The following is a 111,886-nucleotide window of genomic DNA, read 5'->3' on the forward strand; positions in this document are numbered from 1 at the left end:
CTTGTGTTAATTTGTTATCATAACTGTAGGGTCAGCGTGTTCTCTACTTCCTTTAATGTGGTGTTTGATCAAATGAAAGTAACCAATAAGAGTTCATCTTAAGAGCTGATGTTTTTAAGAGATGTTTTTATCTTAAGGTAATGTTATAAATTGTGCCTTAAAGGGACAGTTCATACAAAAATTAAAATTCTGTCATCTTTTACCCACTCCGATGTTGTTACAAACCTGTACACATTTATTTCTTCTGATGAACATGAAAGAAGATATTTTGAGGAATGTTTATAACCAAACCAATCATGAGCCCCATTCACTTCCATAGTAGGAAAAAGAATACTATGGAAGTGAATGGGGCTCACTAATTATTCCCGACTTGACATGAAACCTGTTCTAAAGCCGCATTCAGACAGCCAGCGATGTCATCGCTGTGTGTCGCCCGTCTCTTTCAATGAGGCGTTTCTAAATCTGCTTGTCATACTGTAAACAAATGAGTACCATCTACGCCAGTAACTGACGAGAGAAGGATGACGTGAACTCCACAGCTTCGTTCTCATTGGTAGTCGCTCCCGAAATTCGCTCTACATTTGCATAAAGTTAAACTTTTCTTAACTTTCTCACGTCGCTGGACACGCCCATACGGTCGCCAACGGTCACTTTCACTCGTGCCGCCGGAAGTCTCCCGGTTTCCATTGAAATTAATGAGATCGCGTCGCTCTGATACTGCTGGTCGCTGGCTGTCTGAATGGGGGGTAAGTGTATTTTCTTTATTAGCTAATTTTTTTACACAATGTACTGTTTCCTCTGTAAATGCAGTGCCCATAAAAAAACATTCACTGACCTTGATGTTTTATTTTTCCTCTAGTGAATTATCTTCTATCAATTCTATCTATTCTTTGAACAGACAAAACAACACAGTTTCTGTTTTTAGATTGTATTATTCCTTTTGAAGATGAATGTGTCAAGCTGATAAAGTCGAGCTCAATAGGTCAAAGCTTTAGCTAAATTAGTATTATTATTAGTTTTCCTTACAAAACACTCATGCTGGCTGCACTGCTGCTATTCAATGCATATGTGAAGTACATGACTGTAATAAGCACATAATGTTTATAATGCAAATACCAGGTGCACATTTTGACAATTCTGTACCCTGCAAGAACACAATTCACCAAGAATTAAAGAGGTCAAACAAACATTGTATTGATCTTTTGTCATTTTCAGATTAAGATCTTGGTTTAAAATTGCTTCCTTCAATAAGAGAATAAGATAATGCGTCAATAGATGCTCATTACCCAGTTGTGACGATGCGTGTTGGGAAGCATATACAGTAATCATACTAATTCAATAACTGTTAATGCTAAGCACAGCTTTTTATACAGTAAATTCAATCTATAATATACTTCTATAGAATCCATCCTTCAACCTTCACTCTCTCTTTTCTTTATCCAGTTCGCTCAGGATGAAGACTGTGTTAACATTATTATGTTTATTTTGAATGCAATAGATCAAGTTCAGTATTTTTGACATGTGTGTTTCAGACTGGTGCAATAGTTTAATCTACACATCAGTAGAGCAGATCAAGCAATGCAATCTCAGGTCAATTCGTACTTATTTACTAATTCGTATTAATTCATACCACCATACGTTTTTGTAGGATCTGCCTTCGCTCTTGTGCCGTTGAGGTTAGGATGGGTTTTATTATTGTTTTTTAATGGTAATCACACGCTTTAGTATGATTTACTTTTACAATCATTCGGTTACGTTTAGATTAGATTCGTACAGATTCCCTTGAGATCTGACTGGATCAAAATAAAGATTTAGGAAATCTGAGGTATTCTGCCTTCTGTAGAAGGTTCGCTCTCCCCTGGGGTCTTTCATGAAAATTGCCATTTGTACTTTGAATAGAGGAAATCCCCTGTGGCTCCAGGGATCCTTTCAAAGTAACACATGTTAGTCCATGTCTTATAGAGATATTCTTGTGTGAATATTTAAAGAATGACTGTATAAATCTTAGAGAACGCAACACGGACCACAGACATCTAAACAAACCAACAATTGGACATGATAACAAGATATAACCCCAAAAATAACACAATTTGTTAACATGGGAGACGATTTTATCATCGCTTGCGGATATAAGGAAGGAAATTCTGGAGCTGTTTTGATTGCTGTTTTGAGTCAAACATTTTTTAAGCTCTAAACATTTTATACGTTTTTCGCAAGTTGAGATACCTTGATATGTACACGCATTGCATTCAGCTTAACACACAACATTCTTTGGATGATCTGCAAAATCTGTCGCAAAATACTCGTCATAAAAGCTGACCAATCAGATTGTGACCTTAATGCCGAAATGTGGTCCATTTTTATGCAGATCCTAGGGTTTGTACGGTTTAGAAGAGAGCGCGTAGGTCATGTATTCGCCAACAAGCTCACAAATTTCCGTGGAATATTCATAGAATTTTTTGCTCATTTTTCGGTGGCATTCTCATGGATCTCCGAATTTTTCCGTGGCCCTACCACTGACTTTTTTTCCGTGGCATTCTCACGGATTGGTTACTCAACTGTTTTGTCCTATTTTCTTACCCTTGTCGCTTCGGTTTAGGGTCAGATTTACATAAAATGACATCCCCGACTTTAACCCCAATGGCAGGCGACAATTGTTGAAAAGAAAATATAAAAGAATAAATCAGAAAAATAGTATAAACCAATACTTAGGGGCTGTCCACACGGAGACGCATATCACTGTATACGTATAAATTTGTTATCGTATTGCCGTTTCGTCTATTTTCGGCTATTTTTTGAAACAGGGTCCTAAAGTGGATAAATCTGAAATCGACACCCTTGCGGTTTCGTGTGTACAGCCAATCCGTATATTTTGTGAAGCGAAAACGTCATCACATCACGTGTCGGAAGCGTCACACGTAACAGCAACAACAATAACGGCGGACTACGTGATTGTGTTCGTGCTACAGAAGCTACTAAAGCCTACTAGCTTTATTACCGCAAAATGTATTGCTTCTATGCAATTGTGGTGAGCAACAAGCGATAATGGACAACATCATACGTTGGTTATGCGCATGCTCAAAGTCTTCTTCTTCGTGTATAGTGTATATCTGTGGCAGAATTACAGCGCCCCATACTGGTCCGGCATATATACTGCACCGCTTTCAGTCAGTTTCAGTGGTTTCGTGTTTACGGATTATTTTTTTAGAACAAGGAAAAAAATTATAGGATAGGGAATACACCGGCTTCGTGTGGACAAAGCCTTAAAGGAATAGTCTACTCATTTTCAATATTAAAATATGTTATTACCTTAACTAAGAATTGTTGATACATCCCTCTATCATCTGTGTGCGTGCACGTAAGCGCTGGAGCGCGCTGTGACGCTTCGATAGCATTTAGCTAAGCCCCATTCATTCAATTGTACCATTTAGAGATAAAGTTAGAAGTGACCAAACACATCAACGTTTTTCCTATTTAAGACGAGTAGTTATACGAGCAAGTTTGGTGGTACAAAATAAAACGTAGCGCTTTTCTAAGCAGATTTAAAAGAGGAACTATATTTTATGGCGTAATAGCACTTTTGGGTGTACTTCGACTCGCCTGAAAAGTCCGCTCCCCTTCTCACTCTCATAATGGGAGAGGGAGGGTGTTACTGCGCCGAGTTGAAGTACTCCCAAAAGTGCTATTACGCCATAAAATATAGTTCCTCTTTTAAATCCGCTTAGAAAAGCGCTACATTTTATTTTGTACCACCAAACTTGCTCGTATAACTACTCGTCTTAAATAGGAAAAACGTTGATGTGTTTGGTCACTTCTAACTTTATCTCTAAATGGTACCATTGAATGAATGGGGCTAAGCTAAATGCTATCGAAGCGTCGCAGCGCGCTCCAGCGCTTACGTGCATTAACACAGATGATACAGGGATGTATCAACAATTCTTAGTTAAGGTAATAACATATTTTAATATTGAAAATTAGTAGACTATTCCTTTAAAGTGACATACTAACGCAAACACCAAATATAACCCTAAACCGAAGCGACAATGGTTTGAAAATAGAAAAAAGCAGTTGAGTAACCAATCCGTGAGAATGTCACAGAAAAGAAAGTCACAGCCACGGAAAAATTCGGAGATCCGTGAGAATGCCACAGAAAAATGAGCAAAAAATTCTGTGACTATCCTACGGAACTTTATGAGATCATGTTGGGAGAATGTAGTATATAACCCAGAAGATGCATTGCATTTTGTCGCTATACTTGCGTCAAACGTCTGTGTATACATACGAGTCAAAAAAAACTATACTTTACAAGGCTGTGCGATCGACCATGCGCGTACATTGCGTACATGTAAAAAAACAGATGTTACTCCAGCCTTTATCCTTATGCCTTTAGGTTTGGTTCGTTGTTAAAAATTCTAGTGTGAAAAGTGAACCAGGAACAAATATGATTTAAACCAAAAGAACCCAACACAATCTCGTGGCAATTCCTATGTATTTTCATATTCATTTGCACAACCACATTTGTACGTTTTTTGTATGTTTTGTGATATTGGTGTTAGGGGTGGGGTTTCATTATTGTTTTTTCCTAATAATCATACTTTTTTACGATTTACTTAATATGAATTACCCAACTCGTAAAACACGTATGAATTCCCGAGAGATCAGGCTAGAGAACCAAATTACAAATGTAAACACTAGCAAAGACTTATTTTTATTATGCCGAATTTGTTCTTTGTCTAATCATTTTGACTAAGCAAATAATTTACTTGATTTCTTCTGGATGCCTATATGTTCACTTTTTCTTTATTATAAGGAGTCTGTAAATATGGACAGAGTAAGAAAATTACTGAACAATACAAGCAGTCAGCACATCCATCAGTTTCTATAAGTATCTATCAGTCATCTAGCAAATTGCATTTATGTTGATTTAAGCAGGATGACATTGATCCATTGGTTTGAAACGTCTAATTTCTGGAATGAGAATTTTAACGTCAGATTAAACTATTGAATAAAGCCGTTAGCACATAAAGGCAGTGACAAGTAACATTAATAAAGATTGATTTTGTTTACTACAAGATCCTGCAATATTCTCTAACAGATAGTTGAAGAATATACAAAAGTTTTCTTCTTCTTTCATCATGATGATTCATTTGCACTGTATTGATTATCATGCTGTGAGTCTGTTACTCATTACAACACTAACCCACCACTTTTTGTCATTCAGGCCTATTGACATGCCTCTTGAGTTTCACAGGCACACTTGAGATGGAAGATTTTTCACCTGGGTCTCTGTAACTAGGGCAACAGTAAGGTCAACATGTATAGGTTATGGCCACAGTTAGATAAACTCTCACAGATGTTTCTGGATAAAGGCAGTGTTTACTAGACATCCATACATTTCTGGAGAATGCAGAGCCCATCTGTATTGTCTGTCTGGAGCCAGATTGATCTTAACATACTGGTTGAAACCGAAAACCCAAAGTCTGTATACAATATATAGGGAACATATACTACTTGGATGTTCTGGTATGATTGAAGTTGGTACTAGTGGGTAGTTTGAGAACCTTTGCTAGGGCAGGGAGTCTCACAGTAGGGTCCGGGGACCCCTAATGGTTTACAATCCACAGCCAGGAGGTCTGTTTAGAGGTGTCATGCCCATTGAAACTGGGGCACGTGCACTGGTACTGTGTACAAAGATGATAGTTCAAAGTCTAATAATTCTTATACCGTTTATATCCAAATTCACCCCTAGGGGGCGCAAAATCATCACGTGCTCTGACTCTGAGGTCAAATATGATGCAAAAATACGTTACTATGTATATAAATGTATATAAATATGTTGGTAACACTTTACATAAGGTTGTATTTGTTAACAATTAGTTTATGCATTAGCTAAAATTAACTAACAATGAATGATCAATACTTATCAAGCATTTATTAATCTTAGTTCATGTTAATTTCGGCATTTACTAATACATTTATAAAATCAAGCATTTAATATTACTTAACTAACATGAATAACTGTACTGGCATTAACATTAACAAAAACTTAGTATGTTGAAAAACATAGAGATCTGGCTAAATGTTCACTGTTCTTTGTTAGTTAATGCATTTACCAATGTTTACTAATACCACCTTATTGTAAATTATTACCAATATGTTTGGGTAGTTTTGCTTTCAATGCAATTAAATTATACAAATGTTGATTACAGCATTAAGATCTCCTTAAGTTGCATCAAAGCATCTATTCACTGTTTTGCAGTGTTGACATTACAGACAATCCCAGACGTGACTGTTGAGCACATGATTTTCATTAATGTGTAAAATAACAATAAAATCATTTATGAATGCTTCTCTGTCTACTGTATGTAGTCTATAAGAATAGTGTATAAAAAGGTTTTTATGTTTAATGTATTAAGTAAATAAGGTAGCTGTCCACACTATACCCCTTTAAAAAATTCAAAATTGGTGCATGACGCCCCCAGGTCTGTTAAATATATGCTATAATTTATAGAAATGTCCTGTGTTATTAAGAAAAGCATATTTAAATATAGGGACAAATGAATCTGATATATCACAACAACAAATTGTCATAAACCACTCATTTCATTTCACTAACTGGGCAGCATGGAGAAATACTTAAATTCCACAAGCCAACCCCAACCTAATCTAAATTGAGAAAATACAGTACTGTTTTTTGTTTGTTTTTATTGAGGACAGTAATGAAGGTTAAAGCATAAAGCAAGTAACCTTAAACTAGTAATTTTAATGTCAGGTCAAGTCATCTTTTATTGTCATATCTGGGTTTATTTGCCAGTATTGCTACTGTTGGCTTTATAAAAGCTTTAAAGATAACCTAAAAATGGGGCTACATGAAGAAATTGAAGAAAAATGCAATTTGTGATAACATCCTAAAAATACAATATGTCATATGATAATGCTTTAAATTTGTAAAATCAAATTAAATCATAATGCAATTTTTTTGAAAATAATCCCCTCCAAGGCACATATATGATAATAACATTATTCAAGTTGTAATGTGTTTTTGTTTATCATTATAAACAGGTCTGAAGTGCTGTTTTTGTGTGTCTCTTTGCACATTACATTTCTGTCTAACTACTGCTGCTAAAATATTTGTAGAGATATTTAAAAGCATTTTCTTCTGTAATCAGAGCCATATTGTACTGGTCGACACTACTTTGTTTTATTTTATACATACTATAGTGTATTGAATTGTTGTTGTCTTCTGTCTTGCACTGTTTATGCTAGGTGCACACATGTAGCTCATGATCCTGAATTTTTTTGTCTCATTTCCCTCTGTACTGCTGTTATATAGGGTTGGTATGGCTTACCTAGACCAAGACACATGTTTAAGCTGTCTCAAGTGAAGATAACTTGTACTGACAGAACTTCAAATATCCCAGTAGGATTGATTTATCTCAAGATACACACAAGTAATGTCTTTTTCTAAAATATGTTCTTAAAAGATGCTTAAACATCTTATTTTTAACAAAGGTATAGTCTTGGCTTTAGCTTTAGTCTATAAAACTAGGCCTTTGAAAGTTAGGTTTAAAAAATGCACATTAGTTCAATCCCTTCTGAAAAAACAGCATACCAGCAAGACCAGCATATGTTGTGTTTTGGTGCTGGAATGCTGGTGACCACCAGCTAAACAAGCATCAGACCAGCATAATTCCCATGCTGGTCCATGCTGGTTTGATGCTGTTTTTTCAGCAGATATAGCATCTAAGAGTACAAACTGTGTCCCGTCACCTTTAGGGGCTACCTGGCTGCCCCCAAAAAGTTTGAGAACCTCTGGTTTAGATGGTTCATGACTGATTAATGTCTTTTACAATGCATTTCATTTCTTTGCTGTCAAATACAAACGGAAACAAAAAATATATTGGGATGTGGTACATTTGTTTTTTGGCCATGAGCACACAATGAGCACTCATATGCTACAGGAGTACACAGACTCACACCAACGTGATCTCTCTCTCTCTCTCTCTCTCTCTCTCTCTCTCTCTCTCTCTCTCTCTCTCTCTCTCTCTCTTTCACACACACACACACACACACACAGACGAAGCTTTGTTTGCACAGTCACCCACACTTCATCTCTTTCTCCTCTTCACATTCCTCAAATTCTTCATTCCTGATGTCAAGAGGCCAGGAGAGCGCATTCATGGGATCCACATGAGATCCAGATGAGTTCACGTTTACTCCCTGAGCTCTGACTGAGCTTTAGATGTGAGGATAATGAACAGAGACTCATAAACTGAAGGATTATACTTACAAGCTCTCGTCTACAGGGATTTCTCGAGGATTACTTGCGTTATTTGTTTTGTGAAGTTTTTTGTCTGTTTTCCGACGAGGACGCAACGCGATATGTAGCGGTAAACTCACGGTAAGTGTTTTAAGACGAAACCAAGCATCTTTTCTAACTAATATGTGCCACCGATCCCACTGTTGTTTAAAGTGAAGGCCACAGGATTTCTCATCTCTTTTGAAGATTTGCTATCGTAAAGCCACTTTTTTCGAGATTCTTTAACGTTAACGTTACTTGTTTAAAGAGCGACGTGCGATTTTCTGTCGGGTTATAAACTTAACGTCACGCGTAAAAGCATCGTGTTTCAATGATAGTCTGTTTTAAAACTACTACAACTGTTTTCAAAAACTGCTTGTATATTATGTTGTAAACGATTTTCGGGAGCTTTTCTTGTATTTTTCAATGTCTCATACTCGTAAAACTTCATTTAATGGTTGAAAGCTCCGTGTTTTCGCCCTTTTTTCTTTAATGGGACGTGCATGTAAAGACATGATTCGCAATTTCATCATGCGACATTGCAGAAAAACACGAGTAGTATTTGAAAAGCGCACATACAGTGCTGGCCCAAAAGTGTTTGGACAGTTCTGAAGGTATGTCTTTTTAAACCAAACATCTAACCAAAAATCAGTTTCTATATAAAAATGTATCCTACAAACATGATAAAAAAATAAAAATATTGTAGTCAAATGTTAGTGGAACATAGTCATTAACTTTACCCTTGCGAAAATTAACCATGGTTTTATTGTGGTAAAAGTAGTAACCATGGTTTTCTGGTGTATATTGATCACTATGAGCAAAACCATGATTTTACTACACTAACCATGGTTTAACTATGGTTTTTGAAAACCATGATTGTCAAAACCATGGTTATTTTGTGGTTACCATGGGTTTACTACGGTAACCATGTTTTGTTTTGTTTTTTAACTGTAGTAAAACCATGGTTAATTTTGATAAGGGTACACTTTACAAAGAAACTTCTGACTTCATACACATCCCAAATCTGGACAATCACTCAGAAAAAAAAGTTGTCATGTAAAAAAAATCTGCAGCCTATCTTTTAAAATTGCAATTTAATTAATACACAGTCCTGCAGTGCACAATATTGAAAAATGCAATTTGCAATAACGTATGGGAAAGTAAACAATGCAATATAGCCTATAGCAGGGGTCTCCAACGTGGTGCCCGTGGGCACCAAGTAGCCCGCACAGAGTCTGTGAGGTGCCAGCCACACATTCTATTAATAGTCTCAATTGTAATATTTATTTATTACATTACGTATATGTTAACATTTTAATACTAAGACATATCAACAAGTACAACAAAAAGTTTTGAGTAGACTATATCAAAACGTAGCCCTCCAGATTGTTTTATCCATTGTGGTAGCCCTTGCCCACAAAAAAGGTTGGAGACCCCTGGCCTATAGTATGTGATATGATAATGCTTTATGTTTATACAATCAGTTTAAACCTAAAAAATTGTATAAAAACATAACGTTCACATTGTTTCTGATTGTTGATCATCTTCCACACGTCAGAACACATGAGAACTAACATTTGTGTGTGTTTATTTGCTAAAACTTTAAATATACACAACCTTTCAAGGTATTGAAATCATTATTGCAAGCTATATTAGTAATATTGTGATGTGTGCAATGTGCATGCCACTTTCGGTATATTGTGCTGCCCTACACATTAGCATGGTTTAAATGTCTGAATACTTTTTGGGGCCTCTGTACACATTATCACTAAATTTATACATTAAATAAATAATACGTTTCACAAAAGACATCCCGTCCCATGACACACCATATGGACATGAAATTGAATTGACATGTGCTTGTATAATGCACAGGCATGCATTCAAACATATAAAGAGTTTGGTTCCAAAACGCAATAAATCCATTTTGACTATTTCGGTAAAAACTTGTTTTCTATACCAAGAAAGTGACAAGATGAAAACCACTATTTTCTGTTACAAACTTTCACATAGCATCTTTAGGTTATAAAAACATAAAAAAAATTAAAATCCATTATTGGATTTTCAAAGATTTATTATAAAAACTAATTATTTTTTCCACTAAATGCAATAAATCCATGACAAGTTTTTTTTTTCAAAATGCTGTAAATCTATTGAATCAATATATAAATGTGCATTCATCTTGATGTTTTATTCATTTAGTTTAATAGTGGTATACACTGATTAAAAAAATAAACATTAATGGCATTAACCAAAAGACTAACTTTGTCATATTAAGTACACTGTCATTGCTGCTGTGTTACTTGGGACGTTGTCACTTAACATTTTTGACAGCGATCATCTGTAAAATGTTTTGGTCATGCTCGATTATTGTTGTCTTCGCGTAAAATAATGGAAAGTTTTTCATAAGATGTGTTAGCATGGCAGAAGCTTGATGCTGTCGGGAGAACAAGCAACCAGCTCCCGAGTGCCTCTCGCGTAAATTATTAGATGTTGATGGCTTACGTTTCTTTCCCGTCATAGAAAACCACCACATGTTTATCAATGCCATTAAAGTATTATTTTGTTTTTGTTTGTTTGTTGATCATGAAGTATTAGATGAAGAAAACTAAGATTCCGTGCACTCAACGTGTCACCATTGTTTGTTTACATTGCATGGAATATGGTGCGCTGTAATTTGTGGAACGGATTTATTGCATTCTGCAGAAAAGGAGGAGTGGAGTTTATTGCGTTTTGGGGAAAAAAGGAGAAAAGATGACAGAATAACACGGCAGATATTGTATTTTGCGTAAAATTAAGAATTTACTTTTAAATACTGACCTGATATAATACTGATTTTGGCAGTAACTCAAACTCTTCATATACAGCCACTGATACCTTGCTGGTATCATCCTGTACCCGTTTACTTTCAAAACTGCTTTAATTTGTCATCATATAGATTGCGCATGGGCCGGTTTCAAGGTTTACCAAGGTTTTAGAGCCTTTGTTATTAGCATTGTAACAACATTGTAATGTGTAATTTAATGTTGGGGGCGTACATCTCGATTGTAACGTCAAAGTTGCTGTTATGTTGAGATTGGTCGGTTTTCCAGCTGTGTTTTGTATGCTCGAGGTTTACATAACAAGGAGGAAACAATTGTGTTTGAGGCTCATGGTATGTCATTACCATTTACAGAACTCGTATTATTCATCTATGCCTAGATAAATACAGTTTTACAGTCTTTAGCAACTTTAGGTTTTCATACCACCAAAATCTCATACCAGTCCATACCTACTGTAGTAGATTCAACAAACTGTTGGCTATATCTCAGAGATTCATATTGACTCAACAACAGCTTCACACAATTTTTCAAGATTTGTTATCTGTACATTCATGATGTAAATCCGAACTTGCACCACACTTTAAATTGTGATGGCTGGCGAGCTGCATTGGTTTCTATAGCAGTAACATTGTGTGGAGGTGTTTTGATTAATTTGTGTTAATGAGTAATTGAACAAGTGTACCTTATAAAGTGCATGGTGATTGTATAGCTTTTGTTATCAGGCACGTTTGAACGAGTAAGTGGTGCGTTTCTATGATTGAGAAGTGCAAAGCATAGGTTAAAGTTAAGGTGGACTGTCAGTTGTTATGGTTGTTGTGTGACGAACACAGAGCATGTTTGAACTCGTTGCTGAATGTGGTTATTGAGAGAGAGAGAGAGAGAGAGAGAGAATGCAAACAAATGCTTTAAGTAATAAAGAAATGCAAAGATGTGACCTATAGGAAAACATAAATTCTTTATTAATATCAACAATGAATAATAATGATGTAGATGTGTGGTGATGAAATAAGGTGACTCTTTTTGGACTCTAATCCAGCTATGCAAAACACACAAACATTATTACAGCGTGACAGCTGGAAAAGAAAGAGAAATTCTTGGAGTCATTGTTACGAGATAAACTGGTCCTCTCAACACTGTAGGAAGGGTGTGGATTAATAAACAGTAATTTTAACTTTTTGAATAATTATACAGGTGTAGCTTAATTTAATTTTTGTCCAGGGAACCGTGAACATCCGCTTAGGATTTGTGCATATTATTGATGAATACAGATTCAAAATTAATTCATTTATTTAAGAAACGTGAGGGAAAGTAAACTAAATACATCAACAGTAAAAGAAAATAGGACTTGGACTTATTTGCAGCCCCTGAGCTTTTCAAATTGAAATATCCCTTGTTTAAAGGGGACATTTCACAATAATTTTTTTTAAGATGTCAAATAAATCTTTAGTGTCCCCAGTGTATGTTTGTGAATTTCTAGCTCAAAATATTATATAGATAATATATTATAGCATGTTTAAATTGCCATTTTGTAGGTGTGAGCAAAAATGTGGCTTTTTTGGGTGTCTACTTAAAATGCAAATGAGCTGATCAATGCACTAAATGACAGTGTCGTAGTTGGATAGTGCAGATTAACTCTTTCGCCGCCAGCATTTTTTAAAAAAGTTGCCAGCTAGCGCCAGCGTTTTTCATGATTTTCACAAAAGTTTAATGCCTTCCAGAAAATGTTCTTCTTTAAATATATAAACAGACAATATACCAAATGAAAGAACAGACTCTCTGCTTTCAAACAAGAAAATAAACGTTTCATCCTACCTTCATTAGTTCTTTTGTAATCAGCTTTTGAATTTGGGTAGGTTTCTGCAAAAACACCACATTTTGAGCAAAAAGCTGAGATAATTCCATTTTTGTGACGGACTTTTCATAGAGATCCCATTCAGAGCGATCTTTAAAACAGACACGGACATGCAGGCGCTTGCCATAGGGCAATACTTCCGGGTTTAAAAAGTTGTGGAAGGGCGCCACCTGGTGGATAAAAGTATTGCGGAAAGCCGGAAATACTCGTCATTGGCAGGGAAGCGTTTTCTCTTGATTGACGTGATATCTCGTCAATGGCGGCGAAAGAGTTAAGGGGCGGGTCAGGTCACAAGGAGAGCCAAATTTCAATGACCTATTTTTTCACATGCTTTCAAAGAATGGTTTAACTAAGTTAAAACTAGGTTATTTGGTTGATCTTTTTTACATTTTCTAGGTTGATAGAAGCACTGGGGACCCAATTATGGAAACATGGATAAAAGTCAGATTTTGATGATATGTCCCCTTTCGGGATTTACAGCAGGGCCGGCGTCAAGGGGGGGCATTCGCAGGCAGTGCCCCCCGAACAGGTTGTTGTGCCCCCCCTACAATGTTTTTTTATTACTTTAATATATATCAAGAATAATTAAAATAAATTTAACATTGAATGTTTCATGACTTGTAATGTAATCAAATGAGGTAAATATAGTTGATATGTTTTCTTTAATTAAAATAGACCAGTTTCTCTGATTGGATGTATTGCCACGTCTCACCCGTCTTACGTCTTTAGCATATTTGTGACTTGATACTAGCAACGTGTTTTTTCGCAGCATTTTATGGATCGTGTAAAATATGGATATTAGAACATTTAGAACGAACCAGCACCGCCTGCTTCATCTTCATGCAAACACAGACTGGCTCAAACTCAGAGATTAGAGGTCGGGGTGGAATTTACAAATCTACAGGACACTGTTTTAAGGAAGTTTAATGTTCTTACACGCCGTCTTCAGCTATTTTAAAGGTAAGTTAGCGTTGTTTTAAATTACGTAAGCTTAAATGTGAAGTGTGGCTATAGACCGTTAACAGCATTACGACGTGATTATGGTAAAGCGTCTTTTTTAAAGCTAGGACGCGGTGTGCGCTGCGCTATGAAACTCATTCATTTCAATGGCTTGCGCCGTGCGAGGGCGGTTTTGTTGTTGCGTCGAGCCAAGCGCGAGCGCAGCGGAGCTCAGCTTGCGCTCACGCCACGGTCAAAGTTAAATAGTTTTGCGCATCGTTTGTCGTCTTTTGCACTTTATACGGGAAATGAGAGCTGACAGTCTGTACTAGTTGTATGAGTGTGTGCTTGCTGCATTTGTTGTTTTAATGTCTTGTTTTTGCAAGTTATTGTTGCTATTGCGTGCCCCCCGTTGGAAGCCGAGTGCCCCCTGTTAGTTATGGTCTGGCGCCGGCTCTGATTTACAGTGATGCAATTTTGTAATTAATTCAATTTAAAGTTTTTCTGCCCAACACTGCTCTCAGAAATGCCATCATGGGTCCCTTCAGTGTAAGTATGTGAGATTTTATTTCAGGCGAAAATCAAAAGTTTGAAATTAAGGTTTAAAATGAATTTAAAGTCTAAAAAAGGTTTTTACTAGAGCCCGACCGATATGCATTTTTTTGTGTGTGTGTGTGTGTGGGGGGGGGGGGGGGTCGATGCCGATACAGGTATTAGGGGGTAAAAACGATATATCGGCCAATTTTCTTTGTGTATATTATAGTACAGTACACTTATACTAAAGTATATCATACCACAATACTGCACATAGAATACACTAAATACATTAACAAAATATCCTACTATATATAAATAAATACATTTTTTGCAATGATCACTCTGATGTGGTGATCATACAATTAAAATGACGTGACAAAGATGAAATATGTGTTTAACAATTTAACAATAAACTTTATTATCCAAAATGTGTCTGATATCAGTGCACAAAACAGTGAACTTGACTTACCAGTATTAGAAATAATTTCAAAACACAAACAGAACAAAATACTTAACACTTCATTGGCAGTTTTGATGAGAATTTCATTTTTTTGGACTTAAACTGAAAAGGGAAACTTATGAAGTCATTGTTTATTAGGTTTACAGTAAGTTATGTACCTCACAAATTAATTAGCAATGTACCGTTAAAAAGACAATGCTTGACTGACAACATATTGATGTAGGGTAATGTGTAATGTAGTGCACAACATTTTTATAACACAAACCCACAGTGTTCGGCTCAGACATGAGACTTTTATAAACAAAACGTCTGCTCTCCGCCATTTATTTAGCGAGGGTGTAAAGTTGCGTGAGCTTATTTAACCAATTGCTCTGAAATGAGCATGTTCAGTGACATCACAAGCAGCTGTAATCTCACATACTGTAATATGTGTGTGCGACTGCGCGTCAGTTTAGATGTGTTTAACTCTTTCCCCGCCATTGACGAGATATCTCGTCAATCAAGAGAAAAACGCTTCCCCGCCAATGACGAGTATTTCCGTCTTTCCGCAATACCGCTATTATCCACTAGGTGGCGCCCTTCCGCAACTTTTTAAAACTGGAAGTATTGCTCTATGACAAGCTGTTGCATGTCCGTGTCTGTTTTAAAGATCGCTCTGAATGGGATCTCTATGAAAAGTCCGTCACAAAAATTGAATTATCTTTGCTTTTTGCTTAAAATGTGGTGTTTTTGCAGAAACCTACCCATTTTCAAAAGCTGTTTACAAAAGAATACTGAAGGTAGGATGAAACGTTTTTTTTTGTTTGAAAGCAGAGGGTCTGTTCTTTCATTTGGTATATTGTTTGTTTATATATTTGAAGAAGAACATTTTCTGGAAGGCATTAAACTTTTGTGAAAATCATGAAAAATGCTGGCGCTGGCTGGCAACTTTTTTAAAAAACGCTGGCAGTGAAAGAGTTAAAGCAACACTATGTAGTTTTTTTACCTTTAAATAATATCTCTAAAATTATTTCAGTGATAGAACAACTTTTAACTGGACAAATTGTACTGTTGCTGCAACCTGAGCAGCCTTCTAGCTGCTACAAGCACACTCTGAAAGTGGCGGTGGAGGGTAGAGCACACAGCCCCCGCCCCTCCCCCTGCCTGCAGAAGAGTGTCTGATACCAGGCACTGTTGCGCTTTTCAACCACATGGGGGAGCTGTAAGTCATTTTTACATGGAAACTACATAGTGTTGCTTTAAACGTGAAATCATTCAAAAGCATTTCTTTGTTCTGTGAAAAACTTTCATATTGGCTGCACATCTGCGGCTTATACGCCGATACAGATATATCTGCGACATGCTCCTATTGGCCGATAAAATCGGCAAACCGATAAATCGGTCGGGTTCTAGTTTTTACTAAAGGTTCTGGTCTTAGATAATCTGTAGATCCCTTTGATCTCAGAGAGGGTTTTTACTTAAGGTTGTACCTTAAAGCGTAACTAAACCCCTGTGTAAAGCCTGACTCCACCCACTGGCAATATTTGAAAAATGCAAGAAAAGTGGGCAGACCCCAACGGAGAGGGGACGAACTGAGCTCGTACCAAGGGTGTGGGGAGATCACAACAAGGGCGTGGTGAGCTTCAAATTGCTTACGTCGGGTCATACCACTAACGTCACGCGGTACCGCAACATTCAGAATCTATTCGCTTTTTGCCTGCTTACATGTTTGCGTGTCATGTCCGATCGGGAAAAAAATCGGAATTGAGTCACTTCAAACATGCAATGTAAATGAGCCATTAGTCGCTCTGGCAGAATGTTTTTATTCATCATAATTGTTTAAATTTTCCCACACTAATTAAATTACATTATTACTTTGTATGGAAAGAAGTACTACATTTCTGTTTTCCCACCATCACCTGGCTGAGAGAGCAGCTCACACAATTAGAGAGAGAGAGGGAGAAAAAAGCGAGAGGGGAGGCCTGCATTTGCACATACAAATAATTACATTGAGAATTGATGCAGTAGGCATAAATAGTTTTGGTAAAATTTATTCAAAGGAGAATTGATGTGCTACTATAAGTGTAAAAGTGATTTTCTTTTCATCAAGAAACACTGTGTCTCTCAGCTGAATTGCGTTTCAGCTTAAAAGTACCTTAAACAAATCTTTTACTAATCGACTAGTCAACTGTTGTGACACATCCCTAATAACTGTATTGTGTGTAATCTGTGTGCGCGCTCAAATACTTGATGTTGTGAGGTAGACAGAATTATTTACACACGCAGAGATCTCAGAGAGACAGAGCATTCCTGTGCCAGGTGTGTTATGTTATTGGACTGGAATCTGGGCAGAAGTCCAACTGGACTATCAGCTCAGCACTGCCAGAGTTAGACAAGACCCAACACATTTCTTCTGTCATTTGTGTTGTTCTGGGTTTACTCCTCTCTAACTGAATGTTACATGAAAGCAAAAATAAAGTTGCAAGGTTTGGTTTGGTTAAAGGTGCTGTAGAATGTAAAACTTTATTTATCTAGTCATAGATGAATTATAAGAGTTCTATACATGGTACTGATATATCGTGAGCCTCAAACACGATTGTTTCATCCTTCTTTTGTAAAACTTGTGCATGCAAAAGACTTTTTCTTAAAAAAAGTCCAGATAATTTACTTACCACCATGTCATCCAAAATGATGATGTCTTTCTTTGTTCAATCGACAAGAAATTGTGTTTTTTGAGGAAAACATTCCAGGATTTTTCTCATTTTAATGAACACAAACACATAACAGTTTTAATTCAGTTTAAAATTGCAGTTTCAACAGAGTTTCAAAGGACTCTAAACAATCCCAAACGAGGCATAAGGGTCTTATCTAGCGAAACGATTGTCATTTTTGACAAAAAAAATAAAAAATATGCACTTTTAAACCACAACTTCTCGTCTATTTCTGTTCCTGTGATACGCCAGCGTGACCTCACGTGTTTGCATAGTGAGGTAGAAAGGTCACGTGTTACATATATGAAACGCACATTTGTGGACCATTTAAATCAATAAACTGACACAAAGACATAAATTAGTATCATTCCACATACAACAACGTCGGAACGGCCCTTTTTCTCCACACTCCAACACTGGGGCATAGTTTTGCATACGTCATCCGTGACCTCTTGACGTGATGACATATTATGTGAGGTCGCACTGGCGTGTGACAAGACCGGAGATAGACGAGAAGTTGTGGTTTAAAAGTGCTTTTTTTTTTTTCTTGTCAAAAATGACAATCGTTTTGCTAGATAAGACCCTTATGCCTCGTTTGGGATTGTTTAGAGTCCTTTGAAACTGCAATTTTAAACTGCACTAAAACATTTACGTGTTGGGGTCCATTAAAGTCCATTAAAATTAGAAAAATCCTGGAATGTTTTCTTCAAAAAAAAAAACATAATTTCTTCTCGAATGAACAAAGAAAGACATCAACATTTTGGATGACATCTCACGTGTTTTGTTCAATCACGCATACGTGCATGTAATGTAAACAACACCAACACCAACAACAGCACTTTGTACTGCATTTACAACATTTACACCTTTTAAAACGGGCAAATGCAGTTTAAAAACTGGATTATGTTGCTTTTTGTAAAATAGCGGATAAACAAGCAAGGATTAATTACCTGATAGAGACATCGTGCTGTAATTGTTGCTGCTATTGTTCCTGTTCGTCCATTACTGACTAAGTATCCGATTCTGGGTGTATAATGTAAGGTTGGTTATTTAAAAAAAGTTTGAAAGTTTGATTTTCATCTATGTCTGCTGTAAATCCAAAAGTAGTATCCGAAGCTGCGCGGCCGCGTACTCGTAACTCTTCAGCTCCGCCTACCGCACGCCTTCAAGTGTTCGACCTTTTACGCCAAAAATCGGAAAGGCTGTTGAAAAGTCGAGATGTACGTACGCCCAAAACATTAAAGTACAAATTAAATTAATTACAATATTGTTACAATGCTAAAAACAAAGTTGTTACTGCTGAATCAGCACTATATGCTAGTTAATGCTATATCCTAGCGTTTAGGCTTAAGTTCTACTATTAACGTTAGTTACGTTTTGCAGGTCTATACTGAATAAACACAAACTTACCACTCAGAACAATTAACAATCTCTGAATAATTTATTATTCCTCAACATCTGTATCTTCATCTGATACAGGCTCAAACATAAAATCTGTTCACACACACACACACACACACAGAGAGAGAGAGAGAGAGAGAGAGCAACTGAAAGGGGCTGCTCTGAGAAACAGCCAATCAGAGCAGAGCTGAACATAATTATTCATGACCCTTTCAAATAAGGTCATAATAGATCATTTCATTCTAAGGGCAAATCCTAGGGTTGTAAATGGACATGAAAAACCATCTCTGTATCATGTTTGCACTTACTAAAGTCACATACCTTCTATGTAGATATCAGAGAACAATTTAACAGATTATTACAATGCATTCTTTGGCACCTTTAAATGTAAAGTCATCGCTGTCTGCTGTCCACACTAATGTTATTAATAGTCATACAGTAAGCCTATTCTATGGTGTTCTCACACTGACTTTTTGGGCCGAAGATAAAGTCTGGGATTTTTTTTTTTTTTGAATGCATGTGTTGTTTATAAGATACTGTGCCCCATGAATACAACTGAACTGTTGAGATGTAGCATCATACCGGAGCATCTTCACAGATGAAATGCTCCCACATACAGTAAAGCCTCTCTTAACAGATTAAGAAGACAATAGGGTTCTGTTTGTAGATTTTAAAGCAATATCACAGAAGTAAAAGTGCATTATGCTTAGGGCGGTACGTCTGGAATATTTTTTTAGCCTGAATTAGATTTAGTTACATCAGAGGAATTTGTATGATCTCTTTATTTCATTATGATAATTACATATTTAAATGAATTTTAAAAAATAGCTAATAAAATAGCATTTCTCTAAGGAAACAGTATATTGCAGGAAATATCGCTATCGCAAAGACTCAACAGTAGAATCGCATATGTTCCCTATTGTCCATGTGTTTCAAAACACAAATGTGTTGCTTGACCACAAAATGTTCAGTTGTGATATGCTTTTGTCCATCTGTACTGTTGGATAAATTTTAGATTTGCTATAAATATGAAACTATGAATTTTATATCAGACTTGTATGCTATCAAAACCACACACAGTGGTTTCCCATTTTTGACTTTGGCTTGTAAAAATCTACCCAGAACTCCACAATGAGAAGGATCTCTTCCGACAAGGATTTTAAACATTTGTGTGGAAAAGTTTTATCTTCCTATGAAGGTCTTGTTTTTGTGGTTGTTGGTTTAGGTCTAAGCTTTCCCAGCGTTTTCCTTGTGTTTTGTTTTGGAAGAACTTTATCAGCAGATTCTTTCGTTGTAAGGTTATTTCAAAAAAGTTTCTTTGTTTTGAGAATGTTGAGTTAGTAGATTATATATGGTTTATTTTAGAAAGAAACAAAATCTCTCAGACACAGACGACCCATATCGCTTACTATGTGGCAGCAATTGATTTGTTATTGTCAACTTTACAGAGGTTCAATTAAAACTAAAGAAAGTTGTCATGATTTTTCGACACTTATGTTGTTCCAAACTGTATGACTTTTGGGTTTTACATCTCTACTTAAAAATCCAGTTTTATCTGGTCTCCTAGTCTGGTTTTAGCTGGTTAAGCTGCTGTAGCAGGCTTATATTAGCGGGGTTTTGGACACTTAGATGGTCAGGCTGAAAGACCAACCGACCCACCAGCTTAAACCAGTTTGACCAGGATGCTTGGCTAAGCTGGTTGGCTGGTCTTAACTGGCTTATAATGGAAGTAGCTGGTTTAAGCTGGTCCTCCCAGCCTGGCAAAGCTGTCAGGCTGGTTGGTTTTAGCTGCGTGGTCGGCTGGTCTTCCAGGCTGGGGTGCGTTTCCCAAACAACGATGTAACTCGTTGCTGAACGACCATAGTACGATGTATCGTTGGAGAAACAAACTACCTTGTCACGACTGTTTCCCGAAAGCATAGTAACTTTGTCGCACATTCGCCGTTTGAACCATGTTGGTTTAACAACATAGTTGATGATGTCTTGTGGGAGGTGAATTACTAATTAATCTGTGCAAATCGATTTAATGTCTGATTATTGCTGTAAATAACATATTTTGCATCGGAAGACTGATTTTGTTATCGTGATTTAGTTATCTGTTGTTTATTTTCAAGATATTTAATTCACGTGCAAGTTCCCTCTTATGTCACTCCTCCCAGGGATTCCCCAGGGTCTTAAAGCTTGTAGGCCTGCACACGTGCAGTTTTCAAATGCAGCGCTTTCATTCTGTTTACAAATTTAAAGACGTAAAATAAAATTGTAATATATTTAGAATGATGGATATTGACTTTACTACATGTTTGCTTATTTTGTTCAAAAGCATGATCAACGTAAGTCTACATATAATAATAACAAGGAACGATGCTTCTAACGACAGGTGAAGAGCTGTCGTTCCAACGACACAAGTTAGCGATGCAGTTTGCGAATGTTCGTTTGAACGATGTTTCGGGAAATCGTTGAACGATGTTAGTAATGATGGAACTTACGATGTTCGCTGGCTAACGATGCTTTTGGGAAACACACCCCTGACCAGCTTGACCAACTAAAAAAGTGGCCTAACCCCGCTAAAACCAGCTCGCAACACCAGCTTAACCAACTAAAACCAGACCTTCTAAAAATTTGATTTTTAGTAGGGTATGTAACTGTAATCTTTGTAGTTTCAAAAGTTTATAGTGACAAGGTTCTGCTTAGGCATAAATTGACAAAGCAGTGCAATTAGGCTATGTTTACACTTGGGCGGCTATTTTCATAAACGGACATTTCAACCTCTCCAGTTTCAAAAATAATATCGTGCACACATGTCAGTTTTCAGAAAAGTGTTTATTTACACGTACCCGTGCATATATGCCGTCAAGAGAAGCTCAATCGCACGTAAGCCAATCACTGGCAGTGCTGGTGGTGACGCGAACTGGTTCTTCATGCTCGCTGTACTTTGACATCATCAAGTCAAACACGCGTAAAATTGCTGACCTCCGAGCACTCGTCTTCTGCTCCTTGCAAATACAAACACGAAACGAGTTTGCACGAACACAAATGTGATCTTGGAAGCGTTCAGAGTAGCAGTCACATGTAAACATAGGTCGTACTTTTGACGTAAGTGCGTGCTCTGCCGCATACTCTGTGACGTTGCCTGCTTAAACATCCGTTTGTCTCAGTTTACATGCAAACGTGCAACCGAAGATTTTCAAGATCTCCACTCAGGCCGGAGTTTTTAGAAACAATCGGTTTCAGAGGCGAGTTCTCCGTTTGCGTGTAAACGAGGGGCACAAACGAAGGAAAATCTCTCAGTTTTTAAAAATAACCATGTACGTGTAAACAGAGCCTTAGAAAGGAAGTCAATTCTCTGATGCTGTCTTTGATTAGGAGACATGTGAGATCTATTGTTGTCAAACACAAAACAATGCATCTAAAATGTTTAAGTTTTGGTGAACAGTTCTACTTTATTGGGGTTTATTTTAGTTAAGTTACTCTCTGTTTGTCTTTCACAGATTGTCTGTTTGCTTGTCCTGTGTCTGGCCATGGGGATGGGGTTGATTCATCATCTCAGCAGTGTGGATATTGGCCAGGTGAAACGGATGGCATAGCAGGTGGAGTCCTGTCACTCACCACTGCCATTTAAACGGATTGTGCGGTCCATCTGAACGCAGGCTTCGTCATGCCATTTGGCCTGAAATTACCAAGTCGCAGACGGTGTTATAATGTCTTGAGTAAGAACTCTTTTGTGACGCGTATCCGTATGCTAAGTAACGATGTGATTGAATGCACGTTGTCGGTGGAGAGCACGGGACAGGAGTGTCTGGAAGCCGTCGCACAGCGGCTTGAGTTACGAGAGGTAAGTGATTGTCTTTGCTCATGTGAAATGGTTTGTTAAGTGCATTAAACACATTAAATCAGACAAATAATATATTAATAATGTGCTTATTTTTTAAGGGCCGATATAACATCAGTCTTTGGGTTTGCTAGAAATGATTTACAAACAAAAAATATTTTTTCCTTCTGTACAATTTCGTCAGGGATAATGTATTTTTGTTGGCCAACCCAGAAGTTAGCGGGACACTGATTCCTTCGTAAAAAAAAGGCCATTAATTTTTCGAAATGACTTTTGGATTATCGCAAAAAATTAAGCTCAGTGTTTAACAAAAGTTTATGAAACTTACACGTAGAGGCTATCACAATTATGAAATTTGGCTGATGGTTAATTGTCTAATAAATTGTGACGGTTATGACAATTTGTCTGTTTTAGGACTTTGGCGATTATGATTAATTGTCTGTTTTAGAACTTTGGTGATTATGAGGATTAATTGTCTGTTTTATTGCTTTGACATTTAATTCTCATGCAAATCAATTCCTTACAGATCCATAAGAATAGCATCCTTCACTTCCCAAAATTTGAAATTGCTGTATGTTTTAAATGTATGTTTTTACCTGGCAGTTGATACTGCTTATCAAACTTTTGCAGCATTTCTTTAAATGCTTTTTTTTTCAACTGTATTGAATTGCTTTGCAATGTATTGCGTTACACTGTCAGTTAAAAGCGCCATTTAATACGGTCTCATTTATACAGGCTCTGCTGCTCCCCCTTGTGTTTTTTAAAGAGATTTGCAATCATTGCGGTGATCTGAAATCATCACAATGAGGTCAAACAATTGCGATGAGACGATTATTTACAATAAGCCCTATTTACAAGTTTTGTCCAACAAGTTAGTCTTCACAGATTGTATTGTTTTTTGTATTAGTTTTAAAGTGTAAATGCGTTTACTAGAAATTAGGGCTGTCAAAAGATTAATCGCATACAAAATAAAAGTTTGTGTTTGCATAATATATTTGTGTGTGTATTGTGTTATTATACATATATAAATACACACATAAATGTATCAATTTAAAAGAAAAATTTTATAACTATATATTTTATATACACTATATGAAAATGTTTCTTAAATACATACAATAATTTCACAAAGGACACACATATATAATGCAAAAACAAACTTTTATTTTGTATGTGATTAATCGTGATTAATATTTGACAGTTAATTTTTCAATTTTTCTTGGGTAACCTAGTCATTATTATTGTCATTTTTTCTCCTTTTCGTATTTTTACTTTTACTAAATTGTAATTTAAGAAATAAAAATTTAAACAAAAAAACAAAAATGTACCTTATTATTAACATGAAAGTTAAAAGGAAAACATCCTGTGGACTGGTTAATTCTTTAATATTTTATTATTTATAATAAACACCTCTTCCATAGATCTGTACCATAGACCAGTGGTTTTCAAACTGGGGGCCGGGGCTACCAGGGGCGCCGCGAGATGGTGCCAGGGGGGCCCCAGTTTTAGGACATTTTATAAAATACTTTAATTTATCATAAATTCTGTGTATTTAACCTAAAAAATATTAAGCCAACTAACCAACAGCACTACTAGGTATAATTTTATATATTTTGTTTAATTAAAATATTACATTTACATTTTACATTTTTTGTCATAAATTTTCTTTCGGGGGGCCGCAAAAAAATGCACTGTACACAAGAGGAGCCGCACGCTGAAAAAGTTTGGGAACCACTGCTATAGGCAATCAAAAACTTTTGGAAATACTGCACTGTAACATCATTTTATAACAATGACATAATCAAACATTTCATTTTTATTTAACTGAAATCACATGGTCGATAATGAAATTGTCAGTAACAGGGTTCCCACGGATCCTTGAAATCTGGGGGGGGGGTCAAGGCCCTGGGAAGTTTCTGAAAATATACATGCATAGATACAGGTCACTAAAAGTGCTTGAATCTATTTGCAAGAAGTTTTCTGGAAAAAAATCCATATTAATCCCTGTGTAGTGTAGGATAATATCATAAAAATTCTAGACTTTATAAACACACATGCTAACCTGTTCACTTTAAAGGGACACTTCACCCATTTGCATTTAGCTTTGTATAGTTAGAACCCCAGTCATGTTTTTGAATGATCATGCATCATTTTCTCAGTTGTCGCCGAGACAGGAGAAATACAGACTTCAGTGTCGCACTTCCTTCTTTCAATGATGTAAAAATCATCATTTTGCATCATTGAAAGAAGGAAGTGCAATATCTTTGTTGAGGGAGTGAGACTACAAACATCCCTTTTCTCGGTCAAATAGGCACCAAATTCTAAATGTATGTTACATTTCGACTACAAATATGACACACTTTTAATAAAGATTAATGTTTCTACGGGTGAAATGCTCCTTTAAATGCTTATATCTTCTGTATGCGAATGTTGATTCATACCAAAATGCTTTTTTGCATAAACACATGTGTTGTGTTGAACACATGAAAACGTCTCGGGTTACGTATGTAACTGTTGTTCCCTGAGAAGGGAATGAGACGCTGCGTCTCCCTTGTCATACTTCCTGTGACGTCAATGGCAATTTTTCAGATAGTGATAGATTTCCTGGCTCCCACGTCACCATATCTTTGTCGTTAAGCCACACTATTGTTTAATTTGATATACACATTCAGACACACTTACCCTTGAAGGCGTCCCCAAAGTGTCACCGCAGTGGCGCAGCGCAAGTTCCCTCGAAAATGAACTGTAACAATGTAACTTTAAAGGTAACACAATGTAACCTCGCTCTCCCTTGAAATGTGTCCCCACATTTAATCCTTGAATTTGAGGGTATTGGACCTGGAAAGTCCTTAAAAAGGACCTTGAATTTGAAGTTAACTAGGATGTGGGAACCCTGCAGTAACATACTTATGGCTCCAAGCTGTTTGTAATATTCATGTACATTTAAAGTGCATTCGAAAATGTTCTGTGAAAATTTAAACGACGGCCCTAGTAGAAATGTAAAAAACTATTTTGACTTCAAAATTTATAAAAGTTCACCAAAGTTGTGGACAGTGGTATCACTCACTGTGATTTAAAGTCCATTTTGTAAGGACTTACTGTTATCTCGTTTTAAAATTTAAGTTGCTTTGGATAAAATCATTAAATGTAAATGTCATCTTAAAAAATGTGAAAACTCGACTTGGGATGTCTCTGACAGACAAATAAATTCACACTGTTAAAAACATTTGTTGAAAGATGGAGCTGTGAAAAACTGAATTGAACTAAAAGCAAATTGATTTCATTGTGAAGTTTATCTGCTGATGTCTGTGGTGTTTATGTCGTAGTGTTTGCTGACTTCAGTGTGCTTTCTCAGAAGTATTGTAATCATCCATCTGTGTGTGTACTGCTTAAACAGGCAATTTTATATTCCTGGTTTTTATTTAGCTGGATCTTTTCTTTTACAATCTGGTTCAAACATTAACTTGTCGCCATTATTCACTGTGCAGTTATGATGTTTAGTCTATGCAAAGATGTTTGCCAGTCTCAACAGGTGGTGTTTACCTTTAAAGCAAGCAACTCGAATCAAGTGTTCATTTCAGAGGCTTAGTGAGCAGGTGATAAACAGGAATTACTGGCGTGCTCTCGGCAGTCTAGATATCCAGCTGGTTTTGAAATATGTCAAAGCTTTGGTTTGGGTTTGTGTCTCAGAAGTGTGCCGCTACAAATCTGTGACTTCCATTGCTGTATAGCCGCAGACTCGAAATGTCAAAGATGACAGGTAACGCAGCGTGTGCTTAGCTTTAGTACATTTCCCAAAGAACAGTAGCAGCAGACATCAACTCATATTCATATTCACTCATTCTTATTTCAAACCTTCAGCATTATTTCTGTTGAACACTAAAGTTGAAACTTTAAATACCATAAAGTTACAGTGAATGAACTGCTCTTTTAATGCAGTCAGCCATAACTCTGAAAACGCAGGATGTGTCAGAGTATTGTAATGTAAAACAGTGATTTTCTGTCTGTGTTTGTCAGACTCATTATTTCGGCCTGTGGCTCTACACCAAATCTCAGTCACAGAGATGGGTTGAGTTGGAGAAAGCTCTGAAGAAGCAGCTGGATAAATTCGGCAGTGGGCCGCTGCTTTTCTTCGGGGTGATGTTCTACGTACCCAGCGTGTCTCGACTCCAACAGGACGCCACCAGGTGCGTCTTTCCTTTCTTGTTCTTTTTACTTAAATGCACTAACGTGCATTCGTAAACATCTGGATTTGGATGTATATTATTGAATATTAGAAACATATTTAACATTCAGAAAAAGAGAGAGAAATGTTTCAATTTCTCATTTAGTTACACACAGACAAGTGTGTTTAAACTTTTTGCACGGTGGAATTTATTCATCTTTAAAATGTAATTCACTAATTAAACATGATCATTCATAAAAATATGAATGTGTGAATAATTTACATGCTTTCTGCTCCAAATAAATTTGTCTTTAACTCTTTCCTCGCCATTGAGTTATCTCGTCAATTAAAGGACACTCCACTTTTTTTGAAAATATGCGTATTTTCCAGCTCCCCTAGAGTTAAAGATTTGATTTTTACTGTTTTGGAATCCATTCAGCTGATCTCCGGGTCTGGCGCTACACTTTTTAGCATAGCTTAACATAATCCATTGAATCTGATTAGACAATTTAACATCACGCTAAAAAATAACCAAAGAGTTTCAATATTTTTCCTGCTTTGCTGCCGTACCACGGCTGCAAGAGGCGCAATGATATTACGCATTGCCCAAAAATAGTCCCCAGCTATAAAAAGTTACCAAGGGACTATTTTCGGGCGTTTAAGTTTAAAATAGGAAAAATATCAAAACTCTTTGGTTATTTTTGACTGCGATGCTAATGGTCTAATCAGATTCAATGCATTATGCTAAGCTATGCTGGTACCGCTAGACCTAGAGATCGGCTGAATGGATTCCAAAACGGTAAAAATCAAATATTTAACTCTAGGGGAGCTGGAAAATGAGCCTGTTTTCAAAAAAGTGCAGTGTCCCTTTAAACATCAATCAGGTCCTGAACTTTATCTCTCTTAATAACTCTTTTAATATCAAGCAAGTCCTGCACTTTATTTTCTAATTCCTGCATGTTTTAAAACCGAATCAAAATCTTACTGCGCAAGTTGATGGGCATGCATCGTTTGTATTAATTAAGCATTTAGGATGGTACACACCTCTCAGAAAACATACAAATAAAGATCATTTTAGATGTTTGATGACTATTTACTGTCTAAGGCTGCGTCTCAATTTATCCAACAACGTGCTAGGTCAGGGTCAAACAGAAATTGCGCATTGCGTTAATCGCACATTAATAAAATGAATGTTGATCAAATTAATTTACGTTAGAGTTACGTTTTGACAGCCCTAATATTTAAAGAAGAAAATCTTCTGGAATGCATTAAGCTTATTAAACTTAAGTACTTAAATAAATAAACTTAATAAACCATAAACTTTCTGGCAACTCTTCCAAAAAAATGCTGAGGGGAAAAGTTAAAACAGCTCCATACAGGGTTAGCATAAACATGTTTTTAAATCAAGTTAACCTTGCTTGGAAGACTTAAGACTGAAAACAAGTAAACCAAAAAGGCAGACTTCAATACGGCAAAGTATGGGCAAAACAAATCAATAGTCAGGACTAGATTGTCCTCAGAGGATGGTGCGGCCTGGTGGCTTGGAGAGTCACTACAGGTCAGTGTCAGCAGTGTCTAAATGTCCTTTGCAAACGATTCATGCAATGCATGCTTAACATTCATAAAAAAGACAATGACTGTGGGTATTTGAGCCAATGAGGAAACTGGAATGACCAACACTATCAGTTATTTTACAGGTCTCAGATCAGTCCTCATAGCCCTGCCCTGTACCAATCTTTGAGTAATTAAAGGGTTACAGTGGCCCGCTTACACTGTAATGACAGGTCAGGACAAGAAAGATTATAACCTTCATGCAAACACCAGCTCAAGAAATAGCAACAGAATGAGAGAAAGAAAGAAAGAACAAGCAAGAAAAATAAAGATATTCAGGGATGAGGAGGAGAACAGAGAACAAAACCTTCACACACAAACTAACCTTCATATATAACCTTCATGTGGGAAGGGCCATAGTTTATGTGTATCTGTGATGAAAATAAGATCTGATGATGTGTATTCAGTACCTGTGATGTTTAATTTAAAATATGTACACTTTTTCTACTAACATATTGTGCTGTTGCTCTGTACTTCTTTTTGTACTTTTGTGCCTTAAAGGTGCAGTGTGTAAATTTTAGCGGCATCTAGTGGTGAGGTTGCGAATTGCAACCAACGGCTTAGTCCACGGCTCGCCCCTCGCTTTTGAAACACATAGAGAAGCTACGGTAGCCGCCACTAGACAAAAATGTCATCGTCAGTAACAACTTGGTAAAAAAAATGTCCTTTAAGGGCTTCTGTAGAAAAATGGCGGCACAAAATGGCGACTTCCATGTTAGGGGATTCTCAGTGTATGTAGATAAAAAGGTCTCGTTCTAAGGCAATAAACACATAATGGTTCATTATGAAAGGTCTTTATACACCCCTGATCATATAGTTTTGTATATTATTTTGCATTTCTGTCAAAAGATCCTTCTAAAAATTACACACTGCACCTTTAAATGTAAATACTTCCAACATCAGATATTACTGTACCTATATTGTAATGTCCTTTTCCGTACTTGTTACACCCCTGGTTACTCCTCACTATGTATATAGTATGGTTTAGTGTATACAGTATGGTGTGATGTATGCAGTATGGTGGGATGTATAAAGTGCGATGGCAGCTGTCTCATGTGCTGTGATAAGTTGTGATAAATCCTGACATTTTTCTGTCTATCAATTTTTACAATACAGTACTTTCATAAACTTCTTTTATAGCACTTTAGTTTTGACGTGAACGATTTTTCCTTAATTAAGCTATGTTTTTAAGTAAGATAAGATGCTTGATAGATCTTGGCACATGTTTTAAAGATACTGTAGAGATGCATGAATAACATTATGAACATTATGATATTCATCTTTTTTTAGTAGCTAAGTTTCATATATCATGTAAATGATTTTGAATCTTCAGAAATTTAGTGTAAAAATGAAATGTTAATTGTACTATGTCTTTATCCATATTGTGTTTTAGATATCAGTATTACCTGCAAGTAAAGAAGAACGTTCTGAGCGGCCGTCTACACTGCACTGTACAGCAGGGCATCAGACTGGCTGGTCTGGCAGTACAGGGTATGTGTGTGTGTGTGTTTTTGTTTGTGTGTCTGTGTGTGTGTGTGCGTGTGTGTGTGTGTGTGTCTGTGTGTGTGTCTGTGTGTGTGTGTGTGTGTGTGTGTGTGTGTGTGTGTGTGTGCATGTAAAAAACTTCAAATATGAGTTAATTATGTAAGGGATAACTGACAACATTCAATTATTTGAAAATAATGCACATCCAAGGTGGTAATGCGGCCACAATACAAAGCGGGTGTGCATTATTTTTGAACAAATATTTATGCCATAGTTATTACACCATAGGACAGGGGTCTTCAACGTTTTTTGGGTTGGGGACCCCTTAGATGAGAGAGGCATGGAGCAGGGACCCCCTGATGCTAAATGTGTAAAACTGATATTTAAGTAATCAATAAGGTACAAAAGGCTGCCTTTTCTTATTTGGCACAACGCAAAGTGGAGTAAAGTACAACTATTGACCAATCAGAATCAAGGACTGGAACTGTTTTATAAATAGAAACAAACCATATCGTCACACAGCCATATATTAAGACAGTACATTGGCACTATTATGCTGTTGTTGTACATGCATAATTTTTTTTGATAAGGTAGATTTAGTTTTTATATGAATATAATAATAATAATATAATATTATTTTATGGTATTTGCAGTGTAATAGATTTTCATTTTACTGTGAATTTACCTGAACTGGGCTTTCAGTTTATAAAGATGACTGATCATGGTGAATGGCACAAAGACTCTCTATTCTGGTGGGGATAGAGGTTGTGCTACTTTATAATTCAGAGGTTTTTTGCCTTTCTCGTGTATCGTCATTATCACGAGTTTGAGTAACGCAGGTTTATTTTCTGCATAGCTTCATATCAGACTCAGGAGAAAACATGCATTGAGTCAGCGCGCATCAACTTTTTGAAAGGCGGATTTCAACCTGACTATGAATCCCGCACAAAGCACCACCACGGTGCGCGTTTCATACATTTTTAAATGCGAGCGATAGTTTTGTCAAAGTTTATAATGCAGAAGCGGTGTGGTGTCATTTGCCTGTTGAGTTAGCGCTTTAAATCCGAACCGCGTGAAACAGCCGTCCAAGCCCAGAAATACAACTTAGATGAGACAATGTCGCACTGATTCTAAAATAACTTTCTGAAAGAAAGACACACATGCCTATAAGACTGACCTGTTTTATGATGCCTTTTCTGTCGCTACTGCTGCTTCCTGAGTGTACATTTATAATCTTCAGAAATTTTATTTTGGTCCGCTTGCTAAACTAAACGCGCGCCTTCGCGGCCACGCTCGTGCACAACTTAAAGGGGACATGTAATGTTTTTTGTACATATATTTTAAGTTTTTAGCAAAAAAAACTTGTGGTCAAACATCATTTGGGGGCCGCGGACCCCCGGTTGAAGACCCATGCCATAGGACATTACTCAAGTGTTTTATTTCCAAACTTTGGACAGGAGTTTGTCCTTAAAATGCTGTTGTGAGTAGGACTAATTTCTTACAACGAAAACGTTATTTTACAGCTTGAGAGAGAGAATATGCACTTGTGTTTAAGAACAATATGAACGAGTTGGCCTTTTAGTATTTATATATTATTTTTTATTATTTATGCATGTATTTAATGACTTTTATCATTAGCATCTTTGGTGATTTTGCATGTTTACTATGTCTTGTGCAAAGAAGTGCATGCACTTAGTTTTGCAGCGTTACTGTACGTTTTCATCACATAGTCAAAAAACACTCTGACTGCCCTGCCAACGACGCTATACAAAAAGATTAGTGGACGCTCTGATGATTGAATGCATTCTCTGCAATCCTATTAAGTGGAGGACTTCTATTGGTTTACGCATCGTGATTGGTTGCTGGCGAACTCTGTCATTGCTCATTAAAATAAAGTTGCCCTGATTTCAATTTTCCTCAATGCTTACACCGTCCAAAACGCACCATACCGGTGATCGCCAGAGCTTGCTGCCGGCTTTAATTTGAAATGAAAGACTTCCTCTCCCCTCATTGGACAGTGGAAAAAAGCGAACGACGTCTGGTATTTTTCCGCTCAGAGTGCTCCTCCAAAAGGCGTTCAGCACAGATAAACAGCGAGCATAACGCTCACTGCCCATAGAAAACCATTCAAAAAAGGCGCCTGATATGGCCATAAATGCATTCTTTGTGATCCGCCCCTAAGATAGTCAAATTTGTTAAATACCAATAAAAGGCACTTCAATACTGACTAATAACCTTTTCATTGGCATCAAAGTAAAGTTACTGAACCTAAACATAAGAGTCTGATATAAAATGATCATTTACAAGAAAACATGTCATAGTTTTGCATCTGAACTGTTTATATAATGTTTCATGAGTTCGCATTAACATTTAATCAATAAGGAATGAGATAAAGCATATTTGGCGTGTTGTTCGAGGGGAGGGCTCCGATATCGGAATTTTAGCCCAAACCCAGAGTACCCCCCCCCCCCTCTTTACTGGGATAGATGGAGGTAGCTGAGAGTGAGGTGATGGGGTGGAGGAGGGATGCTGCAAAAACTGTCACGGGACAGAGATGAGGCCCGGATATTTATAGGCACCTCTTCACACTGATTGGTTGGATCACATGACCATTCACCTTCTGAACTTATGTAAATAAACTGCATTATGATTAGTAAATTGTTGTACATTTTCTTTATTCCTTTATTATTGTATTGAAAAGAATCACTTTTATTCAATGAACTAAAAATATTTGAATAGTAGTCAGCTTTATAATGATCTTGCCAGTACGACCCCCGAAGAGTGCTATCTCTGCTTCAATGACATTTTTATTATATATCTGTATATGGCAAGCCGTTTTAACTTTTATTCGTTGTGTTCTTGATATCAACAATTCAATTTTCACTAGTTCAAATTTTAATTCTTGATATCAGAAATTACGTTTCTACTAGTAACAATGGCAATTCTTGCTATCAACAATTACATTTCCACTAGTAACAATGTTAATTCTTCATATCAACAATTTAATTCTTCATATCAACAATTCAATTCTTGATATCAACAATTAAATTCTTGATATATGTAATTGTATTTTCACTAGTGAAATGTCACCATAGGCTGCCATTCAAATTCAATTCTTGATATTAAGAATTACATTTCTACTAGTAACAATGTTAATTGTTGATATCAATAATTCAGTTCTTGATATTTAAGCAATATCGCTCGAGTAGGAGTGTGATATAGCTCTATATCATCACGGCTGTGATTAGGCCAGAGGCACGAGGCCGCAGGCCGAGGGCCGGAGGCGGTCACAGCCGTGATGATGTAGAGCTGTGTCGCACGACTCCGAGAGCGATATTGCTTTTATACAACAGTTCGACGGCACACGTTTGAAAAACGAAAACTAGAAAACAACAACGGAGTTATTTTAAAAGCCTCTTTGTTTGAGAACTACTTCTTCCGCCACGGATTTGAGGGCGGCCAGAATGACAGGTAAAACTTTCGGCTGCTTTGAAGCTCATAACAACTCAATGGACAGAAAAGCCGTTACTTTATATTACCGTTTCTTGGTCACAAAGTGTAGTTTTAAGATTAGTTCAGTCGAGAATGTATCTGTATTATATTTAAATCTGCAGTCGATTAGTAAAGATAGCGCCTGTTTGAACGTTTGCTTAGTGAGATTCGGTACAAATGAGAACCAAAGCATGAGCGGACATCAGTGTTCACTCGCCCCGCTGACCACCGCCCTCTCCGGGCTACATATCTGAAAGGTATTCCCTGGCTCTCATGTTGGCCTTGTTTGTTTATGATCGTCAAAATGAGATCAAATCAGCAGTATTTGGTGTCATGATCAAACTATTATTTGTTTTTTAATTCATATTTAGTGTCTTTTGTGTTGTTATTGTTTTGGCGCGAGGTAAAAGTTAATAAAACTATACTTGTGAAACGTTACTATTGCTTTCTCATTTATTCTTAACGCGATACGAGCACTCGATTATTATTAATAAACTTTGTTCTTGTCAGTACTATACAAAACGGTTTTTTATAAGTGTCAGAGAGATGTTTTTGCATGCTGCTTATAAATATACCAGTGGCGATATCTCATAACATGTTTTAATAGTCACGTCACGATAAAGTAAATGATCAATGTCCACATTTAAAAGCTGCGGGGCTTACCTGCAGTTCCACGGTGTTTTCGCGTTCTGATAAATGATATAGCTCCAGAAAAAAACGAGTGTTTATATTCCTCTTTCCAAGTGTTAAGCGTCCACACGATGTGACAAGACATTTCTCCCATTAACTTTAACGTAACATCCAAAAGCGCTGATCTTTGACGGAATAATACTTCTGATTGGGGATTCACAGACTGATTTATGAGCTAGTAAACTAATGAGACACACACACACGGAGAGTGATTCACACAACGCGTCTGTGTTTTTCCATTCAGAGATGAGCCTGCTTAGGACCTCCATTCACTAGGTGGCGGAATAATACTAAAGGTGAAGCGGCTACAGTGCTGTTATCAGTACAATATCGTATAGCTCTTAGCCAATCAGATTCGAGAACCAGAAAGAACTGTTGTATAACAAGATTTAAATTATTGATATCAACAATCAAGTTCTTGATATCAACAATTCAATTGTTACTAGTTAAAATGTTAATTCTTGATATCAATAATTCGATTGTCACTAGTAACAATGTAAATTTCTGTTATCTGCAATTGTATTTCTGATATCAATATCATTTCAGATATCTAAAATGGCTTTCTTACTAGTAACAATATGGCAAGCCATTTTAACTTTTATTCATTCGTAGGATATGAATTTGGGATATCAACAATTCAATTTTCACTAGTTAAAATTGTAATTCTTGATATCAGATATTACATTTCTACTAGTAACAATGGCAATTCTTGATATCAACAATTACATTCCCACTAGTAACAATGTTAATTCTTGATATCAGCAATTTAATTCTTGATATCAACAATTACATTCCCACTAGTAACAATGTTAATTCTTGATATCAGCAATTTAATTCTTGATATCAACAATTCAATTCTTGATATCAACAATTCAATTCTTGATATCAACAATTCAATTCTTGATATCAACAATTCAATTCTTGATATCAACAATTAAGTTATTGATATCTGTAATTGTATTTTTACTAGTGAAATGTCACCATAGGTTGCCATTCAAATTCAATTGTTGATATCAAGAATTACATTTTCACTAGTAACAATGTTAATTCTTGATATCAACAATTAAATTCTTGATATCAACAATTGAATTCTTGATATCAACAATCGAGTTCTTGATATCAAGAATTCAATTGTTACTAGTTAAAATGTTAATTCTTGATATCAATAATTCGATTGTCACTAGTGACAATTTAAATTTCTGATATCATGAATGGGATTGTTACTAGTAAGAAAGCCATTTTAGATATCTGAAATGATATTGATATCAGAAATACAATTTCAGATAACAGAAATTAACATTGTTACTAGTGACAATCGAATTATTGATATCAAGAATTAACATTTTAACTAGTAACAATTGAATTCTTGATATCAAGAACTCGATTGTTGATATCAATAATTTAACTCTTGATATCAAGAATTAAATAGCTGATATCAACAATTAACATTGTTACTAGTGGAAATGTAATTCTTAATATCAAGAATTGAATTTGAATGGCAGCCTATGGTGATATTTCACTTGTGAAAATACAATTACATATATCAAGAATTTAATTGTTGATATCAAGAATTGAATTGTTGATATGAAGAATTAAATTGTTGATATGAAGAATTACCATTGTTACTAGTGGAAATGTAATTGTTGATAGCAAGAATTACCATTGTTACTAGTAGAAATGTAATATCTGATATCAAGAATTACAATTTTAACTAGTGAAAATTGAATTGTTGATATCAAGAACACAATGAATAAAAGTTAAAACGGCTTGCCATAGTAACAATCCCATTCATGATATCAGAAATTAAAATTGTCACTAGTGACAATCGAATTATTGATATCAAGACTTAACATTTTAACTAGTAACAATTGAATTCTTGATATCAAGAATTGAATTGTTGATATCAAGAATTGAATTGTTGTTATCAAGAATTGAATTGTTGATATCAAGAATTAACATTGTTACTAGTAAAAATTTAATTCTTGATATCAACAATTGAATTTGAATGGCAACCTATGGTGACATTTCACTAGTGAAAATACAATTACAGATATCAATAACTTAATTGTTGATATCAAGAATTTAATTGTTGATATCAAGAATTTAATTGTTGATATCAAGAATTAAATTGTTGATATCAAGAATTAAATTGCTGATATCAAGAATTAACATTGTTACTAGTGGAAATGTAATTGTTGATATCAAGAATTGCCATTGATACTAGTAGAAATGTAATATCTGGTATCAAGAATTACAATTTTAACTAGTGAAAATTGAATCGTTGATATCAAGAACACAATGAATAAAAGTTAAAACGGCTTGCCATATCTGTAAGCAGGAAATTATATATTGAAAAATATTGATAACAATGGTTTATGCTTGAATGCACTGTAAGTTGCTTTAGATGAAAGTGTCTATGGGGCGGTTTCCCGGACCAGGATTAGCTTAATCCAGGACTAGGCCTTAGTTTAATTAGGAAATATAACTAGTTTTAAACAACATGCCTTACTAAAAACTAGGGCTGTCAAAAGATTAATCGCGATTAATCGCATCCAAAATAAAAGTTTGTGTTTACATAACATATGTGTGTGTACTGTGTATAATTATTATTTATATATAAAAACACACCCAATCATGTATATATTTAAGAAAAAAATGTTATATTTATATATAAAATATTTATATTTATATATAATATAAATTATAGAAATGTATATACAGTATTTAAATGCAAATATTTCTTAAATATATACATGAATGTGTGTGTATTTATATATACATAATATTTATACACAGTACACACACATATGCTATGTAAACACAAACTTTTATGTTGGATGCGATTAATCGCGATTAATCTTTTGACAGCCCTACTAAAAACATTACCTGTGTGCATCTTGAAGTAATACAAAGGGCCCTGATGTATTTTAAGATCTGTAAGTGAAAGTTGTTTTCAGTTATGAGAGCTCTTAAAAGTGTTTAAGTCTAGGACTAGTCTAATCCCTGTCCGGGAAACCGCCCCTATAAAGTTAAATATAATAGTGTTGATTTATTTTGGTCGTTCTGTGTTTCTCTTCCAGCTGACTTTGGAGATTATACTCAGTTTGTGTCTCAAGATTTCCTCAGGGAATACGTTCTCTTCCCAGTGGTAAGTATGTGTGTTTTATTGACACCAGGGTTGTCGCTCAGAGGTATAAGTGATTTAAAGTCTGGCCCAGAGTTTTTGGTTCCTGAACTACAATTTTTTTTCCTTAAAGTCCCTACCTGTTTTCTATTGTATTTCCATCACTGTCTCTGTCTGTAGAGCTGGCCTCATGTTGATAAGATGTTGGAGGAATGGACACCAACTATAGCAGAGGAACACAAGAGTCACTGGTCTCTATTCATAACACATTTAAGATCTGTTTGTATGTTAATATGGTTGTGTGTTAATCTGGTTGTGTGTTTGTATACTCATCAGTTTGTATGTCGATCTGGTTGTGTTTTAGTCACATGACCAGAGCAGAGGCGGCACATCTCTACATTAAGGAGGTGGAGAAGTTGGACGGCTTTGGTCAGGAAAGCTTTCCTGCTAAAGTAAGTGTGGACATTCTTCTGTGTGTGAAAACAATTTTACTTGTATAGCACTTATTACAATACATAAGCAAATGTGAAAATGTGCAGTTGTTGCATTTAGAATCTGGGGTCTCATTTCTAAAACTGTGCGTAGGAAAAAAATGGCATACGCCAAAAAATATTCAGACTTATAAAACAAAGCAATGTTCCCTTTATAAATCACAGATCACCTGGAAGTGTGCATACATTAATCATCCTCAGATCCCACCGTGCAAGCCCAATCTCTCATCAAGTTTTTTTTATAGATCACAAACTTTTCGTGGGAACAGGCGTACGCTTCATAAATGAGATCCCTGCATCTTCATGAAAAACTACTATGGTATTCACTTTCAAAAATAAGGTTACCAAAGGTATCACTGGGATGGTACCTTTTATAAAGGGTCCTAATATGTACCATTTTGGTTCCTTTGAGGAACCAATATGCACCTTTTAGGTAGAAAATGTGTACTTTTTGAAAAGGTACTGCCCCAGTAAAAACTTTATACTGTCTTGGACCTTTTTTCTGAGAGTGTATAGTAAAGCAGATTTTTTTTGTGACAAATTGATTGCTATTTAAATTGCCATAGTTATACCGCAAACCATAATGGTTAAAATCTGCCTACTGTGAGACAATAGTAAATGTGTTGTTTGTTGTTATTGTAATACAACCTTGGTTATTCATGGTTAAACCTGAATATCAGCATGGTTGTTGTGCGGCCCAAACCATAAAGTGCTTCAGTTAATCAATCAGCTTCAGGGTTTTTTGGATTTCAGTTCAGTAACAAAAATTCAGCATATTTATGCCCACCTGTAACAGAAAGAAAAATACTGTACAATATAAATATGTAAAATCCATGCTCAAGTTTCATAATCTAATAATTATTAAAGTTTGATTTCACATTGATTTTAACCTTTGATCTTACCCAGTTAAAATTAAAGATATCAATGTTATATTCACAGATTGTTTATTACATTATGTAAGATGATTATATGTAAATAACAGTAAAACACAAAATAAGGACTTTAGCTGGGTTTTCATATCCTGGCTAACACCAGACCAGTCTAATAGAGAATGAGTCGTGGTCTGGGAACCACATGCTCACTTTCTCGTATTTGAGGTGTGGTTTACGAATGCCCAGATGTACGTAGCTCATAGCCAATCGTTTCAATTATACCCGATGATGTATGTAGAGCGACATCAATTCAAACGTAAACAACTTTTATCGGGGCACACAGCTGAAAGCTATGCAACTAAACCGGTAGCTGTATATTGTATTGAAAATAAACACATTTTAGTGGCACTATGACAACCACAGTACATGCATAATGACAATATGATATTAATAAATAACACCTACCATTTATAAGTTAATTTTACTTCGTCGATGACGATGCCTAGCAGGTTGGTCCTATAAAACTCTGTGGCTATCATGTCTTGCCATATCCAAACATCCTTCTTGGATATGAAATTGTTTAACGCCAAAAGTTGCTCTTTTTTTTATTAAACTTGCGTTCAAAACTACATAGAACACTATCGGAGGCTGCAAAGTAAAAGTAACTTTGCGTTTGCTCCCGTGTTGGATTAACAAAAACTGCTTCGGTGTGTCGTATAGACGTCGTCATGGTCTTGCTGCCCCCTACCCGTTCTGTGATTAGTTCCCTATTTCAGGGGCAAAAAAAGAGCCATAGTTTCCATGCTAGAATACATTTGCGCGCAAGGCAGAATGGGGAAACCCAGGCTAGGGTTTTCACAGACTATTTTCTGATTAAATACCTGTCTACAATGTGGTTTTAAAAGACTTGCATGACCTGTGTCATGTGAAATAATTTTAGTCTAATTTTATTATATGCACAATAAGTGATATATATCTAAGTGTATAATAGACGTCAACTTAGCATTAATACCTTTCTGCAAATCAATAAGCTTTCCCTTTATAAACTCAAACATGCTGTTTTTAAATACTTCACTTACCTAAATCAGTATTCAATTTATTAATGTCGTTTAGGACTTGGTTGATCTGTTGGTTAGCATGAGTAAAGCTTCTCTTATGCACGCACACATGCACTTTGTGAGAATTACAATAACTAAACGTGTCAGAATAAATATGAAACAGGGGAAGCTGGAAGAATTGTGATTTGAGGAAGGTGGACTGCTGTTTTTATAATTGGACTAGTGATTGACAGGATCAAATGATCAGTCTCCTTTCAAACTAACTTTTACAATTTTATTGTGGGCAAATAAGTGTTTTTACACACCAGCCCTGAGCATCCGAGTCATTTCGAGTCAGACCCAAAAGACAGGTAAAAATAGAAATCGATCTAATATAAAAATATGAAAAATAACATATTTACTGATGTTATTACACAAATTGTTTTAGAGAACAATGAGAACTGACAAGGGATCACATCTCTGCCAGAATACCAGAAATACTTCAACTTTGTTTTGTTTTTGTAAACAATTAAATTAAAATGTTCACAATTTCAGATGATTAATGTGATTTCAGTGATAGCTGTGCATTAATTTCAGTTTTTTCTTTTTTTAAATTTTAAAAACAAATAACCCAGACATTTTTGTAAGTTTATATAAAAATCTAAAACAAACCCTTGTTGTCTTTGAAGGCCAGATTCAGGCCTTTGGAGATTTCCCTGAATCCACTGATTGTGATCCTTCATGTCTCTGAATCAACTATCAATTGTGTTTCTGTGTGTTGTGTTTTTAGGATAACTACACCAATGACATCATCATAGGCATGTCCTTCATCGGTGTGTTTGTCAAACACATAAACGGCAGATCTATAATGCTCCATCGGTAAGGCATCACATCATTTACCTGCTAAACAGATTTCCTAATACTACACTGAAAAAAATGATTCATTGAATTTAATAAATTTTTTAAGGTAAGTGGTTGCAATCAATTTATTTAAGCTACATTTAAACAAAAAAGATTAGTAACGTAAAATAAAATATAAAACTTTTGTTGAAATGTAGCTTAAATAAATTGATTGCAACCACTTACCTTAAAAAAATTTATTAAATTCAATTAATCATTTTTTTCAGTGTATTGTCAGTACTAGATATCTTTTAATGTCATAATAATTACTAAGACACTGGACTATTTCTGATGCTGCTGTTAGGTTTAGCTTAACTAACGTTAGATTAACGCTAATTTTCTTGATCTAGATGGAAAGATATCGGCACTATTGGACACAACAAATCGGCCATCACTGTGGAGATAACCAGCAGAGATGACACCATCATGTTTCATGTGGTCAGTACTGCATCTACAGAACAACACAACAGACTTTATTCATTAAACACAAACACAAAAGATTAGTACAGCATTTGTTAAGCCTGTCTTATATGAATTGTGGCGTTCGTGAAAGCATTTGTATGCTTTCAAAATTTTTGCTATTTGAGTTTTTTATAAAAAATGTGCAAATACTGACTAACTTGACTAGTTTCTTTATTTAATAGAAACAATATCATTCCAGATTGACTAATTTAATAGATTTGGTTTAATTGTTAACATTGTTAACAATTGTTAATCTTTTGCAAAGTGACATTTTCATCTAAATTGTCACCACTGTAATGTAAAAAAACAACATTATCATTACTGTACATTTTTTGTTTATATTTATAATTCCCATTGTGGTATTTCTGTTATTATTTTATTTTCCTGCAAGCATACATATCTTTTGCAGCTTCTGAAGGGTATTACCAAAAGTATAATCTTTAAACAAACCCACTTGAAAAATACTATAGTACACTTTAGTATTTACTGTGGTAAACTATGATATAATATAGTAATTACTATACTTATGTATACTACAGTAATCTGTAATATTAACGTAGTAAATTAATAAACTGTAGTAAATAATGTAATATACTTGAATATTTACTATGGTAAATAGCTTCAAAAGCACTGTAATATCTTGCCATTTTACTACAGTTTACTATTGTTAATACTAAAGTATACTACGTTATTTTTCATGTAGGAAATTAAAAACTGACACTGATCATTCTTTACAAAAATGAATTGTAGATGTTTATCTGTCTTCTGATTATTCAGTTTAGTCGTTTTGTTACTGTTTTGCTTCTGTTTTATAATAATTATGATTTTGTCTGGGTGCTTCGCTCTGTAGGATGATATGGAAATGGCCAAGTACATTGCGCGCCTTTTCACGGCCAGACACAAGTTCTACAGACAGAACAAGATTTTTACAACGTGAGTCTCAATTAAAACAACTTATTGCTTATTTCTCTTTACAGTCACTGTCAACAAATCTGTTGAGTGAAGTAGATACAATTCTTGATATAGTTCTCCATGTAATGTCTCCAATAAGATCTGCAATCCATTGGAAGGTTGTTCCAGGAGTAGACAAACATACTATGCTTCTTCTACATTATAGTATGGATAATGTGCAAATAATAGTCCTGAAATGCAAACGTTCAGATGTCGCTAAAAACCCCACACTGTGCCTTTAAGACGTTCTATTTAAAAATGCAAAGTAACCACTATTGGTTACTATTCAGTTAATAAGAACCCCCTTCACACAGCTTACTCATCACAAAAAATTGCATTCTTTGTGAACACAAACATGTCCTGAAATTGATTTTGGGATCGCTCCCATAAAGGGGACCTAGTAACTAGGGCTGTAATGATAAATGGCGTGTCCCATTAAAAATACCTGTCTAAAATCATTTCTGAATCTATTTTGTGTTTCATGCGCAGCTTGTACGTGTACTATGCCGTTTTGGTCAGTAAGAAGTCCTTATCAATCTAAAATCATTATGAGTCGGAGTCGTTTATAACGTGCATTCAAAAAAAGCAACACTCGTTAAACAAAATCATTCAAAATATTCTTTATTATGATGAAAATACCTGAAACAATCTGAAGAACGGCGATATATATATTCTTCTAGAGAGACATTTCCTTGAATAGTGTTTGTAATGCTACTTCTTCTGTGACTCAATTGGATTTCTGCACGAGAGCGCCCTCTGGCTTTTGGATGTGCCCGGATTTCATCGTAATTCATTCAAATTCATTCATTGAGAAAGTGCACATTTGCATGATTAATCGTTACAGCCCTACTAGTAACATTGCCATAACATTTCCGGAAAGCGTCATGTGTAAACGAACAGCAGGAACAATGCCGTAAGACCTGGGGAATAACACCACTTCTGTTGCCTAAATGCGCACGCAGGCTATTTGATCACGTGCGTTGTAAAAGGGTATATTGCAACAACGCAGTTATCGTTCATCTCTTTGACATGAGGGGTTTTAAATGCAGATCATTGTTTACGAGGAAAAATGTCTGCAAGCTGGAATGAAGCTACTGAGGCTGTGATCGTTCATCAGCTTAATAGAACAGCACGTCATGTAGTTTATGATCAAATCAGGAAAATAATTTCACGCATGTAGTTTCTCAAGAAGTTTTTGCAGAAGTTGCAGATAGTAAGCAAAATCAAGATGGTGTGGAAAATAATCCACCAAGTGCACGATTACATCACACATCACACCCGGATGTCACGTGTTTTTACGGGAACAAATAATGATGATACACACTGATTTTTGTGGGCTGTGAGACTTCATTGCATTGAACTGTGAAATATTTGGTGTTTCCCGCAGGCCTGCACGATCTCCTGTGCCACCCAGAAGACACACCTGGAATAGATCGGTATGAGCCTCAGTATTACCTCATGACACATACGTCAAAAAAATGTTAGCTGTCAAAACAATGACACAAACTGAAACAAACAATAAAGTGCCTTCAAAGCAAACTAGGAGAAAATAAATATAACCATGGTGTAGATTCAGGATTGTTGCGTGTACGTGTGGGTGGGTTTGAATATATGGTTGGTTTATGACAAAAATTTGGAAAATCATTGTGGCTAGTACAACATAAACATGGAAACACTTTATCTGTCCTCACAAACCCAGTGGGATACACGCAAGCTAAATATTGTGTTGTTTTTAAGTTTAAAAATGTCAAAGGTTTGCATCAAAATGTCTGTGAGGTTTAGGGGTGGAGTTAGGGGACAAAAAATGAGAATAACTCAAGTGGAAAATCCCTGTAAACCACATTTGCCATGTGTGTTTGTGTGCACTGTTGCTCTTCCTGTAGTCTATCTATACAACAGAATGAAGTAGATCTCACATTGGGAAAATGCTTTTACTGTATCAAATACTTTTAGCAATTTTAATCATACTTTATGTGGTCTTGATTTTGTTTTTGAAATGTACTAAAACAGATGTTCGTGCCATTTTTCATATATTTTACATTATTGCAGCACCTCTTTCCAGTCTCTCTCTAAAGGTGCTTTTCCATTGCATAGTACTACACAGGTCAGGTCATGTCAGCTCACCTTACTTTGGTTTGGTTAGCTTATCCATTGAGTTTAGTACCACCACATCCAGAGTGGGAGGGATTAGGCGTGTTATTTTATTAGTGCAATATATTTGTTGTGTATTCCTGAGTGTAATATGTTGTTAACTGTCTTTTGTGTTGTTTTGTGTAAAACTGCGGAATGGACAGAGTCCAAAACAAAATTACAATAAAGTATATCTTAATCTTAATCTATTAGCCCTGCATACTGCTGTGACATCATACAAAAAGTGGGAGTAAGCAACAGAGGGAGCATTGTTGAAATGCAGTGTTTCACATACATTAATTTATTTGTCAGTCTGTCACTGAATCAAAATTGACCATCACAAATAGATTTTTGCACATCGCATATTACTACCTCTGTCTCACGTGAGTTTCTGTACAAACACTCGTGGCGTCAGTCGATAAATCGAAAATGCTGTGCATAGATGGACGCCTGTGGATGTTTTTTACTGCTAAAAGGGACTCATCTTGCGTTTAGCATTTATGCTGGTAGTGACGATTCTCTCAGACCAATCATGATCTACACTGTTGTCACGTTTTAGTATCAGCTCAGCTCGCTTGAAACCCCAACTGAGGTGGTGCTAAAAAAGTATCGGGTACTACGTAAGCTGACCTGACACAACCCGTGGGGTACTGTGCAATGAAAAAGTGCTATTACACTCAGTTGTAGAGCATGAAGACCCATCTTACAAAACACTTAAGTCTGATTTATACTTCTGTGTCTCTCTGCGCGACGTGACATTTTTCATTTCTACTCCTGCTTAGTTGTCCACACTTTAGTTGGCACTAAATAGACAGCGACTTTTGCTATGGCCTGAGTTATTTTTGTGTTCTTAAATATTTAAATGCCTAAATCTAAACGGAGACTGGTAGTGTTTTACCATTAAAATCTAATAATGTCTTATGAATTTAATAGAATGTTTGGGCATACCAATATGGCGGTGCGGTGGCTTCACAATTGTGATATCATGTGCAATCCAGTCATTTATATAGATCAGTGAATATGACACTATACACTCACCTAAAGGATTATTAGGAACACCATACTAATACTGTGTTTGACCCCCTTTCGCCTTCAGAACTTCCTTAATCCTACATGGCAATGATTTAACAAGGTGCTGAAAGCATTCTTTAGAGATGTTGGCCCATACTGATAGGATAGCATCTTGCAGTTGATGGAGATTTGTGGGATGCACATCCAGGGCACATCCCAAAGATGCTCTATTGGGTTGAGATCTGGTGACTGTGGGGGCCATTTTAGTACAGTGAACTCATTGTCATGTTCAAGAAACCAATTTGAAATGATTCGAGCTTTGTGACACGGTGCATTATCCTGCTGGAAGAAGCCATCAGAGGATGAGTACATGGTGGTCATACTGTAAAAGGATTGGACATGGTCAGAAACAATGTTCAGGTAGGCCGTGGCATTTAAACGATGCCCAATTGGCACTAAGGGGCCTAAAGTGTGCCAAGAAAACATCCCCCACATCATTACACCACCACCAGCAGCCTGCACAGTGATAACAAGGCATGATGGATGGATCCATGTTCTCGTTCTGTCTGACTCTACCATCTGAATGTCTTAACAGAACTCGAGATTCATCAGACCAGGCAAACTTTTTCCAGTCTTCAACTGTCCAATTTTGGTGAGCTTGTGCAAATTGTAGCCTCTTTTTTCTATTTGTAGTGAAGATGAGTGGTGCCCGGTGGGGTCTTCTGCTGTTGTATCCCATCCGCCTCAAGGTTGTGCGTGTTGTGGCTTCACAAATGCTTTGCTGCATACCTAACTTGTAACGAGTTATTATTTAAGTCAAAGTTGCTCTTTAATCAGCTTGAATCAGTCGGTCCATTCTGCTCTGACCTCTAGCATCAACAAGGCATTTTCGCCCACAGGACTGCCGCATACTGAATGTTTTTCCCTTTTCACACCATTATTTGTAAACCCTAGAAATGGTTGTGCGTGAAAATCCCAGTAACTGAGCAGATTGTGAAATACTTAGACCAGCCCGTCTGGCACCAACAACCATGCCACGCTTAAAATCACCTTTCACCTTTCTTTCCCATTCTGACATTCAGTTTGGAGTTTGTCCAAGACCACACCCCTAATGACATTGAAGCAACTGCCATGTGATTGGTTGATTAGATAATTGCAATAATGAGAAATAATCCTTTAGGTGAGTGTAAATCGTATATCTTTTTACCTGAGTGAGGGGTTCTAGTGGACCAATCACAGCGCTTGTGGTCCACATAGAATTGACATGTTGTTACATTTTTTTTGTTGAGGTGCGTTTCAGGCTTTTGCATAGAGTATGTATCTATGCATAGGCTATGCCGTACGATCAACACAGAAGTATAAATGGGGCTTTAGTCTACTCGGATTTACCCAATATGTTGTGTTTGTGTCAGTTTGTGAACGAAACCAGAATACAATTGAATATAAATAAAATTAACTTAAAGGAATCATAAACAGCTTACCTGTGTGGAAGTTGTGTGAAGTCAACCAATCCAATTGTAGCTTGTCAGATCAAGAATACAGCTCTACTCGGATGTTTGTATGCTAACATTTATATACATTTTCTCAATTTTGAAGTCAAAGGCGTCTTCATATACAGACCACTATCAGGACAGACAGGGCTCTCAAGGTAAGATTCAGTCGATCTGGATAACCACATCACACAGTGACCAACACATCTATGATGTGTTATTTAACTTATAGATGTTTAATTCTGTGTCGTTTTCTCTCCACAGACAGTATCTTTCACGATGACCCATACTGTAAATCTGAAAGCAGCCTTGACCGATGTCCCGTAGAGTACAGTTATCCAAATGGCTCCGTTCACAATGGCAGCATGTGCAGCACTTCAAGCATTAGCTCGCTTAGTCGCTCCCAGACGTTTCTCCATTCCTCTCCCATGTCATCCAGTCTCTGCATTCCTGGCAGCGAACTGATGCGTCCCGACTACATCCCCAGCCATCGTCACTCTGCCATCATCGCTCCCTCCTACCGGCCCACCCCCGAATACGATGCCGTTATGCGTCAGAAGCGCCGCGTCTTTGCGGCTTCGCCCAGCGGCACCTGTCACAGCCAATCGCTGCGCAGCCTGAACATAACCAACACGCACGTGTACCAGCAGCCACAGGTTTTAGTCTATAGTCAGCCGGAGATTAGGAAACGTGGATTGTATGTCGGCCCGAATGGGACGGGAGTACCTTCTCACCCTCCGTTCAGACAACACACGGGACCTCTGCCGACCCACTCGGTACCCGGTCCTGGTCATCCGTCAGTAGCTATCTCGCACACAGTCAGCACTCCTGAACTTGCAAACACTAAGCAGCAGGCCATGAACGGAAGAATGGAAGAGTCTAATTACATCACGACAGCCACGAATATGCTAAGGAATTATCTTTCCCGGCCACCTCCTCCCTATCCAGCGTTTCGTCCGGCAACCAGTACCCCGGACCTGGCCGGTCACAGGCAGCGCTGCGCTGGTAACTCCAGTCCCGAACTCGTCCCCAGAAAAGTCCCACTATCTGTTAAAACATTCCAGCCGGACAGTTCGACAGTAATGCACCAGTCGCTACAAGAGGTCAGCGAACCGCTCATGATGGCCAAGCACTGTGCCGCTGTCAGAAAGCGTCACAGTGTGGAAGTGGTTGGCGGTCACCGTTTCACAGAGACCCTCATGAAAGGTGGACACGCCCCTCTCCCCCGCAGAAACACGGTACGAGAACAAGTCCGACCTACTCATCAGCAGGCCGCACCTCCTCCTGCAAAGGCCACAGAGGTTCCCGTGCAGAAAAAGTCGCCCCCGTCGGGTCAGTCCATGTACCAGCATGAGAAAACTCTCTCCAATGCCACCATGTTTATCCACAGCAGTGAGAGTGAGGAGGAGGATGCTTTGGATCTGGATGTTCAGATTCCAGGTCTGAATGAGGATATTAGTGCGCAATATCAGGCAGCTCTGGCCAACATTCCCAACAAACCTCCACCGGAGTATCCAGGATCCCGTCAGACCGGCAGCAGTTCTGCACTGAGACCCCTCAACCAGGTACAGCCAAAATGCAATTTGGCATTTATGTTTATCATTATATTAAACCTGAAGAACCTATATCATTTTCAGCTTTATATATTCTCATAAAGGGTGGAGGACACTTCAGTGTTTTAATATGTGAACTCATCACCATATAGATTTTTTACTTTTTTATAGAAGCTAGTTTTTAATAAAATAATGTCTTCAGGATGGTGGTCATGGGACTGCTGATGTTCAAAGCGGAGGTGTTGTGGATCAGGCCGGTCTCAGTGCTACCACATCTGTGTCTGAACCTGACTTGACCAGTGTGAAGGAGAGAGTGAGGAAAGAGCCGGTAAAAGAACGACCCGTCTCTGAGATGTTCTCCATTGAGGATAGCATTGTGGAGAGAGAAATCGCTCAGAGGGTAAGACGCATCCACCCGCTGCAAGAATTTACTCATTTAGTTTTTTGTAGGAACTGCAAGCTTTAGCTTAATAAATCCTCAGGAACATAAATTTGTTCAACTCAAACAAACACCAGGATCAACCCAGTGCAATCGCATTTTAGAGGCTGTTTATACAATTTTCGACCATAAACAGGAAAGTTATGTGGTTTGGGTGTTTGATTACGCGAAATGCCATTTTGGGTGTCCTGAAAATGCAAACCTTTAAAGATGGGTTTCCAAGTGCAAGTTTTTCAACTCTTGTCATGTCCGTGTAAACTACATAAACATGAATCTGTAATAACGGTGATGTCATGTGCATGTGTTAAAGCAACACTAAAGAGTTTTTTACCTTAAAATAACGTTTCCAAAAAGTTTCAGTTGTTCATCCACTCGAAACAGTGTCAACGGCACTTTCACATTCGCTTTCCAGCCCTCTATCGGCTAAAACCGCACTAAAGAAGTTTCCAACCATCGGGTCGCGGTCCTGTAGTTCGAGTGAAAACTAAAAAACCTTGCTTTACGGCAGACCTACAATCCAATCAGAGCCAGCTTTGCTGCAGTAGGCTAAATTATTTACGACAGTGATGGACAATTCCGCTTCCAACCTGTAGGGGGAGCAAAGGCATGCTTGTGTATGCCCAAAGCAACAATGGCAGCTTACCAGAGATTTAATGATTACCGGTTTAATTAAATTCAATTTTATTTAAATAGTGCTTTTCACAATTGTTAATTGTTTCAAAGCAGCTTTACATTAATAGATGCAGGAGAAAACACAGAAAAATCGATGGACAACATAAGCAGTAAAATACAACGGCTAATAGTATTGTCACGGTACCAAATTTTCAGTAGTCGGTACTGATACCAGTAAAGATTTACGGTTCTCAGTACCAATTTCGGTACCAAAGGAAATGCTAATTAAACACTATTTTATTAATAAAGTTAAAAGGATATACATTGCTAGCCGAACATTCATTACTTTCTAACACAAGAATTTGGTATTTACATTTTGTTTTCTCATTTATTTTACCCATGTAAAAGTTTTTAAAGCATTAAAAGGTTAATAAGAACACTTGACAGAATGAGCATTAGCCCCGCTGGTACTGTACTTACTATTAAGTTTACAAACGGGGGTTAATTTCATTCCAACATTAAAATGCTACAACACTCATAATGCAAATGTAATAAAAACTGAACCTCACCTGTTTGAACTCCAGCCAAATGAATCCAGCTGGCGCCTTTAATGTTTTTCCTCCTTTCATCCAGACACTTCACTCGTTCTCTCGGTGATGCGCTTTACATATGAAGTATTCCTGTAAGCGAGTAACGTGACTCTGCACATCTTCAAATGATTTTGTGGAGTTCAGTGACCCTGCGTTGCGACTCGCATCGTTCACGTCTTCTTGTTGCGTCTATGAAAAGTTTCCGACTGACAACCTGTCAAACAGCGCATTAGTTCCGGGTAGACTCGGTTGGACCCGGTTCCGCGGTTGTTCCGGTACTTAAAAAAACCTAGTACCGAAGACTTTTTTATTTTTTAGTACCGGCTTGGTACTGAAGACCTGGTACTTTTGACAACACTAACGGCTAAAATGAAACCGTAATAGCGAGCGTAGTAATAATGTAACATAGAAGAGGGTGCTAAGTTAAGCCAATGTCAGCTGACTCCCCAGGGGTGGAAAAATGGGGTATAATGGTTATTTGTGACAGCTAGGGCTGTCACAATGATTAAATAATCATATCATCGCAATTGTTTGACCTCATCTAAATGATTTCAGATCACCGCAATGATTGCACATCTCTTTAAAAAACACAAGGGGGAGCTGCAGCGCCTGTATAAACGAGACAGTATCAGATTACTTTTAAATATGTGATATGTGTATTAATATTTACTGCCAGGTAAACCTTGCAAAATAATTTAAATAATCACAATAATGTATGAAAATAATAAACAAAACAAAAATTGATGGACAACATAAGCAGTAAAATACAACGGCTAATAGTGTTGTCACGGAATCAAAATTTCAGTAGTCGGTAGTAGTCTCATTCTGGCATAATAATCAAGGACTTTGCTGCTGTCACATGGCTGCAGCAGGCGTAGTGATATTATGCAGTGCCCGAAAATAGTCCCCAGCTTTTGAAAGTAATCAAGGGGACTATTTTCGGGCAGTGCATAATATCACTACGCCTGCTGCAGCCATGTGACAGCAGCAAAGTCCTTGATTGTTATGCCAGAATGAGAGTATAGTTCCTAGCCATCTGCCTAGAAACTTTAATTTTCCTAAAAACTTGTCATTTTCCGTTGGTCTTAGTACACAATGTAACTACAGAAGAGTCAAGTTTTATATAAGAAAAATATTGAAACTCTTTTTTTGTGCGATGCTAATGGTCTAATCAGATTAAATGAATCGTGCTAAGCTATGCTAAAAGTGATAGTGCCAGACACGGAGATCAGCTGAATGGATTCCAAAACGTTAAAGGAACAATATGTAGGATTGTGGCTAAAACTGGTACTGCAATCACACAACTGGTGGCCAATACACAAAATGACAACATAAACATCAGTTGAGGGCTGCAGCTCCACTTTTTAAATGACAATATCCTGTCCGGACCACTGTTGTCAGTGATATAAGTATTTGAAATGAAAATGATTTCTTAATGTCTAGTGACATATCAGCGCCATTTTATGATTAAATGATATACATTTCTTACATACTGTTCCTTTAAGAATCAAATGTTTAACTCTAGGGAAGCTGGAAAATGAGCATATTTTCAAAAAAAAAGTGGAATGTCCCTTTAATGTAACAGTCATGATTGAATAAAAAGCGACGTCAAACTGCCTCAATTAAAATAGCGTGCTGCCGCTTTAAATAACTGCTTGTCTCGTGTCAGTGACAAGGTTGCAATGTAAATCTTTCTTGCCTGTTTTAAGTCTCCTGAGATGTCATTTTTACTGCATGCCTTTGGCACCGCAATGTGGGGTTAACCCCGCAAATGCAGGGGTCAACCTGCTTTGCATAACCCTAGGTTAATTTCAGGGATAACCCCGCTTCTAAAATACAAGTGTGAAACGCTCCTTAACCCAGGATTAAAAGTGGGGTTTATAACTAATATAACCCGGGGTTATGGTGGTGTATATGGTTGTGTTAATGGTAATAACTGCAGGTTTGTTCTTTCTCATGAAGTCACTGGAGAAACAGAAGATGTCAGTGGAGAAGAGACCGCTGATGATGGCTGCTCTCAACGGCTTGTATGTCACACGCATGACCGCTGATCACATGACCAAACACACGGCCCAACACAACAACACGGATGAATGGGTGAGAAGACATGAATGATATCAGTCCAGTGTGTTTCTACATTGGTGATCTGTAATCAAAACCTCTGCTTTCATGTGGTCTCCTTTAGTGTCAGATGCTGGAGCTGAAGTTGGAAGAAGAAAGACTCTTTACTGAATATGAACAAGTTTCCAAGAAAAGATCAACATCCGTCTTCACCACGGCAATGCTGCCGGACAACATTGAGCGAAACCGCTTCCGAGATGTTCTCCCGTATGAAGAGAACCGGGTAGAACTCGTGCCAAACAAAGAGAACAACACGGGATACATCAATGCCTCACACATTAAGGTTAAAGCAACACACCACAAAACAACATGATGTAAATACTGCTTTGCTTTCAAGTTGTTAAATTTTAAAAGTTCTTCTGTACTCAAACTAACTTACCACCCAAAGTTATTAACCCAAGTGACAATTGTAAAAAAAAAGGAAAAAAATGAGAAATCAATACATAAAACGAGACAAATATGCACAGTATATTTAATAATTAAAGGATTAGTCCATTTTCTTTAAAAAAATTCATACAATTTACTCACCACCATCGAAGTGTTGGTGTCTTTCTTTGTTCAGTCGAGGGGAGGTTGTGTTTTTTGAGGAAAACATTCCAGGATTTTTTTAATTTTAGTGGACCCCAGCGCTTAGCGGTTTTGATGAGGTTTAAAATTGCAGTTTCAACGCAGATTCAAAGGACTCTGGACGATCCCAGGTGAGGCATGGGGGTCTTATCTAGCGAAGCGATTGTCATTTTTGGCAGGAAAGGTGGAGAATATGCACTTTTGGTCCACAACTTCTCGTCTTCCTCCGGTCCTGTGACGCGCCAGTGCGACCTCACGTAATACGTCATCACGTCAAGAGGTCACGGATGACGTATCGAAACTCCGCCCCAGTGTTTACAAGTGTGGAGAAAGACGACCGTTCCGACGTTGTTGTATGCCGCATGATACCAATTAATGTCTTTGTGTCAGTTTATTGTTTAAAATCGTCCGCAAATGTGCGTTTCATTTGTGTAACACGTGACCTTTCCACAGCATTATGCAATTGTGTGAGGTCGAGCTGGTGCTTCACACAGCCGGAGGAGGAGGAGAAGTTGTGGATTGGAGGTGCATATATTTTGTTTTTCTTGCCAAAAATGTCAATCGTTTCGCTGGATACGACCCTTGTGCCTCGCTTGAGATCGTTTAGAGTCCTTTGAAACTGCAATTTTAAACTGCATTGGGACTGTTAAGCGTTGGGGTCCATTGAACTCCATTAAAATGAGAAAAATCCTGGAATGTTTTCCTCGGAGGGCATAGTTTCTTCTCGACTGAGCGGGGAAGGACATCAACATTTTGGATGACATGGTGGTGAGTAAATTTTCTGGATTTTTTTTTGAGAAAATGGACTAATCCTTTAAAGAAAGAAAAAATGTGTTTGAGTAAATGTTTACAGAATTGAAACATTTTGATGGGTTATTGTCTTCTGCGTGTTGTGTAAAGGTGATGATTTGTGGAGAGGAGTGGCACTACATCGCCACACAAGGTCCACTGCCCAACACATCCCATGATTTCTGGCAAATGATTTGGGAGCAGGGCGTCAGTGTCATCGCCATGGTTACAGCTGAGGAGGTATGGTCAGAGTACATCATCATCATCATTAGTTGTCATGTAAAGAAAGATGCTGAGATTTGTTTTGAAATGTTTGTGTGATTGTTACAGGAGGGTGGACGCTCTAAGAGTCACAGGTACTGGCCCAAACTGGGATCCAAACACAACTCGGCCACGCACGGCAAATTTAAGGTCACCACTAAGTTCCGCACGGACTCTGGTTGTTATGCGACCACGGGTTTAAAGGTGAAGCATCTGTTGTCGGGTCAGGAGCGAACAGTGTGGCATCTGCAATACACGGACTGGCCTGAACACGGCTGTCCGGAATATGTGCAAGGATTTCTGTGTAAGTCGGACAAATGCCAAATTCATCCGATGAAACAAATCTCTGTATAGCCTCCGAGTGATCTGTGCTGGTCCATATTATTTCACTTGACACTATGTGCAAAACAAAAACTATATTATAACATCTAAAAGCCAATTTATACTTTTGCGTCGGGGTTACGCCGTAGGGCAGGGGTCGGCAACAGGCGGCCCGCGGGCCAAAAGTGGCCCGCCAGCAATATTTTCTGGCCCGCCAGATTAATTTGAAGTCCGTTTTTAAATTTTTTTTTTAATCAGACTTTTTTATTTTACAATAACAGTTTACAAAAATGGCCCCATGTATCATTCCTTCATTCGTTTTTTCAAATCAAAACCAAAAAGAAAATAAAGAAAAACGACTTGTTTTTCTATTATTTATTTCCTGAACTAAAATCAAACGACTCGTTTTCTGAATGTGCGCTCAGATCAAAAATAAAAAAAAGAATGAAAACGGGTTCGGACAAATTTTAATTGAACACCTTAGCAGACATATACCAATATTTAAACAGATCAGGTACTAACAGATTACATTTTAATAAGGGTTTTAATAAGGGTTTGAATAGCAATATGCTTTCCTGTAAGTCTCATTCGCTTACAGTCAGACTTTTCAACTTTTTTCATTATTATTTATTCGCGTATAACACACTGACAAATAGCAAGAATGTCCTGAAAAAAATGCGTATAATAGCTATCTTAACGGGCCGCTTTTTCTCATTCTCTTTCTCTACCAGCGCATCCGCGATCATGACTGTCATTAGAGTTTGAGCATACTTCTAAAACACAATCGATCAAATAATTGCAGAGGTATGACTTCATGAATCATTTGCAAATTTACCTCGTAAATCATGTCAATTCATCACGCGTGAAGACGTTAAACTCCGTGACATTGCAAATTACTGAAAAGTAATTGCTGGCTTTTAGAAACCACTACAAAATATGATAAAAATAAACTCTTTTACTGCAATAATATTTTAACTAATACACTTTTAAAGTAGATTTGAAAGGAATACTGTTGTTTTCTGCTACTTGAACTTGGGGCTAGAGCCCGACCTAAGGTTCGACCTGCATGCCTTCGAAAACAGCAAGTCAAGTTCGTTTACCGTTAAATATTAAGACTTAATGGGCAGGTAAATTCGTTAAAAAAATGAAAGTAATCCGCCAAAATATGGTTTTACATGTCTATTAAAATAAAGCCATTATTAATTTTCCTAACGCATAGTTCTTTGATCTTTACCTCCGTTTAAAACGTTATAAATTTGGCAAAGGAGGATGTTCAGCAATTTGAACAGCAACTCCGCAACCAACTCGGTTTATGATGGTGAGAAATTTGAGTGAGAGGCTTTGTCCTTAATTTATTATTTATATTTCATTATAAATACAATGAATACAATGTTAAAATAATATTTTTATTGGCACGAACACAATTTTTGTATAACATTTAAAATTATCTGTCTCTTTTCGTTAGAGACATTTGAATGTGAGATTCTGGAAACGTGACGTTAAGTTTTGCGGATCCGTCAGGTCGGGAAATAAAGCGGGTGAACACAAATGAATCTATGAATAGAACCTTGTCGGAGCTGGACAAAAAACAGTCCAGCGGAGACCTCCTTAAACCTTAGGTGTGTATGTGTGTGTCCCGGATAAATATTAATGAAAAAAGGAATAGTTCAAAAGTCGGACTGTAAGAGTATTTCATGAGAGCATAAATGCCTGTAATATTACCACTATAGTACTTGATCTGTTTAAAATGATTTCATTGATATATTATGCCTATGAAGGAGTTAATTAAAAAAAATGTCTAATCCAGTAATTAATTTTTTATCTGAGCACACAATCAGAAAATTTTTTAATAAAAAAAAAAAAAAACGATCGAACGAATGATACACAGACCCATTACCATGTTATTAGCAATTTTTAATGCCGTCTTTCGTCTTTTAAATAGGAAATAAAGACAATGTTTCTTGACAAAAGATCAGATAGCCTATACTAGGCTAATTCAAAATAAGACGTAAGTGTGCCAACAAAAGTTGGCACGCCATCTACTGGCTAAAAAAAATATTGGCCCACGGCCAAAGTTACTTGCCGACCCCTGCCGTAGGGTATGCCAGACGCTACGCACGTAGGCAACGCCGTCATGAGCATTTATACTTCTGTGTTTGTGTTGCTCTGCAGTTACACCGCCGAAATGCGTAGGAGGAAACACAATGCATTCATGCCGACCAATCACAGATCTTGCGGTCCGCGTCGTTTCGACGTGTAGTTACATTTTTGAGGAGGTGCACGTCAGGTACTGCGAAGGCTACGGCGACAGGGTTCGCGTCTATGCGTTTGTTACGGCGTACCTATAACGTGCACCTAACGCAAAAATATAAATTGGCCTTAACTGTGATAATGCAATAAATTGTCCACATTAAATATGCAAAGTAAACTTTAGTTTTTTTTCTTGGTATCAAATGTTTTGAAATAAACTACTTCTGACTTGTTCTGGTTCTTCTGTCTTTTTCTCATCAGCGTATCTTGAAGAGATCCAGTCAGTTCGCCGTCACACCAACAGTATGTTAGACACATCCAAGAGTTTGAACCCACCGGTGATCGTTCATTGTAGTGCTGGAGTGGGTCGTACCGGTGTGGTCATCCTTACTGAACTCATGATCAGCTGTCTGGAGCATAACCAGGTCTGAACTCTATTTTACTCTTTATTAACTTTTTCCATCCCTGTGTATAACCAAAGTCCCTATAGGGAAGTCGCAACATTATTTCAACAGTTACAAGAAATAGCTTACAGTTTTTTACAGACGCTAGGACACATTTCTCAATACTTAGGTCACTTTTGCAAAACTCTTCACACAGTGAGCACAACAGAAGTCTATGTGGGCTAAACTGAGGATCAATTATCATTGCTTTGGCACAAAATGCATTCAATGACTACATCTCTCAAATTTCATGAATTCTTTTCTCACTCAGACACAACAACTGCCAAAACTCTTTATACATACAGGCCAATTTGCACATGCTTACATACTGTTTTCAAAACTGTTAAACTTATGTTCAAAACAATAACATAATACAAAACTGAATAAGACAGCAATTTGCTACATTTCAACAGTAATTTTTTACAGTTTTTTACGATTGCTTACACACTATAATTAAAATTTTCCCACAATTAGCAAAACCTAACACTCAAGGAGCAAAACACAAGGCTGGATTTGCACAACTGTGAGCACATTGTCAGCTTCACACTATTTGCAAAACATTACACACAGCGATTTGCAAAACACTAAACACACTTGTATACATTAGACACAGAAGTCTATCAGGATGTCACTTCTTTGCAATTCCAAAGCACTGACTGTCAAATGACCACACTTATGAGCCAATCTGTTAAACACAGCCATCAGGTGCACAAACACATAACTGCTAAATTGTACACACACCAATCAGGTTTAAGCACTATAAAAATGCAGCAGGTCCTGCATGAATTCATATGTATTGATGAGACAGGGTTCAAAATCACAAAAGCAAGAAGAAGAGGCAGAATTATCATTGGGCACCGGGCTATAATCAATGTCCCAGGGCAACGTGAAAGTATTTCACAGCATGCGGTTCTCCTCAATCATGCCAAAATGGGCCCTTAGAACACACCTCACATTCTCTCATTTTTGGACCCATTGCACCACATTGTCACAGCAAGTATGAAATGCACCAGATACAATACACTGTCATCTGGGACAATGTGTCATTCCACCGCTCTGCTTTGGTCAAGAACTGGTTTCAACACCATCCACAGACAGTACTATACCTTCCACCATACTCTCCATTTCAAAACCCTATCGAAGAGTTTTTCTCAGCATGGCGGTGGAAGTTTTAGGATCTCCAGGCTCAGGTACCACTCATTCAGGCCATGGAGGACGCCTGTGACCAAGTTGACACCGTAGCTGTGCAAGGATGGATTCAACATTCAAGACGGTTCTTCCCGCGTTGTCTTGCTAATGAGGATATTGCTTGTGATGTTGATGAAATTCTCTGGCCAGATCCAGCTAGGCGAAGAGAGAATGTATAGTATCCCTGCTGAAAAAAACAGCATAGACCAGCAACATTCCCATGCTGGTTTAGCTGGTGGTCACCACCATACCAACACCAAAACACATTATATACTGGTCTTGCTGGTATGACCAGCATGGGATGCTGGTGCTGGTATGCTGATGACCACCAGCTAAACCAGCACCAAACCAGCATGGACCAGCATGGGAATGCTGGTGGTCAGCACAAAAACACAATTTGCTGGTATGCTGTTTTTTCCAGCAGGGATGACCGTAGTATTTTCTTTACAATATTGTCAGTTTTTTCAGATTATTTTTTATGTTTGTTGTTGTTATTTACTGTAATTGTAACCTGTACTGGATACAGTATTTTACATTTGTCTGTTGTTTGCTGAGCTAAAAGTGTTATGTACACTACTGTAACTAGGACATGTTTTGTTGTGATTTTCCATGTTGACTGATTTGGGTATGGAGAGAAATCAATTATATTTATAGTTGCACTTTCTCTTTGTACTTCATTTGCAGTACTCTAATCAATAAGAATTAGACTTGCTAAAAGTGTTTTAGGTTAGCAGCAGCAGTGTGTAACTGGTTCAAAAAAAATTGAATTCTTGTGAAATGTGTGTGTTTCTTATGGTAACAAAATATTGTTTTTATAAAGTTGTGTATAGTTTTGACAAAAGTGTTCCATTTTGCAAATTATCTGAAATGTTGTGCTACTTTGGTGAAGGGTTGTGTTAATTGTGTGTAGTGTTTTGACAAACCGGGTCCTGTTTTCAAAATTTTGCTTAAGCAATTGTAAAAAACTGTAATGAAATATATTTTAAATCTTAAAAATAAATGCTATAATAACAATTGGCCAAATGGAGAAGACAGAGTAGCATAACTATTGTATCTGTATCAGTGGATGGTGTGTATATAAATTCTTGTATTTTGGAATTACTCACTGCAAAAAATAAAAATAAACTACATAAAATATTGAAGAATTCTGCATCATATCTGATTCATTCCAGTAACATATATTGCAGTGAATTATAAACAGAGAAAACATTGTATAATGCTACATGTTGTTAGTGTTTTTTAAGTCATTGTTTTGTGGGTGACAAAGTGTGTTTGTCGGCCGTCAACCTTTGCTAGTGTTCTGGAAGAATGAGTTGATTTGAGACCTGAATAAAGTGTTTTGGTAGTTGTAGTGCATTTTGAATGTGAAATGAACTGCTTTGCCAAGCTGAAAGTTTGTTAGGAGAACTGTGTGAAGAGTTTTGCAAAAGTGACCTTAGTATTGAGAAATGTGTCCTAGCATCTGTAAAAAACTGTAATACCCTGAATGATCAATATAAGCCCGTTGTTCATAATTTATTTTCATTAAAAAAATCTAAGAGGAGGATGTTTTTCAAATATTTTTTTTCACAAATCGCACCCTGGTTATATGCATCAGTATTCATTCCTAATGCAAAGTACCAAATTTTTAACAAATTCTGTTTGTTTGTTTTTTGTTTGTTGATCAGCGAGTGGAGGTTCCAATGATGTTGGATCTATTGAGACAACAAAGGATGTTGATGGTGGAGACGGTCTGTCAGTATAAGTTTGTGTATCAGGTTTTGATTCAGTTCCTCAAGCACTCCAGACTCATCTGAGGGTCCGGGCGTGGACACATTCACTTTTCAAAAACATTCTTGACAACAATCCTACAAATAAGTTTAAATTTAAATGAATTTACTTTTTTGTCAGGAAAGAAAAGCGTTCAGTATACGTGAGGTGTTTACAATAAAACTTGTCTAACATATTTTATAGCTTTAATTACTCTTGAATTTGGGTTTTATATTTAATGTGTTCTCATTTTGTTTCAGACCTGCATGATTTTTATAAAACATAACAGAAAAAAAAGAAATATTTTAGGTGTGAGACACCACTAACTGACCTAAAGTCAGTATTGTGTGTCAGATGGTCTAAAAGTGATTTAGAAATATAATTATCCAGAGCTGATAGGAGTCAACCCAAACTCTCCTGAATAATTCATGTATTTTTAATAAAGTTATTGGCTGCCTAAAGCACATTAAGAAAATCCTAATAACTCATTAAAGTATTTGATATTTTGTATTATTATATTTTATATTTTATTTATGCTGTGTTTAATAAATGAATCTTTCACTTTGCAACTTTTATTTCAGATCTGAGGTCAGTTAGGGTACAGTTGTATAAATCAAAAGACACAATTCTTTTACACAGTTATTGCTCATCGAATGAAATATTGAATCTTTGTCTTTATTTTTATTAATATTTCCCAGATGCAAAAACAGTTGTTATATATTGAAATATTTTTTTGTTTCTATGAAATAAAAGTAAAGTTATATTTTATTGATGATCTTGATGTGAATATTTTATATTTCATTGTGAATAGACACCTATGCATGTTTTTGATACAAATGTTTGCATTCACAAATTAATAGTTATCTGCAAATCTATGTGTGCATTGTTTTTTTACCTTTGCTTAGCTTTTAATTCTTATGATCATTCATTTTGTATATGCACTGCCTATCCAAATAATACATGTTTATGACATTGCCATGCATTCTTTTTCAGCAATAAAGTATTATGATGTGGTGCCCATCCTATAAAATGCTTCAGTGCTATTATTTGTAATGCAACTTTGAGAACCGTTGTTACTTGAACTATACTTGGATCTCATTTATATTTCTGTATCTTTTGCACCATCACAATGCATTACAGAACGGGCTACAAGTTCCCTAAGGAATACTGAATATCCAATTGGAGTAAAATAAGGCATCAATAATGACAATCAAGTCTTTAAGGGATCCAATAAGTGCTAACATAAAAAAAAGATTTTGCTATATTTTCTTCATCTTATAACAAATACATTTATTTAACATGTAGTACATTTAAAACTTATACAGCTTTAACACACATTTTGTTTCTCATAAATCTCACTGAAGAGAGTCTCTTCATTCATTCACATGTATAAGGTTAAATTCAATGTCCTCCCAGATTATTCATCACCACTGATTTCTCGTTTGAGCTCTGTTACATACGGGTGATCTTTCCCATGAACGACCTCCATAATGGCCAATGCCTGAAACACAAACACGGTTATCACTCGCAGCTGGCCATTTCCCTTATGCAACAAAAATATACTGCAGTATATTGGAAAATATCATGTAATATATTAGGCAATATATTCCCATATATCGGATTTAATATTTATATTTCCCAATATATTGTAATATATGCATAGAAAATATCATGTAATATATTAGGCAGTATATTCCCATATATAGGATTTAATATGTATATTTTCCATTATATTGCAGTATATGAATAGACCATACATGTATATATTGATACAAAATATATTGTAACCAAGACCAAAAAGGGCACTGTGTTTTTCCATGTAATATTTTGTCTTTATATGATTTAATATACTGCAATATATTACATACATATAGAATATATGTATCAACATATTACTCCATATATTGCCAATATATACTGCAATCTATTACATACATTTAGAATATATGTATCAATATATTACATACATTTAAAATATATGTATCAACATATTACTATATTGCCAATATATACTTCAATATATTACATACATTTAGAATATATGCATCAATATATTACTTCATATATTTCCAATATATTATGGGATATATTAAATAGTATAATGAGATGTATTTAATCAATATATGAAAACGGCAATAATTGCAGTATTGTATAATATATTGCAATATATCACTTACATATATTAAATATATTTTTATATAATATATCATGATATATATTACTATGTAAGTTTCACAATATATGGAGACACATTAAATATATTGTCATGTAATATATTGAGAAATATATTTTTGTTGCATAAGGGTTTACAAAAGACATACGAGTCTCACACCGGATGTGCCGCTGTTGGCACAATAAAACATTTATTTTAAGATACAAACAACACAATTGAAACATTAGTGTATATACCACCAGATAATGCTTTTGCAAAATTAATTATATTTGGACTTTAAAGGTGCAATGTGTAGATATAAGTAGGATCAATTAAAAAAATGCAATACGATATACATAACTACACTGAAAAAATGAAGTATAATTGACTTAATTTTTTTTTCAGTAATATTTTTCAAGTAATTGTCACACATATGGAAATTAAGTAAATCTACTTAACTAAGTCACTGTAAAAATATGTGATATCTACTTTAAAAATATTATGTATAATATAGTTATCAAATAATTTTTTTCAGTCATGAATTGTCGCTTTTCTTTACATATTTATTATTATAAACCACATTATGATGAGCAAGTAAGAAGAGACTGGTCTCAGTACAGGAAAAAGTCGCACATAATATTTCACATAACACCCTGACCCCAGGCCATCTTTACTGTCGGGTCGTGACCAAAATAAACAGACTCGAAACAAGCTATAGAAGTGCGTATATCTCAAAAGGGCTTTGAAATGTAAAAATAAGTTGGAGTTTATTCTTCGTAACCATTGTGTATTTACCTTTTGAAAAGCACTGATGCCGGTGGACTTTCTGTCCAGAGCGATGTAGAGTCTGCCCAGTTTAAGATACATTGATGCTATATTGAGAGAGTGCGGAGGGTAAAGCACGCTAAAGAGAAAACACACAAACGTTAAAATTCATGGAACACACAAAGACACACCATTATTTATGTGCGTGTTCTCACGTTGTAAGACTTGAAAACTTTTTCGCCGTATCTAACCGCATCATCGTAGCTCTCCATATAGAGACAGACGCCCATGGCCTGGTACAGCATATGGAGCATGTAGACGTTAGAGTCGTCGAAAACTGAACTCATTTTATCGATGATGAGTTCACACATCTCCAACAGCTCCGAAGGACTTGAGCCAGAGTCAAGATTCAATAAACATTTCACCAATTCATATTAACTCTTTCCCCGCCATTGATAAGTTAACTTCGTGTTCCTGATGAGTTTTTATGTTAATGTGTAATACCGCTCTTACCCAATTTATAAAAAAACTGAATAAAATTTTTTTTTTTTAATTATCTAATTTTAAACTCTTATTTTAGCTTTTTGCTTAAATTTTTGTATTTTTAAAAAAGAATACCAATATTTAGGAGTTCATAAGAAAAAAATATAGATAGGAAGAAACATTTTTTCCCATTTTGTTTGTTTTTCCCAAAGAGGGTCTGTTCTTTCATTTCATATATTTGCATGTTTATATATTTTTAAAAGAAAATTTCCTTGTAAGGCATTTTGTGAAAATCACAAAAATACTGGCGCGCAACTTTTCAAAAAAAAAAAGGCTGGCGGGGAATGAGTTAACCACACATAACGTTTTACAAGAATATCATGCAATGGTGCCTGTCTGTGGAAAACTCATTGACGTCACGTTTGGATCACTAAAATAATCTAAGATACATATGTCCATCATCTTTCACACGAACACAATTCGTTTTTTCAAGAGGAAAACAAAAGGATATTTTTCTCGCGTTTGGCTCTGCGAAATTCTTCTACGGCATTTCGAGCGTAACGCACCATATCACTGATCTCCTTCTGACTTATCTCATCACTCAATTTCCTCACCTTCATCTTCATCATATCCTGCATAGACACACAAAAGTCAAATTATACTCGACTACGTAGTCTCTGAGGATTAAATATGACACGCAATATACAAGTATTGAAGTCAAATGTGACCCTGCACCACAAAACCAGAAATAGGTCACCCAGATATATTTGTAGCAATAGCCAACAATACATGAATGGGTCAATATTATAGATTTTTTATGCCAAAAATGATTAGGATATTAAGTAAAGATCATGTTTCATGAAGATATTTCATACTTGTAAATATATACAAAATGTATTTATCATTACTAATATGTGTTGCTATGGACTTCATTTGGACTTTTTTAATGGGACATTTCACACTTTTTTTAAATGTAAAATAAATCTTTGGTGTCCCCAGAGTACATGTGTGAAGTTCTAGCTCCAAATACCATATAGATCATTTATTATAACATGTTAAAATTGACACTTTGTAGGTGTGAGCAAAAATCTGCAGTTTTTGGGTGTGTCCTTTTACATGCAAATGAGCTGATGAAATCCACTAAATGGCAGTGCTGTGGTTGGATAGTGCAGATTAAGGGGTATTATCCCCTTCTGACATCACAAGGGGAGCCATATTTCAATTACCTATTTTTCACATGCTTGCAGAGAATGGTTTTCCAAAACTAAGTTACTGGGTTGATCTTTTTCACATTTTCTAGGTTGATAGAAGCACTGGGGACCCAATTATAGCATTTAAACATGAAAAAAGTCATATTTTCATGATATGTGCCCTTTAAAGAGATAGTTGACCCAAAAATGAAACGTCTGTCATGTGTCACCGTTCATGAGCACCATTTACTTTCATAATAGGAAAAATAATACTATGGAAGTGAATGGGGTTCATGGACGGTTTGGTAAAAAACATTCCTCAAAATATCTTTCTTCGTGTTTATCAGAAATTCATACAGGTTTATAACAACATGAGAGTGAATAAATGATGACAGAATTTTCATTTTTGGGTGAATTATCCTTTTTTAAATATTGTGACTTTTTTGCACCATACATCAATGGAAAGCTTATTTATTATATAATTTTTTTCAAAATATTGACCCTTATGTGTGGTTTTGTGGTCCAGGGTCACAAATGTCCATAATGAGGAATGCCAACTGAGCAAAGTGTAAATATCTGCAAACAAATAAATATTAATGGTCACATGCACGTGGTAAAAACTATTTAACATGCAGTTTGTATGTAAATAATGTACTAGACATTTATCAAAACACAAGTTTGTGATGAAAATATTTAGACTCTTTGTTAGTCCGGCTCTGATTGGGCCATTGAGATGTTATATTTTATTTTGCACGTACCATGGATTTAGTTGAACACTCTTTGCAGTCGCAGCTGAAGTAGTAGGTATCTCTGAGTCTCTCTATTCTGTCCACTGTAGGGTACAGCAGGTCTATATAGCTGATATATATCTACAAACAAACAAGTTAAACATTAACATGAAATATTTCACATGCAATCTGGATTTATAGTTACACAGTAACAGTTGTAACATGTTCTCAGTATAGCAACTTGACTCGATCTATCATGTGTCCGATCAATAGACTATGATTACAGATTATGCAAGTATAAAGAGACGTATGATTTTGTAAAGAGTAATATACTGACCTCCTGTCCTGGACTGATCTCTTGTACAGCTCGTACCTCTGCATTGATACCTCTGTATGTGACTATGACATTAGGACAGCAGCTGTGGTTCACGAGGGCAATGTCTGAGAGAGCAACGGAGACAGAAGAACTCTTATTAAAAACCTCAAGAGAGCCACCCAGGTGAAAAAGTAGTACACTTTCATAGTGTACTTAAAGTGCTTTATTTTTGCACACTAATTTTGTACTTAATATACTAAAAATCCATCCCTAGCACTTCTCAAGACGTTTTCAAGATCATCCAAGTGCACTTCACTGCGCCACTTTGAGACACCATAAATATGAACTAAAATGTGCTAAAAATTTATTTAAAAAATGTATTTAGACACCACTTGTAGTAAACTTGAACCCATCTTTGTATGAAAGTTGAGTTCAAGTTTACTACAAGTGTTAACTAAATAATTTTTTTAATACAGAGATAGTATGTTAAAAGTGCATTCTAGTTCATATTCATGGTGTCTCAAAATAGCACAGTGAAGTACACTTAGATGATCTTAAGAACATCTTAAGAAGCACTAAAGATGATTTTTTAGCATATTAAGTACAAAATTAGTGTGCGAAAATAAAGCACTTTAAGTACACTATGGAAGTGTACTACTTTTTCTCCTAGGCAGTAACATACTTTGTTTTGATTCATTTTTGGACTAAATATCAGTGCCCTATTGCATGAAAGCCCTTAAGCTAAGAAATCCCTTAGATATAAGGTTAAGGGTACCCTTAATGAAACATGGGTTGTAAGAAAAAACATAAGGCTGAAAATAAGTATTTACCTTTAAATGCTAAAGTATTCCCTCCCTATGCGTTGCTAAAAAAATACCTCCACTGAGGGAGGACTGAACATGCCAGGCGTTGTTTACAAAATGAGCACTTGGGGTCTTTGGTTGCCATTACACAAACCCCCACAGAAGTACTGTCTTATAATATCAGATTTTGCAGATAATTTGTTTAATCTGAGGGGCAACCTTCTGATCTCTCTGATAATGCCAATATGGAAGTGACTTCATCGACTGGCCGCTAGACGCTGGCTCCTAAAAGGGAGTCAATTCCCATAGACCCCAATGTCAAAATGACCAACTTGGGTGGTAACAGCCTGGTACAAAAAGTGTTTTGGTCTATATATTTATTTTTCGCTTGGTTTCAGCCATAGATATGTATAATAAAGGCTAGATGTCTCGCCTGCGCTGCTGGCCAATTGAGTGGAACGTCCGCATTTGGCAGCCATCCCACCACAGGGTGATAACTCTCTCGTAGCACTGTGTCCCAATGGTACATGTACTTTTTTTAATGACCATGACTTGCTTAATTTTCTACAGATTTTCAAACGGTTCGGTTTGTTATAAACATCAAAGATGTACCTATGACACTGCATACTTATGCTAAAAAAAATTCATGAAACATGTTAAAGCATCCAGAATTGTAGGCACGTTAATAGCGTTTGTAAAAAACCAAACCGTTTGAAAATTGGTAGAAAAGTGAGCAAGTCATGGTCATCCAAAAGCACCTGCACCACCAAAACTCAACGCCACGAGTGAGCGAGCTGCCCGAGGTAAGATGGCCGCCAGGTGATGACGTTAGAGACTCAGCCGTAACACATCTAGCCTTTATACATATCTATGGCTTCAGCAACCAGCCACCTCAGCTTTACCCACGTCCCTCCTTTTTACCTATTTTCGGTTATCTGCGAGAGACGTGCTGTGATGCGATGCTAAGATGGCGACAGCAGGCCCCGCCAACTATAGAGGGTATGCACGTGATGTCACCGTCTGTGAAAGGGACTGCGGTTACGCCCACTGAGTGGCAAAAGACAGAGCGGCAGCTTTTGAGTACACTGTGAAATCAGCTAAAACATGGTGAAAACGCGTCTAAATGGGAAATAGCTGTTGTGCGATAGACTGTACTAACAGATTAACAAGAATTCTGAACTATTGTTTTACAGACTGCCAAAAGACACAGAAAGGAGAAGTAAATTGATCGTTCATGCCAACGTCGTCCACAGACTACAGGTGGGTTGATTAGTTGCTAGGGTCACTATCAAGCAGAGGTTTTACTTTCTACTTAAAAGCATTTTTCAAGTATTTGTACTTTATCCGTGTTTTTCTTTGGAAAACACATTCCAAACCATATTACCATAATTTTTACTCTATTACATTTCATAAATACAAGTTTTTGTTTTACATTTAATATTAAAGTACACTGAAGTACTTTTACTCAAGTAAAAATACACAATTTTAATGTAATTAGGCATTAAATACATTTTAATATGCAATATTAAAGAATACACAGTATGATTCTATGCTTTAGAATGTAGTGAAACACAAGACAAACACCCTAATAAAGCACAGATGCTTGGAAAATGTAACTAATGTAACTAATTATTATCTACCTCTGCTATCAAGTCCAACTAAATTCAATTTAAGCTGATAATAGTCAGTTTTACTGGCATTTTTGCAGCAGCCGCTATGAAAACCAGCCATTTTGTTAAACGTTTGCCACACGACTGGGCGAGTTCCTGTGTGTTTACGTGGAAAAGTGATGTCAATGCATACCATCTATTGGCTTCAAAAAAGCTCTAGGTCACAGACACTACATCCATATTTTTTACTCAAGGCGTATTTATATTATGGTAGCAGTGTTATATATAGTAATAAACACACTTTATTAACTTTTATGTTTTTGTTCAGAAGTAGAGGAAGGATGTTCGATTGTCGATTAAGTGTTTGTCCCGCCTCTCCTCCATTGTGATTGGACAGCTGAATAAGTGACTTTACCTAGTGCAACACTTTGATAAATACACATATTACTACCAGATTAACAATGATTTCACAAAGTATCTTACAAAGTAACATTTTAAAATTTATAAGAAACTAAATTAATATGGGGAGTCAGTTGACATTGGCTTAACTTAGCAGGCTTTACACTATGGAGCTAGAAGAGTCTCAATAAAGACAAATGCACACACCACACCCACACACGCACACACAGGACCCACAAACACACACGCAGGACACACAAATGCACACAAAATTCACAAATGCACACACAAAATTCAAGAAGCACAGAAGATTCACAAATGCACACAAAACTCAGAAATGCACCCAAAATTCAGAAACACACAACCAACCCAGAAATGCAAACAACATCAACAAATGCACTCAAGACCCACAAATGCACAGGACAAGATCCAGAAATGTATTTCTGATGCACACACAAATACATCTTAATTTACAAACTGTTTTTGGTCTGTGAACTTTACTGCATTTGTGTGTGAATTTTGAGACTTCCCTGACTTGGCTCGACACACAAATGCCTTTTTTTAAACAGGGAATGATCTGCAACCAATCAGATATCTCCCTTGATTTAGCCAATCACAAGAACGCAACCACATAGGGGATTGTTTACTTATAAGCCAATCACATTACCTTTAAGCTGGTTTGCCAACCGCCAATAAAACCGAAGAAGAAGAAGTTTACACAGCGTGATATGCACGTGGTGCGGGCGCGAGCTAACGTTAGCGCGGTGAAGTTCTGTCTGTCAGTTGGTTGGTTGAGACCTCAACATTGCTTCTGGCAACGACAGGGGAGCGGTAAGTAGAACATAAAGTGTTTAGCTAGTTATCTCCTTGTTATGAGATGTTGTTTAATTGTTAATGTTAACCGGTTTAATTGTGCAACTATCAACATAAGCTAGCGAGCTAGGCTAGCGCGACTACATGCTATAATAGGGTCAGGCTAGTATCTTTCCATAATGTTGAAATTCTTGTGAATTAAGTGGCTGTTTGACAGGGTCTGTCACCCCAAGCCGAGGTAGCAGCTCGGGCTTTTGTGCAGTTATTGGCCCAGGAGCTGTCCTCGGCCCCAAACGAGGGAGAGAGAGTACAGCAGTCAGGGCTGGAGGCAGTCTTTTTGGGGTTTGGGGGGGTACTTAATTGTCATGTTAGTTTAATTGGCATGTTAGCTTAAATGGCATGAATGTTTAGGTGAAGTATGTTGCTAAAGCAGAAATTCACATAAAAATAAGGCTGCTTGATTATGACAAAAATCATAATTGCAGATTATTCACATTGATATTGTAATCACGATTATCTGTATTTGGTGTCCAAACATACGTCCGAAACGCACAAAAATAAGCACAAATGGATAGTTGTAATTGAGGCTTTTGGCGATTATAACAAGGAGATAACTAGCTAAACACTTTAAGTTCTACATAGTCTCGCGTAGCCAGACCTTCATACTGAAGGTCTGGTGTTTTTCGCTGCTTTTTCTGGACAAAGCCCACCCACAAGCTGTTTGACCGACATGTCAAACAACCAATCACAGTTTGTTTCGTCTAGCGTCACGTTTCGGACTCCTCACAATAACGAGCCGGCTGGCAACAAGTCAGTTATTGAAATAACCAGCCGCAATCGAATAGCATCTAAATAAACAACATTACTCACCAAAGAACAACGTTGTGCACTTCATCAACAGCCACACCAATGAGACGCTCCCGTTAAATGTCTGTTTGAAGCATATCTCTCCACTTTTTAGCACATACAAGCAATTCAGGAGAACCAAACTTTTTGACTCCACTAACTGCCTCAAGCAAAACTCTTGGACGTCTTTTAGAGAGTCTATGCTGCGAACTTTGCATATTTTTGAGAGTCCAATGTTTAGCTGATCATGATAACTGGTCATTATTATCCACGTGGACATGACTGATTCTCTGCATCAATGGAACGCCAGAGCTTTGTTTTCCAGGGACCGAAACTAATCGCGACACTCGCGTCTCCTGGAAATCCGGTTTATTTCAACCAATCAAAAGACGACTTTAGACATTCTCACAGGGTTTCCAGAAAAGTGTACGAAAAACATCAGACGTTCAGCCAACAGTTTGTGGGCGTGGCGTCTGAGGCTGAGACTAAGTTCTACATACCGCTCCCCTGTGGTTGCCAGAAGCAATGTTGAGGTCTCAACCAACCAACTGACAGACAGAACTTCACCGCGCTAACGTTAGCTCGCGCCCGCACCACGTGCATATCACGCTGTGTAAACTTCTTCTTCTTCGGTTTTATTGGCGGTTGGCAAACCAGCTTAAAGGTAATGTGATTGGCTTATAAGTAAACAATCCCCCACGTGGGGTGCGTTCTTGTGATTGGCTAAAACAAGGGAGATATCTGATTGGTTGCAGATCATTCCCTGTTTAAAAAAGGCATTTGTGTGTCGAGCCAAGTCAGGGGAGTCTCAAAATTCACACACAAATGCAGTAAAGTTCACAGACCAAAAACAGTTTGTAAAAATCAAGATATATTTGTGTGTGCCTCAGAAATACATTTCTGAATCTTGTCCTGTGCATTTGTGGGTCTTGAGTGCATTTGTAAATGTTGTTTGCATTTCTGAATTGGTTGTGTATTTGTTAATTTTGTGTGCATTTCTGAATTTTGTGTGCATTTGTGAATCTTCTGTGCTTCTTGGATTTTGTGTGTGCATTTGTGAATTTTGTGTGCGTTTGTGTGTCCTGCGTGTGTATTTATGAATCATGTGTGTGCATATGTGAATGTAGTGTGTGCATTTATCTTTATTGAGACTCTTCTAGCTCCATATTACACTAGTACGGTTTAATCTTAGCCATTGTATTTAGCTGCTTATGTTGTCCATTGATTTTTCTGTTTTTCTTCTGCTTTTATTAATGTAAACCTGCTTTGAAACAATTAAACAATTGTAAAAAGCACTATAAATAAAATTGAATTGAATGTATATTTGTTGTGGAATATAATCTATTTTATAAAATCCTTTTAGCCAATACGCGGCCCTGATAAAGTATATACAATTTTATTAGATCACAACCTATTTGTGAGGACAATCAAATTTGCAACGATACTAATGCCATTCTCTTCGATCTCGCAGCCAAAGCTGCACCTCTGCCAAGATGCAGACCTTGATGATAAAGTCCAACCCAATGAACCTCACTGCCAACTTATCAGCCAAAAACTTAAAGAGAAGATCAGTGAAATAGTGTGTACTGTACTGTATGTGTGTACTTACTCTGGAAATACAGCTAAACCTATGTGTGAGAGTTCCTCATCCTCCAGAGTAAAACCATTACAGTGAACCTAAAAACAGAAAGAAAAACATCTGCTGTTAGTGTTATTATCATGCTTATTCGCTCTCTTATGCCATATTTGACTTTAATTATATGAGCAACTGATATTCTGAAAGTGTGTTTACCTGTGAGATAAGTCTGAGCAGAGCCTGATGGTCAGGGAAGTCCAGATATTTGGAGTAAAACTGATGAAGACCTGCTATATCTGCTTCAGTCAACTCTCTTTTTTCATTATCCAACTCCTCCACATCTGAGAATAAGATGATATGACATTATGTCTATACTACTATACTTTTATTCTGATGAAATAATCGAACTTATGCCATAAGAATGCATTACTAATTCATCCAAAAAGATGAATTACACATTGTAGCTCAGATTTCGACAGGTTTGACAGACTGCACAAAGATATTTTCCCCAATTTCTCATTCTCAATGCATTCGAGTTGTTATTCTGAGCAGTAACTGAAGCAGGCAATGGTTTCTTTATGGTCTCCATGTTCAATTTTGGTGAGCTTGTGTCTACTGTAGCCTCACTTTTCTGTTGCAACAGAAGACCACACGAGTGTCACTCCTGTCAGCTGTTTCAAAGTTCGACATGTTCAGCGTTGATCTTCGGCATAATTTAGTTATAAGATTCAATAATTCGAGTTCTCTGCCATCACTTAGTATTCTTAAATATGCCTGAAGTAGGTCAGCAGTTTCTGTAACACTTAAAGGAAAACCATTTTTTAATATTTTACTAAGTTCCTACCTTAACTTAGCTGAAGTAATGCATATTTATCTTTTTTCAATGCGTGCACTTAATCTTTGTATGGTGCTTTGTGAATATGTTAGCATTTAGCATAGCCCCATTCAGTCTTTAGGATCCAAACAGGGATGAATTTAGAAGCCACCAAACACTTCCATGTTTTCACTATTTGAAGACTGTTACATGAGTAGTTACACGAGTAAGTATAGTGGCAAAAAACAAAACGTGGCGGATAAAAAATGAGAACTATATTGTATGGCGGAAGAGCATTTAGTTTGCAGCACCTCAACCCTGGGCGCAGCAACATCATCACTCCTGACTACTCCACCTCTCGCTCAAACTTACGTCAATATTACAGCACCCCAGGTCGACGTTCCGCAAATCAAGTGCTCTTTCGCCATACAACATAGTTTTAATTTGTGCCACCATACGTACTTGTGTAACTGCTCATGTAACAGTCTTTAAATAGGGAAAACATGGAAGTGTTTGGTGGCTTCTAAATTCATCCCTGTTTGGATCCCAAGGAACGAATGGGGCCAGGCCAAACGCCAACACAGTCACGAAGCGCTGCACAAAGATTAAGTGTACGCATTGAAAAAAGATAAGTTGATGTAAGAACATATGCTGCGTCCGAAACCGCCTACTTCTCTACTATATAGTACGCGAAAAGCAGTAGGCAAGGCGAGTAGTATGTCCGAATACATAGTATTCGAAAAACAGTATGCCAAAAGTACCCGGATGACCTACTACTTCCGGTTAGATTTTGCAGTGTGCATACGATGGACACTTCACTATCCCATGATGCCTGGGAGAGGAGTTATCCAACGAAGAAGAAAAGGCATGCGGCTGTTTTCGCGCTGGAATGACATGACGTGATGATGACGTATGTCACGTGATGTAGCAACATGGCGGATGTAGTACTTCCGAATCTCATTCATACTACCAGGATTCATACTATACAGTACCTACTGTTTTAACGGCAAGTAAGTAGGTACTTCATCTCATTCAGTACCTACTGTACAGTATGCGGTTTCGGACTCAGCCATAGTGAAATATTGAAAAACAGTGGTGTTTTCCTTTAAATAAACCCTGATTGTTTGCGACCATCAACCAATGTTTCAAATCACTTACATTCCCATCTTCTTCATTGTGATGCTTGGTTTGAACAGCAGATCCTCTTGACCATTATCTCTACATGACTTGCGACCACATGATTGGCTGATTGGTCTCTTTGCAAAATACTTCAATTACCTTGCAAAATCGCACAAATTATACGAGGTCAATCACTTTTGTAATCTTGAACTTTTCATGAATTATTACAAATGAAAAAGAAACTAGCAAAATATATTATGAGGGTTTTAAAGAGACATATGAATACAAAACATGAAGAAATAAAACATACCATATTTTCCGGACTAAAAGTCACACTTTTTTCATAGTTTGGCTGGTCCTGCGACTTACGTAAGTCAGTATAAATTAATTTTGACATATACGAACCAAGAGACATCATTACCGTCTACAGCCGCGCGAGTCGTTATATGCTGCTCATGTATTTAGGCATTTAGCAGACGATTTTATCCAAAGTGACTTACAAATGAATTTCCCCTCAATTTCTTTAAGCATCTCGTGACCAAATGCAAAAATCAAGATAAAACTCCACCTACAGAAGATGCTTTAAACGCAAAAGCTTTTGACTTCAAAATCCGTACGGTCATAAATGTTTTTGTTACATAACAGCTTTACAGGATCACTAAGAGACACAAATTGATTTTTCATTCAGGGAGCATAGATCTTTCATTCATTCGGCGATACAGCGCAAGTCATATTTAACATGTAGATTAGATGTTTTCTGATACTTACGGTCTTCCATATCCCTGAGTAAGAGCATTTTTTCTGATGGGCTTCTCTCTGTCTGGCCTCTCTGTATCAGTCAAAACATGTCAATCAATCTTTAAACTTTGATTCTTTATGAATCAACAGAGTAAAAGTATCTGACCAGTCTAGCGATGATTCTGGCCACCAGTCTCACGGTCTCTGAGGGACTCCACTTCTCACCAAACACACACATGGCATTACACTCCAGCTTGTGCATGGCCCAGTTCTTTTTCTATTAAATACACACAAAAGTTATGCACATGTGTATACATGAATGTAATACTACATTTTAGAAATAACTGATGACAGGCAAGTATTTAATAATTGATGACGGGCCGTTGAATTATTCGAAAATAATGCACACCCAAGGTGGAAAAGCCATAACACAGAGGGTATGCATCATTTTCAAATAATTCAAGGGACCAATTATTCCACTTATACCACGATTACCACAGATATTGCTCTGGTGGTTATTTCAAGACATTTGACAGGTCAGGTGTGCGTTTATCAAAAAATAATGCATGCCCATGGAACATTTCTCAACCAATCAGACTAAAGCATTCAACAGGCACGTGGAATAATTTCCTATGTCTTAATAGTGATAAGACTGAAGTGATGCTCATTGGTTTACCTCACCAGTTACTCTCTAGAATTGCTTATGCAATGCATTGTTAGCAGAAACTACTCTGAACAAACGACAGTGGGTAAAAGAGAGAGAGAGAGATTACCTGACACTTCACATTGCAGTAGAATGCCTTCTTGCACTTCCCACATTTTGCAAGACCTTTTTTCCTGCACACAAAATGTGAAAACACTGAATACTAACACTAACATTTATTACACACTGTACAATTGACTCTGTCTGTAAGGTGATCATTCTCAAAGTTTATTCAGAACTAAAGCGAATCAAACCGACTCCAGTAGAGAAGCATTTGATTCATGTAAAGCAGCTGTCTGCATAACTCCACTATCACTTACAAGCACACAGTTAAAGTGTTGTTGTGTTTGACCATCTGCTTTCAGCCATTTGGCAGTATTTTTAGACATGACCCTCTGAACATTTTAGAAACAAGGGATGCATCCAAAAAATACCAATGTCGTCAGTTAACTTCAGATTTGTTATTTCATTCAATTAATAAAATACATTTTATTAATGCAAGATGAGAGGACAGAACTGAATCTTAACATAATAACACTATAAAACATAGTAGAAAGTGACAATAAAATATGGTTACCATCTGACTCTCTACCATGATATCATAATGAAACTTTTCATATGGGTGATCATAAACTTTTTACAATAGTGACAATCACCTATATAATATAAGCACAATATCTATCTATGTTAATGTATTAAAATCAGACCTTGTGAAGCATTGCTCACAGATTAATCCTCTCTCACTGGTGGACAGCACGTATGAATAAGCCGGACATGAGAACAGCAGTTCACCGACTCCGAAAGCTTTGCTCACCCGCAGACCTCTGCCCTTGCCCGGGCTGTCGAACTGCTCGATACCTGCGATGCCCTCCGTTTTCATCATAATACAGAAAAAAAACAAAAGTCCTTACAGAAACTGGAAAAGACCTGCACTGTCAGATGACCACAGAAAGAGAGAGCGAGAGACAGAGAGACAGAGCGATGGGGTGCGTGAAGATTAACTTTATAAGGCGCTGCGCAGGCAGAGTGACAGTCATAAATCAAAGTACCGCGAGAGCGTTTTGAAAGCAATCTACTCTCGGGGTACTTTGATGTCATCTGAACGGGTCCATGCCGAAGTATGCTTGTTCAATTTCATGCGGAGCTGCAATAACCGAGAGGCAGATGACGTCTAAGTACCGCGAGAATCACGCGTAGAAGTTAATTTCGAATCGCTCTCGCGTTACTTTGACGTCATCTGCCTGTCGGTTCTTGTAGCGCGTCATGACGTCAAACACACTTTATTGATTTTCTGGGAACGCTCTTCAGATTTTCTTCTTTACATGGATCAATCTTTTTGTAAAATGTATTAAATACATTTATGGGCGGTTTCCCGGACAGGGTTTAGATTAATACAGGACATTTAAAGGGATAGTTAACCCAAAATGTATTATTTACTCACTTTATGTTGTTACAAACTGGTACATATTTCTTTGTTCTGATGAACACAAACACAAAGGAAGATATTTTAAGGAATGGTTGTAACCAAACCCATCAGAAGCTCCATTCCATAGTAGGGAAAAATAATACTATGAAAGTAAAGGCAAAATGAAGGCTCAGAGTGAATTTATTTTGTAATAAATCCTCATACAGTATCCATTCAAAAAGAGCAATAAAAATACTGCACTGCAAAATATATAAAATAAATACGAGCTAAATATAAAGTTAAACAAGATAAACTACACAAGGAAGGGAACCAAATAGACATGTCAGTCTCAAACATAAACATATAAAGCCATAAGCAGGAATAATTCTTCAGGAATGAGACAATAAGAGACACTTATATTTCCTCTGTGATGGGGTTTTTTGTCCATGTGTTTTCAACACAGAGAGACATCTCATTAGATTTGCAGCTGCCAAATACACCTGAATGAGTACTGTACTGACTCTAGAGACATTTACAGTTTCATTTACAGACAAAGGGGCGGGGTTACAGCTTTGACTTGTGCATTGAAATGTCAGTCAAAGCCGGTCAATTAAACCCTTAACAAACTAGAACAGAAGGAAAAGAACAAAATCTTTAAAAACATAACAGTTTTTGTAGTACAAATTTGCATAAGAAGTTTTACATTCTGTAATAAGCATTCATGTATTTCTCCTTTATCATAAAACACATACAAAAAGAGTAGGTAGGCTATAGCACTACAAAACTTTAAAATAGTAGCTGTTAATAGCCTTTATTCGGCTCAACCTACAGTGATATGACCTGTTAAAATAAAACAACCACAAAAAGGAAGAATAATATAATAAAACAATAAAGTAAATGTAATCAGCTGTGTAATGTTACTTTATATGATATTCATTCAACAGATAAAATTCTGCAACACAAATGATGGATATACTGTACATACACAGTATTTTAAAAGGAAAGATAAAACATGTTATTCCTGTATGAGTTCCTGAAGACAGTTTTTAGATTTAAAGACCTCTGGAATCTCAGAGTCCAGTTTGCAGATGACTTTATAAATCGCTTTCTTCCATGACGGATCAATGTCTTTGCCAGCTATAATCGCATTGAAGAATTCCCGTAATGTTATCTGAGCAACCTCCAAGAAACGCCTGGGAACCTGCAGGAGACATACGGATGATAAATATACAGTATCAAGTTCATAATGTCATCAGTTTATCTTCATTCTTTTGTTCTGGACATATACGTTTATAAGCCAATCACTCAAATCTAGCAAACTTTCAAAAAGAACTGGTTAGCTGGTTGGTAAAGTATTTTTGATGGCTGACAGAATCATGTTGATTCTTGTTTACTTTAAAATTCACAGGAGATCTTCTGACAGTAAGAGTAAAAGATCAAAGCACAGATTGCTCTGCATAAATATGTAAAGTAGCCGTGTTACAATTAACCCCGCGTTAGTTTGTGCCCCGCTCACCCCTATAAAACATTTCACATTTACATGTATGCATTTGGCAGAACAAGCAGTCTTAGCTGTTCTCAATTCATTTTATCACATTCACTTTATGTTTTTTTCTTTCTATCACTGCTATTACAACTCCTGTCCAGCTGGTGGCAGTAATACACCATAAATTGACTTGTCAACTGCAGGCCGTTACCAAACATAAAGCTCTCCTTACTAATAAAACTTCTAGACCAGGGGTTCTCAAACTTTATAATGCCTAGGACCCCCATATATGATGAAACGTGTGTGAGCAATTTATATATTTTTATGCATAATAAATATAATTAGCTAGTGTTTCCCAATCCTGGTCCTCGAGGCCCCCCTGACAGAAAGTTTAAGAAGTCTCCTTATTTAAAACACCTGATTCAACTAATCAGCCCACTTCAAAAATGGTAAACATGTGTCCCTAACAAGCTGATGAGTAAAATCAGGTGTGTTAAATAAGGAGACATCTAAAACTTTCTGGGAGGGGGGCCTCGAGGACCAGGATTGGGAAACACTCTGCTAGAGTAATGCTCGATGCACAAACCTGAAGAGAAATATTTTCAATTTAATTAATTTGCAGCAGCTTTAAAAGGATATGCAAACCACAGTGAGTAAGATGAAGAAGACTGTAATAAAGGGAAAACACACTAGAAAGCAAAAATTTAAACCATTTTTTTTCGCTGAAATTTTCTGGGGACCCCATGGAAACACCCAGAGGCCCCCTGGGGGTCTCCGGACCCCAGTTTGAAAACCCCTGCTCTATCACATCCACTGAAGATTCTCATTTGGATTTACTCATGATAAAACTTTACAAACGTGATCTGTAATTACGAATGTAAATTTTTGTCAAAATATTTAGTGACCATGAAGAGAAGCAACAAAAGGACAACATCACAGATCCTGGATACCGAGAGAGCAGAAAACATGCGGACTATGTGATAAAACCAAAGAGAAGACGAGATTCACTTTCTTTATCTGTCTGAAGTACCAGACAGCGATGGAGACATTCTTCAGTACACTTAAAATATCTCATCGCCTCATTCCTGACATCCACTGACACACAGAAGCTCACAATCACATTTACTGCTAAATACTGCCTGTGTCTGACATTAACTGTACAAGAAATATGATGTGAGTTGGACCATAATGTATAGTTAATTAAAATATGTCTTATAAAACTAATCTATGACTTGTAATAGACGTATTTAACTGAGTCATTGCTAATGCTTTAAAGCCAGTGAAGAAAGCAGTTTTAAAACATAAGTATTGTGAAATGACATACTGGCCAATGTACTCAATGTGAGTTCTGCATTGAACCCATCCAGTGAGCAGTGCAAGTCAACAACAGATACATGAGATAAAATTGAGCCAATAATAATATAAAAATGAACTAGAAATTGGGAGCAAACAACTGGGTGTTTTTATGAACAACCACAAGCTGGGTTAGATTAACCCACTCTGTCCGATATTAAAGTCCCCCTGTGATGAAAAAAAACGTTTTTATTGTTGTTTATATGTCTATCTGGTGTTTTTATATTCATCATTATTCAATCAACAACATTGTTTCCTACGTCACAAACGTGACAAATCACAGTTGAAAGAGTTGTTTGAGCCATAGATAATATGTATGGATGTCGCATAGACTAAAACGATTGCAGCACTGCTGCTTTAGCTCGACTTCTGTGATGCTGACACGTGCTGTGTGAATGCTTTACTTAAAGGTGCCGTTTTTCGTGATCCCATTTTTTAAACAACATTCTGAATATTTTACTAACTTTAGGAATAGGTCCTACAGGACTACTCCAAAACAGTGTGTGACCTTGTTGCGCTTCCACTGAGAAGAGAAAGAGTTGCGTTACGAGAGTGTTTTTGTCGCCATGTCTTCGAGACGCTGTTATTTTCATCCCAGAGTCAACTCCCCTTGTTTGGCCTTTGCCGAGGACAGCTTCCTCACTCTGGCGTGACCTTTTCCGGATAATGTGCGTGAAGCTGCTGTCCAATAAATTTTTTACACAGGAAACATAAAGACGTTATATTGCGCACCGTAAATACAATCAAAACTTAGAAAACATAAGCTTTAAAAAATAGCGCTAAAAACTATTAGTGCTGCAAACTCACGTTTCATGAAGCATCTATTGAAATATATATCTATGGTCTGAACTGGTGCAATTTAATAGAGGCAGGGACTAATTTGCATATTCATATATCTGCTGCATATACTAAATGAGGCAAGGATGTAAAGTTATATTCAAGCTGTTTTAAAGCATGAAGAAATTATTATCACAGGAAAAACATTCACATGTGCTATTACAATGCTCAAAGATGAGTTTAAAGTGATAATATTATCGACTACAGGAGGACTATATGACCCAAATATTATTTTAAAGTAAACTGATTTTACACATAGATAAAATGCGTGTTTGACTAGTAGTATGACTATGATTTGAAGTGAGTGTATAAATACTATATGAACTTTTATTTGGTCCTGATCTGACATTGTATGGACCACAGCAATGTGAAGTTTTCTTAACTCTTTCCCCAGCATTGACGAGTTAACTCGTCAATTAAGCGAAAACTAAGGGCTCTATCTTACACACGGCGCAATGCAGCGCAATGTGCGACGCAAGTGTCTTTCGCTAGTTTCCACCCTAATTTTCACGTTTAGCGCCGCGTTGTTTAAATAGCAAATGCATTTGCGCCCCCTTTGCGCCCATGGGCGTTCTGGTCTGAAAAACGAGGTGTGTTCAGGCGCATTGTTGGCGCGTTGCTATTTTGAGGCAACTAAAATAGACTACGCATTGACCAACAAAAACCTGGTCTAAAGTCTAAAGTCAATGGCGCAATATGTTTTATGTTATTTAAAGAGCGCATTAGTAATATGCGCCTATAAACGGGAGGACAACGCGGGTTTGCTTATCACAAAGTACATAAATGCGCAGCAGCACAAAAATGCTTTTAAGTATGAAAGATTAAAGGATTGAATTTAAGAGATTATTATTGAGTCTCTTGGACATATTTATAAATGAGGACTGATTATGAGACGTTAGAAGGCGCAAAGAGCTGCTGCAGCCTGATAAGTAAATAAATGCTTTGCTTTAAACAAATGCATCTGTTTTTAAATGTTTTTTTTTTAATGCTACCTCACGGATTTATTGTATATGATGTACCTGTGGATATGGCGAGATGAGAAACATTTGTAAGTAATGCTTAAAAAAACTCTTTGCTAAAAAACCGCTGTCCAAAGTGCTGAAACGTGAGGAGAGCCGTTTGTAATTTCTTTATCTCCTGTTTGTTACAAATAAAGTATTTTTAGAGTACAAACCTTATCTTAGATACTTGTAAATTATTTTTTGATGATATTGGATAGCCATACATTTAAAGCAATTACAAGCCTGCTTTTTACTTCCATGACTAAAAGAAAACGGGTTTTAAAGGTTTTAATAAAAAAATAACAATTTAAATACAAGTGAAAAACAACACAATTATTTAACATTAATCTTAAACTGGGGATCTTCTACCTCCGTTTAGTTTTTCAGTTTACAAAGTCCGTCATCTAAATAGGGATTAGACATAGCGCCAGGGCAACTTGCTTTTAAAGGGAATGAGAGCTGTGACTCTCATTGGTTTACTGCACGTTACGCCCAAAATACTCCCATTACAATAGGACCTACCCTTTTCGACCATGCGCTCGGCGCAAAAACGATTTTTCCCGTCGTTAAATTAGCAAAAGTGGATTCGGACACGCCCATTTAGACGTTGCGCTGTGCGCTTTAGACAATGCGCTTAGATCGTTAAAATAGGGCCCTACGGCTGTATTTCTGGCTTTCTGCAGTACCGTTATTATCCACCAGGTATTAACCACCATCCACATCTTCCGCAACTTATAAAACCTGGAAGTATCGCCCTAGGGCTGTATGCCCGTGTAAGTTTTGAAAATCGCTCTGAATCTGATCTCTATCAAAAGTCATTCACAAAAATGAAATTATCTCAGCTTTTTGCTAAAATTTGGTGCTTTTGAAGAAACCTACCCATATTTGAGAGGTGATAAAAAGAGAACTAATGAAGATGAAACTTTTTTTTAAAGCAGAGGGTCTGTTCTTTCATTTGATATATTATATGTTTATATATTTTAAGAAGATTAAACATTAAACTTTTATGAAAATCATGAAAAATGCTGGCGCTGGCCGGCAACCTTTTAAAAAACGCTGGCGGTGAAAGAGTTAAAAAACACTTTTTGTGTGAACTCTTCCTTTAAGAATAGTAAAAGTGATTCAAACTCAAAACTTGACGATACTGGAGTTGACCTTGTCAGGAGGACAGTGCTGTGATTCAGTCTAACATCTTCTGGGAATGTGTTTGTGTTTGATGTGCGCTGACCAAACACAAACTGACCGTGAGAGATAAAGGATGTGATATACTTCAAGGATCCATGAATCGCACACATGTTCTTGAACCGCTCTGGTTAATCCATAACCAAACCAACATGAGAATGCGCTCCAGAGCACTTCCCATGTCAACTGTATCCGGCATGCTGGGAAGTCCTGGGTTAGGAATCTCTCTGGTTGTTTTGAAGGGTTCACAGATGGCCTCACTGAAAGCAAGGCTTGAAATCTAGTAGCCTTGATGAAGGGTAAGTAAACACATTCGGCTTTTTAGCCTTGAGTCGAGCCCTGCGTTTTACTCTCACTAAAATTCACAGAGTCTTCCATACAAGAGCTTCACCTGAAGGTTATAACTGGAGGATGCTGGATAACAGAGCTCATCTAGTTCTCTAATTAACCATCATTTTGTGACGCGTATTAACTCATCTGAAAGCGTAGTGTTTTGTTTTTCCACTGTGACACAGAGATGTACTCAAGGTCAGATGTGGGTATGTAAAAGACTGTGATGAACAATGAGACGAACAAAGTGATATCACTTTAGAAATCTGAATCCTGAGTTCAGCACAATCGCTTACCTGAAATGGCTTTTAAAACCGTGAGAGTCAGCAGGCCCGCATCTGAATCACACCTACCAATAACTAATGCTAAATCTACTGTATGTTTTGTCACACTGGAAATATGAGAAGACCTAAATATCACATCCAAACCCATCTACTGTACACTAAATCCATAGTGTTTACTCATCTCTGTCTTATTCTGCACTCGTTGTAACCCAATCTGCTCCAGTCAGACACCTTAGTAAGTCTCACAAAAGCTGTCAATAACACGTCAAGGTCAGAGTGCCATCCCATACAGCAAAAAAAAAATGTATTTCTTTGGCCAAAAAGAAAATACATTTTGTATGAAGTAAAGATTAATAAAATATATTTTTACATTTAAAAATTTAACACATATTTCAAAATGTTTTTTAGGAAAAACAAATACATTTCAACTTTTAAAACCCATACAGTTTCCTGGCCAAAATATTAAAGGTTGTATAAAATGTATAAAGTATAAATTTAATATGTATAAGTATGTATAATGAAATATAAAATTATAATTATATTTTTGTTGCTGAAAATATATACAATTTTAATCTTTTTAAACCTGTTATGTTTACGATAAATATTATGAATGAATATTCATGAATGCTTTAAAATATATAGATTTTTTTAAATATTTCAAAATACAAAAATGCCCAAAAAATATATTGGTAAAAATGAATGTTTGCACACATTTTCAAAATATATTTCAGCAAATATGTTTTCTGCGTTTTTTTTTTTTTTTTTGTATTTTTTGAAATATATTTAAAAATAATTTTTGGTCGGAGCCGATGGTGTAGTGGGCCGCGCTCCGACATATGGTGCAAACGCACTTTCGGCGACCCGAGTTCGAATCCCAGCTCGAGGTCCTTTACCGATCCCATACACCTCTCTCCACCCTCTACTTTCCTGTCGTTTCTCATAAAACTACTATCTATCAATAAAGGCAAAAAATGTACACAAAAAAAATAAACAATAAAAAAATTTTGAAAATAAATGTTTTGCCCTATACAGTAAGCATAGGTTAGCGTGACACTGGTTTCCTCTCCAAAAAAGCCTATTCATTTTCCTATAGACTTTTGGATTATCACAAAAAATGAGCTCTGTGTTTAACAAAAGTTGATGACACTTACACGTTTTGTGCAACAACATTATCTTCACAGAGGAACAGAACTTTTATGAATTTTATGTTGGAAATGCATTTACTAGAAATAAAAGGCTAACCTTAGGCTACAAGCGAAATAAATCACGGCTTCCGGACATCAACATCATCACCACAAAGCTTGCGACAGCTCTTTCTAACTTTATTAAACACATTTAAAAACATGTTTCATGATAAGAAAATACTCAGAGAATGAATCTTTGTTGGGAATTTTGCCCATGTTGTATTGTTTTTGAGATCTTCATGTGGGATGACGTTTAAAGTCCCAGACAGTCTATAGACCCATGCAACTTATCAACTGCCCTTTTAAAGACACTTTAAAGCTTAAAAAAATCACGAGTGAGGGTATTACTGTACTGATGTGTTTTATGTCATCAAATAAAATGTGAAAATATCTTGTGCTTGTGTTCACTCAAAATCTTATTTAATGCGCTTAACCAAAGCCCCAATTAAAAAAACTAATTGATTTATGGACAATAGAACCGGAAGTGCTAAAATGCTAACTCGTTTCCGGGTTTTGCCTACAAAAATATGTCATCCCTTTAGCCTTTTTAACACAGAGATTACTGAAAATACATGTTAAATGTGTCCAGGATTTGTCCGGGATCTTTGATTTTTGGTTCATTCACACTGCCAATGATTTATTGAAATCTCTGTGTGCATTAACACACATACCGTAAAGATCCCTTAAAGACACAAAACGTATTTAAAGTTCTTGGCCCAGTTGCATAAAGCACCTTAAGTGTAATTTTCCCTTAAGTTGTTTCCTTTAAACTTAAGGGTGTTGCAGAAAAACCCTTATGTTTTTTCTGTTGCGTCTCCATGGCAACAATAGTATTTTATAACAACAAACCGGGGTCGCTGTCATGAAACACTTACCGATTACCCTCACCTAAGAGAACCGTTTAAGGGATTATATGCAAAACTCTTTAATTATTATCTTACAGAAGTTAAGGGGAATTTACCCCTTAAGTGTCATACTTAAGGGAAAAACTTAAGGTGCTTTATGCAACCGGGCCCTGCACTTGGTTGTTTTTTCCACAGCGTCTGCAATTTGCTTATTATCCATGATTTCTCTGTCTAAAAACCATGCGTATGCATTTTTGTTTATGACAAGATCATATGGAGCGTGTCTGTCATGCTGGTGAATGATCTCTGCTTCAGTCCAGTTTGCTGACATTTGATCTGCATTTAAATCCCTGTGCCAAAGAGCTGAATCATAACTTTTTGCTGCAATGACACGCATGTCTTCACTACGGCACGCCCCTTACGGCAGTGGTTCTCAAACTTTTTCCGTGTGCGGCCCCCCTTGTGTACAGCGCATTCCTTCGCGGCCCCCCAAAGAAATTTATGACAAAAAAACACATCTAAAATGTAACATTTAAATTAAACAAAACATATTAAGTTATACAAAGTAGTGCTGTTGGTTAGTAGCATTATTTTTTTAGGTTTAATTATACAGAATTCATGATAAATGAATGTTTTTTATAAAATGTCATAAAACTGGGCCCCCCGGCACCATCTCGCGGCCCCCCTGGGGGCCCCGGCCCCCAGTTTGAGAACCACTGCCTTACGGCATTGATTCTGCCTCTTGTTCACACAGAATGCTTTCCGTGAATGTTACGGCAATGTTACTATGTCCTGTTTACGGGAGAACATTTACAGGACAGGTTTGTGTTCACACAGAAGCCTCTCTGAAAATTTTCCGGGTATTTTCTGGAACCAAAGTGCTGTGTGAATGAGGTTCATTTAACCCCAGTATCTCTCTGGTTCTTGTGTCTCCGCTCTGACTAGTTGTCATATGCTTGTTTTTGCTCGAGAACCAATGAAATTTAAAGACTCTCCATCTTTTGTATCCAGTCTCAATGTGATTCATGTGATCTTTGTGACATTTTTATCAAGGCAGTGAAGCCAGTCTGTCTGCTTGCTAAGCCCAGGTGAGACACATATACTCTCGCTATACCCTATAAAACTATACCCTATGAGGGATGGAGACTGGCCATACACATGGTACAGAGGTCTAACTTTACTGCTGTGTCTTGGTGCAAAAAATGTAAGAAAGTAAACACATGGTTAATTGATACTTGTATGCAAATATTACCAGAGGTAAAAACAAATTTCTGTGTGTCATGAAAAATATGGTTTAAATGTTAAATTTTTGTGACATGCTTGAGTTTGTACTCAGATTAACATTGACATTACCATTTAATTGGCTACATCAGTCAATTTGACATTGTTAAACAGAAACAAACATCCTCACACAGCTACTAGAGAAGACGGTTGATTTGTGTGTGAAATTTGCATGGCTTAGCACATTTTCCCTAAGCTAAGTTTTAATCAGCTGTTAGTATCTCTAACACCTGCTTAGAAATTCCTTAACATGCAAAATCTTTCACACACACACACAAACACACACACGCACGCACGCGCATCTAACAGTAGCGAAGTAATATGCTGATGTCTACATTATTTGCGTTTTCTTCATTTATGTATGTAAATAAATGTAATGCTGAAGTTCCTGGAATAATAACTGTTAGTGTGTGTGTGTGTGTGTGTGTGTGTGTGTGTGTGTGTGTGTGTGTGTGTGTGTGTGTGTGTGTACACAGTAATGACACATGTACCTCCTCTATACTTTTAAAAGTGGATAAAGGGGATGTACAGTAGAGTCAGAGAGATGGAGCAATAGATTGCATTGCAGTAAGAAAAAGTGGGCAGATTTATATCACATGACTCCATCACATTTGTTTGACAGGAACACTCAGCATTGGCAGGTCACCTTCCCATATAAACACATCTACACAAACCTATCTCCTGCAGTTCTGTCAAGCTCCCTTTCTCCTGATGACGTCCTCTAACAACGTAATTTACTTTTTTGGTCAAAACAGCAAGAAAGAAATCACTCAGAAACAGCAAAAAATCAACATAATTTTATCATTTTAAAGAGCACCTAGTGTCCGATTCACGATTTTACATTTCCTTTGGTTTGTAAGTGTGTATTAGTACATGTTAACGATATGCAAAAGGTACAAACCCCAAAGTAAACAATGATGCGATTTATCATTTCCAACGTAAATCTTTTTTCTTGGACTACAACAAACACACGGATTGTAGGCAACAGTTTACTTTCTGGGATTGGTGATGTAGTAAAGACTGACATTATCATAATTCCTCCATAATTCCTTTCTAATCGAATGACTTCAGGACTTCAGTCTCCTCTGTTTCGTGCCAGAAAGGTCACACTAAATACTGACTGATGCCTGAAGAAGACATTTAGTTCTGAAAATTGTTTTTTTTTTTACTTTGTTTACATATTTCCTGTATTTTCTGTTTGTATCTTAAAAAAGAGTGAAAAATAAATATGGATGGACATTAAAACTTTGATAAAACAACAAAGCTGGTGATGGTGGCCTAACTTTTGCACAGTACTGTATTCTCCGTACTTTCCGGACTATAAGCCACACTGAAATATAAGCCGCATCATTCAAAAATGTGTCATTAAGACGAAAAAACATATATAAGTCACAGTGGACTATACATTGCGTTTATTTAGAAAATTATTTCACAAAATCCAAGCCAAAGAACAGACATTTAATCTGGAAAGGCAAGTTATTCAACTAAATGATGTTTTATATAAACAAGGTTTGGGAGGAGCTGATCAGTCAATGAACTCGGCTGGCTTTCAATCATTAATCAATGAACATGGCTGGCTCTTAATCACTAATCAATGAACTTGGCTGGCTCTCAATCACTAATCAATGAACACGGCTGGCTCTCGATGATTAAGCAATGAACACGGCTGGTTATCAATCACTAATCAACACAACAACTTAGTACCAGCTCTATAAATAATCATAGAGTCCTTACCCTCAATTCTCTGGGACATTATTGCAAGATGTCCAGTCAAACAAACCCAGCACAGGAAATTCACCATACCACACAGGATTATCTCGGGCATTCCGACAGCGGTCGGGATGTTTCAATCAAGCCCGAGGCCTCCCAACAGGCCGGGCGATCTTCCCGCATTGCTACACGAATCCCGAGGAGAAAAGGACCGTCTCCTCGCACCCCGCAGAGGCGGTCCCCACCATCACCGGCATCTTCATACGCTTCTGCTTCTCCAGGAATCCCCGACATCAAGAAATGGTCCATCCTAGGCCTCGAACTAGCTCTTGAAAATGCAGATATTCCATTCTCACGTAAACAAACAAAGGCGCAACTGTTCAGCCTACTCCGCGATAGCCGGAGGGCTACTCAACCCCCGCAAACAGCCGTGACAGCAAGCTCTGACTCCTCGTCTCTGCAAGCACGGAGTACACCGTACACCCGAAAGACACCAGGGAAAACACGGAGGTCTCAAAGACACCGCATGAAGCCATCAGCTAGCCTGGGTCGCCCGCCGATGTCTCCAGCAGCCAGCTCACAAGCGAGTCAGCTAGCAAGCCAGCCAGACAGCGCGAACATGCTTCCGCTCACGCCAACGGCTTCGCTCCTCCCACTGCCGCTTCTTTCTCCCGGCCAATGGCCTGCTGCCCCTCCGTCTCTCTATCACACGGGGTTGCGTTCAGCAGCAGCGCCGGCCACATCTATTTTTCTTTCTCACATTTCTCCCACTTTTTCCGCAGGAGCTGACACGAGCGCGGCAACGGCTTCGCTCCTCCCACTGCTGCTTCCTTCTCCCTGCCAATGGCCTGCTGCCCCTCCGTCTCTCTATCACACGAGGTTGCGTTCAGCAGCAGCGCCGGCCACATCTATTTTTCTTTCTCACATTTCTCCCACTTTTTCCGCAGGAGCCGACACGAGCTCGGCAAAGGCTTCACTCATCCCACTGCCGCTTCCTTCTCCCGGCCAATGGCCTGCTGCCCCTCCGTCTCTCTATCACACGGGGTTGCGTTCAGCAGCAGCGCCGGCCACATCTATTTTTCTTTCTCACATTTCTCCCACTTTTTCCGCAGGAGCCGACACGAGCTCGGCAAAGGCTTCACTCATCCCACTGCCGCTTCCTTCTCCCGGCCAATGGCCTGCTGCCCCTCCGTCTCTCTATCACACGGGGTTGCGTTCAGCAGCAGCGCCGGCCACATCTATTTTTCCTTCTCACTTTTCTCCCACTTTTGCAGCAGGAGCCGACTCGAGCGCGAGGATGCCTCCGCTAACGAGTCAGGCCCCGGTTTTCGCTGCAGGAGCCGACACGAGCGTGAGGATGCCTCCGCTAACGAGTCAGGCCCCGGTTTTTGCCGCAGGAGCCGACACGAGCGTGAGGATGCCTCCGCTAACGAGTCAGGCCCCGGCACCCTCTATGACTTTTCAACCTGATATTTTCGCCCACGGATCGACCCAAAGCGTGAGGCTGCCTCCGCAAGCGGCTCCAGCGGCTTCTTTTTCTGTTGATTCTGTTCCCCAGACCTGTCAGCCTTTCACGCTGGCTACCGCAGCACCAATGCCCATCCCACCCAACACATTGGCCTTGGAACCTCCCCCTGTCATCAATTCCATCAGGCAACAGATCCTCGCAGAAATTGAGGCAGCCGGCATCAGAAGCGGATCTTCACCCAACACTAGTGCCTCCCTATTCAACTATAATATTCCCTTAAATCATCCACTCAAAGACCTTCTTACCGCCTCTCTAGATACTATACTCCAAGCAGTCTCAATGGGAACTCTTCAAACCTATCTGACAGATTGGAGAAGCTTCAGAACTTTCCATCATTTACACCAGATCCCTTTAGCCAACTTCTCTCTACTTACCATAACATCATTCATATCGTACCTGCATAAAGTCAAACACCTTCGAATCAGCACAATTAAAGGGTATATGAGCGGAATCCAATTTTTTCACAAACTAATGTTAGGTTCACCCTCAACTGCTATCACTAATCCCCAGACCGCCATGCTTTTAAAAGGTATTGAAAAAACCCAACCCAAGAGTCCAGATCCCAGGTTACCCATAACCATAGAAATCCTTTCAAAATGTCTAGCCACTCTTCGCAAAGGCTACTCCTCAGTACATACTGCCCGAACCCTAGACGCCATGTTCGTGTTAGCCTTTTTTGGTTTCCTCCGCTGTTCAGAATTCACTGTTTCAGCCACCTTTGACCCAAACCTACACCCAACCATCTCTGATCTAGCCATAATAGATGACGAAACCATCTCATTTTTTATCAAACACAGCAAGACGGACCAAATGAGAAAAGGACACCACATATACATTTTCAAAATTCAAACTCCCATCCAACCATACCAAGTTCTCAAAGCTTACACTTTATACCGTTGCCACCAGATTAAATCCTCTTCCGACCCACTTTTTGGGGATGAATTCAACCGCCCAGTAACCCGCTTTTGGTTTCAGAAGCACCTAAAACAAGTTTTGCTAACTTCTGGCTTCCCCCCCATGAATTTTCAAGTCATTCCTTCCGCATTGGAGCAGCCACAACAGCTGCTCAAAACGGACTCCCAGACTCCCAGATACAAACCCTTGGCCGCTGGTCTTCGGAAGCTTTCAAAAATTACATCAGGGCAGATCGTGCTTCCATCAAAGAAGCCCACCAAACACTCACGGCCCAGCAAACGGACATAAGATCACACCGTCACACATAAACCCATCATCACCCTCGATCCACTTCCCTGCCTCCGCAGAAGCTAGTACCGGCAACTCAAGCTGACACCCTCATCAAAATCTTACACAGCCCTACCGCAACAGATTCCTTCTCAGATAACAACAACTGTCGCAGCGCGACCGCTCTTGCAGAAGCCCAAGCTTTTATTTCACTCTCTGCCACAGCAGATGCCTTTTTTAAGCCAGTATCGCAGCAGCGACCGCCCCCACAGGGGCCCGTGCTTCTTTCACTTCCTCTGTCAATAAAACCTTCCCTTTCCAACTCAGGCCAGTATCGCAGCAGCGACCGCCCCCGCAGGGGCCCGTGCCTTAACCTCGATCTGCCGCAGCAGTCGACTTCTGAAGCCAGTATCGCAGCTGCGACCGCCCCCGCAGGGGCTCGTGCTTCTTTCACTTCCTCTGCCAATAAAACCTTCCCTTTCCAACTCAGGCCAGTATCGCAGCAGCGACCGCCCCCGCAGGGGCCCGTGCCTTTTCCTCGATCTGCCGCAGCAGTCGACTTCTGAAGCCAGTATCGCCGCTGCGACCGCCCCCGCAGGGGCCCGTGCTTCTTTCACATGCTCTGCCAATAAAACCTTCCCTTTCCAACTCAGGCCAGTATCGCAGCAGCGACCGCCCCCGCAGGGGCCCGTGCCTTTTCCTCGATCTGCCGCAGCAGATTATTTCAACCTCGAAGCCCGTATCGCAGCGCGACCGCCCCCGCAGGGGCCAGTGCTTCCTTCACATTTTCTGCCCAGCAGAATCTATGCATCTATCGCTGCCTAAGCAGTACTGCTCCATCTGGAGTTTTCTTCTTCCCCAACTACCTCATGTCTGGCTCCTCTAGAGCACAGCCCCATCTCAGGGCACAAACTGCTTCCTTCGCTCCCTTGGAGACCTACCTTGCTCCTTACAGCACTACCTCACCTATTACCTTTAAAAACTCCCCGCTCTTCTTCAGAGTACAATTTTCTCCCTTCCCTACATATTGGCAGCAGCAGATTTTGCTCCCCCGGAGCCCCCTATATTCTTCAAACTACAGCCTTTGGGTCCAGGCCTCTGCCCCACCTCATATATCCTTCTCAACCTCTTCACAGCACTTCTCAACAGTGCCCGCTATCCAGAGCTGCCTTTTTCAATTCTACCCTCTACTTCAGCATTTTCCCCAATGAGGGCCAGCACCTCGCCTTCTCAAGCCAGCCTTCTTTGGGGGATTGTTGTTCAGGCGGCTGTCCTGCACCACCTGCTCTTTTTGGGGATAACCCGGGTCAGGGCACGCCCCAGGCCTGGGGCTCCTTCCCCGGTCAAGGGACGAACGTTCCGAACTCGGGGGGTATTTCCCGAGCTCGGAACCTTCGCCCTGGGACAGCACGCCACTCACGCATATTAGCAGTCCCACTTTATTGTCAGTGAGGCGAACTCGTAAAATGATGTTTTATATAAACAAGGTTTGGGAGGAGCTGATCAGTCAATGAACTCGGCTGGCTTTCAATCACTAATCAATGAACTTGGCTGGCTCTCAATCACTAATCAATGAACACGGCTGGCTCTCGATGATTAAGCAATGAACACAGCTGGTTATCAATCACTAATCAACACAACAACTTAGTACCAGCTCTATAAATAATCATAGAGTCCTTACCCTCAATTCTCTGGGACATTATTGCAAACCCACCTCCACCCCTTCGCCTCACTACGTACATTTAGCTCAGCACCGGGGATAACCCGGGTCAGGGCACGCCCCAGGCCTGGGGCTCCTTCCCCGGTCAAGGGACGAACGTTCCGAACTCGGGGGGTATTTCCCGAGCTCGGAACCTTCGCCCTGGGACAGCACGCCACTCACGCATATTAGCAGTCCCACTTTATTGTCAGTGAGGCGAACTCGTAAAACAATAGCAGACAGAACAGCAGGCTGAATAGATGTCTGTACGTTAAAGTAATATTATCAGTTATTTAAACGATAAACTATAGCATACAGAACTTACCTGGAAGGTTGAATAGGCTAAATTAACCGAACAAGCCAACTAGCGTGAAGTTCGCATACTCGTCATTCCAAATCACTGAATCCATTAAATTACATAAATACAGAAGCAGCATATAGCGGACTCTCGCGGCTGTAGACGGTAATGTGGACTCTTACCTCATAAATGTCTAAATTAATTCATACTGACTTACAAGGCGCACCTGACTATAAGACGCAGGACCAGCCAAGTTATGAAAAAAAAAATGCGGCTTATAGACCTATATATACGGTATATATATATATATATAAGTAAAATGACCAGAGACAGCGTTATTTGTATTTTAACTACCCCACATTATCATATACCATTGGAATGACATGGTGTTTCACATATGGTGTAAGTAAAGTTTTCAAGTAGATAGGGAAGACATCTGAAATGTGTAGTAGTAAAGCCTCTAGGAAAAGTGTTGGAAAACACTACATCTTTGTTTCAGAAAAGAACTTATAATAGCTAAATAATAACAGCTTTTTCACAAGGAAAGTCTTATTAACATACTACACAATATTTTAAATAATGTCTAAAACTACTTTTAGAGGTTCCTGGAGTATGTTTGACAAAGAAGGCTAAGCAAACAAGGCCAAGCCCACCAACTAAATGTGGACATCTCTGATGATGACTTTGGAAAAGCAGTTTAATATAAAATGTACAACCTCATGATTTTTAACCATATATCAACCACTACAAACAAAAATAGCCATTTTTAATATCTCTTCACAAATAGGTGGCACTGCAATGAAACTTAGCATGAACCGTCAGGATTTAGCCTTATATCTGTTTTGGCGTGCTTGCTGTCAAATTCGTTAAATGGAACATATAATTTTTCCATGTTTAAGTGCTACAATTGGGTCCCCAGTGCTTTTATCAACCTAGAAACTTAGTTTTAGTAAACCATGTTCTGTAAGCATGTGAAAAAATAAGTCATTAAAATTTGGCTCCCCTTGTGATGTCAGAAGGGGATCTTATTATAATAAAACCGCCCCTTAATCTGCACTATCCAACCACAGCACTGCCATTTAGGGCAGAGATCAACTCATTTGCATGTAAAGGGACACACCCAAAACAGCACATTTCTTTGCTCACACCTACAAAGTGTCAATTTTTTTTAATAAATTCTCTATATAATATTTTGAGCTAAAACTTCACATATGTACTCTGGTGATGACACCAAAGATTTATTTTAAATCTTAAAAAAGTTGTGAAATGTCCTCTTTAATGCAGAATACAAGAACGAATCATGAACATAAATATAAAGATTTGACAGCTAATGATACACACACATTGTTTGTACAGTGAGTAAATGAACATACCTGAAAGTCATTGGCCTTGTTGTAGTGCATGTTGAGCACTCTGTAAAGCTCAGAGTCACAGGTCACACTGAGATCATCAGCAGTCAGTACTCCATCATTCACGGCCTGACGTGCAAACTTCTCCATCTGGATGTAGTAGTACTCTCTGAAGTTACTGAACCACTTGATCAGCTGAGAAGTGATGCACCTGTTAAACTGAGACAGAATATTATATAACATTAGATGTGATCAATGTCATTACTGCCAACCATAACCAAACTTTATTTATACTTTGTGGACCAAATTTTGAAGGAATGAGATTCCCCCTGTAGTGAAAATCGAGTTATTGTTGTTTACAGTATATGTCTATGTGGTGTTTTTAATATGCTTTAAGACAAACCATGTGCAAAGTCATTATTTAACACCATTCAAAGAACGCGGTTTGAACCACCTTGGTTTCCTACATAACAAACATGTAACCAATCACATAAACACAATTGAACGAGTTGACCTATTAACATCAGAGCTAAAATAATTAGTGCTGCAAACGCACAATTTACGTATGCATTGTGTAAACCTTAGCAGTTATGTGTATTTGCATATTCATATCTATAGTCCGTGCTGTGCAATTAAGTAAAGGCGGGGACTAATTTACATATTCATAGATCTGCGCATACTAAACAAATCAAAAGTGTAGAGTTACATTTTAGAGCATAAAAAATTACTGTCGCAGGAAAAACTTTTACATATGCTATTATGATGCTCAAAGATGAGTTATAAGTCATAAAATTACTGACTAAACATTCACCTTATTTGAACCCACCTATTACAAAATGTCTTCTGGTGGTTCCAGAACAAGCTTATGTATTATGTATAAGGAATAATTGATGACGGTCCTTTGAATTATAAGAAAATAATGCACACCTAAAGTAATCCGGCAAGACATAAAGCAGAGTGCTGTTACACCGTGAGTGTTTCATATTTTCGAATAATTCAAAGGACCGGAGTCAATTATTCCACTTATACCATTTTTAAGACATTTGACAAGTGGAAGGGGAGTTTACCCTAAATACTTGACAAATCTAATGGTAGCATGGTGGCCTAGGACTTTTGCACAGTACTGTATATATTTATATATAACAGAGTTCATCCAGGAAATACAGGAAATGGGTAAATAGTATTAAAAACTGTATAAAAGTATAAGCTGAAGTGTCAAGTATTTAAGGTAAACTCCCCTTCCACCTGAGCTGCAGGATCTCTTAAACGTAAATGAAATTAAATCCTAATTTCTAATTCTAATCAAATGACTTCAGGACTTCAGTTTCCTCAAAAAAAAGCTCAAGATGTGTTTCGTGCCAAGAGTGGTCACATTAAATACTGACTGATGCCTGAAGAAGACATTTAGTCCTGAAAATTGTTTTGTTTTTAATTTTTCTGTACTGTATTTAAATATTATATTAAAACCTATATTAAACTTTGCTAAAACACAAAAGCTGGTGATGTTGACCTAACCGTGGGTTCACACCAGCCGCGTTTGAGGTGTCAAAATCGCGTCTACTGCACCTAGTTTGCCGCTTGACCAGTTTGAGTTTACTCGCTGCTTCGTGCGTGAAAGCCGTGCGTGAAATTTTGTCATCGAGACATTCACGCGGAAATTCGCGTCATGGGAGGGGCTTCCGCAACTCCGCTTGCTTCCTGCAATCACGTCACTACTAGAGCAAGCTTCTGATTGGTTAACGCGGCGCGTTTTTCCCGCCAAAGTTCATATTTTTCAAGACGCGCGAATGAGGCGGAATCATGTCTACCGCGCCGCGCTTAACACATCTTTACATTGACTTACGCCTTTTGCACAGTAGCCTACTGTATATAAAATACGATGGAATTCAATGGGTACCATAATTTTTTCAAAATATCTTCTTCACACAACAGTAGCCACATTCAAATCCAGACTCAAAACACATCTGTTTAGCTATGCATTTACTGAATGAGCACTATGCTGCGTCCGAACTGATTGCACTATATTATATATGCACTATTTTAATTATTTTTTATTTCTCTTGTTTTTATTCTGATTTTGAACTGTTTTATACTTTTATTCCTGTTTTATTCTTTTTCACACATTTAAACAGTCTTTATTAAAATCACATTTATTTTCTTTTAATTGATATTTTAAATTCATGTATCTTTGATTTTTGTTTTCTCATTTCTGTGTAAAGCACTTTGAATGACCTCTGTGTATGAAATGTGCTATACAAATAAACTTGCCTTGCCTTGATCATTTTTTACAATACTTATATAATATTTGTTTTCCTATGGAAGTCAATGGTTACAATCAGATCTGTGCTTACATCATTTATCAAATATCTTCTTTTGTGTTCATCAGAAAAAATAAATTAATACAGATATAAAACAACATGAGGATGAGTAAATGACACTCATTAACAGATAATATTCTGTCGACAAACTAGCAAACTACGAGGGGTGTCAACAATAATCGATTTGGCAATGCATCGCAATGCGCACAAGCACGATTCAGCATCGATGCAGCAAAGTGCCATAATCGATTATGTCACTGTTTATTTTCTGGCCTCGAGTGGACAATAAAGTTGTGAAGTTTCAATTACTTCCGGAAGTATAACAACAACAATCAAGATGGCTGAGGCGGAGAGAGATGACAGTGATAGACGGGTATATAGAAACACACCCTTTTCCATGGAAAGTGGACATATGGGCACATTTCGGATTCTACGAAGTTAATGGGAAAGTAGACAAAACTTACGCTGTGTGTAAATTCTCATCTCAGGTATATAATTGTCATTGTCTTAAAGCTGCTAAGCTTCCGTTTTTTTTTAGAATAGTTGCACTTGCCTTGTTGTGTATAGTAGAATTCTGATGCATCGCAATGCATCGTAGAATCGAAATGAATCGTTACCTGGTGAATCGTAATTGAATCTAATTGTGAGGGTAGTGCCAATGCACATCCCTACAAACTACTAGGATTTATTTTCCCAGAGTATCTCATTATCATACTATATGTGTTAGAAATAAAGCCAAAGTAGTGAGCAGCCGTGTGCTAGTAATGCAGACAGTCAATAATAAAGCAACACGTAGGATATACAGGATTAAAGATTAGTGTATAGTTTAGTGGGGACAATAAAATGCTTACCTTCACATCAGAGAAGTACATCTTCAACATGTTAGAGCTCGGATACCTGGTGTAGAAGAACATCAGCTTGGCCTTCTTCAGGTGGTTTGGAGATAAACCCTCCTGGATGTGACACCAGCAGTGAAGGAAAATGAGCGTGATGCAAAGGATTAAGATTTGCTTGAAATTATCCTCTCATCATCACTCAAAGTGTCAAAGTTTCATGGGCAATATAACATGAAAAACAATGCGACTGATAGTTTTTTCACCAGAAAGTCATTTTACAGGCAAAACAAGCAACGTCTTTCCCTACGCCGATCCCAAACCTCCAACCACCTCCAGATGGCGAAGTGATAAAATTTATTTGCATATCACCTTCAAATGTGTTTGAATCTTCATTTTAGCACGGGCAGAACGCAAACAGAGCTGTGGGTGCACTGAATGAGACTTTTTTGAATAGTATGTTGAAAAGGTCACACTTTATATTAGGTGTGGTTAACTACTTGCATAAAAAAAAATTTGCCTAAGTGTTGCTCTGGGCAGGTGCAGGGTTAGACGGGTTAAGGGACAGGGACAATGCAATAGCACTTATGTGATCCTGGACCAGACAAAATCAGTCATAAGTCACGTGGGTATATTTGTAGCAAAAGCCAAAAATATATTGTTGATTTTTATGTCCAAAAATCATAGGATATTTTCACAATATTTAGATTTTTTGCCGCTTTATATTTCAGATTTTAAGATGTTGTCCTCTCCTAACAAACCATACATCAACAGAAACCTCATTTATTCAGCTTTCAGGTGATGTATCATTCTTAATTTCAAAAAATTGACCCGTATTACTGCACTCTTAGAACGGATGTGGTAAAAACAACTTGGGTTGTCTTTTTTATTTATTTTAACACAATATGAACACAAAATGACACATAGGGCCAGATTTACTAACAGCTTGCATCAGCGCAAACCATAATTTTGTTGTTAAATAACAATTTTCTAAAGACGCGCAGTGGATCATTAGAGCTAAAAAGGTGTGGTCTAGTTGTTTTTGCGACTGACCTTATTGCATATGCATTTTTGTTATGTAAAACTGTTATGCTGCGTCCGAAACCACCTACTTCATACTATATAGTACTCGAAAAGCAGTAGGCGAGGCAAGTAGAATGTCCAAATACATAGTATTCGAAATACAGTTTGCGAAAAGTACCCGGATGACCTACTACTTCCGGTTAGATTTTGCAGTGCATACGATGGACACTTCACTATCCCATGATGCCCCGGGAGAGGAGTTATCCAACGAAGAAGAAGAGGCATGCGGCTGTTTTCACGCTGGAATGACATGACGTGATGACAACGTATGTCACGTGATGTAGCAACATGGCGGATGTAGTACGTCCGAATCTCATTCATACTACCAAGATTCATACTAAAGACGGTTTCATCGGACGCATGTGCTCTGACGCGATACACGTCTGGATCCGAACTTTACTTCCGGTTTCGTTTTTTTAATGGTCTGACTAGTTGCTAAACTGATCTCTTGAAGAAATGCCTCGTCGAAAATAACAAATGTTTTGGTTTCCTATGTAATCTATGTGTTGTTTTTTGCTTGTTATATAAATAAACTACGTTTAAAGAACTTTGTTGTTATTTATGCTCAGCGGAGTTTACCGGAAGTTACGTGCGGACCACAAAAGCCGCTTGTTTATGTTGTTACTGCTAAAACCGTCTATACAGTACCTACTGTTTTAACGGCAATAAGTAGGTACTTCATCTTATTCAGTACCTACTGTACAGTATGTGGTTTCGGACGCAACCTTATTGTTATTCAGACTCCATTTCCTATAATCCTCCACTCTCCCTCACCTGATTGTTAATCATCACCACCTGTCAATAATTCCAATTCCCTTTTGTCTTCGTCCGTTCTCGATTAAATTGTGGTTATTGTTCTGTGTATGTGTTAACTCTATATCTGTTTGATAAAGTTTATTACACACCCAGGTGACCCAGCAAACATAACAATTGCAGGTGTTTCAAAACTTTAAATTTTAATTTTTTTGTCCAGTTCTTTTCAGTGTACTATGGCTTGGTTAGCTGGGATTTCAAACCTCGCATTTTTTTAGCTGCAAACTCAAGTGCAGTAGATCACCTGCACCTCATCAGCTCTGCTTATTTGTGACCCTGACCTAATTTACGCTTCTCTTAGTAGATTGTGTTTGTCATTATGGAAATCAGCTGTTGCGCCTGTGTCATTTAATTTGCGCCTTTTTAGTAAATGACCCGCTGATATTACCACTCCCATCTGCGCTTTTTTGGAATTGCGCTCTAGTGCTATTTTGCCCCTTTAGTAAATCTGGCCCATAGGCTAATGTGTTAAAATTTTAAAAATCTGAAACGCAAGTGCCAAGGGCAAGTGACTTTGTGGGCGGATTTTGGGCACTGTTGCTATTTTCCCGGCGGGAGAAATAACTCTTGCGCCAGGCGCAAATCAATAAGGGGTTGGTCTGAAGTAGGTTTATTATTCATAGGTGTGGTTTGGGCGTAACGTAAAAAAACCAATCAGAACATCATCCAACATTCCCTTTAAACGCAAGTACGCAAGTTCCATGGCGGGTTGCTATTATTATGACGGATTTACCAGGCGCACGCCAGGAGCGGTTCACAGCCGAGGAGACCGACGTTCTTGTAAGAGCAGTCAAAGACAGAGAAGTTGTTTTGTATGGGGATGGGAGAAACCCGCCCAAATCAGCGTCGGTTAAACAGCCGTGAGAGGAAATAGCCACAATTGTCTCATCAGCTGGCATCCCCAGGACGTTGCGCCGCAAGCACTACAATGATGTCAGGAGACTGGGGAATCCCAAACTTGCCAGCATAAATCGGGCATGCCGTGTAACGGGAGGTGGATCAGCCTCTACACATGACCTGACGCCAGCAGAGGACATCGCTGCATCCACCCTCACCGCTGAAAGCCAAGAAACGCAAGCAGTCCAACCCCAAAGTACACTTACAAATCAAGTTCATATACATTTAAGGTTTCTTATGAAAACATTTTAATTATTATTTACATAAAATAAACGTAATACAGCCACGCATCAAACTTATGAAAATATTGTAATCGTTATTTGCATGATAATTTTTTAACGCAGCCACACAATAAATAAAAACTATCACCACAATGCTCACCACTATGATTTCCCTTATCTCATGTGTTAATATTTTTTATTATAACAATTTATGATTTGCAAAAATAACTGTTGCATCTGTGTAGATTAGATGGTACATTATGGTCAAGCATGCACCCTTAAAATAGCATAATGAACTACGCGCAACGCGCCACTGACTTTAGAATAGTTTTTCTGGTCAGTGGCGCAATTGTTTTTTGAAACTGCAAAATAGCATCAGGGATGGTTTGCGCCGGAACACGCCTCCTGAACTGCCCAGGGAGCGCAAGTTCATTCACTAGTTTGTTGACGTGCAAAATACGAATGATACATGCGTCACTGACAAAGTCAATTGCGCTGGGTGCAAGATAGGGCCCACTGTGTTAAATAGCATATCATAAAACATTTGTTAAAAATGAACACATCCTTTCTTAGAGTGTGGTTTTGTGGTCCAGGGCCACATATGTTAAAGAGCAACTACGGTCCGATTCACGATTTTACATTTCCTTTGGTGTGTGTGTATTAGTACATGTTAACCATATGCAAAATTTACATACCCCAAGGTAAATGATGACACAAGTTATTATCTCCAACTTAAATCTCTTTTGTTGGACTACAACAAACACACAGATTGTAGGCAACAATTTACTTCCTGGGATTGGTGATGTAGACAAGACCGACATTATCATGATTCTCCCGCTTCGGACTCACAGCCTGTAAGTTAACTCCTGTTAGCATTGCATTGTGACCGAATCTTTTAAACATGGTAAGGAGTGTCACATTTTCGGCTGACGTCAAAAGTATTCACGCCAATCACAACGTACAGATTAGCTGTCCAATCAGGGACACAGAGCTTTTCAAATCGATGAGTTTTGAAGTCAATGCGTTTGAGGAAGGCAGGGATATCTGGAGCTACAAAAATGTATGGTATGTGGAAAATGATGTGTTTTTAACCATAAACCACGCGAACACATTGTATTATACCAAATATACAAAATAACATTGTTTTTAGCAATTAATTAGTAGTTAAAGACATCTAATATGGACCGTTGAAAGTAAATCAAGATGTTGTAAATATTCGCTTTTTCCAAAGTTAATAGTTATTCACACATTCTTTGAATAATGCTATCACGGTATTATTAAGAGATATTATTGTGAATTTCCCGCAAACACATCACTTATACAACATTTATAGCTTAATTATGTGGCTATAGTTGTTTACTACAAGCCTCACTTGAATACTGGTAATTGTCAATGACATCATTTAATCCACAATGTCAGACCTCAGAGAAACAAAAAGCCTGGAAAACTCTCCAATATTTCAGCCAAAGCTGCACATTTTCCTTCATCCTCTCAGCATTCATCAATAATCCATTTAAGCTAAGAACACTGTTAGTTCAGACCGCAGTGAGTTTGACATTCAAGCAAGGGGATGTTCTCCTGCGCTGACCTCTGCCAGACAACAAAATGGCTGATAAGGCAAATCTGCCAGACAATGAGCACTGGACCGCCTCCTCTATAACCCTTCTGCACTCTGACATCAGCACACAGTCAAACAAAAAACATCCCGGCAGACAGATAGGGGATCTTTTGCTCACCAACACATCCAGGGCGATCTGTGTTGCTGATATTTATGTCATCAAACAAAACCTCAACTGACAGTCACAACACACAAAATTATTGGACATTAAATGGGACCCCACAGCAAACATATTTCAAGGATTCTGCTTAATAGGTTAAAGTGTAAGATCATGCATTTGGCAGCATTTGGCTTTTATCCAATGTAACATATTTTTAAGATTTTCGCATACAAGCTATACATACATTTTTAGTATTGGTGTTGCTAGCGCCATGCTCTAGCTGTTGAGTTACAAGAGCATCTTAAAAGTATACCACTTGATGTTTCTAGTTTGTCATTTTAAATGCCAAGAAATTCACAGAGCTGGCTTCTAGTATTTTTTGTTTACTCAGTTATTAAGTACACAACAAGCATTGTAAAGAACTACGTGTGTGGTTAAAAGAGCTTTAAGAAGATGTTGTTTGTCTTCAGTCTTTGCATAAACTTCAGACTTTGTTAAACAAATTTGTCAAGTGCAATATTTCTTACATCTCTCAACAAACAAGCGACATCTGGAAGGTACGGCCATTGTTTAATTGCTTTTCATCTGTGTGTTTGATATCGCTCTTTTGTCTCCCTTTGACTATCGTCTCTGAATGACACCGGAGTGGAAATCACAAGCCCCTGGGTCAGGAGACAAGACAAGGCATTCAAACAAAAGACAAACAGACACACCTGTCTAGCACAAGGTAAAGAAGAATGGACAGAAAGAGAAAATACTGTGCGCCTGCCGAGTGACAGCTGAGAGCCCTGAGGTCATTGACGGGTTCTTTAGGGATTAAAAATTAAAGTACTTATCCACACACCATTTATTTATTTGTTTTTATAATAGATATGTTCAAATAGAGGTTCAAATGGTCCAGCACAATGGGATCGTTTTCATTTTTGGTGAAGTATTACTTTAAATGTTTAAATAATTATTATTGTGTACTGTATAAGCAATAATTAATTCTAAACAATTTATTATTTAAATTAATTCAATTTATGCAAGTTAATAAATAAGACGCATATACTGAACTTACAGTAGACTTTGTGTAGCTATAGCACAGTGTACACAACAACCTGAAACATATCTCTGGAGCCAAGTAGCGTTCACGCAGAACGACAGCAGCTGCGATTAGTCCTGCTCCAAAATCAACAATGATTCGCTTTAAAGATGTCAAAGAATACAGTGAAATAATATGTTAAATTGTTCTCTGATATTTACATAGAAGGTATGTTGTTTTATTAAGTGGACATTTTTACATGTCCATTTACAACCCTAGGATTTGCCTATAGAATAAAATTATCTATTATTACCTTATTTGTAAGGGTCATGAATAATAATGTTGAGCTCTGCTCTGATTGGCTGTTTCACAGAGCAGCCCTTTCAGTAGCTCTGTTTGTGTGTAAACAGATCTTACGTTTGTGTTTTTTCAGTATGGACCTGCAAAACGTATCTGTAACATCAATAGTAGAACTTTAGCCTAAACGCTAGCATATAGCATTAACTAGCATATAGCGCTAACTCAGCAGTCAAAACTTTGTTTTTAGCATTGTAGCAACATTGTACTTAATTGAATGTGTAATTTAATGTTGGGGGCGTACATCTTGACAGTAACGTCACTGTTGGTGTTATATTGAGATCAATTTTCAGTTTTCCAGCAGTCTTTTGCATGCAAGAGGTTTACATAAGAAGGAGGAAACAATCCTGTTTGAGGCTCACGGTATGTCATTGCCATGTACAGAACTCTTATTATTCATCTATGCCTTGATAAATACAGTTTTACAGTCTACAATACATTTAACTGAACCTGCAGGTTTATCTTACTGACACAAACAGCTTTTAAACAACATCAGGGTAAGTAAATAATTTCATTAACGTCCCTTTAAGAAAAACTACAATAATGCATGTAAATAAGATATGCCTGGAAATAAGCAATACATACTGATGAAATAACAGGAATAGATTTCCCTTTGAAAAAGGATATTGTACTCCCTGAGTACAGTGAGATGTCTGACATATCCTGGTGGTCCCCGCATTCAGATTTGATCAATGAGAGTGACAGACCTTCGGCTGTGCTTCCTTGGTGTACTGGTGAGCAGGAGCGACGATGTCCTAGACGGTGGCCGGAAGCCATTTTGGTTTGTATGCTTTCTTGTGATAGTTCCATTGAGTCAGGAGAACCTTGGTCTTTACTAGAGTAACCCAATGATGGGTTAACAAGTGCACTCTGGAATGAATAACCCATGAGAGGGAAGGGAAATGGATGCCGGAAGGATGGTGTGCTAAACCCCATGTTGGCAGAAAGAGGGGTAGGGTGGAGGGAGGGATGTGGGTGACCACCATAAGCTCCAAGTGCTGAGGACTGGTGGTGTTCAGATGGAGACTTTCGCATGACCAGGGACAGTGCCTCGGTCTGGTTGTTCCCGTTGGGAAGAGGGATTCCACCAAACGATTCAAGCGGGCTGGGAATGATGGCATCACCAACGCACTGAAGACTCCGATGTGTGGTGTAGAAGTTTGGGTCATCCCCGTTACCAGCAAAGCATTCCTGGGTTGGTGGGAAGGATGGGAATACTTGTAGCAGTGGACGAAGAGGTTTGGAAAAAACCTTCACCACCGTTTCTACTACTTGAGACATGGCAGAGTTCAACTCCTGCTTCAGAGTTTCGGCCAAATGTTTGTCTTCTTCATGCATGGAGATGAAATCTTTGCCCCTAAGAGAACCCTTCATTTTGGCCTTCTCGTCAACTGGCAAAACTAAGTCTGCTATCTCTTCGTCAGAGCGATCCGCAACAGAATCACTGTCAACAAGCCCCTCATTAGATTGAACGCTGCCTTCTGAGATATTCCCTCCTTCTTGCTCAGAATCTGTACTATCGTACATCTGGAGAAACTTCTCCTGAAGTTGTCTGAGCTGTTTCTGCATGTCCTCCAACTGCAGTTTCAACTGCCTGCGTTCTTCAACCTTCTGCTCCTTACGTGCAGAAACCATTTGCTGGAAGCTTTGGTGCTGGTGCTGAGGTAATTTTTGCTTCCTTTTGTTTTCACGAAAGCTGTCTCGAGGACTGAAGGACTGTAGGAAACCCTCGGTTTCTTTCTTTCGATCCTGCTCAAGATCTTTTCTCTCAGTAACAGATGGTGCAATTGCATTCGGCGAATGGCTCATTCCACGAATTATGTTCTCAACACGAGCACGCTTGGCCAGAAGATGCTCATCATTCAGCCGCTCAGACTCAAACTGTGCGGTGTGTCCAAATGGTGAGAGACACTCTTGAGCGCTTTCCTGGGATGAATTGCTGAAAGTGTCCTCCTGGGGTTCTTCAGATTCTGTTCTCCCTTGTTCTTCACCATTCACTCCCATCTTTGACATATTCCTCTTAAGTATTTTGCTAATGATACTAGCATTAGCAAAAGGTACCATTGCATCCTCGTATGTGCTGGCCCTGTTCAACAATTTGCGAAGAACATTTGATTTAGTCCCCCCGAAGTCCACGTGCCCGAGCTGAGTCGCTTGGCTCTCTACATTGTCCTGCTCCCGGCTGCGATAGGAGTTCATGGTGGTGGATTTGGCTGCACGGGTGACAGTAATGATTGCAGAAGAAGTTTGGGTTATTGTGGCAGCTGAGCTCACAGTTCTTTTCACTCCAATGTCCACTCGTCTTCTCTTGTTTTGTCGGTTTAAAGAGCACTCTGTATCATGGTCTGGCATTACTGGTGACTGGTGATGCTACTGAGCCATTTGCCACAACTACCAGGAGAAAAGATAAATAAAATTGGTCAATTTTTTACAAAACTTACAATAAATAATAATGCTGCATATATGAAACATGTTGCATTATTAAAACATGTTGCAAAACGCTGGCGCTGGCTGGCAACTTTAAAAAAAAACGCTGGCGGTAAAAGAGTTAAAGAGACCCTGCAGCTGCCTAAGTGGAAGGGGAGTTTAGCCTAAATACTTGACACTCAGCTTATACTTTTATACAGTTTTTACTACGCATTTCCTGTATTTTCAGGTTGTATTCTATTAGAGAGACTGAGAAATAATTATATATGATCACTATACGGGTGATTCTCACAAAACCATTGAAACACCACGGCACTAATGATTTTAGCTTTAAAATGTGTAATATAGTAACATTAAAAAGCATCAGAATTAACACAATACTGTGTTCTACCTTGCACAATGTGTGATTTCAACATAAGAATTTATAATTGTAAATTTTATCTCATTTTCTGCTGAAATTCTCATTACCGCAATGTGTCCGGCTGTGTTTGAACATGCATTATGTTGTAATTTAATCAAATTAACAAAAATATATTAAGAAAAAAAATAAATGGATGTTTTGCTAGACTACTTTAGATGACAGAAAAAATATTTACTGAATATTCATGTATAATAATAATGAAGAAAAATTAGGAAAATGATGTGTCCATGCCTGATGTTCTCATCCACCGCAACACTTTTTTAGAACAGTTTAAGCACACATACAGAATTTTAATAAAGTTTGATTTTGAGTGACCAAGCACATGGACCAGTTACTTCAAGATGGCTACCAGGTAAGATCATTTTTTTACAGTTAATTTGAAATATTGTCTTGTCAGAATGCTTACACGACATTTTGATTATCATTACCGCAACAGATGCTTATTAAATGTTAATTTAATTAATAGAAGCATAATACTTTGATTTTAAATTCATGTGCAGAATCTCCAAATTATGTTCTTTCAGGTTTGTCATGTCATTTTGAAAATATGTCAGTGTTGATGTTTTCTGACTGTTGCGGTAATGAGATTTTTTAGGACTAATTTTTTAAATTATGTTACAAAAAGTGTTAAATGATAAGTAAAAGTTTTTAAATTAATGTTCCCATTTACTCCAAACTTTGTTTTTCAATGTCTGGTGGGAAAAAAAGTAAATTTAAGCAATTTTTACATTTTCATGCTTGACATTTTTAAAACCAAGTTTTCGTGAGAATCACCCATACAATTGCAAAAACAACAAATATAATGGTAACCTGGTGGTCTAAGACTTTTGCACAGTACTCTATATAATCATAAAATCAAAAACAGAAAGGGGGGAGGTGATGTTGGGGAAAACACTACTGCTTTGCATATCATTGTAAACCTCTAGGTTGATCACAGTCCTTTTGACCAAAAGCAATAAGTACGGAATAATTGATGATGGGCCGTTGAATTATAAGAAAATAATGCACACCCAAGGTGGTAATGACCAACACAATCTACTAAGTACAGCGCAAAGTAGTTCAGGGTCGCAAATAAGCAGAGCTGATGCTCCTGCAAGTGCGGGTGATCTACTAACACCTGAATGCGCTTGAGTTCAGAACCATGGACATCTCAGCTGAAAATTTGAGGTGTAAAATAATAGTAGATATAAAAGTTTTTCCTGTGACAGTAATTCTTTCATGCCATAAAACAGAATGTAAATCTACACCCTTGCTTCATACCAACCTATTCTCATGAAGTGCGTATAAATAGCCCGCAGTGCGAAAAGTCGTGCAATACATGTGCCAAATTCCAATTTGACATGCATATGATATGCCAGTCCTTCTCATTCACTTAATACAGTGCATCTTTTTGTGTCCTTTTATGTGTTGGTTTCTTAAGTTTTTTAAAGTTTTTTAATCCATTGTCGCTTGGGTTTGTGATTAGATTTGGGATTTGCTTTAGAATGTTATTTAATATAGAGATTTATATCATGTTTTTGTTTTTGGAGTTGGGATAGACCGTGCATGAAGTCTGTGAGTTGCCCGCCAAAGCACATTCATAGCCTCAATTTTAGTATTTATTTAGCACATATTTTTTATTAACTTGGCTTTTATGTATGTTAACATTTTAATTGATGATAAATCATATCAACAAGTAAAATAAAATAAAATCAACAAGAAAAACCAAAAGATTGAGTAAACTATACACTGTAAAAAAATTCAATTGTTACAATGTTATTGCAGCTGGGTTGCCGGTAATTTACCGTAGATTTAAATTTAGTTATTTACTGGCAATAGTTTGTTCAAAGTTAAATACATTTTAAATATTAACAAGTCTTTATCTTTACAGAATAAAACTATAGAATAACAGCCTCATGCAAAGCATTCTGGGAACCAGAAGTCATCATCAACCTTTTTCTGTTTTTTGCTTCAGATTTTGTTTCCCAGAATGTTTTGCTTGATGCTGTTTTTTTAGTTTTACTCTGTAGACAAAATTTTGAGATCGTCCTATCGTGAGCCTGTGAGATTGCCGAAACACGATAGTTTCGGGGAGCGGGGCAGTAGTTTACTCATTTATGACAAGTCACTTGATTGGTGAACGAAAAAGAAGCAAGGGCAACACTGTCACGACCGCAACCTTCTTAAAACTGATGCCATTAATCCGAGCGCGTCATTAAAGCCCAGGCACTCTAAAATTTCCTGCGTCCCAGGGAGCGGGAACAACACACTTGCTGATTTTAACCCTCTGCATGCTAACAACCTCTCTACTGCAAGGAAATGTCAGAGCCGCATGTATTACAAATAGACTGTAAAAAAAGATGGACGTAGTGACCGTGACGTCACCCATTGGTTTCTGAAGATCGTTTTTGAAGCTTAAAGTAGGAGTTGCCTGCCATTGCCATCTTGGCCGAGCATCACTGCGTATCACTCGCGGATATCCGAAAATGGGTAGAGAGGCGGGACGTGGGTAAAGCTGAGGTGTGTGGTTGTTGAAACCACTCCCGCCTAGCTCGATTCTAGTGACTGCAGTAGCTGTTCACCCCTCACTCAAGAGGCCACGCCCTTAATTATGCAGCACTTTAAAGCTTAATATAATTTAAACGGAGGAGTAACAAAAAAATTGTCATGAAGGGCAAACGTATCTATACAGACCAAAAACTATTTTTGTACCAGGCTGTAAACATATTATTTTCTACTGTAAATTTGGTCATTTTAACATGGGGGTATATAGGATCTCCCTTTTGGAGCCTGTCTCTAGCGGCCAGTCGATGATTTGTATTGGATGGTGTGCTAAACCGTGTATTGGCTTGATCAGATAGATCGGAAGGTTGCCCCTCGGTATTACAAGCTCATGTGCGAGGAAGAGTCCAAGGTGCATGCGAGAAGGAATCTGCGTGTGTTACAATCTCTCTCGCACAAAGTGTAGCCCACAAACCCTCTCATGCCAGGTAAAGCACACAATGCGCATGTTAATGTAAAACTATGATGATAATATAACTATTGCCAACTGACGATAGTATACACAATACTATCGGCTATCGGCACAACCTAAGTAGACTACATCAAAAAGTAGCGCTAGGGTTACATGTTTGTGACATAGGAAACCAAGGCAATTTCAATCAGCGGTTCGAGACTGTCTTTGGAAAACTCTCAGAAAATACTCAGCAATGGTGCTGAATGATGAATTTGCACTTGATTTGTCTTAAGGCATATTTAAAACACCACACAGACATATGGGTGATTCTCACGAAACCATTGAAACACCACGGCACTAATGATTTTAGCTTTAAAATGTGTAATATAGTAACATTAAAAAGCATCAGAATTAACACAATACTGTGTTCTACCTTGCACAATGTGTAATTTCAACATAAGAATTTATAATTGTAAATTTTATCTCATTTTCTGCTGAAATTCTCATTACCGCAATGTGTCCGGCTGTGTTTGAACATGCGTTATGTTGTAATTTAATCAAATTAACACAAAAATATTAAGAAAAAAAAATAAATGGATGTTTTGCTAGACTACTTTAGATGACAGAAAAAATATTTACTGAATATTCATGTATAATAATAATGAAGAAAAATTAGGAAAATGATGTGTTCATGCCTGATGTTCTCATCCTCCGCAACACTTTTTGAGAACAGTTTAAGCACACATACAGAATTTTAATAAAGTTTGATTTTGAGTGACCAAGCACATGGACCAGTTACTTCAAGATGGCTACCAGGTAAGATCATTTTTTTTACAGTTAATTTGAAATATTGTCTTGTCAGAATGCTTACACAACATTTTGATTATCATTACCGCAACAGATGCTTATTAAATATTAATTTAATTAATAGAAGCATAATACTTTGATTTTAAATGCATGTGCAGAATCTCCAAATTATGTTCTTTCAGGTTTGTCATGTCATTTTGAAAATATGTCAGTGTTGATGTTTTCTGACTGTTGCGGTAATGAGATTTTTTAGGACACATTTTTTTAATTATGTTACAAAAAGTGTTCAATGATAAGTAAACGTTTTTAAATTAATGTTCCCATTTACTCCATACTTTGTTTTCAATGTCTGGTGGGGAAAAAAGTAAATTTAAGCATATTTTACATTTTCATGCTTGACATTTTTAAAACCAAGTTTTCGTGAGAATCACCCATATAAACAACAATAGAAACTTGATTTTCACCACAGGGGGACTTTAAAGATTCTAGAGAACATGTGGTTTAATTTTCTCTGTTTCTCCTCTTTATCTTCTTAAAAGTTTCTCCCTGAACACCTTTTATGACAGCACAGTTGACCTGTATGAGAACACAACATCCAACTTCCACATAACAAACCCATAACATAGCCACAAAAACATTTCATTTTGTAAAAGATTGTCCTCATTATTAGAAATGCAAAGAATTTGCCAAATCATATTTGCTTTAATATGAACAGCTCTGTAAACCATTATCTTATTATGATAACCACTTCATCTATGAAAGGTGCTCCGTCTAATCGTTTATCATTTATCCAGCGATAAACCCTAAAAACAAAACTGCAATGAAAATATATATATTTTAAATAATTATAAATAAAAAGAAAAAAATAAATAGAAAATAATTAGACGCATAAACATTATCTGTCCTCTTGGAATATTAAAAGAAAATAAAATCTTACGAATAAACTAGGGCTGAATAACTAATCGTTTGCAAAATTATCTTAAAATTAAACATGCATGTGTGTGTATTTATATATACAAATAATTATTATACACAGTACACACACATATATGATGTAAACAAAAACTTTTATTTTGCAAACGATTAATTGCGATTAATTGTTATGCAGGCTTTGTATATTGTGCCTGTTGTCCCTTTGCATCGTTTACTAAATGAATTATAAAAAATAAAAATAAAAACTTTTCAAGACTGAATTCATGTTATAGCTACTGTACTTCATTTAACATTATCGCATTGTCTCAAAACAGGTTTATGACAATTACTGGTAAATGCACCTGCTGTCGTTGACAAAACTACAGATGAGGAACTAAAACAAAGATACATTCCCACCTAAACTCAACGTTTCTACTAAAACACAGTTTAAAACACCCTCCCCCCAGATTTTATGATAGCCTAAATGAATGTATTTTATAAAATGTAATAAAACTGCCCCCCGGCACCACTTTCCATTCTCCCCCAGTTTGAGAACCACTGCATTAATCTACTGAATCATAGAGATAACGACATCACTGATGCTCCACAACAACCCGTTCAAAGATGTTTCTGTCTAAAGACTGCATAAATCATAATGATATCAATATACTTACAAATAATGCATTATTTCAAATAACCAAGATCGCAATAAAGCATTCAGACACATTTAAACACATTATTAAGGTGTTTTCAGGACTAACAATGTTTGAAAGTATTTCTAAACCAATTTAAATGTATTAAAGTCCGTTATTAAGAGAGCAAATTGTGTGTGTTTTTTTGTGTGTTTTTTTTGCTTAACTATAAGCCGTGCACATCTGCGGATACAGTAACACATTACTGTAAATAGTACTTTGTCATTCAACACATCACTTACCTCAAAGCGCAGAAGAAATGCTGTCCTGGTTTGTGTGAGGATAAACAGCGCAATGTGTGACAGAAAACGAGACAGATGCGTGTAGACAGAGAGAAAGTTCAGTGACGGGACGGAGCTATAACTCCTGCAGCTGTCAGCCGCACTTTAAGACGCACGCGACTGAAGGAAACCGGAAGACTCTGCGTCATTAAAGCGCTGTGATGTAATGAGCGCCCTGACCAATAATAACAGCCCTCGCGAAGCCACAAACCCACTATGATCTTACAGGTAATACTATTAAAAACTTATTTTATTGAACAGTGACAGTAATATAAATAGACTACTGAAGCAGTGTATCCAACTGTAAACTGTCCGAAAAAGATAGAAAAATTACACAAAATTTCATAACTTAAAAAAGAAAATAAAGACATTGTTACTAGAGAAGGGGAAACCAATGTTATACAAAAAGATGAAAGTAGTTAAATGTGTATAGAATCTGACAAGCTTTGTTTTTTTCTTGTTGTTGTTTTGTTTTTAAGTTAATATTAATTCAACATAGTGCATTATTTCTTCTT

The 111,886-nt window shown here is 37.5% G+C and overlaps 3 protein-coding genes and 1 long non-coding RNA gene across 4 annotated transcripts; 1 reads left to right on the plus strand and 3 right to left on the minus strand.

Moving 5' to 3' along the window:
• Nucleotides 1–8,069: 8,069 nt before the first annotated feature.
• On the plus strand, nucleotides 8,070–60,653 carry LOC141350505 (tyrosine-protein phosphatase non-receptor type 14-like). The gene is made up of 20 exons (XM_073855714.1): nucleotides 8,070–8,401; nucleotides 22,489–22,832; nucleotides 26,847–27,016; nucleotides 29,999–30,096; nucleotides 37,353–37,420; nucleotides 37,577–37,647; nucleotides 37,761–37,848; nucleotides 40,587–40,675; nucleotides 41,047–41,134; nucleotides 42,009–42,091; nucleotides 43,497–43,545; nucleotides 46,847–46,898; nucleotides 47,005–48,305; nucleotides 48,496–48,693; nucleotides 51,897–52,031; nucleotides 52,120–52,338; nucleotides 53,523–53,651; nucleotides 53,742–53,976; nucleotides 56,505–56,668; nucleotides 59,542–60,653. The coding sequence occupies exons 2-20, from the start codon at nucleotides 22,656–22,658 to the stop codon at nucleotides 59,668–59,670; spliced, it is 3,543 nt and encodes a 1,180-aa protein (XP_073711815.1). The 5' UTR covers nucleotides 8,070–8,401; nucleotides 22,489–22,655; the 3' UTR covers nucleotides 59,671–60,653.
• Nucleotides 60,654–60,885: 232 nt separating this feature from the next.
• smyd2b (SET and MYND domain containing 2b) lies at nucleotides 60,886–75,664 on the minus strand. Its single transcript, XM_073855715.1, has 12 exons — nucleotides 75,386–75,664; nucleotides 74,749–74,812; nucleotides 74,142–74,252; nucleotides 74,006–74,066; nucleotides 71,521–71,645; nucleotides 71,338–71,405; nucleotides 65,279–65,381; nucleotides 64,972–65,082; nucleotides 63,535–63,655; nucleotides 62,753–62,931; nucleotides 62,571–62,675; nucleotides 60,886–61,124 (listed from the first exon to the last, which is right to left on the minus strand). The coding sequence occupies exons 1-12, from the start codon at nucleotides 75,559–75,561 to the stop codon at nucleotides 61,041–61,043; spliced, it is 1,308 nt and encodes a 435-aa protein (XP_073711816.1). The 5' UTR covers nucleotides 75,562–75,664; the 3' UTR covers nucleotides 60,886–61,040.
• LOC141350320 (uncharacterized) lies at nucleotides 66,581–68,231 on the minus strand. The gene is made up of 2 exons (XR_012358404.1): nucleotides 66,952–68,231; nucleotides 66,581–66,895 (listed from the first exon to the last, which is right to left on the minus strand). It is a non-coding gene; the product is annotated as an uncharacterized lncRNA (long non-coding RNA).
• A 593-nt stretch (nucleotides 75,665–76,257) lies between the features above and the next one.
• LOC141350507 (prospero homeobox protein 1-like) lies at nucleotides 76,258–111,514 on the minus strand. The gene is made up of 5 exons (XM_073855716.1): nucleotides 111,333–111,514; nucleotides 103,522–105,287; nucleotides 96,802–96,907; nucleotides 93,657–93,851; nucleotides 76,258–77,284 (listed from the first exon to the last, which is right to left on the minus strand). Exons 2-5 carry the CDS (start codon nucleotides 105,246–105,248, stop codon nucleotides 77,099–77,101), a joined length of 2,214 nt encoding a protein of 737 aa, XP_073711817.1. The 5' UTR covers nucleotides 105,249–105,287; nucleotides 111,333–111,514; the 3' UTR covers nucleotides 76,258–77,098.
• Between the last annotated feature and the right edge of the window lie 372 nt (nucleotides 111,515–111,886).

This window comes from Misgurnus anguillicaudatus, chromosome 18 (assembly GCF_027580225.2).
Source record: "Misgurnus anguillicaudatus chromosome 18, ASM2758022v2, whole genome shotgun sequence".
Lineage (NCBI taxonomy): Eukaryota > Metazoa > Chordata > Actinopteri > Cypriniformes > Cobitidae > Misgurnus > Misgurnus anguillicaudatus.

Coding starts and splice junctions, on each gene's coding strand:
- LOC141350507 (XM_073855716.1), bottom strand. CDS start 105,248: ATGCCAGACCATGATACAGAGTGCTCTTTAAACCGACAAAACAAGAGA. Junction 93,852..96,801: donor TGTACTTCTCTGATGTGAAG/GTAAGCATTTTA, acceptor ATTCTGTCTCAG/TTTAACAGGTGCATCACTTC. Junction 77,285..93,656: donor ACAAGGCCAATGACTTTCAG/GTATGTTCATTT, acceptor TGTCTCCTGCAG/GTTCCCAGGCGTTTCTTGGA.
- smyd2b (XM_073855715.1), bottom strand. CDS start 75,561: ATGATGAAAACGGAGGGCATCGCAGGTATCGAGCAGTTCGACAGCCCG. Junction 74,813..75,385: donor TGTGAGCAATGCTTCACAAG/GTCTGATTTTAA, acceptor TTTTGTGTGCAG/GAAAAAAGGTCTTGCAAAAT. Junction 71,406..71,520: donor TGCTCAGACTTATCTCACAG/GTAAACACACTT, acceptor TTCTGTTTTTAG/GTTCACTGTAATGGTTTTAC.
- LOC141350505 (XM_073855714.1), top strand. CDS start 22,656: ATGCCATTTGGCCTGAAATTACCAAGTCGCAGACGGTGTTATAATGTC. Junction 37,421..37,576: donor AATACGTTCTCTTCCCAGTG/GTAAGTATGTGT, acceptor CTCTGTCTGTAG/AGCTGGCCTCATGTTGATAA. Junction 53,977..56,504: donor ATATGTGCAAGGATTTCTGT/GTAAGTCGGACA, acceptor TTTTCTCATCAG/CGTATCTTGAAGAGATCCAG.